Source organism: Prionailurus viverrinus, chromosome B3 (genome assembly GCF_022837055.1).
Source record: "Prionailurus viverrinus isolate Anna chromosome B3, UM_Priviv_1.0, whole genome shotgun sequence".
NCBI classification, from domain to species: Eukaryota; Metazoa; Chordata; class Mammalia; order Carnivora; family Felidae; genus Prionailurus; species Prionailurus viverrinus.
This window is the reverse complement of record NC_062566.1, coordinates 122,038,620-122,182,798: the sequence shown is the minus strand read 5'-3', so window position 1 is coordinate 122,182,798 and position 144,179 is coordinate 122,038,620. Positions and strand designations below refer to the sequence as shown.

At 37.2% G+C, this 144,179-nt stretch overlaps 1 long non-coding RNA gene across 1 annotated transcript; it reads right to left on the bottom strand.

Moving 5' to 3' along the window:
* Positions 1-32,097: 32,097 nt before the first annotated feature.
* On the bottom strand, positions 32,098-141,646 carry LOC125169114 (uncharacterized). Its single transcript, XR_007153455.1, has 4 exons — positions 141,556-141,646; positions 70,718-70,810; positions 36,053-36,146; positions 32,098-34,862 (listed from the first exon to the last, which is right to left on the bottom strand). It is a non-coding gene; the product is annotated as an uncharacterized LOC125169114 (long non-coding RNA).
* Positions 141,647-144,179: the final 2,533 nt, after the last annotated feature.

Below are 144,179 nucleotides of genomic sequence, written 5' to 3'. Positions count from 1 at the left end.
GCCCCTGTTCTAATCCACCTTGTCTATTAAGATACTAAGCTTAAAACAAGGTTCTTTTCTGAGGTCTAAGTACCTTTTTAAACTTCAGTGACCAAGTATTCAGCCAGCAACATGCCAGGAACTAATTCCTAATTCTGTATTTGCTATCTTTATTTTACTTCAAGACTAATTTTATTTAGTGAATCCTTTCTCTTTTTATTTATAATGTGCCATAACAATGAAGAGCATTATATTGAGTTGATATATAAATAAAGTGATTAACCAGTTGTGAGACCATTGAGTATAAAATGTTTAGTTAATGCTAATGGAACATTCCCAGTGGTTGCTCCAAGATGTACTTCTGTTGCAAAAACAATAACCATAACCACAAGGGCATATTTATTTAAACTCTATTACACCAAAAATAATGTGAAGTGTTTAGATGATTCTAATAAAGAACAGGTAACAAATTATCATCATGATTCTCAGTTTAATCCATTTAGGCTTTAAGATATTAGTAGTTGCAAGTAATTTGAATATTGCTTAGTAAATTATTAAAACAATAGTAATATGTACAGTAAAACCTTGGTTTGTGAGCATAATTCTGTCCAGAAACATGCTTATAATGTAAAGCATTTGTATATCAAAGTGAATTTCCCCATAAGAAATGATGGAACCCCAGATGATTAATCCCACAACCCAAAAATATTCACAAAAAAATGATTACAATACTGTAATATAATACAAAAGAATAAAGAAAATACAAAATATAAAGAAAAATAAACAAATTAACCTGCACTTACCATTGAAAACTTTTGTGGCTGGGGTGAGGGAGACAAGAGAGAGGAGGATTATTGAGTAGGATGACTTTCTCTATCACTAACAAAGTCACTGCTATCTATTTATTGGCTTAATGGAATCTTTTTCTTTTCGCAAAACTTAACAAGGAACTTACCCAAAGAACATTTGCTTTTGCCTACACTTGAGGATTTCATGGAAATGTAACACTGCATTGGCATCACCCACAATCCCACAGAGAAAGAGAGAGAGAGAGAGAGAAAGAACCTTGGCTCAGTTGTGATCAGGTGACGTTCCACATCACATACTACTTGCATTGCAAGACATTGCTTGTTTACCAAGTTAAAATGTATTAGAAATGTTTACTTGTCTTGTGGAACACTCTCAGAACAAGTTACTCAAAATCCAAGGTTTTTGGGGCGCCTGGGTGGTGCAGTCGGTTAAGCGTCCGACTTCAGCCAGGTCACGATCTCGCGGTCCGTGAGTTCGAGCCCCACGTCAGGCTCTGGGCTCATGGCTCAGAGCCTGGAGCCTGTTTCCGATTCTGGGTCTCCCTCTCTCTCTGCCCCTCCCCCGTTCATGCTCTGTCTCTCTCTCTCCCAAAAATAAATAAACGTTGAAAAAAAAAATTAAAAAAAAAATCCAAGGTTTTACTGTGTTAGTAATGGTGCATTTTTTCCTAAAATTATAGTTAATTTTCTTCTGTACATTATTCCAAAGACACAGAGGTCCAAACCAAGGACAATTGGTCCAAACACCAATTGATAAAACTGACGACAACAAAACGTTCTATACATTAAAATTGTATTTGAAACATAATAAGGGGTTACTGAAATGATAGAAATAGCACCAGGAAACAGCAAATTTCATCTAGACTTTTCTAGCTTTTCCAGTGTTGTGCTATTCGTCTAAGGTGATCACCTATCAGTTCTATAGTTGCTGCAACTCTACCACTACAGTTCCAAAGAGTTTCATTTTTGGTGACTGATGTGTAGTATGCCCTAGAGCTTTTCTAATGCAACAGTGATATTACTGAGTTATCTGAATTCCAGTCTTCATGACGTGCAGATTGAGCTGGATTAGGCATAAGTAACCAATCTGGGAGCAGGTGTATGGGTCATTAAGCTCCCCAATTTCTTTCAGTCTGACCTTCATTTTTCTAGGATAATGATTAAGCACTCATAGCAGCAAATATATAATAGCATAGGGTAAATATATATATATATATATATATATATATATTTCTTTTTACTAATGTCCCAGAAATTTAACCAAAAATGTGGACCCAATCCTATTAATTATAGAAGTCATATCATTGGAAATAATTAAGCTCTTTGTAAAATTCAAACTAGAATTCCAGAAAGCATGCTCAGTCATACTATCAACTCCTGGAAAAGAAATAGAACTTTTCATGGTATATCTTTTCAAAAAGTGCCATACCCTAGGCAAAATTATTCAATAAACTATATCCAAGGTTCTGAAGTTCGTCCATTCTTTGTTAAAACCAGCTGTTTAATTTATCATACTCATTAAAGTAAAAACAACTTGTAATAAATTGGCCAATATGTTCTCCCCAATCATGCCTCAAATACTATTTGCATTTTAATAAAACCCCTTGGAAATCATAAAGCAAAAGTTCAAGAAGTATGTACTGTTAGTTAAAGTGAGCTTACAGGTACAAAAGAATCCAGATATTAAAAGCAGAGAAGGGGTTGTTGTTATTTAGGTTATTTGCAAATAGCACGCATTATACCACAAGTCTACAAGGAAGACTCATGTGATTCGTCATGTTATGTATATGTCATTTTGCATCCCAAAGCTTTTAACTCTCCCTTAGAAAACTACATATATACACACACACACACACACACACACACACACACACACACCAGAATTATAATTCTACAGTGATTTAAGCTCTGTAAGTATAGCACGACTGCTTCTTGCAACACAGCAGAACACATACTCTAAAAGACTTATCTCCTGGGGCTCCTGGGTGGCTCAGTTGGTTAAGCATCCAACTGTTGACTTGTTCTCAGCTCAGGTCATGATCTCACGGATTGAGGTCGAGTCCGGCATTGGGCTCTGCACTGACAGTGTGGAGCCCTCTTGGGATTCTGTCTCCTTCTCTCTCTGCCCCTCCTCACTTGCTCTCTCTGTATCTTTCTCAAAATAAATTTTAAAAAATAAATAAGTAAAATAAAAGACTTATCTCCTGAATAAGATATATACTGAAATTGTTGTTCATCTAGGGGAAAGAGAAATATCCACTGCAAAAAGAAAGTAAGAGAGTGATTAAGAATTCTGGATCCAAGCTAGAGCAGGAAAGATAACACAAACCAAGGATGCCCAACAATTAAATATTGATACAAATACTAGGCCTTGGGCCATGCATAAGTGGAGAAGGTGAATGATGATTCTACTAGTAAGTTAAGACCATTGGTGGGGTCTACAGTGATCAAAGTCAGTAGTGTCTTCTGGCTGCCAGCAAAAGCAAATATCATTCCTCTCTGAAGGACAGATTCTCAATTTAGATCCTCGGCATTTTCAGTTTAAACTCAGCAAAATGTGAACTCAGAATCAAGTATTCTTAAGTGCACAAGCAAACAAGACACTATGATAAAAAGTCAGCAGATGCAAACAAACAAACAAGCAAACAAAAACTACAGATTCAGATGACTAGGGGATTCAGACCCTAAAATTATTAGATATAAGCTACAGGGGCCTAATGATTTATGACATATGTAATCAAATAAAAGAGGCCAGTAATATATTACAGAACAATCTAAAGTTTTAGAAATAAAAAATATGATTTGAAGTTAAAACAATGTGTATAGTAAACTAGTCATATCCAAAGTAATAATTAGTGAACTAGAAAACAGATCTACCCATACTGAGGCACAGACATATGAGAAAATGGAAAATATGAAAGTTTAAGGGATGTTGAGAATAGAAATAAATTTAAAATATGCCAAATCAGAGACTTAAAAGAAAATGTAAGAGTTAGGCCATATCTGAATAGATAAAGGGTGAGAATTACCTAAAGCTGATAAAAAGTTGGAATCTTCAAATAAAAACAACACAATATAAGTATAACACAATATAAGATAAAAAGATATTAAATTTGATATTAAAATCATAAAATGGGTGGGGGGCAGAGTAAAAATAGATTTAGAATATGTTGGAACTTAAGTTGTTATCAACTTCAAATTAACTGTTATAAATATAAGTTGTTATATATAAGCCTCATAGTAACCACAAAGACAAACCCATAGTAGATACACAAAAGATAATGAGAAAGAAATATAAACACACCACTAAAGAAAGTCATCAACCCCCCAATAGAAAAGAGCAAGAGAAAAAGAAAGGAATAGACAGGAACTACAAAACAGCCAGAAAACAGTTAACAAAATGAGAATAAGTACATACCTATCAATAATTACCTTAACTTTAAATGCACTAAATTCTCCAATTAAGACAGAGAGGCTGAATGGATTTAAAAAAAAAGAAACAACAAAACAAAACAAGACCCATCTATTTACTGCGTACAAAAGACTCTCTTCAGGTGTAAGGACCCACACAGACTGAAAATGAAGGAATGGAAAAAGATATTCTAAGCAAATGGAAACCAAAAGAAAGCTTGGATAGCTTGGATACTTGTATGAGACAAAATAGGCTTTAAAACAAAGACCAATAAGAGAGAAGGGCATTACATAATAATAAAGGGTCAATCCAACAAAAGGATATAATACTGTAATGATTTATGCAGCCAACATAGGAGCACATAAATATATAAAGCAAATATTAACATACTAAAAGGTTGAAATAGACTCCACTACAATAATAATAAGAGACTTCAGTACCCCATTTGCATCAATGGATAGATAATTCAGACAGTAAATCAATAAGGAAATGTCAGCCTTTAATGACACTTTAGACCAGATGGGCTTAATGGATATATGCAGAACATTCCATCCAAAAGCAACAGAATACACATTCTTATCAAGTGCATAAAGAACATTCTCCAGGATAGATCATATATTAAGCCACAAAACTAATCCTAATATTTTTAAGAGGACTGAAATCATCAGTCATTTTTCTAACCACATAATATAAAACTAGAAGTCCATTACATGAAGAAAACTGAAAAATTTACAAATATGTAGAGATTAAATAGCATGCTGCTGATCAACCAATTATCAGTGAGAAATCAAAAGATAAATGAAAAAAAAAAGGGAGGGCTCAAATAAATAAAACCAGAAATGAAAAGGAGACATTACAACTGATACAACAGAAATACAAAGGATCATAAGACACTACAATGAACAAGTATATGTCAAAAAACTGAACAACCTAGAAGAAATGGATACATTCCTAGAAACATATAACCTTCAAGATCAAATCATGAAGAAATAGAAAATCTGAATAGACCAATTACTGGGGAAAAAATTGATTGATTCATTAATCAAAACCATCTCAACAAACACAAGTCCAGGACCAGACATCTTCACTGGTGAATTCTGTCAAACATTCAAAGTATTGATGCCAATCCTTCTCAAACTCTTCAAAAAAATGGAAGATAAGAGAAAAATTCTAACCTCATCTTTTGAGACCAGAATTACCCTGATACCAAAATCAGACAAGGATGCCACAAGAAAAGAAAATTATAGGCCAATATCGCTGATGATGCAGAAATCCTCAACAAAATATTAGCAAACTGAATTCAGCAATACATTAAAAGGATTATACACCATAATCAGGTGGGATTATTCCAGGGTGACTAGGAAGGTTCAACATCTGCAAATCAATCAATGTAATACGCATCATTAACAAAATGAAGAATAAAAATCAAATGATCATCTCAATTGTATGCAGAAAAATTATTTGACAAAATTTAACACCCATTTATGATAAAAACTCAACAAAATGGTTATAGAAGGAACATATCTCAATATAATAGAGGCCATATATGCCAGGCCCACAGCTAACATCATAATCAGTGGTGAAAAGCTAAAAGCTTTACTTTAAGGTCAGGAACAAGACAAAGATGTCCACTCACTGCTTTTATTCAACATAGTCCTGAAGGTCGTAGCCACAGCAATTAAGAAAGAAAGAGAAATAAAAGGCATCCCAATTGAAAAAGAAGGAGTACAGCTGCTACTGTTGCAGATAACTTAATACTATCTGCAGAAAACCCTGAAGACTCCACCAAAAAACTTAAAGACCTAATGTTAGACCTGAAACCATAAAATTCTTAGAAAAAAATGTAGGAGGTAAGCGTCTTGACATTGGTCTTGGCAGTGATTTTTTAGAGCTGATTCCAAAAGCAAAGGAAACAAAAACAAAAATAAACAAATGGGACCACATCAAAACAAAAGTCTTTTGCACAACAAAGGAAATCATCAACAAAAGAAAAGGTAACCTACCTAATGGGAGAAAATATTTCAGATCATATATCTGATAAGAAGTTAATATCCAAAGCATGTAAAGAACTCATACAGCTCAAAAACTACAACAAACAACATACAACGCAATTAAAGAATGGGCAGAGGATCTGAACATTTTCCCAAAGACATACAGAGAGCCAACAGGTACATGAAAAGATGCTCAATATCAATATCATCAGGGAAATGCAAATCAAAACCACAATGAGATATCACCTGTCAGAATGGCTATTATCAAACAAACAAGAAAAACAAGTGTTGGCCAGGATGTGAATAAAAGGGAACCACTGTGCACTTTTGATGGGAATGTAAATTGGTAGAACCACTATGGAAAACAGCTTGTTGATTCTTCAAAAAATTAAAAACAGAGTTACCATATTATCCAACAATTCCACTTCTGACTATCTAAAGAAAATAAAAACACTAATTCAAAACTTATATGCACCCCTATGTTTATGGCAGCATTATTTATAATAGCTGAGATATGGAAATAACTCAAGTGTCCATTGAAAGAAGATATGGTGTGTATATATATATATATGTATACACACACACACACACATACACACACACACACACACAAAAAGTACATTATTCAGTCATAAAAATGAATGAAATCATGCCATTTGCAACAACATGGATGGACCTCAAGGACATTTTGCTAAGTGGAATAAGTCGGACAGAGAAAGACAAATACCACATAATTTCACTCATATGTGGAATCAAACATAAAAAAAAAACAAAAACCAAGCTAATAGATACAGAGAAAAGATTGGTGGTTACCAGACATGGGCGCTGGGAAGTGGGTAAAATGGATGAAGGGGTTAAAAGGTAGAAACTTCCAGTCATAAAAAAAAATGTCATGGGGATATAATGTATAGCATAAGGACTGTAATTAATAACACTGTATTGCATATTTGCAAGTTGCTAAGAGACTAGATCTTAAGTCCTCATTACAAGAAAAAAAATTTTTTGTAACTATGTATGGTGACATGTTAAGCAGACTTATTGTGGTGATCATTTCTCAATATATATAAAAATATCAAATTATTATGTTGTACATCTGAAATTAATATATGTCAATTATGCATCAATTTTAAATGCATCATATATACCAAGAAGCATATATAAGAAGAAATCCACAAATAAATTCATCATAATAAAATGGCAAAACATTGGTTTGCCCGGGTGGCTCAGACGGTTGAGCATCCAACTTCAGTTCAGGTCATGATCTCATGGTTCATGAGTTCAAGCCCCTCTGCTGTCAGTGTAGGGCTAGCTTCAGATCCTCTGTCCCCTCTTTCTCTGCCCACCCCCACTCTCACGTGCTCTCTCTCACAAAAATAAATCAACATTAAAATTTTTTGAAAAATTTTAAAACAGCAAAACGTTAATGAAAGGATAAATTCTTAAGAGTAATTCAAAAGAAAAGACAAATCATTCACAAAGAACAACTAAATTTTCAACAGGAATAATAGAAGTTAGAAAACTATGATGATATACTGAAAATAATGAAAGATAAAACTACTAATTCAAAATTTAGTATCTAGCAAAACTATTTTAAGAATGGAGATAGAGATAAAATCATTTTCAGGTAAAAAACAAAACAAAACAAAATAAAACTGAGTTTGTCACCAACAAAACTTCACTGAAGGAATTTTTTAAAAAAGAAAATGACCTCAGAAATGTGGTGGGCAATGGAGAAAGGAATGGTAAGCAATAAAATTGAGAGACGAGATAAATCTGAACAAACTGCAAAAGTAATATTGATGTCTATTTTTTTTTTTTGCTTAAAAATGACAGAAATAAAGTATGAGAAAATAAGGGCCTGCTGATTAGTAAGAGGGAGTGATCACAGTTACAATCCTAGAAGCATGCATTACTCTGGAGTGGGGACTTAAATACTGATTTGCATTCAATGTTTCAAAGTTAATATGGTAAATTTTCAAGGGTAATCACTAAAAGATACTGTTCCTTTAGTAAAGTAGAAAAAAATAATCAGGAAAACAAACAATGATGAAATCAACAATACAAAAAAGAAAAGGAAAAGAATCAGAAAATCCAAATTAAAATAGCATTAAGAGGTTCAAATATAATAGAAATCACATTAGATATTAAGGGACTAAACTCATGAGGTAGTGAGTAAAACTTTTCAGATTAGATTATATATTTAAATGAGGGTTGTGTGTCTGTGTGGGAAAGAGAGACAGAGGGAGAGTGAACACTCATAAGAACATGAAATATTCTGAAGCAAAATTATAGAAAAAAGTATGTTAAACAAATACCAGCAAAAATACTGTTGTGGTAGATATATTTAAGTAGGACCACAAAGATTTTAAGATAGAAAGTATAAATTAGGCTAACCATTACATAATAATAAAAAGGTTGATCTTATTAGGAAGATATAAGTTCTAAACTTATATGTATCAAATTGAGAGACCTCAAAATACATGAAGTAGAAAAATCTATAGCATTATGGGTACAAGTGGGAAAATCTATAATTATAGTGAAAATTTTCTAAATTTGTCTCTCAACTATCAGTAGATAAAGCAGGCAGTAAAATATACACACTGAGTAATACAAGTTAAAAGCTCGGGGCGCCTGGGTGGCGCAGTCGGTTAAGCGTCCGACTTCAGCCAGGTCACGATCTCGCGGTCCGGGAGTTCGAGCCCCGCGTCAGGCTCTGGGCTGATGGCTCAGAGCCTGGAGCCTGTTTCCGATTCTGTGTCTCCCTCTCTCTCTGCCCCTCCCCCGTTCATGCTCTGTCTCTCTCTGTCCCAAAAATAAATAAACTTTGAAAAAAAAAATTTTTTTTTAAAAAAATACAAGTTAAAAGCTTGATTTAAATGAATATATATATATATATATATACATACACAAAATCACGCTTCCAGTTATTACAGAGTACAGTTTTCTTCAAGCACACATATGCTATTTGTAAAATATGACCTTAAAAAAATTTACTACACTATAAACATGAAAACATTTACTGTATCATAAAGCAAGTCTCAACCAATTTCCAAAAATCTGTATACCACAAATTATGTTCTCTTACCATGTAGTGAAATATCAATTAAAAGAATATAAACTTAAGAACACAAATATAAGAATGGAAATTAACTATCACATTTTTAATAACCAAGAATCAAAGATCAAATGATACAGAAAATTTCAAAGTATTCAGAACTAAGCACCAATTCCTACACTCCATTACAAAGTTTAGGGGACACACTTAAAACAGTATTTAAAGGAATGTTTTGATTAGAAAAGTTATTAAGTAGCAAAATTCAAAAATTAGAGAATTAATGCCAAAGAAATTCAAAAAAGGGTAGAAGGAAAAAGAAACTAACAAGCAAAAATTAAAGAACATAAAAACAAAGATAAAAGAGACACCCAGTAGAAGTCAAAGTTGGTTGTTTTATATATTAATAGAACTTCTGGCAATATTCACCAAGAAAGAGTAGAGAATATCCAAAGGATCAATATCAAAAATAATTTTTAAATGAAGCATAAAGCTACAATCAGCAACAATTTTAAAGAAAGTGCAATATGACAAATGGCTTTTTGTTGAAAACTTTTAAATGCAGACAAGATAAATTCCTAGTCAAATACAACACACCAAAATACCAAAACTAAACTAGAAACAAAACAAAACCAGAAAAACTGAGTTTACTTATGACATTTTATTTATTTTTTAAGTTTATTTATTTATTTTGAGAGAGACGGAGAGAGAGAGCGCATGAGCAGGGACAGGCAGATCACGACCCGAGCTGAAATCAAGCCCCAGATGCTTGACTGAGCCACCCAGGAACCCCTACCACATTTTAAAAGAAATTAAACTTATAGTTTAAAATCTTCCCTCAAAGAATACATCAAGGCAAGCTGAACTTAGATGGGATATTTCATTTTAATTTACACAAGTCCTCTCAGACAATGGGAATCAAGTAAACATTGCCTAATTCACACGGCATCATATTTTTCCAGGAGTACTCAGGCCTCAGTCAAGTCCTACAGCCTCAATCCAATCCTGCTTGGTTTACACTTTGAGTTTATCCTTTTCATCTGTAAGGACACTGTGGAGAGCTAAGCTACATCCCACCTTGGGGATTCTGTATACTTAGCTAAACCACTAGGAATTCTGATTAGTAGACACAAAGAATATTTAAAAATTTTTCTAATGTTTATTCACTTTTGAGAGCGAAGGACAGAGCATGAATTGGGGAGGGGCAGAGAGAGAGAGGGAGACACAGAATCCAAAGCAGGCTCCAGGCTCTGAACTGTCAGAACACAGTCCCATTTGGGGCTGGAACCTGCAAACCGTGAAATCATGACCTGAGCCCAAGTCCAAAGTTTAACCGACTGAGCCACCTAGGCGCCCCTGAAACAATATTTAATACTGAACTGATGGTTCAGATGACTTTAGGATTCCTGGAATTTAAAAAAGTTAACAGCTTTATTGAGGTACCACTTTCATACTATAAAATTCACCCATTTTATGTTTGCAGTTGAATTATTTTTAGTAAATTTATAGTTGTGCAATCATGAGCACCGTTGGTTTGCAAATTCAGAGCTTCTGCGGTGAAGTTCTGAAACCGGCCCCTTTCTCGGAGGGCAAGGAGAGGCTGAGGAAGGAGGCCAACCACTCCAGATTGCGAAGTGGCAGGCTGAATAAGCAAGGGGACTTACGTACAAGGCTTGCCTTGGTCCCTGCAAGATGCACAAATCATCACACTCCCGCCAGAATCTGAAGTTTATACGGAGACTGTACCCGGGTTTAGTCACCACGCAGACTTGCTTTCTCGAGGCTGCATCCTGGAAAACGGCGGCGGGCTGAAGGAAAAGTGAGCAGAATGTACATTTCAAGAACAGGGGAGGGGGAGGAGCCTTCATTGCCCTGGCCCAGCTTGCAGGTCAACTGGAGGTCATGTCCTCTCATAACTTCCTCTTACAAATCAGTCTAACAATATTTCCATCACTTCAAAGTGTTTTTCTTTTCCTTTTTTTCTTTCTTTCCTTCTTTCTTTTCTTTTTTCTTTCTTTCTTTCTTTCTTTCTTTCTTTCTTTCTTTCTTTTTCTTTCTCCTTCTTTCCTTCCTTCCTTTCTTTGTTCACTGCAAAGTATTTTCTTATGCCTGTTTAAAACCAATCCCCACTCCTACCCCCAGACCAGGTAACCACTCTTTTTTGAGTAAGAAGAGAAGAGCTCACTCAAACTCTCTGGGTGTAGCAGTGTCATCCTGAGGAAAGACAGCAATATAGATACATATATATTTTCATTAATATAAAAAGTGTACTTGTGCCTCTGTTTTATTGGTCTCCTAACCTGAAAATTTTTAAAGACGTTATTTGGTATACAGGGGGACAAAAACCCTAAGAATTGAGATTAAAAACCCTAAGAATTGAGATTAGCAGACAGAAATAAGAATACACTAGATAAGCCAGCAGTTTCAATGAGTAGAAAATGCAGCTGGATCAGACACCATGTCTAATGTGCATCTTTTTATCTCTGGCTCTCATATAATAATTGAAGTAGGCCAGACCACAAAGGTTGGTGAAAATGATGACCTTGACTCAAATAGAGGTTATTTTCACTTCAGTGAAATATATGAAAAATTAATGCTTACATTAATCAGAATGTAAGCAGTGCAAAGAGTATAACTAGATAAAGACACAAATAGGGGCACCTGGGTGGCTGTTAGTTAAGCATCCAACTTTGGCTTAGGTTATGATCTTGTAGCTTATGGGTTCAAGCCCTGTGTCAGGCTCTGTGCTGACTGCTCGGAGCCTGGAGCCTGCTTCAGATTCTGTGTCTCCCTCTCTCTCTCTGTCCCTCCCATGCTTGTGCTTTCTCTCTCTCTCTCTCTCTCTCTCTCTCTCTCTCTCTCAAAAATAAATAAGCATTAAAAAAATAATAATAAAATACATTTTTAAAAAACTACAAAAGAGTAGATATAGCACCGTGCCTCCCTAAATCCTCATTTGTACTGAAAGATAGTGTTCACTGCAGCCCTGACAGAGGGGGAAAAATCCCCTTGTTCAATTCCATGGGCTCTTTGCCTTGTATTTGGTCAGGATGAGCAAAGGGCACTCTAACTTTTCATTCAATATTCTATCCAGGAAGAAATTCTTACTATGACATAGATACATACTTCTAAGTCTGCGGTCAGCTAGCCATGCTGCAGTATACTCCTGCCCCATTTTTTTTTCCTTTTTGAGTATAGTTAACAAATAATGTTCTTTAGTTTCAAATGTTCAACATAGTGTTACCCTGGCCTTTTATATGTGTTTTGAATTCAGTTGGTAACTGGGCCTTCTCAAAATGCACAGCATTACTTTTGTCCCCATCTTTGCTCACAGTGCTCTAATGCTGGTATAAACCTTTTCTCATTTTAATTTATTTATACATTTCTCATTACTCAAGGCACAGTTCACTCACTCTAACTTCTAATTGGAAATCACTGTTTCTTCCTCCTTCTTCGAATTTCAAAGGAAGCTTGTGTCTCCTTAAAAGTTTCTATTTAATCCACCTTATAAAGTAATTTATTGGTAACTATTATATCCATCCTTCTACAATAGAAAATCCCTAAGAGTGCAAACCTCTGTATAATATAGTCCCTGCACTTAGACACCTGGGCTGGCTCAGTTGGTTAAATGTCTGACTCTTCGTTTCAGCTCAGGTCACGATCTCACAGTTTCTGAGTTCAAGCCCCACATAAGGCTCTGTGCTGACAGTGCAGTGCCTGCTTGGGATTCTCTCTCTCCCTCTCTCTCTCTCTGCCCCATCCCCTGCACAGTCTCTCTCTCTCTCTCTCTCTCTCTCTCTCTCTCTCTGTCAAAATAAATAGACTTTTAAAAAAAGATTGAAAAAAACTGTATAATGAATGACCTCTCATTACCATCTTTACCCCTTTAATTCCAGTTCCACTCATTCCCCCATAGGCATTATTTTCAATAGTTTACTTTTGTCCTTAAATTTTAGGCTCTTTTTTTTCCCTCTAAATAAGCAATAGTAGTTTCCATGTTCTGTGTGAAGTATGCTCACTCATGCTTTCCTCTCCTCAGAATTTTGGTAGGAATCAGCAATGCAAGTCATTAGCAGAAGCAGTGTATGGGAGGGAGGAGCATGAGGTTGGGTGTTGATTCCCTTGGTCGCCTTTCTAGCAGCTCACAATAAGCTTGCCGGATCTCTGGAACAAAGGTCACAGTCCAGTTAAGAGGTCTTCCCCTCCAGGTAACTGTTCCCTCCACTTGTCTTTTCAGTCCTAGAGGTGTGAATCATCACTGCTGTTCTCAGCTCTGGGGTGAGTTCACCATCCTTGTGGGTTTCCGGTATGCTAACCATAGCTTTGTGAATAGTTACGTTAAACTCCCTGCAAATTAATCAATTAGAGGGCACCATCTGTTTCCTAGGAAGACCCTGACTGACACTGTTAACAGTGGCATTCTGGTGTTCTTTTCGTATCTGCAGGAATATTAACCCAAGGCCAAACTGACCTGGCCTTTGTTATGTAAGACAAAAAGATATCTAATGAAGTCTTCTCTTTTTTAAAAAGAGTAAAGTTTATAGTGAACAGTGAACTGAAGCTTTGTCTCATTAAGATGGCTGTTTTTCAGTGATGGGAGGGCCACGTGGATATACAGAAACATGATGCATCATCACTGTAGTGCTCCAGTCAGCCCGCTCAGGAAGAATCTCCCAGCACAAGAGTCCAATACTCTGACCTGCTGTAAATGCAGCACCCTTTCTCCATAGGTATGTAAGGACTCTCCTCAAAGACTGCTCATATTTCTCTTCCTTATAAATGAACTCAAATATGTAGTTGAAAAGTTAAAAAAAAATCATTCCTATATCTTGCCATATCTTGTCAAACTTACTCTTAACACCAGAAGAATACAGCCTCTAAAAAGAATATACAGAATATAAGTTCACATTCCATTGTTGTCTCAGACCTTAACTGCAAGTGTTAATTTTTGTATGCTGCTATATTAAATAACAAGCTATTGAAAAGAACAGATTTTTCTCTAGACTAAATGGCCACACTACCGTGTTTCATCATTTTTTAGGTCTACTTTTTATACTTGCATACTTTCCTTCATTGTTGATATTGTGATTTTCTCCCCAACATTATTCTAACACCTCTTTTGAAGAGCAGTCATGGCGTTTGGAGTGGGAGGCTGGCTTTGACCTTTCTCACAGTTCCAGAGGGATAATCCCATTCTTTTGCCACAATCATTGTTTCACGCATGACACTGTCAGGACTTAACACACTATTCCAACAGAAGAAATTGATTGGTTCACACATGGCAAAATCGGGGGGGGGGGGGGCAGGGGGAGAAGCTATATGCACCAAATGTGAATTTGAAAGTACATTGCTGGCACCATATTTCTGAGCTATGAAAAGCCAGCCTAAGGATAAAACCAAACACAGGGTTATGAAGCTAAAAGGATTCTAGAATTGACATCCTGATTGCACTGTGACTGGTGGCCACCATACCACTGGCGTTTTCCTAGTTGCATAATTCAATAAATTGTTTTATCTGGTTTAAGTTGAACTTTTGCTGTTTACTTTAAAAGTCACCGATAGACTTTTCTGGCAATTAACCAGAACTCCATTCTCTGTCCTGTTTGTCACTATGTTGGTCTTAGTGTCATTTTCTCCCAGACTTTAATTTCTATCTTGGGTATCTATTTGATGCAAATAGTAGAAAGACCAGTCAAGCTTGAAGGTTTACTTCAATCAAATACCTAGGATTATAGGAGAAAGCCTAACAGTTGCTCTATATCATGGTCATCAAATAGTATTCAAGCTTTGTGGTAACAAATTTTCTCACCACTTGGAGCTCATTTTTGCACCCTTAATATGTATGTTCAAGAAGGCTGAACTGCCGGATGCCTAATTCCTAGATCAATGAGAAGTATTTGTACCTACCGATCGCTGCAAGAATACACATATGTGTGTGGTCTGGGGAGACCCTTCTTCCTGCCAGGGAAGGGAACTAGAATAAATATAGTGGATTATTCTTTAAATGGTAGACATTATTCTTTTTTGGCACTTATTTGTTATTCATTGGACTCATTAGAAAGTCTGATGCTAAAACAGTTGGAATAGCAAAAATTACAAATTTACAGCATATTGCTGAATTTCAATGCAGTGATACTTCTTTCAGGCATCATGTATTATGTCAGAACACTGTTTTAATAAATTAACAGCCCCAGAAAAAAAATAAGAACGAAATAGCTTGCCATCTTTGGCATTGTAATTCTCAACGCTCTCAAAGCCTGACACCTAAAGCACAACAACAGGAAAGCCTGAATTATAACGTGACCAATTCAAAGATGGCCCCAGAAAAGAGTTTCCTGTGATTTGAGATGTCAAGGTCCATCAGTAACAGCTTTGCTCATCAACCGAAAGTGCCAACTTCACTGACACGGTTTAATTTTCCTCAACAATGTTCAACTAGATTCCTTCTGCAGCTTCTCCTAGAATATATTCTCACTCTACAATTTGTTGTTGTTCTTGTTGTTCTTATAATCCTAAACTGTACTGCCCTGATAGTATCCTTTTAGGTATACTCATTTTATCCTTTTGGGTAGATACCTGGAGAGAGGGAACAGTGTCCCTTTTCGCTTCTTGCACCACTACTAGGGACTTCTAATGTATAACCATATCCAGTTACTCTCTCCTTCTGGCCACACTGGAGGATTACACTTCCCTGGCCCCATGCATTTGTGGCTGCTCATGTGAGTATTTATACCCAGTAAAATGTGATTGGAAGTGGTGTTTGTCACCTCTTGGCTGAGATAGTGAAAGAAATCTATGTGCAATTCTCTAGTTTCTCTTTCCTCACAGCAGTGAGCCAGGAAGGTGTGCATCCAGGTGAAATGCTGTAACTGTAAGATAGCAAATTGCCATCCCCTTGGATCTCTGAGTAAAGCTTCCTTATCTTGTACAGTTTAAACACCATGTAAATTCAGTCCTATTAAGTCACTAAGATTTGGAGTTTACTCTCTCAGAATAAGAATAGATTATTAATGCAATCATGTATATGAGAAATAATTATTAAATTTATAATATTTAATTGGCTTTTAATCAAATCAGCCCTACTCACTTATCATCTGCCATTTTGGGCTCTTTTCTTAAAAGAAAAAACTTTTTAAAAAGTTAGGACAGCATATTTGTTTTTCCCTTTCCTTCAGTATAGGTGCAACTGTTTGTCCTGGGTGAAAGGATTCTTTAAAAAACTCTGTTAGAAGTTCTTACACGGGGACCAACTTAACATTTCAAACACCTTGAGACCTAAGTGGGTTGTCTTCTGTACATTCTGATGGGAGTAACAGATCCTTAGCCTTTTATCACATTTTTAAGTGTCCAGAACCACAAATATATATAACTCCTAGATTAGGTGAAATCTGGAATTTCTATAGAACAGGTCCTTAATATATTAATATATTTAGGACAACTGAGAAAGTTGAAAGGAGATTATGTCCTTTGTGTATCGTTCTCTCATAAACATATAGTCAATTAAAACTAACCAGATATTTCCTCACATCTCAAAATGTTCCTTAAAGTAGACATGCTAAGTCACTGCCTCTTAAACTTTTCAACTAGTTTTGATCTCATTTAAATTGATGAAAGAGGCATGCCTGGGTGGCTCAGTTAAGTGTCTGACTTCTGTGGCTCAGGTCATGATCTCACGGTTCGTGGGTTTGAGACTTGTGTCAGGCTCTGTGCCAACAGGTCACAGCTCAGAGCCTGGAGCCTGCTTCATATTCTGTGTCTCCCTCTCTCTCTGTCTCTCTCTGTCTCTCTGTCTCTCTGTCTCTGCTTGCACTGTCTCTCTCTCTCAAAAATAAAATAAACATTAAAATTTTTTTAATTAAAAAATATATTGATGAAAAACAAAAATACAGACTCTAAGAAAAATCTTTAAATCACTCATTTTGTAACAACAGATCATGCTACATGGTCAAACAGTCACATCATTGGACCAATATAATATTCGAATAGTTCATACCACCTTGATGAAGTCAACTATCATGTTAATGTATAACCACTAAGAGACTGATACCAAGCCACATCCTTATAAGTTTTTACAGTATGAGTCTCTTAGTAATCTATTTCAACTATTTCTAATAAATATTCAATTACTAATAGGTTGTTGATTCACATAACCCAATGAATGTAGCCCTTATCCCAACTTCCAGAAAGACTTGAAAATAATAATTCTGCTACAATACACTCAAAAATAATGGTGCCAGAAACTCTGAATTGTCATGATGTTGAAGACATTCTTTCACAGCATATTCCAAGGAATAAACATTTCTGGCTTTGTGAGCCACTTTTTCTCTTAGTATCCTATCTTTTATCTCCACCCAGGTCATGGTTTATAAGCAAAAACAAACAAGAAGAAAAAAACAAAACTTCTATCTCCTGGTCGTCACTTTGAGTACACATATCCTTGCCTGAGTTCATGAGAACCCATTAGTATTCATCTACATTTTCCTATCTCTAGACTTCATAAACTAGGTGAACAATTAGTCACAAACCTTGTGCTATGCAAAATAAATGTTTCATTTTTTTCTCACATCAATGAAGTTGCTTATTGACCCACACAGCGAATGAATATATCAAGATTTGCGATATGGTTACTCATATGTGTCTGTGTCTTGGGTCATATGGTGATGCCAGGTCATTCAGAATAAAGATCATGTTATACTTATAACTGTGACTCTTACAAGCTTCTAGTGCATTACCTTGAACATAGCATGTCCTTGGTAAACATGCCCTTACTTATAGTTACACACTGGATGGGTGGGTCAATGGATGGATGGATAGATAGATATACAGATAGATGATAGACAGATAGATAGATATATGACAGATGAATAAATGCTACCAAATCAATGGAAATAAGAAAGCAGTGTGTTACTTTATATATATAATATATTTATATTTATAAATATATAAATATATTTATATTTATATAATATTATTTATATTTGAATGTAGGAGACTAATCCCAGATTTTGCCACTAACTAGCATTAACTACCCAGAAATTTTAGACAAGTTAGTTACCACTGTGGACTCCAGATTCATCATCCATAAAATAAGGGAGCTAAGATTATGTGGTCTTTTGTCACTTCTTTACTATTAAAAGTCTGTGATGGATAATTGCCCACTAAGCTTGGTACTATAGTATTTCAAGTCTCTCTCCTTTTCTTTTCATCAGTGGCCTTAAATATCTTTAAGTAACTGTCCATTTTTCTTTCACCAATAATCCTACACAGGCTGAAACAGAAACCCTACAGAGGAAGATCAAGGAAGAGTCTGTAACTTTGATCTTTAGTCTCTAGGTATAAAACAGCCCAAGGATAAGAAGCAAAGAAAGGCAATGTCAGACTAGGCAGGCTTGAGAAAAAAATGGATGATCTGCAGGGGGGGAAATCTGGAGTTAACTATTTTGCAGAGAGTTTCTGAACAAAAAGTTGGGGCTTTGAAGTGAAGGAAGTTGTAAGGAAGAGGAAGTTGATGATTCACCAAATGACAGAGAAATGTGGTGATAAAATGGGTTAGATGTGTCTGTATGCTGGAGAGTCTGTAACTGGAATAAGACACTCTGAAAAGCCATGAGTAGAATATACTAAATTGTTTTATTCTCACATAGAATGGAAGAACTCATTTCCTGATACTACAGACATGATAGAGGCAGTAGGGATTGGCAACTAATGGCATCGGTCTAGGATTCAGACAAATTTACCCCTTGGGTGACTTTCTAGCAAGTATCAGGTCTCAGTTTCCTCATCAATAGTAAATATGGCTACACCATGGGGTTGCCATGAGGATAAAGACAAAGCTTTTGTAGTCCCAGCTCAGTGTCTGGCATGACTAAGTGTTCAATCATTATTAACTATTATTAGTCATGAGGAATAAAATAAGATAGTCCTCTTGTTTGAAGGCCTTTTGTCTCTGATTGAATATGGCCAAGTCAGAATGAGGGTGGTTGGAAAGGTACCAAAACCAGCCCAGGAAAGCTAGCACAAATGTGGCTGGTGAAGAGCTATCAAGTAGTAGGACTAAGGGAGCAAGTTTTCAGAAATTGCCTCCAACTGAATTTGCATCCAAACCAGAGATTAAAGGCAGTTTCAGAACTAGTGAGAGTTGACAGCTAGAGTCTAAACTGGGTAATTTACACCAAGAAACCTCCCATTTGTGTTTGGTCATTGCTGTGCCTGTCAAGCAGTAAACCACTGTTCGATTCAATCTAGTCTTCAATACCATAGACAAAGTCATCAATAGCTCTTGTTAGTTTTTATAGGTTAAGCATTGAAAACATTTGATCTTATCTCTCAATTCTGTTTCTTTTATTTAGCTTTTACAAGATTAAGAGAGAAAGTGTATGTGGCTGGTGGGGAGGGGGAATGTGACAGCTTTTAAAAGACCTTCTCCAGGCAACTGGAAACTGAAACACAAACTTAATTGATCATTTTAATTATCTTCCCCCAGACTTAAAAATGTACGTTGAAAAATGTTTCATTACATGGTATTTTAACTAAGACAATAATTTACATGTTACTGACCGAATGGCAACCAAGAAATTTTAAGACCCTTTTGCTGCATTTTAAATGTTAAAGCTATATATATTTAAATTTTCAACATTAGGCGGTGCAATTTCAATTCCACTTAGAATATGGTGAGGGAAAAGAAAAAGTAAATATAGAGTAATAACACATCTAATTAAAGCAACTTTTCTCCACTAAAGGCACATTTTTGACATAGATATGATATTAGATTTGAAGATGTTCCTTAATGTGTATATAGGAGGAAAATTATATATTTTCAAGATTTGTATAGGAGTCCCTAGAGTGATTTGGTTTCTCAAGCACATTTATATCTCATTTACTCATCTCCTATTGCCTTACACCTCAAAATGCACATTTTCTGACTCCAAACTGTATAACTCATCAAGTGCCAAATTCAAGAAGGTACAAGGTATCATTCATTGTAAGAGATAAAAAGAGACACATTCAAAAAGCATTTGAAACCTTTAAGTAAAAAGTTCTATCTTATATTTCATGTTTCTAAATTCTGGTTTCATGGAGCAAATTCCAGAAAATGAAAAGAAATGAAAATCTCCTGATTTTCTTTATTTTCTTAAATCTGTCTTTGTTACTTGTGCTCTGTCATATACTACTTGTAAGAAAATCACATACATATTCAAAATAAGATATTTATGTTTAATATGTTGATGGATAATTCTGTTTTCATAAAATGACTTTTATGATTTTTTTCAAACAATAAGCTCTTAACAAGCATGCTAAACGACAATGCAAATACATTTATTTTGTTTTCAAAATTGTGTTTCTTGAGTGGAACAAACAAAAAGCTTAGCCAAATTGATTTTATTTTGATTATTTAATACATGTAGATAAATTGTCTTTCTCAAGTTCCCAGACTTTGGAAGAGTTGGATCAGCATATTTACAACATTATAATACACCATTAACATTGTTATTGGGAAAACAGGAAAGATGAAAAACTAAAACAATAAACCTCAAATTTCACAGAATTATATTTTTCACCAATAACTTTGTCACCCAGGAGACACCAATTAAAGATCATTATAAGAACAAACAGCAAGTGCACAAAATTATGCTTAAAAAACATATGGTAGGAACATCATGGAGACAGCAAGTTCAGAAATGAACTAATTAGAACTACAGAAAGTGGGGCACCTGGTTGGCTCAGTTGGTTAAGTCGCGCTGGGCTCTGTGCTGACAGCTCAGAGCCTGGAGCCTGCTTCAGATTCTGTTTCCCTCTCTCTCTCTCTCTGCCCCTCTCCCACTCCTGCTCGGTCTCTCTGTCTCTCAAAAAGAAATAAACATTAAAAAATTAAAAAAGAGAGAACTATAAAAAGTAATAAGAATATCTTTAATTATAACAATATTATCAGATCAATGACACAAATACTTATTACTTTTCTTTTCCTTAATACCTTCTCTATCTCATCTTACCATATCTGTTTGAAGTAACACAGAAGTAAAATGCTGCAAAAAAATAAATAACACATTTTGGAAGGTATTTTTAGTAGACGTTTTTAAATGTTTATTTATTTTTGAGAGAGAGAAAGAGAGTGTGGGAAAGGTGCAGAGAGAGAGAGGGACAGAGCACATGAGGTGGGCTCTGTGCAGACAGCGCACAGCCCCATATGGGGCTCAAATTCACAAACTGTGAGATCACGACCTGGGCCAAATTGGACGCTTAACCGACTGAGTCACCCAAGCGTCCCTAATAAACTTTGATTAAGAATAGGTTTTTTTTCTTACTTTACATAGGAAATAAATTATTTCTTTACAATTTTTTCTAGGTAAAAAAATGTTTAAAAAATACTAACCTTGTTCGTATTCCTATCATCTTCTCTCTCCTTCCCATTGATAATTCTCTATTTGGGGTGGGGGGGTTGGCAAGGAAGTTGTAATTCCAAGTTTTTATTAAAATTCAGTTAGTTAACATACAATACAGTGTAGTATTCATTTCAGGTGCAGAATTTGGTGAGTCATCACTTACATACAACACCCAGTGCTCATTACAAGTGCCCTCCTTAATACCCATCACCCATTTAACCCATTCCCCCATCCACCTCCCCTCCATCATCCCTGTTTGTTTTCTTTGGCCAAGAGTCTATTTTATGGTTTTCCTCTCTTTTTCTTTTTTTCTCCAATGTTCATTTGTTTCTTCATTCTCTGTTTTTTGTTTTGTTTGTCTCTCTTTCTCTCCTCTCTCTCTCTCTCTCTCTCTCTCCACTTTCTGCTTGATTTCAAAGTTTACTTAAGGCATATATTTCTAATAAATTGAATAAGTCATTGACATGACTAAATATATTTAAAAAGTTAAAAAAAATAAATGGTTAATAATACCATATCAAGAGTGATGGAAATAAAGTCCAACTAGAAAACAGATGGCAGAGTGTAAAGTTTGACCACTCCATGTGACTTTTAACCAGTATTTACATTTCTTTGAAGTTTAACTATTTATATAGGTTATCTTGTATATTAATTTTGTTCTCTATCACTAAAAAAGTTGCTAAGGGTAATAAATAAACACTAAAAAAAAAGTTGTTAAGGGCAGATGATTCTGAAGGATCATCTTCAACTGTGTAAGTTTCTAAATTTTATAGGTAGAGTTTGAACTAACTCTCAGCAGCCATTCCAGGCAATAATATGAGCTGCTTTCTCCTCCTCCTCCTCCTCTCCCTCCTCCTCCTCCTTCTCCTCTTCCTCCTTCTAGTTTTAATGACTTTTGTTAATTCATATCTTCAACTTATATTTCTTTGTTGACATTTCTGTCTTAAGTATCTTAAGGTTCTCTGTATAGATAATTTGTTCCTAAGGATCCCTCAATGCTATCTTATTGAATGATAAGTATTGTATAAGACCAGCAGAAAGTGTTTCAGAGACTCAGAGCTTTCAGAAACAAGGTCTCTTAAAGCTTGCTTACACAAATGAAGATCCACTGAAATTTAGCACAACTTCATTCTCAGGAGCAAGACATAATGTTCAAAGTAAGTGACTAAGCTCCACTTCATAAATTATGTAAAGTTGGTCAAAGAATACAATATATGAAATGATAGAGAAATTCCCTAGAATTTTTTTTTCAATATATGAAATTTATTGTCAAATTGGTTTCCATACAACACCCAGTGCTCATCCCAAAAGGTGCCCTCCTCAATACCCATCACCCACCCTCCCCTCCCTCCCACCCCCCCATCAACCCTCAGTTTGTTCTCAGTTTTTAAGAGTCTCTTATGCTTTGGCTCTCTCCCACTCTAACCTCTTTTTTTTTTTTCCCTTCCCCTCCTCCATGGGTTTCTGTTAAGTTTCTCAGGATCCACATAAGAGTGAACACATATGGTATCTGTCTTTCTCTGTATGGCTTATTTCACTTAGCATCACACTCTCCAGTTCCATCCACATTGCTACAAAGGGCCATATTTTGTTCTATTCCCTAGAATTTTTGACCCTGATGTGTCATCAAATAACTTTGGTCAATAAGCATGTACGGTAATCATTTTGAAAATATTTAACCAACTGTTTTCAGTCTCCTTATTTAAAACTCCAAGGATTTTTTGAAGACAGCTTGCCATTACCTGTCTCCAAAATAGCAATGCTATACCTCTATTTCTTACCTTAAAATAATCTTTTTTTTAAAACCATCTAGCCATATTCGGTGCTTCATAATAGGATTAAAGGAGTTAGCATTTATCAAGTCCCTGCTATATGCCTGGCACTAACTAGTTACTTCAAAAATATATAAAATTAAATCCTAAAAATCAGAACTCTACTTCTGGCAATAGAATAATGAAAGAGTCAGGTAATTATCTGTAACAGAAAATGAGTTCAAAATAGACTGAAATTATTCAAAATAATCACTTCCAGAACGAACTAGAAATGACCAAAGACAGGCAGCAACTTGAGAAGTGCTTACTCATCAAAGTGTTTATTCATCCAAATCTGCTGTTTCATTGATTAAGAAAGATGAATCTTTGGTCTTTCTACAATGGATCGTTTTCATCTCCAACTTGGAGGATGAAAATCACAATATTACTTGACAGAAGTAGAAATTTGGTTCAAGGTGCAAAGCACAACAATTAGAAACCAAAATGGAGGAGTTTGGAATCAAGATATTCATCATAGAAAGACTGAGATAAGTTCTACATACATCCCTGAATGACTTCTAAACTATGTATGCAAGCAGGACAAAGTGCCCAGTGAAAATTAAAGCCTTGAAGAAATTTGAAAAATTGCTGCATTTTGAATGCATTCCTTAATCCACAGCTCAAGGAGCAGAGGATAGAAGATTTTTTGGCTTTAAAAAAAAAAAGATTTATTGGCTTTTGGTGTCTGAACACAGCCTCTGTCTAAATCATTGGCTGACTTGTGAACTACACAAGCACAATGTAACCCCTAGGGACCAAGGCTAGACAAGAATGAGTGGAGACATCAGTGGATACACACTGCAGAGAAGATAGATTTCACATTTGAGGACCAGGAAAGTTCATTACCTCCTAGAACAAACTAACAAATAAAACCAGCAACTCCCCAGAAGAACAAATAGAATTAAGAATCACTGCAATGAATTATCTAGTATCTGGCTTTCGGTTGAAATTATTAGACATGCTAATAAACTGACAAATGTGACTCATAATCAGAAGAGAAAAAAAAAGGAGTTCACATGCTGGATAAAATACACAAAAAATTAAAGAAATTACAATAGGTATGTTCCAAATTTAAAGGAAAATCTGCCCAAGGAATTAAAAGAAAATGTGCTAATAATAAGTGAGCACATGGAGATCTCAAAATAAATTAAAAGAAAAATTTGAAAACAAGTAGGAATTCCAAAGCTGAAAAATATAATAACTAAAGGTAAAAATTCACTAGCTGAGTTCAACAGCAAGATTGAATGACAGAAAAAAAATTATATGTGAATTTGAAGATATATCAAAAGAAATTATCCAATCCAAAATATAGAGGAGAAAGAATTAAACAAAAGAATTATCTAAACCAGAAGCTAAATCTTTCAAGGATCCCTAAAACTGAAAAGTCTTTAGCTAGAATCAATATTATTTAGCTAAATCTTTACCTCAAAGAAGAAGAAATGAGTGAAATATACATTACTAATATTAGGAATGAAAAAAGGGGTATCAATACAGAGCCTACAGATACTAAAAAGATAGGGAAATATGAATATTTCATGCCAAAAAATCTTTTACAAAAAAGTCTTTGAAGGACAAAAATTATTAATATTAAGTCGAGAAAAATGGATAATTTGAATATTACTATATTTATTAAATACAAAGGTTGGTTATTTAAAATCTTCCCTCAAAAAATATAGGTCTAGATAGCTTCACTGGTGAATTCTATCCTTTAAAGAAGAAATTATGTCAATCCTGACCAAACTTACACAAAAATAAGGAATATTTCTAAATGTTATGGAGCCAATATTACATTGTGATATATTTTATACATACATTATATTATATTACATATATTACACTGATAACCAAGGCAGACAAAGACATCATATGAAAAGAGCAGATCAATATTCTTTATGAACATAGATAAAAATCCTTAACAAAATATTAGCAAATCAAATTCAGCAATATAAGGATAATGCATCATGATCAATAGACATTTATCCTAGAAATGCCAGTTTGTTTCAAATTTTAAAACCAATCAATGTAATCCATCATATCAAAATATACTCACCTATGAATTACTTTCTCCCCTGGCACATACTTCAACTCATTTTATTTTCAGTCTTCTATGTAATTGTACTTATTCTTGTTTTTTAAATGAGGAATCAGAGATCATGAGGGATTCAGTAATTGACCAAATGTCACATATCATATAAAAGGGAATAAGAATTTTAGCTCCATGCTGCCTGACCCTAAATTACTGTTTTCACTGTGGACTCTATCTCCCACTGCTGACCTACAAAAACATAAAATATATACATGGACAGATGAGAAGGTCTTGAGAATCTCTTTAATAGTTTGTGCAGGCTCCAGTAGTACCTTTGCCAACATCCTTCATGTTCTGGGTAATAAACACTTAATCCAAAGCAGTACCTTCCATGCTGCCAGACCATAATAACTGCTTCACTTCCCTTACATAGCACCAGACACCCAGACTGCAGTCTCAGTAACAGTTTTGTAAGCTATGAACATGAAACATTAAATACATAAAAGTTCCCTATGTTCCTTTTGGTTAAGAAAAGACTGTCATCCTATCTGAGGTCCAAGGACAAATGCAAATGCAAAGAAAGGGCTTGAGTCCTGCTTCAGAAGACGCTTTCTGTTTTCCACAAATAAAAGCAGCATGGCAGCTCCAGTGAGTTAGTACATGTAATTAAAATCTATAACATGAGAAATAAAATGCTCTTCTGTATATAAACATGCATGCGTGCTCTTGCATTGAGCCTACAAGATCTTTTGAAGCATTTAAACAAAAATATTGTGAAGCAAAACAATAATCGACTGTGTGAGAGCATTTGAGACATGGTAATAAACCCCATGGGAAGTCAGATTAAACTCATTCTTTAGAAATGCTTCTAAAGGACATTTCAAAAAAATATTAACATTGAAATGTGCAAAACTCTTCTTTAATATTTAAAAAAATGGTTAACACAGAACTTTCAGATTTAGACATCCAAATGCTAACTAACATCACTCTGTTCTGTAGCACCCATTTCAAGTCCTGTCCTCAATTCCTTTCCCAGATTCCACACAGACCTTCAAACTTTCTTCTATAAATATCATTATGTAGTTAATATCTAGAAATATAGAAATAGAAATTCCATTTCTATAGAAATATAGAAAAATATAACTATCAAATCTGTTTATAAGATCAGACACATTCATTTAAATAATATCATAATACACACACTTATACAAATATTTATATTTCCTTTACTGGTACTTCTTACTGCTGAATTTTTCTATTTCTGGTTTCTGTACTAGGATCTTTTTCTTCTTCCTTAGTGACTAGTTTATAGTTATGCCTATAAAGGATGCCCATGTATAGATCTAACAATGATGAATATCAGCGCACTGGAATAAGATTTGAGGAAGACTTTGTGCAGCTAATGATGTCTCAAGTCTGAAAATTAATATCCAAATTAATTGATTAGAAATGTAGGTGTAAGCTTAAGAACCATCTGGATTGCTTGTTAAAAATAGGAGTTCTCTGCTTCTGCCCACAAATGAATTCCAAGAGGAATCTACATTTTTTTTAAATTTTTTTTCAACGTTTTTATTTATTTTTGGGACAGAGAGAGACAGAGCATGAACGGGGGAGGGGCAGAGAGAGAGGGAGACACAGAATCGGAAACAGGCTCCAGGCTCTGAGCCATCAGCCCAGAGCCTGACACGGGGCTCGAACTCACGGACCGCAAGATCGTGACCTGGCCGAAGTCAGACGCTTAACCAACTGCGCCACCCAGGCGCCCCAGGAATCTACATTTTTAAAAAATATTCCTGGGGTGCCTACGTAGCTCAGTTGGTTAAGCATCCAACTTCGGCTCAGGTCATGATATCACGGTTTGTGAGTTTGAGCCCTGCATCAGGCTCTGTGCTGGTAGCTTAGAGCCTGGAGCTTGCTTCAGATTCTGTGTCTCCCTCTCCCTCTGCCCCTGCCCCCCTCAAAAATAAAGAAACATTAAAAATTTTTAAAAAGAAATATTCCTGATGATTTATATACTTATACCCGGATAATCTTTGGCACCAGACTTTAACTTGGAGAACGGTTCATCCTTTTATAGAGGTTAGACTTTTCTTGGGTGTTTTTAGAGGGACTATAATTACTGGCCACAAGGCAGTGACTCACCAAAAGACATGGTCCTGCGGATGGTACGTGTCAGGATACAGGAACTTCTAGCAATAAGTCTTAGAGGGGCAGTTAAGTATTACTTAGGTTATAAATTACCAAAGGAACCACAACTATTAGGCACTCTGCCCTCATCTCCAAACAAGGCCTGCTGGAAAAAAAAAAAAAAAAAACCTACCCTCACCAGCTTATACGTTTTCTCCCTCTTAACTGATAATGATATTCTGCAAGCCCTCTACCCCTCAGAAAATCTCTCTAAATGCCCAACACATTCACATATTATACTTGTATATGAACTGCTAGCTCAAGAATTACCTATTATAACAAACCTTCTTTACATATAGTATGGCAGTTGATTCCTATATCAGGATGTCTTAGCCTGAAAGTTAGAGAAACCCAAGCTCAACCAGCTCAAACAATAAAGATAGGAAAGGTGCCAAGAAAACCAAAACAATATACTGAGAGTAAAAGAAAAAGGTATTGATCTGGCTTCCTTCACTTTGGATTTTCTATGGCCGAACAAAAAAAGGGAGGACATTTCTGAGGAAAAGTTGATTATCCTTTGTGCTTACAATGAATTCACAAAAGCATGGAATGGAATGTTTGCCTTTGTCTACACCAGGCCCTATCATTCCTTCCTTGAGTCATCATCGTCTCTGTGACACTACTCTCATCTCATAGCATGATTCCCCCCCCTTTCATTTTTTTCTAGTTTATGTTAACGTGTGGCTTGAGATAACAGGTTCTGTGTGTACCACCTGGCCCCAGATATGTATGAATGAAGACAGGATTGTGCATGGGGTCAGACTGGCTCATCTCAAGAATGCAACACTTTCCTGTTCAGTTAATGGTGAGATTGAGTCTAGTAGTTACCAGCTCCTCAGATGCCATATCACATCAGTGTAGAAAGCCTCCATCTGGTCTGAACTATGCTGTCATATTCCATGTAAGCCATTCCTTTCTATTCTGCAAATATTCCAATAAAGGTGTCAGACTCAGTTAGGGAAATCAAGTATAAGTGTATATCATCAATGCAAATATAAAATCAAATCAGTGTTAGGTCGTCAATACATTAAACTCCTGTCGAGTCTAATTACAGCTCCCTCCAACATCCTTTCATTGGAGAACACTTGGTATTGCAGGAAAGGTAACAGGGATCTTGTTGCAGACATTGCAATTCCCAAGGACAAAGGGCCAAGACTTTTGTCTGGGCTTGTATGAAATGGTAGCATCTGCTTCCTAAGCAAATCCATTCACTTATTTAAGACCTTCTTTAACATTTAGAAGCATTTAGTTTTTCAAAACTATCAGAGCTATGCATTTTAATATGAGCTAAGCAGAATATTGGAAATGACCATCCAAGTCACTACTAGTGTGGCTCTACTCTTACCATTCTTCAAACAATTCAAACCAAGAACTAAAATTTAGTTTATTTTTGAAAAACCTCCCTGTGTTTTAGTCTCATCTTTGGTCACTGGGAGTCTTATCTTGGCATAAGTGATATTTAATTTTTTCTTTTCATTTTCTTTTTTTTTTTTCACTAATTTATAGGTTCAGTGTTATTGTTAGTATTGTATCAACACTCACAAGAGCCAATTGTTAAATACTTAAGAATTTTTTTAAAGCTAGTGTTAAAATCATAGGTAGCCAGGGGTGCCTGGGTGGCTCAGTTGGTTAAGCGTCTGACTTCAGCTCAGGTCATGATATCATGGTTCGTGGGTTCAAACCCCGCGTTGCTTTTTGCGGGCAGCTGAGAGCCTGGAGCCTGCTTCAGATTCTGTATGTCCCTCCTTCTTTGCCCTTCCCCTGCTGCCTCTCTCTCTCTTTCTCAAAACTGAATAAACATTAAAAAAATTTAAAAAAATAAAATCATAGGTAGCTGGAATTGGCCATGATCAGAGTATTTACACCAGGGAAATTGGCAAGTACTACAAATCAGAACTCTCTGTCTCTCTTTTTTTTCCCAGAGAGTTGGTTTACTAGCAAGTTAATGGCTATAGTGGAAAATTGAAATACCAAGCATAACCACATTATCTTCTAATCTTTAGGAAGCTTCTCCATTCCTAGTTTCTACTGAGAGAAGTCTCTGTAGGTTCTTCTTTAAGCCCTGGAGGGCAAGTTCTGGTTTATATGATGCTATCTCTTCCTCTCCAAAGTTTCAGATACTTGTACCACCATAGTGAGTACCAAACTTAAGTACAATCAACATTTCAACAGCACAATAACCTATATGATGGCCTAGTATGAAAAGATATCTAGAATGTGTGATTATAAATAAGTAGCTGAACCAATTCTTTTGCTTCACCATCACCAGAATAATTACATTAGTAGAAGGAAGAGAATTATATTGAAGCCAAAAGACAAATGGAGAATAAGGGAGGGACATAATGATGGATCATAGTTTTACAGAGCTGGGGGAAAAAAAACACTTCTGCAGAAAGACTTGTTCTCAGCTATCCTGAATTCAGAACCAATTTCTAACACATAACATCATAAGACCTGCTGCCATTTCTGAGATTCCAATCTCCCCTAATACTATCTATATCCTTACTATCAACCCTCAGGACTTTAGTTCACTTTTATGTGCATTTCTCCCTTGCAACCAAAATACTCAATTGACAAAAACCTACTTATAATGTATACTCTTCACTGAGTGATAAATTATAGTCAAAAAGGGTAATAGATTATAGTCTTTTTATTTTATAACTCCAAAAGTTGTTCATTGAGCCTAGAGCTCTCCAAGCTCTACCACCAGTGGCTGGGTATCCTGCCTGGAAACTAAATAAACTCCTTGCAATTTGAGTGCCCCAGACCTATATCCTTTGATGATAAAAATGTCCAACACCTAATCCAAAATATCTTATGCCAACTGACCTTTCATATGATCCTCGGTGATCATGTGCTTCATGTTTGAACTTTAAGATTATTTAGACTGGACAACTTTAACATCCATGTGTGCACTTCATGAGGTTCAAAAAATTATTTTTTAAATGCTACATATATGCTGAATGTAAGCATTTCTAAGGAGGAAGTCTCCAGAACTTTCAAAAGATTCTCAGAGGCATTTATGACTCTGACAAATGTTTGAGTGACTGTGATAGATTTTATATTTTATTCAGTCTTTGTATTCATTAGGGTAAAGCTAACTGCTTTAAAAAATAGTGTCAACCAATAAGGGATTATCTACTGTCCATGTAACAATATGGTACAAATGAATAGATTGTCAAGGAAGTCTTTATGCCACCATCCAACAATACAGGCTGATGGAAGCTTTGCTATATTCAACACATGTCTTCCAAAGTTTCCCTAAACTTTTCTCTATTTCAATCAGCCATCTTGAGAACAAGCAAGGAGAGTGCATATAGAAGATCATAAACCAAATCTGTCAATGGTACATGTCTTGTCATATATGATGGTCTAGAAGTTATTCATATGCCATATGGGTTTTGGATACCTAACACCTAATCTAGCTTGAGTAGCTGTATTTGTGCTTTCCCTTTACTTTTACATTTGTATGGTTCACCTAATTTAAACAACTTTATGGAATCAATTCACTGTATCCTCTATAATAAAAGACCTCTTGACCTTGGGGAATGTTGTCAAATTCTGTTGACATGCTTCAATTCCTAATCTAGACACTCAACCTCACCTTCTCACAGTCAAATGAGACTCTCCTAAAAGATAAATTAGCACCTCACTTTGGGCAACTTGCTCTACTTAACTCAAAACTTGGTTAATATCACTTTTACTCCTTTATAATAATATTTACAGCCCCACTAAATTTGGATTCTAAACCTTCGTAAGTAAGGTATAAGTGATTGGGTAATTATGAAGCCCAAGTCAATGAACTGCACCAGTCACTCCTTTATCATGCTCACACACGACTTACTGTTATTTCATATAGAGAACAACAGCAAATGTCCACACTCTCTTTATCCTACTCAAGAAAGTGTGCGACAGCCCTTTCCTCACCATAGTGACCCACTAGCAGGCATGTAACTCTCAGCTTTTATCAGTCAAGTGCATGAGTTCAAGAAAAGAGCAGAATAACCAAGTATTAGGTATCTGGACTATGCCTTCGTAGAAAAGAGCATTGTAATAAATGCATACATGGAGTATAATTATTCTGAGGACTGGAATACAGGGAGTGGTGTTGTGGAAAAATTTGTAAAATCGCAAGTATATGGGGTTTATTCATTTTCACACAAATTACATATTCATTACAAATTTTGATGTTTTGAAATGAGGAGCAAATCAGTAGTAATCTATTTGGTAAAATACTCTGGCAACATTCTTAAAACTAGTGTACGGTTGCTGTGAGAAAAGCAGCAGTGGTAACATTTCATCTCCTTTTTAAAATTTTTTTTTAACATGAAATTTATTGTCAGATTGGTTTCCATACAACACCCAGTGCTCATCCCAACAGGTGCCCTCCTCAATGCCCATCACCCACTTTCCCCTCCCTCCCACCCCCATCAACCCTAAGTTCCTTTTAAATACTGTATATCTCAGGGTCCTCAGGAGTTCAGTTTGACCCTCTTCCAGCCCAATCACATACAACAGATTGATGTGAAACATTTCTCTACAAAGTGGCTAAAGTCCCACTGGGAACAAGAAAAAGAGATTCATCTGTAAATTTCATCATTGACTATGTTTGTTTATTAATAACTGGGATTAGTCCCACCTTTAGATAGCTGATCTCTACATCAGAATCAGAATATTAAAACTGAAAAATCATATAATCTAACTCCATCTCTTGAAATGAGGTAAAGACAATGGTCCAAGGTCAAGGAGTGAATTAACACCAGAGTCAAAACTGTAACCCAGTGTTCTTTCCACCTCGTCACTTAAGCCTTTATTCAAAGGACTATATGCTTATATAATTTTAGGTTGTATGCAATTGTTATAGAGTGCAGACTAGAGTTTATTGTGAAGTGTGCATTAATCTTTGTTCACTAAGATAACGGAAGCAACAGGAGAATGTGGCAGAAAACAACCAATGTTTGATATGAATGTAAAACCACTACATTAACCATAATGGCAGTTGTTTTAGCCTGCAAACATTAATTTTTAATCTCCAAAAGGAGAAAAGGGAATCCCTGTCTTAAATTTCTTTTTTTTTCTTTTTCTTTTAGGGGACTTGTCGCAGTGGGGGAAAGGGCACAACCTGCTCATTTCTCTAGACTCTAATGTCCCTTTGAACTCAACAGGGTATAAGTGGAATTATTTACTGAAAGTTTCCCTGAGGCTAATAACTGGCATTTCTTCCAAATCTAGCTTTTTACAGCTGCAAAAATTAGCACAAACAACATCCATATTCATTAGCTGCCTAGAATATGAGCACATATGATAAGACTTTAAGGCAATCTCACCACAGAAGTCAGAAAATGGAAAGAAAGGGAAAAAAATAATAATGAGTGTGGGGTTCAAAAGGTTCTCTTTAATGTGCATCAAGCAGTTTTACGTAATGCAAGTAACTACAGGGATTTGCTATTTAGCAGTGATGGGTCATGCACGAGCTGGGCTTCTCCCGATCCCCTGTCGGGCTGGCAGCATGTGTTCAGTACCAGTCATCTGCCAACATGTGAAGGTTGCTAACAGATTTCCCTATAATGAGCTCACTGGACTGGAGCACTAGTTAAAGGAGAAGGTCAAAGATTCATGTTTATTTAGCTTCCTCCAACACGTCCACATCTTCCTCAGATTTGCAAGAAGTAGCTTTATCTTGCTTGCTACTGTTTCGTGCTAAATTAGCCTACTTGTCAAATGGATCAAGGTAAAAAGGTCATAGCAGCCAAAAAAAAAAAAAAAAAGAACAATGTACAGAAAACTCTATCAGCTACATACATTAGCATGAGTCCCCATTTTTTAGTCTTTAATGAAGTGCGGATGAGCCTTAAAGATATTATACTCTGAGAAAGTGAACATCATATTAATACTAAAATATTCCCCTAAGGCATAACTCTGGTGTTCAGCCCACAAGCCTATCATGCCCTTAAGCACATCATTATTCTTCACAAGTAAATAATGTGAGATGAGCTCACGGGCATTTCCAAGTAGAAACAATTTTGTCAAACTGAAAGATAGCTGAGCCAAGGTGCAAAAAGGAAAAGACACAATGGTAAAAATCTGAATGAATACAACATGTCAGGGTGAATTCTGTTAAGTCTTCATCTAACACACTCTTAATCCAGTGTTAAATTATTAATGTCTTGCTTCAAATACTCTTTCTCAACAGCATGGCCCCCATCAGTGCACGTACTAAAAAACCCCAAAATCTTTCTGAAAGGTCACTGCTGAATCCCTCTCTCCTGGTGTGCCTTCATTTTGCTCCTATATCATATATGGCTTATCCTACAACAGAGTCTTGCCAGACAGAGAATAGTACTCAAATGGTCCAAGAAACCTAACAATATATTTACAAAGATGTGAGAAAGGTTAATGAACCCAGAAATGGATGCTAAGGACCCAGGGATTGGCAACAGTGAGATACCACTAACACTCAAAGGAATAAAACAGCAAAGGAAGCAAAGAGTATTATGAAAGCATTGAGCATTGGGAGCTCAGGACAAGCAGAAGGGGTTATCTTATAGAAACTGTAGTTATGGTGGGGGTAGCGGGACAGCATCATCAGAAAACCCATTCCAGCTCATGAGGGAGAGGAAAAAAAGCCCCGATCTCTCTTTTTTCCCACCTTCGAATTTCCTAAAGGTGACTCCTTTAGACCAAGCCCAACTAGAAGCCACAAGGCAAGGTGATTCAGAGCCCAGGGTCAACTTCTGGGTGAGGAAGGTAGGCAGACAAAGGAGGGGAGTGGATGGATTTGGGGAGGAGAGTAGGAAACTGAATAACTCTTTGGCATACCTTCCTCGTGGGATCCTTAAGATCAAACTGCGTTTTCTTGCCTTTAGGTGCTCTGCATTCAGCAGTGTCGAGTACATGGTACCTGCTCAACAACCACTGAACAAATAACCAACTGAGACTGACAGGATAAATATTTTGTTTTCAGTGTCAATTGTGTTCTTCCACTATACCACTGTGACCCATGTTAACTTGTTCAACCTCTGATACATCCATCACACAAGGGAGATCCCTTACGAGACCTTGAACCTTAGGCTCATGTCATCTTACAACTTAGCCTTGAGTTGACCCACTTTCTCTTCGAGGCAGCTTCCCTACTTTTAGTGTTGAAGTATCTAACTGCTCTCACATGCAGGGTGAGGCAATCTTCCTGTAATTCCCAGAAGTCCGTAGTGATACCTGGTGTGGAGAGAATAGAGTATCAGTAACTCATCATCACTCACTGAAAACTATTTTCTAAACAACATTTAATATTGCTTATATAACATAGAATCTGTCATCCCTTCCCTCACCCTAAACAGAGATCTGCACTATATGGCTACTCCATAACTATGCATTAGATAAGGTGACCCAAAAATCTTTTCCTTCTCTTCCTCCTTCCTCAATGGTGTCATGATTCTTGTAATTAAATCGTCATTTGGGGGTGCCTGGGTGGCTCAGTCAGTTAAGTGTCTGACTTCGGCTCAGGTCATGACCTCATCATTTGTGGGTTCAAGCCCCACATTGGGCTCTGTGCTGAGAGCTCAGAGCCTGGAGCCTGCTTCAGATTCTGTGTCTCCTTCTCTCTCTGCCCCTCCCCTGATGTCACTCTGTCTCTCTCTCTCTCAAAAATAAATAAAACACTTAATTCTTTTTTAATCATCTTTTGGAGGTTGAACTGCATATTCAATTTTTCAAATTGTGAGCCATTAGAAGGTAGTGGAATCAATTAAGCTGACCACTACCAGCATTCCTTAATGTGATAGGGCAAAAATAGGAGAAGATAGAAATGAATACAATAAAACAAAATAGACAAAATAGATGGCGAGGTAGCTGTGGTCACTATGAACTACATGTATGTGTTTGTGTGTATTGTATTGTGGAATGTCTTTCTCAGTGTTATTTCTTTATATGTTATGATAAAACAATGTTTGGAAACCATGGTACTAATGGATATTCTCTTCAAAAGCATTCCAACCACAAAGGGGTCATTTCTGACCCATCCTTCTGAAATGGGAATCTCAATAATACATCCTGCTTGTATTTTCTTTTTTTCCTCATTTTACATACCTACATTCAGTTTAAACATAATTCACTTGATTAATAACACTTCCTGCTGCAAATGTAGCCTTTTCTTACTGTACCATCATCACTATATAAGGATTTTCTATAATTCCCCTTAATGTATGTTGGAGGTAGTTTTTAAAAATTCAGCTCTGTTGACTCAGTGTCTTCCAACATTAGGATAAATTCTGTTTCCTACCTCAGTTTTGTGTTCCACTTTCTTCTTCCTCACCTGCATTTCTAGAAAATTAGGATGGAAAAGAGTAGAGATGACCTCTCATAGACCACAGCAGAGGACTTTGTCATAAAGAAGAGACTAAACTTACTGCCCAAATTCCACCTTTTCTTCTCTAGAAGGATTGTGAGCCCGTGATCACTGGTTGTGGCTGCTATTGGTTGTGGCTGATATTATACAGATTTCTGTGGAAAGATATATGCTAAGTAAATACAAAAGCATTAGAAATTACATTCATGTTTCTAGATAATTAAGCAAGTTACTCAGTTTCCTAAATTATGAAATTGAGTATCATAATACTATTACTGGATAGACAACTCGTTCTGAATTCACATTTGTTGGCTTGCCACTCGGAAATCAATACTCAAGAGATAAGTAATGGTGGGAAAGGAAAGTTTGCTTTATTTGGGGGTCTGGAAACCCAGGGAGATGGTGAACTAACATCTCAAAGACCATCTGCCCTGTCCAGGCAAAGCTGGAGGGTTTTAAAGGGGAAGGCACGAGAAATGGTGGGAGCTGCATGGAGGAGAAGCAGGTGCCCAGGAGCTACTCCTGTGTGGACATGAGCCTGAACAGACTTGCTGGCATCAGTGGCAGCTGTTTTTGAATGTGATGAGGCTTTAGCTTCCAGAAAATTTTGAGCCTTCTTTCCTCGAAGCCAGCGGTCTGCAAAATCTCAAGGAAAGTAGGTTAGTTTCTGCTACAAACCAAGGGATTTAGTTTAGCAAGCAATGATTGCATCAGCGTGAACCACATTAACCCTTACAGGGCGTTGAAGTGCTGTTACAATACCTACAATTGAATTCATTTACATTAATTGCTTACTACCATATCTAGCTCAGAGTAGGTAGTAACAAATAAATGGTATCGATCATTGACAGAATCCACAGTACATTTGGATTTGGATTAATTTGGGAACTTACACCTGAGGTCTGACTCATCACAATCTGCAGATTGCACCACAAGCATAGATCTGACAGTCACTTTGCAAAAGTCATCTCTGTAATCATGTCACTTCTCTTCAAAGCCAACTTTTCATCTTGGGGCCCATGAGTGTGGGGGCTATGAGAGTGTCACTTTCTGATCTCTGGCTACAGTGAGTGCCATTGACCTGTAGCCCCAGCTGTTACCCTCTGACTGACATTAAGATTTTCTCACGAAGTACCACACACCACAGGCTGCTCCCAGCCAAGCACTGGATGTGGTCAGGAGACCAAGGCATGTATGTCTGTTTCTAGAAGATGAGGGATTCCTCTGATGGGTTACTTTGACTTGAGGACCCTCAACAGCTTGATAAACCCTCTTAGAACCATACCTCAGTCCAAAATGGTCTCATGAACCTTCCTTCCTTCTATCCCTGCCTTATCTGAGACAGATTTGCATTGTGTCTGAGAGCTCCCCCAGGTTCCTCCAGCTGTCTTATCTTTGTTCTTCACAGAACTCACCCCTAATAAATCTCGGCCTCTGGAGGGTCCAGATGGCTAACATAATAACCCATAATTTGTGTGTAAGATTTTGTGTGTGGGAACATATATCCTTTATTCATAATAAGAACATCTTGGGGCGCCTGGGTGGCTCAGTTGGTTAAGCGTCTGGCTTCGGCTCAGGTCATGATCTCGTGGTCTGTGGGTTTGAGCCCTGCATCAGGCTCTGTGCTGACAGCTCAGAGCCTGGAGCCTGTTTCAGATTCTATGTCTCCCTCTTCCTCTGACCCTCCCCTGTTCATGCTCTCTCTCTCTCTGTCTCAAAAATAAATAAATGTTAAAAAAAATTTAAAAAAAAAGAACATCTATCAGTTTCATTGGCTTTTTAGATGGGTCTGTGACCAAAATATATTTAGGACTACTGCCTCTTCAAGTTCTTTTCAAATGATATAATACCACCACCACTGCCCCAAAGCTAAAAAGGTGCTTGAGCAAGGCCAGTGTAGAATTTCCATATGCCTAAGAGTTCTCATGACATCATTTTGATATATCAGGGTCATATTCTTACAGGCAACACAAAATATGTGAAATTATATTATTGATAATATTTATACCTATATTTGCCTCGGTGTCCTGTTTTATGTACTACTAACCTATAGCCATTTGATTTGTAACTTTGTATCTCTGAACATAACTTTCCTTCCTCAAGTTAATTACTTTATATGACATGTAACCCACATTTTGGTATTTACACTCTTAACATTCTGAATCTATCAAATGTGGCACTTAGGAAACATTTGTTTCGTTAAGGAAAAACTAAAACTTACTTATGAAAACTCTTTAACTCTTTGTAGACCTTTGAAAATGATTCTTTGGGTTACATTAGAAAATTCATTAAAATTTGAAGTCAATTAAAATTAATTTTTTACAAGTTAAAGCATTCATAAAAGTGTCCAAAACTTTAAGTTATAAAAACTTTAAGTACATACATTTTGCATTTTTAATGCTACTAGAACCCCAAAGGTTTGGAGCTCACAAAATAGGGGCTTGCATTCAAGTATAGTAAATCTCCTCTTTCAGATCTCATGCTAACAATCACCAATGAGAAGATAGGACCGAGTTAAAAACTAATCTTTTCTTCAACTCTTACTCTTGCAATGATGCTTGATTATGTATAAATGTTTTATTTTTTAATTTGATTTATTTTTTCCAGCTTTATTAAGATATACTTGACATATAACATTGTGTAAGTTTAAGGTGTACAACCTGCTGATTTGATATATTTATGTATTGCAAAATGATTACCACCATAGCATTACCTAACACTCTGTCCCATCACATAATTATTATTTCCTTTTTGTGGTGAGAGCATTTAAGATCTACTCTCTTAGCAACATTCAAATATATAACACAGTATTTTTTTAATTAGTTAAACCAGAACAAACAAACAGCAAATAATAATTCACCTATTTCTTCCACCCACCCCCAAGCCTGTACCTCTGAAAACACCAATATATTCTCCATATCTATGAGCTTGGTTTTTGGCTTGTTATTTAGGTTACACATAGAAATAAAATCATATGGAGGGGATCATCGGAAGATAGCAGCATAGGAGGACGCTGGGCTCACAGCGCGTCCTGCTGATCACTTAGATTCCACCTACACCTGCCTAAATAACCCAGAAAACCGCCAGAAGACTAGCAGAATGGAGTCTCTGGAGCCAAGCGCAGATGAGAGGCCCACGGAAGAGGGTAGGAAGGGCGGAGAGGAGAAGCTTGCTCCACGTACTGGCAGGAGGGAGCCGGGGCGGAGGGGCAGCCTGCCAGCCAAGCAGAGCCCGTGAGTCTGGCTTGCAAAAGCAGAGGGGCCGGACGGAGTACGTTCTGACAGCAAGCGGGATTGACATCTGGAAGGTTATAAGCTAACAGCTCTGCTCAGAGAACTGGAGGACTGGAGGATAAGGGGAGGGAGAGTTGTTGAGCCCCCGACGACAGAGCTCAGTTTGGCGGGGAACAAAGGCGCTTGCCAGTGCCATCTCCCTCGCCCATCCCCCAGCCAAAATTCCAAAGGGAACCAGTTCCTGCCAGGGAACTTGCTTTCTCCGCGAAAACATCCAATGCTGTGCTTCTGCAGAGCCACCCCTCTGGCAGCAGGTCTGACTCCCTCCCGTTGCCACAGGGCCCCTCCTGAAGTGGATCACCTAAGGAGAAGCAAGCTAAGCCTGCCCCTCCTGCCCCCCTGCACCTTGCCTACCCACCCCAGCTAATACACCAGATCCCCAGCCCCACAAGCCTGGCAGTGTGCAAGTAGCCCAGACGGGCCACGCCACCCCACAGTGAATCCCGCCCCTAGGAGAGGGGAAGAGAAGGCACACACCAGTCTGACTGTGGCTCCAGCAGTGGGCTGGGGGCAGACATCAGGTCTGACTGCGGCCACGCCCACCAACTCCAGTTATACTCCACAGCACAGGGGAAGTACCTCCCTGCAGGTCCGCACCACTCCAGGGACTATCCAAAATGACCAAACGGGAGAATTCCCCTCAAAAGAATCTCCAGAAAATAACAACAGCTAATGAATTGATCAAAAAGGATTTAAATAATATAACAGAAAGTGAATTTAGAATAATAGTCATAAAATTAATCGCTGGGCTTGAAAACAGTATACAAGACAGCAGAGAATCTCTTGCTACAGAGATCAAGGGACTAAGGAACGGTCACGAGGAGCTGAAAAACGCTTTAAATGAAATGCAAAACAAAATGGAAACCACCACAGCTCGGATTGAAGAGGCAGAGGAGAGAATAGGTGAACTAGAAGATAAAATTATGGAAAAAGAGGAAGCTGAGAGAAAGAGAGATAAAAAAATCCAGGAGTATAAGGGGAAAATTAGAGAACTAAGTGATACACTAAAAAGAAATAATCTACGCATAATTGGTATCCCAGAGGAGGAAGAGAGAGGGAAAGGTGCTGAAGGGGTACTTGAAGAAATAATAGCTGAGAACTTCCCGGATCGGGGGAAGGAAAAAGGCATTGAAATCCAAGAGGCACAGAGACTCCCTTCAGGCGTAACTTGAAAGGATCTTCTGCACGACATACCATAGTGAAACTGGCAAAATACAGGATAAAGAGAAAATTCTGAAAGCAGCAAGGGGTAAACGTGCCCTAACATATAAAGGGAGACCTATAAGACTCGTGACCGATCTCTCTACTGAAACTTGGCAGGCCAGAAAGGCATGGCAGGAGATCTTCAATGTGATGAACAGAAAAAATATGCAGCCGAGAATCCTTTATCCAGCAAGTCTGTCATTTAGAATAGAAGGAGAGATAAAGGTCTTCCCAAACAAACAAAAACTGAAGGAATTTGTCACCACTAAACCAGCCCTACAAGAGATCCTAAGGGGGATCCTGTGAGACAAAGTACCAGAGACATTGCTACAAGCATGAAACCTACGGACATCACAATGACTCTAAACCCATATCTTTCTATAATAACACTGAATGTAAATGGATTAAATGCGCCAACCAAAAGACATAGGGTATCAGAATGGATAAAAAAACAAGACCCATCTATTTGCTGTCTACAAGAGACTCATTTTAGACCTGAGGACACCTTTAGATTGAGAGTGAGGGGATGGAGAACTATTTATCATGCCACTGGAAGTCAAAAGAAAGCTGGAGCAGCCATACTTATATCAGACAAACTAGACTTTTGATTAAAGGCTGTAACAAGAGATGAAGAAGGGCATTATATAATAATCACAGGGTCTATCCATCAGGAAGAGCTAACAGTTATAAATGTCTATGCACCGAATATGGGAGCCCCCAAATATATAAAACAATTACTCAGAAACATAAGCAACCTTATTGATAAGAATGTGGTAATTGCAGGGGACTTTAACACTCCACTTACAGAAATGGATAGATCATCTAGACACACGGTCAATAAAGAAACAAGGGGCCTGAATGACACATTGGATCAGATGGACCTGACAGATAAATTTAGAACTCTGCATCCCAAAGCAACAGAAAGAAGCAACTTTCTTCTCGAGTGCACATGGAACATTCTCCAAGATAGATCATATACTGTGTCACAAAATAGCCCTTCATAAGTATACAAGAATTGAAATTATACCATGCTTACTTTCAGACCACAATGCTATGAAGCTTGAAATCAACCACAGGAAAAAGTCTGGAAAACCTCCAAAAGCATGGAGGTTAAAGAACACCCTACTAACAAATGAGTGGGTCAACCAGGCAATTAGAGAAGAAATCAAAAAATATATGGAAACAAACGAAAATGAAAATACAACAATCCAAACGCTTTGGGATGCAACGAAGGCAGTCCTGAGAGGAAAATACATTGCAATCCAGGCCTATCTCAAGAAACAAGAAAATCCCAAATACAAAATCTAACAGCACACCTAAAGGAAATAGAAGCAGAATAGCAAAGGCAGCCTAAACCCAGCAGAAGAAGAGAAATAATAAAGATCAGAGCAGAAATAAACAATATAGAATCTAAAAAAACTGTAGAGCAGATCAACGAAACCAAGAGTTGGTTTTTTGAAAAAATAAACAAAATTGACAAATCTAGCCAGACTTCTCAAAAAGAAAAGGGAGATGACCCAAATAGATAAAATCATGAATGAAAATGGAATTATTACAACCAATCCCTCAGAGATACAAACAATTATCAGGGAATACTACGAAAAATTATATGCCAACAAATTGGACAACCTGGAAGAAATGGACAAATTCCTAAACACCCACACTCTTCCAAAACTCAATCAGGAGGAAATAGAAAGCTTGAACAGACCCATAACCAGTGAAGAAATTGAATCGGTTATCAAAAATCTCCCAACAAATAAGAGTCCAGGACCAGATGGCTTCCCAGGGGAGTTCTACCAGACGTTTAAAGCAGAAATAATACCTATCCTTCTCAAGCTATTCCAAGAAATAGAAAAGTAAGGAAAACTTCTAGACTCATTCTATGAAGCCAGTATTACTTTGATTCCTAAACCAGACAGAGACCTAAGAAAAAAAGAGAACTACAGGCCAATATCCCTGATGAATATGGATGCAAAAATTCTCAATAAGATACTAGCAAAGCGAATTCAACAGCATATACAAAGAATTATTCACCATGATCAAGTGGGATTCATTCCTGGGATGCAGGGCTGGTTCAACATTGGCAAATCAATCAACATGATACATCACATTAACAAAAGAAAGATAAGAACCATATGATCCTGTCAATTGATGCAGAAAAGGCCTTTGATAAAATTCAGCACACTTTCTTAATAAAAACCCTTGAGAAATTCGGGATAGAAGGAACATACTTAAACATCATAAAAGCCATTTATGAAAAGCCCACAGCTAACATCATCCTCAATGGGGAAAAACTGAGAGCTTTTTCCCTGAGATCAGGAACACGACAGGGATGCCCACTCTCACCACTGTTGTTTAACATAGTCTTGGAAGTTCTAGCATCAGCAATCAGACAACAAAAGGAAATCAAAGGCATCAAAAGTAGCAAAGATGAAGTCAAGCTTTCACTTTTTGCAGATGACATACTATACGTGGAAAATCTGATAGACTCCACCAAAAGTCTGCTAGAACTGATACATGAATTCAGCAAAGTTGCAGGATACAAAATCAATGTACAGTAATAAGTTGCATTCTTATACACTAACAATGAAGCAACAGAAAGACAAATAAAGAAATTGATCCCATTCACCATTGCACCAAGAAGCATAAAATACCTAGGAATAAATCTAACCAAAGATGTAAAAGATCTGTATGCTGAAAACTATAGAAAGCTTATGAAGGAAATTGAAGAAGATATAAAGAAATGGAGAGACATTCCCTGCTCATGGATTGGAAGAATAAATATTGTCAAAATGTCAATACTACCCAAAGCTATCTATACATTCAATGCAATCCCAATCAAAATTGCACCAGCATTCTTCTCGAAACTAGAACAAGCAATCCTAAAATTCATGTGGAACCACAAAAGGCCCCGAATAGCCAAAGTAATTTTGAAGAAGAAGACCAAAGCAGGAGGCATCACAATCCCAGACTTTAGCCTCTACTACAAAGCTGTCATCATCAAGACAGCATGGTATTGGCACCAAAACAGACACATAGACCAATGGAATCGAATAGAAACCCCAGAACTAGACCCACAAATGTATGGCCAACTCATCTTTGACAAAGCAGGAAAGAACATCCAATGGAAAAAAGACAGCCTCTTTAACAAATGGTGCTGGGAGAACTGGACAGCAACATGCAGAAGGTTGAAACTAGACCACCTTCTCACACCATTCACAAAAATAAACTCAAAATGGATACAGGACCTGAATGTGAGACAGGAAACCATCAAAACCCTAGAGGAGAAAGCAGGAAAAGACCTCTCTGACCTCAGCCATAGCAATCTCTTACTCGACACATCCCCAAAGACAAGGGAATTAAAAGCAAAAATGAATTACTGGGACCTTATGAAGATAAAAAGCTTCTGCACAGCAAAGGAAACAACCAACAAAACTAAAAGGCAACCAACAGAATGGGAAGAGATATTTGCAAATGACATATCGGACAAAGGGCTAGTATCCAAAATGTATAAAGAGCTCACCAAACTCCACACCTGAAAAACAAATAACCCAGTGAAGAAATGGGCAGAAAACATGAAGAGACACTTCTCTAAAGAAGACATCCGGATGGCCAACAGGCACATGAAAAGATGTTCAACGTCACTCCTTATCAGGGAAATACAAATCAAAACCACACTCAGATATCACCTCATGCCAGAGTGGCCAAAATGAACAAATCAGGAGACTATAGATGCTGGAGAGGATGTGGAGAAACAGGAACCCTCTTGCACTGTTGGTGGGAATGCAAATTGGTGCAGCCACTCTGGAAAGCAGTGTGGAGGTTCCTCAGAAAATTAAAAATAGACCTACCCTATGACCCAGCAATAGCACTGCTAGGAATTTATCCAAGGGATACAGGAGTACTGATGCAGAGGGGCACTTGTACCCCAATGTTTATAGCAGCACTCTCAACAATAGCCAAATGATGGAAAGAGCATAAATGTCCATGAACTGATGAATGGATAAAGAAATTGTGGTTTATGTACACAATGGAGTACTACAGGGCAATGAGAAAGAACGAAATATGGCCCTTTGTAGCAATGTGGATGGAACTGGAGAGTGTGATGCTAAGTGAAATAAGCCATACAGAGAAAGACAGATACCATATGTTTTCACTCTTATGTGGATCCTGAGAAACTTAACAGAAACCCATGGGGGAGGGGAAGGAAAAAAAAAGAGGTTAGAGTGGGAGAGAGCCAAAGCATAAGAGACTCTTAAAAACTGAGAACTGAGGGTTGATGGGGGGTGGGAGGGAGGGGAGGGTGGGGGATGGGTATTGAGGAGGGCACCTTTTGGGATGAGCACTGGGTGTTGTATGGAAACCAATTTGACAATAAATTTCATATATTGAAAAAAAAATAAAATAAAATACAAAAAAAAAGGTGGGGAAAAAAGACTGAAAATCAGGTGTTGCATTGGAATAAGGAGAAAGTGGAATGTAAAGACAACTTGAATGCCTTTTTTATTTTAAATAAACAATATTTCTACTTCCAAAAAAAAAAAAAAGAAATAAGATCATATGGTATTTGTCTTTCTCTGTCTGACTTAATTCACTTAGTTTAACAGTCTGAAGTTCCATTCTTGTTGCAAAAAAATCACAATAATTCATCTTTTTTATGGCTATATATCATATATGTATGTATGATATGATACATATATGTATGATACATGTATGATATGACATATATGACATACATACATATATCATACAAATGACATGTACATTATATGTATGATTTACATATATATATCTCATATTTATCCATTCATCCATCAATGGACACTTAGTGTGTTTCCATACCTTGGCTGCCATGAACATAGGGTATACATGTCTTTTAAAATTAGTGTTTTTGTTTTCTTTGGATAAACACCCAAAAGTGAATTGCTGGATCATATAGTAGTTCTATTTTTAATTTTGAGGAATCTTCATTCTGATTTCCTCAGTGACTGAACCAATTTATATCCTCACCAACAGTGCACAAATTTTCCTATTCCCCACTTCCTCACGAACACTTCTTATTTGTCTTTTTGATAATAGCTATTGTGACAGGACTAAGGTGAAATCTCTTTGTGGTTTTGATTTGCATTTCTTTGTTTAATGATGTTAAGCTTCTTTTCATGTACCTGTTGACCATCTGTATGTCTTCTTTGGAAAAATGTCTATTCAGATCTTCTGCCCATTTTTTTGTTAATGTTTATTTTTGAGAGAGACAGACAGACAGAGCACGAGTTGGGGAGGGGAAGATAGAGAGGGAGACACAGAATCAGAAGCAGGCTCCAGGCTCCGAGCTGTCAGCACAGAGCTTGATGTAGGGCTCGAACTCACAAACCTCGAGATCATGACCTGAGCCGAAGTCGGACACCCAACCAATTAAGCCACCTAGGTGCCCCTGTCCGCTTTTTAACGGAATTGTTTATATTTTGTTATTGAGTTGTATAAGTTATTTATTTTGGATATTATCCCTTTTTAGATATATGATCTGCAAATATTTGCTCTCATTCAGTAGGTTGCCTTTTCATTTTGTTAATAGTTTTCTTTCCTGTACAGAAGTTCTTCTACTTCGATGTAGTCCCTATAACACAGTTATTATTACCTATAATCACCATGCCGAACATTAGATTCCCAGAACTTGTTAATCTTATAACTTTAAGTTTTTACCCTTTGACCAATACTGTTGATTTATATTTTAATGCATCTATTTAAGCATATAATCTTTAATCGTCCCTTTTAAATCAAACAGGTAACTTATTCATTTCTTCCCATTTACTCCACTTAAGCACAGTTTGGGCTCCTGTGATTGCTTGTAAACCCAATCAATATCTGGCTCCTTAAGATTCTATGATCAAAGTCCTGAGACACCACACTAATCTTTTATCTATAAACAGACCCTGGTCATTTTGTCTCTCTAATTGCTGAGAGAGATTTACTGCAGCTTGGCATTACACTTTCCATCAGACCTGGTTTGGGACTCCCATCTCACAGATTTAATCACACTGCTGCCAATTGTGTTAACCTCACGTAGTTGTTCCTTTTTGAATAAATTCCTCTCATTTACAAGGGAAAGCACCTTTTAGTGGTGTAGTTTCTGACTACGCTTCTAGCCTAGAGATGAAGGCCTTGACTCCAGGCAGGTGGTAAAAAGCTATTTCAATCCCGTACATCAAATGAGTATTTACATTAGCTTTCTAAAGGTGTTCTTTCTCCAAAATCAGTCTCCACCGACCCTTGGTTCTAAAATTCACAATTCGTAGAGAATAGAGAAAACAGAAATAACCCTTCAGTTTAAGAGGGTGACTTAAGAACACGAACTAGACTTTCATCTTGATATCTATGTTATGCCTACTTATCTCTCCCATTTGGCCCCACATTATGATATGGATGGGGGGAAAGCAGTTTTATAGATCTTTGGGTTTTGTTTATACTTTTATTTATTTTTTTAAGTTTATTTATTTAATTATGAGAGAGAGAGAAAGAGAGCATGAGCAGGGGAGGGGCAGAGAGAGGGAGAGAGAGAATCCCAAGCAGATTCCATGCTTAGCATGGAGTCTGACATAGGGCTTGGTTCCACAAACCACAAGATCATGACCTAAGCTGAAATCAAGAGTCCATCACTCAACCTACTGAGTCACCCAGGTACCTCTTAGTTTATACTTTTAAAATTAAATATAGCAGAGTAGTGAGCTATTGCTGAGTTATCTCAGCAAATTTACAATGGCTGAGAAATGGAGAAAGAAGAGTTATGATTATTATAGTCAATGGTGAATTCAAATGAGACAGCAAAAGAAAGCCAGCTTCTACCTTTGTCAAGGAAATGAACTCCCAGAAGTAACAACCACAAAATGACCATGCTCTAGAAAGACAATGACTTAGATTTCTTTTCATAACTGGAGATAACACATATGTTTTGGAAAGTTTAATTTACTTCCTTTGTGATGGGGTATACCGAAATGATTAAATGGAACATGGCAAGCATAAGATACTTCACATCGTTTCATACATTGTAGTTACGTATATAACATTAGATTCTCCTTCCTTACTTTTCCCCTTCCTTCTGTCAAAATAACTTGAAAGTCCTAAGCCCCATGAGCGCAGGGACCTTGTCTTATTTAGTTCATCAGTGTGTCTCCAGTGCATGGATTCATACGTGTATTAGTTAAAGAAAGGATTTGGACCAATCATCTTTATTGAGTGTCTGCTTTTTGGCTTTGTGCTAAGCCTGGATGAAGCGAGGGTCATGGTGAATTTGACAGTGTTCTTGCCTATAAAATGTTTATAACATAGTGGCAGAAATAGGGATATACAAGCATAGACATTATGTAGGCAAAGTTTTGTTATGAGAAATATAGTATCCAAAAAATATGAAATTTTGCTATGAGAAAAAGAAAATATTATATCCAGAGGCCCCTCTTAATTATTAAAAGATTTCCCTTGAACTTCAAGACCAAACACGAAACATTGATGGCTTTGTTATTCTTGTTGCACATCTGTGGATGTGAGACAAATGAGAGAAAAAAACATTCTGATTATACTGTTTCCTTATCTGAGAATAGAAGTGCTTTTATAAAATATTTATTTATTTATTTATTTATTTATTTATTTATTTATTTTGAGAGAGTGATAGAGGAGGGAGCATGAACACAAGCTGGGGAGGGACAGAGAGAGAGGGAGACAGAAAATCCCAAACAGATTCTGCACTGTCAGTGCAATACAGAGCTCAAACTTGCAAACCTTGAGATCATGACTTGAGCGGAAGTCAGACACTTAACCAAATGAGCTGCCCAGGCAAGCTGAATAGAAGTACTTTTGCACATTGGTCCGAGGAATATCAAGGTCAAAAAGCCAAAATGAGGGGAGTCACAGAAGACAGCAAGAAGGGGACAAAAATGGATGCAGAGAAACTGAGTAGCTGGGTGTGAATTCTGGCCTAAGTGGACAAGAACAGGAATCTTCATGCTTTTAACTTATTACCAGATAAAAGGGATATTGGCTTGGCTTGGATCAATAAATGAAATAACACATAGCTGAACAAATGATGTTTAAAATGATAGAATTGATAGTTTGCAAAAATATTGAGGAGCGAGAACATTCTGTCTTATATTGGTCTCTGAAAAATACAAATACTATCTCTCTGTAGGTGGTTGCTAAGTGAATGAACAAAAATTGATTAAACATGATACAAGAGATCATTCATGTGAGGTTATAGCTTTCCCATGTAAGGTGAAGGATGATAACATGGAATCATAGAATAAGCATTCAGTTTTGAAACAATACAGGTCTGGATTTAAACCTTAAATCCACCTTTTACTATATGTGTAACCTTGGAAAATTCCATTTAAGATTCTGAGACTCAGTTTCATCATTTGTGAAATATGGATGGTGGAGTAATTTATAGGATTATTACAAGGATTAAGTAAAATTGTACATATATAAGGCCTTTGTAAGTGTTCCACACATTAATTAACTAAATATTGGATATTGTACATACTAGAATTTTAAAATCTATTTTAGCTGCCTCTCAAAACCTCCCATCAGAACGCAAGCAAAAACTTGGGGTGCCTAGGTGACTGAGTCAGTTAAGCATATGACTCTGGATTTCGGCTTAGGTCATGATCTCATGGTTCTTGGGATTGAGCCCCATGTCCAGGTGTGAGCTGACAGCATGGAGCCTGCTTGGGATTCTCTTTCTCCCTCTCTCTCTCTACCCCTCCCCTGTTCATGCATGCACGCACGCCTGCTCTCGTTCTCTCTCTTGAAATAAACATTTTTTTAAATAAGTAAAAAATGTATAAAAATGTATTTTGAAAGGGTAAATAAGAAAATGGGAGCACCTAGAAAATGATCTGGAAATAATCTAAAATAAGATAAATAGAAACTTTCATACGATATTGAGGAGTAAGGGGCAGGATTTAAATGCAATAGTCTTGCTTGCAATTTGATGGAATTCACTTTACATTATGCAGATGTCAACTGAAGCACCTTAATTAAATCATTCCAAACCAAGGGACTATGGGTTGACTTTCCTGTCATCCAAACTGGTCTTCAGGGGCCCTTCTAACCAAATCAGCTAAGTCCAAAGCTTTTTTTTTTTTTTTTTTGGGCAGATAGTCAACACCACAGTCAGCACTAGATTGATTGTGGCCTTTGGGAAGTCACATGGCTTGATGTTCAAAATCCCTAGCTGCTTGTCAAGGTCAAGCATGCCTTGCTTGAATGAGATATTTATTTTTGAGAACACGCCGCCAGTCTTGAAATTTTCTTGAGGACCTAGGTAGAGCATTTCCCTTGAGGACAGTTGCATTGGGGGGATTTCATTTTTGCTCATGTAGTCTGTCAGGAAAAATCACTTGAAAATGTGCTTAATTTAGCCTATTACTGAAAGGAAAATGTGCTCCAGTACTGCAGTAAAATTACTGCAGAATAAATATGTTTTTAGATGCCTTCTAGTATATAATATTGAAAGACTGTAATGTGTTTTTCTGAAAGGATTGGTAATAAGATGCGGAGTGGAAATCTTAATTAAGAATTGCGCATTTTAAAAAGCAAAATGTTCTCTTCTCTTCTGAGAAAAGTCTCTTGACAAATACTACCCTTCAATAGTAGCACTTTCCATTGAGTTTCTATAAACATTACTATTTACATATGTGTATTTCTATCATTTTTGAAACAAATAAATTTTTATCAAGTTAAATAATTAAATACTTAATTGCCTTTTAATTGTGCTTTTAATTGTACTTGATTTCACTTTCCCTTTTTTTCTGTAATAAAATTGCAAATTCATTGATATAGATGTATTGATTTCTCAAAGGTCACACAACAAACATTTATTAAGCACCCACTATGTTCAGGAAGTACCCATGATACTCTAGAAGATAACATGATATAGTAAGTATATTTTAAAAACCCCTGATCTTGGGCACCTGGATGGCTCTGTTGATTAAGCAGATGACTCTTGGTTTCAGCTCAGGTTATGATCTTATGGTTTGTGAGTTCAAGCCCCTTGTTGGGCTCTGCACTGAGGTTGTGGAGACTGCTTGGGATTCTCCCTCTCCCTCTCTCCCTATCCCTACCCTGCTCATGCTCTATCTCTCTAAAAAAATAAATAAACATTTAAAAAATGAATAAAATAAAATGAAAACGAGTGACCTTGAATTTAAAATCAGCTTCTATAATTACAGTCAATCTGTGGCCATTTTATATCAGCTCCCTGAGCCTTAGTTTCCTTAGATGCATGATGGTACTAATGGAGCTTTATGAACAGAGTCACTTCAAGAGTTCAGTAAAGCAATATTCAGGGCCCAGATATTTCTTAACATAGAATATGTACTCAATAAATGTGAGCCCTTCCCCAAGCCCCATGTGTCAGGTGCTGGAAAGCTACATGATAAATGTCTCATACTCCCAGGGGCAAGGATAACAATTATATTTATAACTCAAGTCTTTGCTAGCATATTAATCATTCTAAAGGCAACCTTGCTTACTCAGGCTCCTTGGTTCTACCAAGAAGCACTAAATGAGACCTGATATTTCCAGAGCTTTATTATATCTCATTTGGGATATTTCCTAAAGAAGGGTAAGAAATCTTGGCACTAGAAAATCTAAATACATTCATAGATTTGACTTCAGCTTGTTTTATGCATTCTCTTAGATATAAAGCACTTCATAGTTTATAAATGAGCACAGTTAATTCACATACCCCAGGGTGGTTTTGATTTGCTTGCATTTAAACAGAAGAACTCTATCAAATGACGGAGTTTATCATTTTAATAATTAGGAAGAGTTCTATTAAATTCCACCAAGGCCATTCTTTCAACTTAAAGGTTGTAATCTCTATTCAAAAAAAATGTAATTACCTCCTTAACCCCTCTCATTTACACTATGATTTATAACTGATTGTAATTTGCCTCCTTCTGGGCCATTTTTGGCCTGGTGTCCACAGCTCTGCACGCTTCCTCTCCTGTCTTAACTGACTTCTCAGAATGAGAAATTTGTTAACACCTTATTCTTGTTTCTCAGAGTCCTTCTGGTGTAAAGAACAACATCCATTTGACATCCCAAAGGTGCAAGAAGACTATGCTATTTTGCACAATATTTTGCACACTTCTTTAATTACATACATATTAGGTTGTCAATAAATACTGTTGACTGACAGGTTTTTGTTGCATTAGTTTAAGAATTAGAATGAAGAAGTGACATGTGTTCTTTATCATACACTTGTTGGAATACAACTCTTAGAATCTTCTAGATCCAGCATGAAAATGGACCAAATGGGGGAAAAGAGAGTGTAAAAAAAGTACCCAGCTGCCATTATGGTTCCATATCTAGAAAAGACTGCAGACAAGTCATGGATATCCAATGTCTCTGTCCCATTCAGATATATCCGGCTGTATTTTCACTCCTGGTTTTACTCTTTCTCAAATTTGGAAATGCCTTTAAACTTCTTTATTCATGTTCTGTCAAATGTAACTATTGTCCTTGTCTCTGGGCAAATTCTCTGGAGAAATTAGCTTAAGCTTTTTGGTCTTTTCCTGAGATGGATGAAACTACACTACCCTTTCTTTCTAGTTTTCAAAGCAATCATGAATTTGTAAGTCCCCAGGAATATGTTATTCTTCTACAGGGCAGTAACAATGACTAAAATGGTTAATAAAGCATTGTAGACATGGATTGTAAGTGAATATTGTAGCAGAGAAATTGGGGATCAGTTTCTGGAGTCAGATTTCCCAGAAATGAAACCCAGATTTACTACTTTCTAGCTGTACAACCATGAGAGAGCTACTCAAAAATCTCTGAGCTTCTTTCTTATCTGTAATAGATGGATAACAGTATCCATCCCTGTAGGGGTTGTTGCATGATCAAAGTAAATAACCTATGGTTATTGAGCATAACATAATTATTGTTATGGAAAGATACCTTGATTTCGTTTTGACTGAACTATAACAGAAGCCAGATCACTCAAGAAATAGAAGTCACAGTAAAAATCCCATGAGAAATGGTTCTGTGCAGAACCAAAGATGATAAATACTTTTCTAACATGTCTCATTTAAGAAAAATACTTCCTCTTTATTTCAAGACTACCACATAGATCCCTCCAGATTAAAGAAAAGGAAAGAAGCAAGAGTAAAGTAACACAATGCTGACATGATCCATCACGGTAAGAGGCATCCTCTGATGCAAGCATCAAGCTGCAATCAAAAGGCTAAATGAGCAGTATTGTTGGAAGGAATGAGAAGAAATGATGAGAACTCACTAAGAGAACCTCCTGCTACGGGCTGTTGAAAATTCATCTCTCAGAAAATGAAGCAAAAAATAAATAAATAAAAAAGAAAAAAGAAAGAGAAAAGAAAGAAAAGATAGTGCCAAGTCTTTTTAATTGATGAATAATTTATGGATGATCAGCAGGAACATCCATCCAGGCAGCTGATTAAATGCAAAGTATTTTGATAAGCAGAGTTACCACCACAGGCCTCCAAGGAAAAGGAAGCATTTCCAGCAATCAATGCCAATTTATATATTGATGAGTGTTGCCCAGTCTCTTGCTAGCGGCCTATTTTCCCACACCATCTACCTTTATCACTGGCAGGAAAAGTTACCTCCTCTGTGAGTTTCATTCTCCTGTCAAAATGATGGAGGTTAAATGTGGATAAGAAAGGCAATTAAAATAGATCTGTCACAAGTATGCTATCCCAGTGTGCCATCCTGATTTCCTTCTCTAGTGTGAACTGCTACCAAAGGACGGTAATTGAAATTTGTCAATGTTGACAGCTGATGACTAATATGGAGATTTTCATTACATATCCCTCCTGGAATGAAAAGAGATGAATGTGTATTAAACTCCAGATGGAGACATCCATAGGACAGAAAAATGCAGACACTACTCAAGCCAGCAGTGCAAAGACTGTTTGAGAACCCTAAGACCTTCTGAAATTACACTGTATGGAAACAGAGATGGCATTAGTTTTCTTCATCTTCTGTCTGTGTAACCTCATCATGTTCAACATTACCATTAACCTCACAGCCCACTCATGTTGATATCACCTGGAAGCCCCACCCACTAACCTTTGGCAGAGTCAGTTTGAAAAGGATGTAGGTGTTCTTCTACTTCTTCAAGTTTGAAAATGTTGTGATTTTATAATATAGAAACCCAAGAGTCATTTCTATTATTAATTTGTGTTGTTTTATATTTTCTATGTGGTTTTCCTACAAAAGAAATATGATTAATCATATAATTCTGCCAGAAGATACCAGGAAATCTCCTTTAGTTAAAATTTTCTGAGTTTTGTCATTGGTCAAGACTGAATACTTATTTAAGTGGATTTCTGGTGTGTGAGACAGGAAGCAAAATGGCTCTAAGATTGTGGTTTCAATGTTCCAGCTAACTATTGTTACATAACAAACTACCCCAAACACAGTGGATGAAAACAACTTTTTTATTATATCCATTAATCTGTGGGTCAGGAATTTGGGCAGGGCTCAGCTGGGTGATTCTTGAGTTCTATGTGGCACTGATAGAGTTACCCCTATAGTATCCAGCTGGCAGATGCCCTGATCTGGAGAATCTAAGATGGCTTTACCCATATTTTTGGTCATATTAACTATATTTTCTTATTTTATGTATTCTTGGCGCTCTGGAGGCATCTGGATCCTAGCTGACCTGGAAGATTGTCCCTCCCAGGGCTAGCCAATTCTTAAAGATAGCAAACTACCACCATGCAAGATTTCCCTTCATATGCAAACCAACCAATCCAAAGTTTGTATTCTCCACCCATCACATTTATTAGTCTCTCATAGAGTATTTGCACTCAGGACCAATATTTCCCTGTCTAAATCACCTCACAGCCAAGTACCAGACAAATAGGGTCAGTCCCTATACCTGAAGTCCACTGAAATTACTCAAATTAACAAATTTCTCTGCTTTCCCTGCCTCTTCCATTCCTTTCTGGGAAAGAAGAATAAGAAGGAGAACAAGGAGAAGAGGAGGAGAAGGGGGAAAAGGAAGAAGGAGAAAAAAAAATAGAAAGAGAAAAATAAAAATAAAATACAGTAAAATAATAAAATAAAATGAAATAAAATGAAATAAAATAAAATAAAATAAAATAAAATAAAATAAAATAAAATAAAATAAAATAAATAAAAAGGGTGCCTGGGTGACTCATTTAGTCAAGCGTCATGATTTTATGGCTCATAAGATCGAGCCCCATGTGGGACTATGCATTGATGGTACAGAACCTACTTGGGATTCTCTCTCTCCTCTCTCTCTCCCACTCCCTCACTTGCATACATGTGCATGCACACGCTCTCTCTCTCTCCCTCTCAAAATAAATAAATATTTTTAAAATTAATAAATAAATACATACATAAATAAAAAGGGCCTCACCCATGTTTTCCCCTCATTCTTTCTGTCTCTTTACCAACCCCAGTGCTTCCCCATGTGGCCCTGCATGGCATGGCATGCCCCCTCCTCTTGGTGACTATGAGTTACTTCGTAACTATCTTTTTTTTTTTTTTTCAACGTTTATTTATTTTTGGGACAGAGAGAGAGAGAGCGAGCATGAACGGGGGAGGGGCAGAGAGAGGAGACACAGAGTCAGAAACAGGCTCCAGGCTCTGAGCCATCAGCCCAGAGCCCGACGTAGGGCTCGAACTCACAGACCACGAGACCGTGACCTGGCTGAAGTTGGATGCTTAACCGACTGCGCCACCCAGGCGCCCCCGTAACTATCTTTTCAATGGCAGTCATCTTCTGATCTGTTGGCCTCACTATTCCTGAATAATAATAAAATCTACACTGAAACTTTAAAAAAAGGAAAAACCCTAAAACAAAAAAAATTCCTTAGTGTCTTGGCAGAGATGACTAGAAGGCTGGCTCTGCTGAAACTATCATGTAGAGAACCAATACATGACCTTGAAGTAGTCATACTTCTTCTCCAGAGGCTCCAGGCTCCCAGAGAAAGTGTTCCAAGAGTTCTTACCAGGAAGTTCAAGGCTTCTTATGACCTTGCCTTGGAAGTCTTGGAATGTCATATCCTCTAAATTGGTCAAGTCAATAGGTAAGCCCAGACTCAGTGGAGATGAATTAGCCTCCATCTCTCAATGAGCAGGGTAATAAAAAGCTTGCAACCATATTTAATCTATTACAAACAAGCTCACTTCAGTCAAGCCTTTATAGATGCCTAATTGAAAAACATTGCTGGTGGTAATTCTAAAGGAATTCTAAGGAAAGTTGACTGGTAATTTCGTGATCTCCTGGGGATTAGACAGCCTTGTCTAAGAGTGCTACCTAGGATTTCTGCACGATTTCAGGCTGAGTTCTATCTGATTAGTGGAATCACTGGTGCAGAAAGCAAGAAATAAAAACAGCAGTTGTAGGGGAGCTCCTCTTCAGGAGGTAAGCTCTGCTTGTAGTAGAAGTAACACAAATAAATATCTCTTCTGATTTCATGGAGGGAGGAATGACATTATGATGACTATAAAGAGCTCAGAGATAGAGATAGGCATGTGCAATGCCCCTAATGAAACATTAGTGTTGGAATTGAATCCCATTTGTTTTCCAAACCACATGCTTTCTAAACATGTATTTGCATTTGGATATAATGAGTGTAATTTACTCTTACTGACCAAAATTACTTTATATGCTACAATGCTGAAGCTTTAAAGTGAATAACTCAGCTGATCAATCACTGGCATGCTAATGGCCCCCAATTTCACCAGGAGTGCTTCCCCCCAAGAGCAGCCAGCTAAGACCTCAGCCCCATGCCAAGAGTGCATTTAGAGTTCTTGAGTTCACTCAATCTCTGACGGAAATGTTGTCACCACCAAAGAAGAAGGGAGAAAAATGCAAAAGAAGACATGTTTTACTCTCCTTAGCCTCAATGAAAGACATTTATGTGTGACAAAACATTTTTTAAAATACTGTGCCTATTTATTTTGTATCAGCATGTGGTAAAATATGAATACACCCAGAATCTAATTACATAAAGAATAGTACACAAGCAACTTCCTTACATTTCACCAAAAAAGAGCAGTCATACTGCTGGACTACATTCAAGAAGTCATTGTTTTCCTTTCACCAGACAATTGTGCTGTTTTACATAATCAGTATTCAGGGGATGGTATTTTGCTAATAGGCAAAATCCTACAGTGACAATTTAAATGGTTTGAAACATGCACGAGATAATTTAGAGTCACAGCTCTGCCAATTGCTAAACAAGTGCAGCAGGAATGTGGGCTTTCGATGCATCCTGAGTGCTGTTGGGGGAACAGGCTGTCCTGTTCAATCAAGGAAACTTTGCTCACATCAAGCTCAAGCCAGCTAATATCATCATTTCAGTCTCTTACTAGGGGAGATTAAGTGTCTTCACTGGGTAACTCCGTTGCTCACCATGGGTGGGAACAGAGAACAGGCAGATGATTTTTAGTGGTTAAGAGTGCAAACTCAGGCTATACAAAAATTAAAAAAAAAATCTCGGTTTGAGTCCCAGTTCTACTGCCAATCAGTTCTATGAAGTTGGATAAGCAAGTTGATCTCTTTTGCACTGATTCTTCATCTTCATCTAGGGGGACTTACCCCTAGAGCTGTAAGGGTTATTGAAATATTACATGTAAGACAGTACGAAGTCTGACAAATTGTAAGTACTCCATAAAAGTTAACGTCTATGGCTTAAACTGGAAAATTAATATAATTTGGAACTGATGAACCCGACATGAATGGGTTTTAGGCTAATTAGTGAATCTCCAGTAAATGCGACGAAATTCTGAATTTTTCTGGGAAAAAGTTTCATGGCTTTCATTAAAGTCTCAAGTGGGCTTATAACAACAAGAACAAAAAGTAATAACCATTTTGTTATGTATTTTTCAGTATAGAAAAGTTATGTCTATGAACCTTCAACAAATTCTTGACATTTTACTAAGTATCAGCCACCATGCTAAATTTTGCAGCTATAACACTGAGTCGAAGTGCCTTCCCTTAAGGAGGTGGGTGTGGAGAAAGGGTGAATAGACATTGGTAACTAATCCATTAATATGTGTGAAATGTGATAAATATTATGGAAATGAAGAGGGGGACACGTAAAGTAGGGGAAAGTAATCTAGATAGTTTTTAGGTAGTGTGCTCAAGCCTAAGAGTTGACCAGATTTGGCTACTGGTGGACAAGAGCTCAGTGTCCCCACACTTGTCTGAGGTGGACACAGATGGTGGCTGCCCACCTGGACCATGTGATTGGAGCTGTGTGTGCATCTGCTGTCTTTCTTCAGGAGTCCTCCTCAGAGCCCACTCCTCATGGAAGTAATCCTGTGCTCCCACTGATTTGCACCTAGATGTACCACACAGCTGGCCCTTTCTTCTTCTTTTAGGATTGATTTATTGCAAAACCTCAACATAGTGAGAGCATAACACACATTTATTTTTCCCAAAAACTGCCCCTTACCAGACTATTTCATGTCCCCTTTCCTAAACAACAACAACGAAAATTTTATAACAGTTTAGAGTAACAGATGCTAACTAGACTTATTATTATGGTGATCATTTTGCAAATTATTAAGATATTGAATCATTGTGTCATACACCAGAAACTAACATGATGGTATATATAAATATACTTCAATTAAAATTTTGTATTTATATTTTTAAAATGTCTATAAATAAATATAAAATAAAAATGCAAATAAATAAATAAAAATAAGTGTGTCTATATACAGATACAAGTTTATATAAATGTGTTAATAGATTATAGAATATTTGCTCTTTTTTGGGTGGTCTTTCATTTTATTTTGCTTTTTTTTTTCCCACTTCTGCCTCTCCCTCTCAACTACATTACTGCCCCAATAACACTGCCCTTATTAACAATTCAGCTCGTATTATGTAAAAGTCTACATGAAATTGTATCATTATTCATGCTTATAAGCTCATATCTGTGTGTTTGTGTATCAAAAATAGAATCATACAACACTTTTCTACATCTTGTTCATCTTAGTTAATATATTATAGACATTCCTCCAAGGTAATTATTACAGTTCTATTCAATTTTTTTAACAGTGCCTTTTTCTGTGCAAACCTATTTTTTTTTTAAATTTATTCTCAATTTGCTAACATGCAGTGTAGTCTTGGCTTGGTGAGTAGATTCTAATGATTCATCACTTACATATAACATCATATACATCACATACATATAATACATATAACTTGTTGGGATGTTGCTCATCCCAACAAATGCCCTCCTTAAATCCCATCACACATTTTTCCCATCCCTATCAACCCTCAGTTTGTTTTCTGTATTTAAGAGTCTTTTATGGTTTGCCTCTCTCTCTGTTTTTATCTTATTTTTCCTATCCTTCCCCTATGATCACCTGTTCAGTTTCTCAGATTCCACATATTAATGAAATCATATGATATGTGTCTTTCTCTGACTGACTTATTTCGCTTGGCATAATACCCTCTAGTTCCATCCATGTTGTTGCAAATGGCAAGACTTCATTCTTTCTCATCGCAGATTAGTATTCCATTGTATATATACACACCACATCTTCTTTATTCATTCATCAGTTGATGGACATTTGGGCTCTTTCCATAATTTGGCTATTGTTGAAAGTGCTACTATAAACCTTGGGTACATGTACCCCTTCAAATCAGTACTACTGTATCATTTGGATAAATTCCTAGTAGTGAAGGTCATAGGGCAATTCTATTTTTAATTTTTTGAGGAACCTCCACACTGTTTTCTAGAGTAACTGCACCAGTTTGCATTCTCACCAACAGTGCAAGAGGGTTCCGCTTTCCTCACATCCTCCCCAATATCTGTTGTTCCCTGAGTTGTTAATTTTAGCCACTCTGACCAATGTGAGGTGATATCTCAGTGTGGTTTTGATTTGTATTTCCCTGATGAATGGCAACGTTGAGTATCTTTCCATGTGTCTGTTTGCCACCTGGATGTCTTCTTTGGAAAAGTGTCTATTTGTGTCTTCTGCCCATTTCTTCACTGAATTGTTTTTTGGGTGTTGAGTTTAGTAAGTTCTTTATAGATTTTGGATACTAACCCTTTATCCAATATGTCATTTGCAAACATCTTCTCCCTTTCCGTCGGTTGCCTTTAGTTTTGTTGATTGTTTCCTTTGCTGTGCAGAAGCTTTTTATCTTGATGAAGTCCCAATAGCTCATTTTTGCTTTTATTTCCCTTGCCTTTGGAGACATGTCAAGTAAGAAGCTGCTGTGGCTGTCAAAGAGGTTGCTGCCTGTTTTCTCCTGTAGGATTTTGATGGTTTCCTGTCTCACATTTAGATCTTTCATCCATTTTGAATTTATTTTTGTGTATGGTCTAAGAAACTGATCCAGTTTCATTCTTCTGTGTTTTGCTGTCCAGTTCTCCCAGCACCATTTCCTAAAGACTGTCTTTTTTTCCAGTGGATACTCTTTCTTGCTGTGTCAAAGATTAGTTGGCCATATATTTGTGGTTGTGGGACCATTTCTGTGTCTCTATTCTATGTCTGTTTTTGTGCCAACACCATACCGTCTTGATGATTACAGCTTTACAATAAAGCTAAAGTCTGGGATTGTGATGCCTCCAGCTTTGGTTTTCTTTTTCAACATTACTTTGTCTATTTGGGGTCTTTTGTGTTTTCATATAAATGTTAAGAATGCTGGGGCACCTGGGTGGCTCAGTGGGTTAGGCATCCGACTTTGGCTCAGGTCATGATCTCACGGTTTGTGGGTTTGAGCCCTGCGTAGGGCTCTGTGTTGACAGCTCAGACCCTGGAGCCTGCTTCGGATTCTGTGTCTCATTCTCTCTCTGCCCCTACCCCACTTGTGCTCTGCCTCTCAAAAATAAATCAATGTAAAAAAAATGTTAAGATTGTTTGTGCTAGCTCTGGTAAGAATGCTGGTGCTATTTTCACTGGGATTGCATTGAATGTATAGATTGCTTTGGGTAGTATCGACATTTTAACAAAATTTTCCTGTCAACAAAATTTTCATGTTCCATGAACATAGAATGTTGTGTCTTCTTCAATTTCCTTCATAAGCTTTCTATAGTTTTCAGTGTACAGATCTTTTACCTCTTTGGTTAGGTTTACTCCTAGGTATTTTATAGTTTTTGATACAGTTGTCAATGGGATTGATTCCCTAAAATCTCTTTCTGTTGCTTCATATTGGTGTAGTTAAATACGACCAATTTCTGTACGTTGATTTTATATCCTATGACTTTGTGGAATTCTTGTATCAGCTCCAGCAGGTGTTGGGGGAGTCTTTTGGGTTTTCCATGTAGAGTATCATGTCATCTGCGGAGAGTGAAAGTTTGACTTCTTTGCCAATTTGGATGCCTTTTATTTCATTTTGTTGTCTGATTGCTGAGGCTAGGACTTCCAACACTATGTTAAATAACAGTGTTGAGAGTGGACATCCCTATTGTGTTTCTGACCTCAGGGGTAAAGCTCTTAGTTTTTCCCCCATTGAGGATGATATTAACTGTGGGCCTTTCATATATAGCTTTTATAATATTAAGGTATGTTCCTTCTATCCCAACTTTCTTGAGGGTTTATTAAGAATGCTGTATTTTGTCAAATGATTTTTTCTGCATCTATTGACAGGATCATATGATAATTATCCTTTCTTCCATTAATGTGATGTATCATGTTGATTGATTTCCAAATATTGAACTATCCCTACAGCCCAGGAGTGAATCCCACTTGATCATGGTCAATAATTCTTTTAATATACCTTTGAATTTGATTTGCTAGTATCTTGTTGAGAATTTTTGCATCCATGTTAATCAGGGATATTGGCCAGTAATTCTCCTTTTTAGTGGGGTCTTTGGTTTTGGAATCAAGGTAATGCTGACTTGATAGAAGGAGTCTGGAAGCTTCCATTCCATTTCTATTTTTTGGAACAATTTGAGAATAATAGGTCTTAACTCTGCTTTAAATGTCTAGTAGAATTCCCTTGGGAAGCCATCTGGCCCAGGACTCTTATTTGTTGGGAGATTTCTGATAACAGATTCAATTTCTACCTTGGTTAATTGTTCAAATTTTCTATTTCTTCCTGAGTTTTGATAGTGTGTGGGTGTCTAGGAATTTGCCTATTTCTTCCATATTGTCCAGTTTTTGACATATAACTGTTCATAGTATTCTCTAATAATTGTTTGTATTTCTGTGGTGTTGTGATCTCTCCTCTTTCATTTATGATTTTATCTATTTGGGTCCTCTCTCTTTTCTGTTTGAGAAGTCAGGGTAAGGTTTTATAAATTTTGTTTATTCTTTCAAAAAACCAGCTCTTAGCTTTATTGATCTGTTCTCCTGTTTTGCTTTATTTTGTTTGATTCTATATTGTTTATTTTTGCTCTAATCTTTATTATTTCTCTTCTTCTGCTGGCTTTGGGCTTTCTTTGCTGCAGGGTTTCTAGCTCCTTTAGGTGTAAGGTTAGGTTGTATATTTGGGGACTTTCTTGCTTCTTGAGATAGGCCTGAATTGCAATGTATTTTCCTCTTAGAACTGTCTTTGCTGCATCTCAAAGGGTTTGGACTCAAACCCTTTGGACAAAGGGTTTCATTTTCATTTACTTCCATATATTTTTTAATAACTTCCTGTTTGACCCATTCATTCTTCAGCAGGATGTTCTTCAACCACCATGTATTTGGGGGCTTTCCAAAATTTTTCTTGTGGTTGATTTCAAGTTTCATACCAGTGTGATCTGAAAATATGCCTGGTATGATCTCAATCTTTTTATACATGTTGAGGGCTATTTTGTGACCCATTATGTGATCTGTTCTGGAGAATGTTCCATGTGCACTCGAGAAGAATGTGTATTCTGCTTTTGGATAAAAAGTTCTGAATATATCTCTTAAGTCCATCTTGTCCAATGTGTCATCCAGAGCCATTGTTTCATTAATTGATTTTCTGCCTAGATGATCTATCCATTGATGTAAGTGGAGTATCAGGGTACTATCATCTATACATTTATTTATGTTTGTATTTAATTGATTTATATATTTGGGCACTTCACATTGGGGGCATAAACATTTATAATTGTTAGCTGTTTTTGATGGCTAGACCCTTTAACCATGATATAATGCTCTTCTTCATCTCTTATTACAGTATTTGTTTTAAAATCTAGTTTGTGTGATGTAAGTATGGCTACTCCAGCTTTCTTTTTATGTCCAGTAGCATGATAGATGGTTCTTCATCCCCTCACTTTCAATCTTCAGGTGTGCTTAGGTATAAAATGAGTCTTTTGTAGGCAGAATATAGATAGATCTTATTTTTTTATCCATTCTGATACCCTATGTCTTTTGATTGGGTAATTTAGTCCATTTACATTGAGAGTTATTATTGAAAGATGTGGATTTAGTGCCATTGTGTTATCTGTAGGTTTTGTGTTTGTGGCGATGTCTCTGGCCCTTTGTATTCTTTGCAGCATTCCACTCAGAGTCCCCCTTAGGATGTCCTGCAGGGCTGATTTAGTGGTCATGAACTCCTTTAGTTTTTGTTTGTCTGGGAAAGCCTTTATCTCTCCTTCTATCCTGAATGACAACCTTGCTGGATAAAAGCTTCTTGGCTGCCTATTTTTCCTACTCAGCACATTGACTATTTCCTGCCACTCCCTCTGGCCTGCCAAGTTTTGGTGGACAGGTCTGCTACTACCCCTATGTGTCTATCATTGTTAGCTAAGGCCTGTTTGTCCCTCTCTGTTTTCAGAATTCTCTCTTTATCTTTGTATTTTGCCAGTTTCACTATGATATGTCATGGTGTTGACCTGTTTTTGTTGATTTTGAAGCAAGTTCTCTGTGCCTCTTGGACTTGGATGCCTGTTTGCTTCCCCGGATTAGGGAAGTTCTCAGCTATAACCTTCTGCCCTTTTCTCTTACTCTTCTTCTTCTGGAACTCCTATGATATGGATGTTATTTCATTTCACAGAATTACTTAACTCTCTAATTCTCTCCTTGTGGTCTAGTAATTTCCTTTCCCTCTTTTTATCAGCTTCATTATTTTGCATAATTTTATCATCTATTTCACCTAGTCTCTCATCTGCTTCCTCCATCCTTGCTGTCACTGTATCTAGCTTATTTTGCATCTCGTTTATAGCATTTCATAATTCATCATGACTATGTCTTAGGTCTCTGATCTCTGCTGAGATTATAGATAGATTCTCTACTGTCATCTATGATTTTTTCAAGCCCAGCTCTTAGTCTTATGACTGTTATTCTAAATTTTTCTTCAGACATATTGTTTATATCTGTCTTGAGCAATTCTCTGTCATTTCTTCCTGGGTTTTCTTTTGAGGAGAATTCTTCCATTTTGTCATTTTGGCTAGGTTTCTGTCTTTTACATGCTTTAATAGCTTGTTATGTGTCTTGCACCTGTGAATGCTACTATATTAAAAAAGGGTCATACACTATCTAGGGCCTGGCACTTGAAGAAGCATTTTTGGAGTGTGTTGTATGCACTCTGTTGTTGCGTTTTGACTGCTCTATCCCACTGGTCAATCCTCTGCAAAACTCCTCCTTGTGTGTAGTGATGGGGTGTTTGGACCTTCCACCAGGTGTGCTTTGATTTGTTCATTGAAGTAACCCTCGATCCCACCAAACTGTCTCCTTCCACGTGTGGAGATCCTTCTGCCAGTCCACAGATTGATTTCCTTGGTGTTCCAAGTGATCTGACTTCGATACAGCTGTGTTGAAGGGACAAGGGAACTCCTGCTCCCCCTACTTCTCCACCATCTTAACTCCCCCTGTATTTAATTTTTTAATGGCTGCATAACATTCCATGATATATCATGTTATATCATGATATATCATGTTATATAAAAATTAATGATTGTTTCAGTACTTATTCTAATGTTATGTATTTACCTTTCCCATGGTTTTATACCATGAACAACTTGGCAATAAGTACCCCTGTCCATATACTCCTATATACTGGAAATTTCCAAGAAAGGCTCTGCTTAGTCAAAAAGTATATATCTTTGTAATTTTATTAGCTACAGGCAATTTGTTTCCCAAAACAACTCAACAACCCACTTTTTGTTCCCCCCATCCTCATTAGTATGTGTGGGATACTCAGTGTTAGCTGTTGTGTCCTATTCCCAGCCTCAACCCTGCCCCAAAAGACTTCACCCTGCCAGGTGTTGCATGAGTCACAGTCCACGAAATTTCACCACCCTGCAGATCCTATGCCTTGAATTCCACTTTATCATTTAACAAATATTTATTGAGCTTCTACTACATGGCTGTCACTTTGTTGGGCACCTTGGAATACAGACGTAAACAAGAGAACTGAAAGCAACTACAAGTGAATGCTACCAAAAGCAAGTTTGAAGTGCTGAGAAGAATTTTTAGGGAAAGGTCACCTAGTCTGGGGACACTTTCCTGAGGGAAGAAATAGTCAACATTTTTGGTCTTTTTTTAAACTCATTGTATTGGCTTCCTATGGCTGTTATAACACATTACCACAAATTTAGTGCCTTGAACACTTTGCTCCCTTTTTTGCCTGTATAAGAGTTTCTTGATGTGACTCCAATAAATTACCACAAACTCAGTGCTTTAAAACAATAGGCCGTCATTCTCTCACAGGCCAGAAATCTGAAATTGGGATAAAATCAAGGTGTCAGCAAGACTATGCTCCCTCCAAATACACTAGGGGAGAACTTGGTCGTTGTATCTTTTAACTTCTGATGGCCACTGGCATTCCTTGGCTTGTAGCTGAATGCCTCCAATCTCTGCCTCTCTGCTCACATTACCTTCTCCAATTCTGTCTGTCTCAACTCTCCCTCTGTTTCTCTCTCATAAGAATACATGTGATTGCATTTAGGGACCACATGGAATAATTCAGAATAATCTCATCTATCTCATCTCAAAATCCTTAATCCCATCTGCAAAGCCATTATTTGTCATTTGAAGTACTATTCACAGGCTTTGTGGATTAGGTCATTGGTATGTCTCAGGGGAAGGAGAAGGGCGTTATTCAGCCAATCACACTCATTTATTTTATTTTTGTATTGAATTTATATACAGAGATTCCTATTTTAGATGAGAAAATTTTAGCATATACTTCATCCATGATTTTGGAAAAATAATATAGACAGTTACTAATGAAAAGATCAAGAGATCTTGATCCAGTTAAGTGGGGTGGGGTGGAGATCTAAGGCATTTATTAGTTACCTTAAGCCATAGTTTCATTATTTTGAAACAACCAACTGCCTCCAGGGGACTGTATTGCTATATTTGAAATATAAGAGATACCATTTTCAAAGCACTATATATGCAATAAATGTTAAATACCATTATTGAATTTCCCCACAAAACATCACAGAGTAAGAAGCAGTTCTGTATCTGTATTCCAGCTCCATTCTGATTGCTAAATGGGAATTCCTGGTTAAGTCCATTTTTCTTGCACTAGCTTGAGCTGTAACTATTAGCGTGTACTTTTCCCCTCACACTTTAAAAACAAATTTCCCATTGTCTGTTTCCCTTTTTGATTCTAGCCTTTAAGCCCTTTATTTTCTTCAGATGACCCATTATGTCTCAGCTTTGTCCCAAGAACTGTGTAATCAAATTTCCAGTTTGCCTTGTACCCAAAATGTTGAATGAGGATGCAACCTAATTATTTGTTTGCTGAATAATATTTGTATATCTCTTTATAAAATGTCACAAATTTTCATGAACAAAATAAATTATTTAGAGCCTTAAAGAGACAAGAATTTATTTTTCTACCTTCTTTTTATTTATTAAAGTTTTTGTTGTTGTTGTTGTTGTTTTGTTTTGTTTTGGTTTGGTTTGGTTTTGTGTGTGTGTGAGAGAGAGAGAAAGAGAGAGTGTGTGCAGCTCAGAGCCTGTCTCAAGGTTTCATTCCATGACCCTGGGATCATGACCTAAGTCGAAATCAAGAATCAGAGATTCAACTGATTGAGCCACCCAGGCACCCCTTTTAAACTTCTTTTTCTACCTTCTATGTTAACAAGAAAGAAAAATTCTCCCCAATTTTCAGATACTTAACTTAAAAAAAAAAAAAACGTTTAGAATAATATGTGTGTGTGCGTGTGTGTGTGTATGTCCTTAAGTTGGCACAGATCCATCCAATCTCTTATAGTAACCAATCTTATACTGGCATTTATGCTTTTAACAAGAAATAATCCATCGTTTAGCCAGAACAGACATTGTTAGCCAATCACTGATGCATGCTGTTTAGCTGATTCTGGTTTTAGAGCCCTCTTGGATAGAAGACTCCAGAGTCACCAATTTGTCAGAGCTGGTACCTAAGGGGAAACCTCTTTATCATCCCTGGAGAAACTCACCCATCTTGACTTTACTCTGTGTCTGAAATGTGGTCATGAATTTACTCAGGTTAATGCCACAGGGAATTTATGCGTTATTTTATTTCATTTAAGTTTTAATTTTTAAGTGTATTTATTTTGAAAGAGAGAGAAAGCAAGCAGAGGAGGGGCAGAGAAGGGGAGAGATAGAATCCCAAGCAGGCTCCTCACTACTAATGCAGAGCCCAATGAGGGGCTTAATCTCACAAATTGGGAGATTCTGACCTGAGCTGAAAACAAGAGTCAGACACTTAATTGACTGAACCACCCAGGTACCTCTATTAAGTTATTATTTTAGAGAGAGAGAGAGAGTGCATGGGAAAAGTAGAGAGGGAGAGGGAGAGGGAGAGGGAGAGGGAGAGGGAGAGGGAGAGGGAGAGAGAGAGAGAGAGAGAGAGAGAGAGAGAGAGAGAGAGAATATTAAGCAGGCTCCACACTCAGGGCGGAGCCCATCGTGGCAATCAATCCCACCATTCTGGGATCATGACCTGAGCCAAAACCAGGAGTCAGACACTCAACTGACTGAGCCTCTCAGATGTCCCGAGAACTTATGTTTTTAAGCATACTTTCATTAGAAATAGAACTCTATGTGCTACTTCTTTCAGCAGGTTACTTTTCTTGATTAACCTTTAAGAATAATAATAGCCAATAATCACGGGAAGGAAAAAGTCATGTTCTATATTCTCTATGGCATGCATGTTTTTTTCCATTCTTCTATGCTCTGGAACTTTCTCTTTTTCTTTTTCTCCCTGAACAAAATAAATAATAATAATAATATTCACTGTTTTAAAATAATATGTATCATTTTACAATTCTCTGCACAACAGTTTGAGATGTTATAAGTTTAACAAAAAGTGAGATGTGTTTTGAAGTTCTTTCTAGTCATGAATTAATGATATTGTTTATCTCAACACCACAAGAAATCCAATAGATCTTGAGGTGAAAGACAAAGCTTTCCTATGGGAAGGCAGATGACTGACACCTCAGAAGAGTATAGGAAATTAAAAATTTCACAGGCAAAATTGGCAACTTGTTTTAAAGCTTCAATGTTAATTCCCTTGCAAGTGAGTCACAGGAAAGTGACTGAAGGCTGAAAGTGACAAAGACTGAAATATCATATGTAAAATACAAACCAAAATCACTTTTGGTAACTCACCTTCCTAAACAGTACCAATGTATTTTAGACCAGTCCTCCCTCAAACTGTGGTTTATGTTTTTGTTGGAAGAGGTCATTGAGAGGATATGACCTGTGGTCTGGAGCAGGGCCATGGGAGGCTCCTCCCCCCACCCCTGCCCCTGGAAAGAACACTCTGCCCACCATTTCTACAGCAGGAAGCGTTTAGGTGCAGCCTTGAGAGGGCAATGTATTGTGAAGACCATCTGGACCAGCTCTGTGACAACCCAGGTAAGGCCTTTATATAAACTTTTAAGATTCTGGCAAGTGGATGAGGAAACCTATCATCCTGCAGCTGCTCTCACAAGCCTCATAAAAATTCAAACATTTGTTAGTTCCCTTGCTTATTAAACCAGCCATTTACACAGGAATCTGGAGTGGCCAACCTCTTCCACCTTGCCCTCTGTGGATGGGGACCAGTTACAAACAAAAGCCTTTGCAATCAAACGGGTCTGAACTCAAATTCTGTCCTGGTATCCAATTAACTGGTAATCTGAAACAAGTCACTTTGTTTCTCTGAGGTCCTTTCTCCTCATTTATAAGAGGGAAAATGTGACATTGTCCAAATTAGTCCTTTCCCCAAAGCTTCCAGATAAAATACAAGACACCTAGTTAAATTCGAATTTTAGATGAACATCCGATACTTTTTTAATGCTTCGTAGTTATACTAAAAGATTATTTGGTGCTTACCTGAATCCAAGTGTATCTGGGAATTCTGTATTTTTATTTACTAAATCTGGCAACCCAATTTTTTCTTACTATTGTCTTTCTTAGCAACCTGCAGTCTTCTTTCACAGCAATTGCATTGCAGTGTTGATTATTTATTTAACATATCTCTGTTCCACTGGACTATAAAGCTCCAAAGGGCAGAATCTCGTTTATTTCTCTCATACACACCTAGCAATAAGCACAGTGTCCAGCACAAGAGGTGATAAAAGCAATCTGGAAGAGTAGAATTAATGAATGTATAGATACTTACATGGAGGGAGGTATGAGTGTGAGTCCCAAAGTTTATAAATTGCAATGTTACTTATTATAATTTCTCTCTAAAATTAGTACTTGGACTATCTAATCCCCACAGACTATCTGAAGAGAAAATTCTTTGTTTCCATGCTTTATAAAAAGCAACGGCTCGTTAGGACTTTCAGTGCAATAATTCCTAAGATTCTGAAATAGGGGCACCTGGGTGTCTCTGTGGGTTGAGCATCCGACTTCGGCTCAGATCACGATCTCACAGTTAGTGAGTTCAAGCCCCACATCAGGCTCACTGCTGCCAGCGCAAAGCCTGGATCCTCTGTTCCCCTCTCTGCCCCTTCCCCACTTGCACTCTCTCAAAAATAAATAAACATTTAAAAAATAAAAAATAAAATTCTGAAACAGTTAGACACAGCCATAATGATAGATACAGTTATTTGGCCAACTACCATATACTAGATATTTTAATTACATTACCTCTAGTCCGTGGATAGCCTTTCAATATACGTATGAGATCCATTTTGAGACGAGAAAATTCAAATTCAAATGTTTGTCCCAGATCACAGAGACAGGGAAGTGACTATAGTTTGTTTTAGTCAACCTCCATTTGACCTTGTAAAGCTCAAATGAACATTTCTCAGACCCCCTTCAAGCTAGGGTTCTAGATGTGAATCAGCTTCCACTGATTACATATACTTGTGCATGATTTGAGCAGGGGCAGTGAGACAGAGGCAAACTTCTTGTGGCTCTCGGCTTTGGTTGCTGGCAAGTAAAACCACGACAGTGTGAGATTTTGAGCCTCTGGGATGCTGGGAAGAGCTGCAGTGGCGGTGCTCAAAGAGGCTGCTGGCTTCCAGCACAGTGCTGCAAGACAGCATCAAAAGCAGAGCTCTCCTACGGGAGCAGCTCCTTATAGATAGCTCTTGGAGTCGCTCCAGGGTACAGCCTACAACCCGTTTCTCTGGCCTCTCTAACAATTTTGTGAGCCCCTATGCCCCTACATTAAACTCTCTCATGCTTTAGATACCCACAGTGGATTCTGTTTCCTGCCCCGAACCCTGGTGGATACAGCAAGCAGTCAACAGACTTCAAATTTTATTCCAAATTTGGTTCTAACTCTTGCTTTTTCCTCCATACCGTGCTGTATATAATTTTTTATTTTTCAAAGAAAATGTTTTTTTAAACGTTTATTTTTAAGAGATAATCTGTTCTTTCCTTCTATAAGTCGATAGGAAAGTCTATTGTACAGATAGGTTCTCAAAAGGATTGTAATAAAAAGTCTGACTCCATTTTTGGATCTTCAATTGCATGAAAGCTTGTAAACCTCCCCCATTCCCTTCTCCTTCTGGCCCCATCTGGTGAAGCTCACGCTAAAGCCTCAGATGCTACCTTCCTCTGGTTCTGGCGGGAAGTTCAGATCTCTAGCAGGACTCCTTACCCTGGCCCTCCACTTCTAATTGCCATGAAAAGCCAAGCTGGTCTCCTTTCTTTGTTCTCTCAAGCCATTTTGAACCAGTCTGGGGTCCCACCCTGAACTCTCCAGAAAGTCCCATTATGTCAGAAATAAACTTTTTCATACCATCTTGGTGTATACGTGGCATTGTCATCTTGCCACCCAAACCAAATTTTGGATGGGTCGCTTTCACAAAGCGACCACAGCAATGGTTCTTAGTATTTATCTTAGTTCAGATTGCCATGACAAATTATCACACACTGGATCACTAAAATGACAGAAATTTATGTCTCACCGTTGTAGAGGCTGAGAAGTCCAAGATCAAGGCGATGGCTAATCTTGTGTCTGGTGAAGGCCGTCTTCTCGGTTTACAGTGGACATCTGCTTGCTGAGTTTTCACATGAGAGAGAGGTAAGAGAGTATCTCTCTTGTGTCCCTCCTATAAGGGCACTAATTCTATTCCTGATGACCCCACCCTCATGACCTAATCACTTCCCAGAGGTCCCACCTCCAAATACCTTCACATTAGAGATTAGGACTTTGACACATGGATTTTGGAAGAGAGGGTGCCCAAACATTCAGTCTAGAGCAGTGTTATAACACGCCTAAAGATATATAGAGATAGAGATAGAGATAGAGATAGAGATAGAGATAGAGATAGAGAGATATAGATACACTTTTTTTTTTGAGAGAGAGAGAGAAGAGAATGCACAGGGGAGGGATAGAGGGAGAGGGAGAGAGAGAGAGACAGAGAGAGACAGAGAGAGAGAGACAGAGAGAGAGACAGAGAGACAGAGAGAGAATCCCAAGCAAGCTCCACACCCAGGGCAGAGCCTGACGTAGGGCTCAATCTCAAGATGGTGAGGTCATGACCTGCCCCAAAATTAAGAGTTGGACACTTAACCAATTGAGCCACCCAGGCACCCCACTCCTAGAAAAATACTTTAAGTAGCAAAAAAGGAAGAAAGAAACAAAAATAAAAAAGAAAGAATATGTGATCTAACTAGAGGTAAAATTGATTCACAGAGAAAATTTCTTGAGGACAAAACAGCTTTATTTGAAGAACCATTACCTACAAACATATTATGTGAAATATCTATGCATTGAAAACTTTTATGTGAAATCCAATTGTGATTCATTCTAATAGCTTCAATAGAAATGCAATTATTTCCAACATCCAAGCATTTTCAGAAACAGCCATTGTGTTAAAGAGCAGTTTTAATGCACAAGCAATATGAGGTTGTTAAATATTTTAACTACTGCATGAGTGACTAAGAATTAATATTTCAGGATTAAAATTCATTGATTATTGAATTTATGCTATCAAGTCATTATAAATCAATGATGAATGTGATTTCCATGGGACATCTTTTAGTTAATAACTTGACAAATCTAACAGCCTAAACAGGGGCAAAAATCACACTTAGTATTTCAAAGTGGCTTTGAAAGAAGACAGCATCTCTCTATTGGAGTGCTATTTGTGTTTCAACAAAATGAAACAAAATCACAAAATTTTAAACCTAGGCAGACAACTTGAAACTTGATCTGTAAGCCCTTAACTACAAAAGAGAAAACGATTCATACAAGTCAGGAGTCCAGCAGCCTATGAGTGAAAAGACTGGGCCTATATGGGCACCAGATCTTACAATTGGCTCAAAGCTATTACCCATTAAATACCTCTGTAGGAATTCTGATGGGTAGCAAACAGGATACTAGAAAACATATTTTTGGAATGTTTTAATATAATGTCTATTAGATAAATCCATTTGTCCTAGTTAAAAAAAAATTTGCTCACATATACTCATTAGCTTATAAACAGGATTGCTGTTAACTAGCATCTTTGTGCAAGTAGAAAAAGACATCCCCTCTGGGTAGATGTAGCAGGGTGCAAATGAGCCATATTGTCTGCACCCAAGAACCCCACAGTGGGTGCCTTTGTGCACCATACACAGTGCCTCTCATACTCAGTGACCCAGATTATGCAATCCGTCTTTCTCTCTCCACTGTGTGTGAATGTGTGCATTGCTCACTCTTTCCTCAAATCTCCCCCTAACTCTCCTTCCCACTCTCCATCTTTTCTGCATCATTTTTAGTTTAGTATAACAGTGTTTGCATTTTCAATTTAAGCTTTTGCTCCATGCAATGTGAGAGGCAATATGCACTGTGGTGATTTGCAACATGAGCTCCAGAACCAGTCACACTAGGTTTGATTCCCATGTCTGCCATTTACTAGGTGTGAATTTTGTCAATTTTCTCAACCTTGCCTGGCACTGTTTTCTTTCTTTATTTTTTATTTATTTTTTAATTTTTTAAATGTTTATTTATTTTTGAGAGAGAGACAGAGTGTGAGTGGGGGAGGGGTAGAGGGGGGGGTGAGAGAGAGAGAGAGAGAGAGAGAGAGAGAGAAGACACAGAATTCTAAGCAGGCTCCAGGCTCTGAGCTGTCAGCACAGAGCATGACACCGGGCTTGAACCCACGGATCTGACCACGAGATCATGACCTGAGTCGGAGTTGGACACTTAACTGACTGAGCCACCCAGGTGCCCCTAGCCCTGTTTTCTTACCTACAAACTAGTCTTAATGATATCATTCTCCTTATGGAGTGTTGTGAAGAGTTAATACATGTAAAACATTTTAAACAGTCCCTAATACACAGAAATCTCTACAGAAATGCTTCCTAAGCCTGAATTGCCTATGAAAGTCACAGTAAAAGTCAGATATGATGTTTACTCTATGACATGTGAACATGGAAAACACACTCCTCAGAACTTCATAACCAAGAGTCTGTTCCTGCACTGGCCAGAAGGTAGGCAAATGATCCCCACTAGAATATGAACCATAACATGTAAAGGGCCACAGGGGGCTAGGGAGGCAGCAGCTTGCTCCAGAGAGGAGGAGTGGGTGTCCTGACACAAGTTTCAAATCATGGGGCCTTGTGAAGAAGTTCAGTGCTTGTGAGCAAGATGGACAATCAGTTCCTGTGGTCAGTGCACCCCTCAAAAAAGGTCCACATCCTACTCCCAGACAAGGAACTCCATGGGTTAAGTTACTGTTACTGAGATGAGGAGATTAGCCCACAATATCTGACTGGTCTAAATTTAATCACAAGAGTTCACATAAGTGAACGCAGGAAGCAGTGGTTGAAGATGCTGTGGTGCTGGCTTTGAAGATGGAGGAGGAAGGCCACTAGTTAAGGAATGTGGTGATCTCCAGAAACTGGAAAAGGTGAGGAAGCAGATTCATCCCAAGAGTCCACATGGAAAGAATTCAGCCTTTTTAATACAGTAAAACCTTGTTTTGTGAGCAGAACTTGTTCCAGAAACATGCTTGTAAGACAAAGCACTTGTATATCAATGTGAATTTCCCATAAGAGATAATGGAAACTCAGATGATTCATTCCACAATTCAAAAATATTCATATAAAAATGATGACAATACTATAATAATAATATAGAATAACAAAGAAAATACAAAATATAAAGAAAAACAAATTAACCTGCATTTATCTTTGAAAACCTTGTGGCTGGTGTGAGGGAGACAAGAGAGAGGAGGGTTATTGTGTAGGACCATTTTCTTTTTTTTTTTCTTTTTCTTTTTTCTTTTTTCTTTTTTTTTTTTGTTTAGGACCATTTTCATTATCACTAACAGAATCACTGCTATTATTGGCTCACTGGAATCTTTTTTTTTTTTTTCATGCAACTTTAACCAAGAACCTATCCAAAGACACTTACTTTTGCCTCCTTTGGAGGATTTCATGCAAATGTGACATTGCATTGATGATCACTCACAATCTGGCAAGCCAGAGAGAGAGAGAGAGAGAGAGAGAGAGAGAGAGAGGAACCATCAGCTCATTTGTGATCAGGTGACATCTGGCATCACGTACTACTCATATTGCAAGACGTGGCTCATTTATCAGGTTAAAATTTATTAGAAATGTTTGCTCATCTTGAGGACACTTGCAGAACAAGTTACTTGCAATCCAGGGTTTTACTGTACCTTGATTTTTTCTCCATGAGGCATGAATTGCATTTCCAACATACTGAACTGTAGGATAATAAATTTATGTTGCTTTAAGTCAGCAATTTGCTGCAGCATCAATAAGAAATTAGTAGAGCTTCCCAGTGATTCTATGTCTTGTGATTTTTTTTCTGTGCTACCAAGAAGCACAGTTAAGTACCATCGCTATACATGGCTACCATGAAGATGTGAGCACATCAAGATGCCAGATTGTGTGACGCCATTGGTATTTGTCCAGCCAGCACCTCTGCCATTGATACACATCTGCTTTCTGGTCCCCTATCCTAAACAATCCAAGAAAATATTTGGTCTCATTTTCCAAATTTGGTTGAAATTTACTTCTACGTGTTTTATGTGAGATATTTGAATTCTTAGGTTCTTTTTCTCACACTGTAGAAAAAATGTTCTGCCTCCTACTCGTAGGAGAAGAAAACGACATATTTTGAAATCAAGGGAGTTCTTCCCTTAACTCTGTAGTCATTCAAGGGCAAGGTTACCCGGAAGAGAAATTGCCCTGACCTTGTACTAGGTGTCTGTGCTGACTGTTTCAGATGCTGTTGAGGATTTCTAAATCATCAACTTTCTTCCCATCCCTCTGTTAATCTTGTCCCAATAGTTTAGTGAACTAAATTAATCTCTTAGCTCAGTTCTCACCCCAACATAACAAGATGTTTGGTACTGAAGATACATTGCCATTGCCCCTTACTCTTCATGTATAGGTCTGTCTTTACCCAATTTCCTGAACTCTGAGCTACACAGCAGGTGAGTGACCAATGACCACCACCTTGTCCTCTAACCAAGCATTTCCTGACCTACATGTTTTCAACTTCTGAAACTCAAGGCTCTTTCAAAGGAGTAAAGAGACTATGACCCTGAGAAATGCACACAGAGACCCTCACCCAAGAGCAAACCCAAGGTTTCTCCCTTATACATAGTGAATGTTAGCTACTACATGATGATTTTATTCAATTCAATCCAACAAGCATTAATTGAGACCTTACTCTGGGCAAAGAATAGTAATTAAGTCACACATGGCATTAGGGAAACTGCTGACATTTGTGTTGATGATAGATACTAAAGAATTAACAAAATTAGAAGGGAAAACCTAAAAAAAATGGCTGTGGTGATATAAGAGTAATACTAATTACAGTAATTTATGGGAACTGCTTATCACTAATGCCTAATTACTATGCAGCAAAATCATGAGGATGCATGCCATTAAATGTGTATATGAGGGACTTTGGTGTGTGTTGTGTTAGATTAGATTAGAACAATGAAATATAAACATGCATGCTCAGTCCTCATAATGTGTTACTATGCAGTAATTTGTCATCTGTTCACAATTTTTAAAAATTAGTGAGAAATGCTTAGCCTATGAATAATATAACTTGGTTCTTTTATACCAGGGAAGCTATAAATTGATTAGTGCACTTGATTTTCTAAATGAGTTTCCTATTGTTGCCATCAAGAATTGTAGTGTGTTTTTTTTTCCTCCCAGGCTTTCTTATAAATAAATTTTTCTTTTCCAGCATTTGATTCTAGAATAAATGCAACTCTGAGAAGTTTGTTATCTTGATAATCTGCAGAAAGAATGAGATAGATAGAATGAGTCTGATCAAGTCTGTGTGGTCAAACCAATCCATCAAGCTGTTTGCAGATTACTTATCAATCACACAAGAGTACCAGGTCCCAATTACTTCAAGTTCAGTTAAATTGATGTTCACCATTGATGTTCTATCATCTCTCAATGCCTTTTCTCATTTAAAATCCATGCTATCCATTAATATGGGCTCACTGAGTTTGATTTTGCAGGTTGTGCCATGTACATAAGTTTCCCATATGTAGGAGCTGAAATCCAGCTAAAGCGCCACAGTCTAAAATCTGAGCCATGGTCCAGGGAGTTATCAAGATTTTCTAATCATACACGTAGCTAGTAGTCACCCTGCTTTTAAACCACCCTAGTGTCAATTTCACCATCATTTTCTGAACTCCTGAAACTTACCCACCTATGCATGAGCTTCCAGTCCAGACTCTGAATTTCCACTGTGTAGCACAGTGCCTGACACATGATAGATCTCTAATAATTTTTGACAGTCTTGTGACATCGAGGGCTGCCCTCTATTTCTAAACCCTTTTATGCCAGAAGTTTTCACTGAATTTTCAGGGTGGCCCATAAATGTCACGTTGTGCATGGTTCAACCATGTTAACAATAATGCCATCTTACTCTGTTATCTTAACTTCCAGTCCACCACTTGCTCCATGATTACTGATGGTAACTTCACATCTATGTCAATGATCCTTAAAATGCCAACCTCACATACCCTCAACTTCCTGAACATCCTCAAGTTCATTTCATTTGGTTTACTTTACCTTGAGTCTTGTCATTATTTGAAATTTCTCCACCTCCAAGATCCAAAAGTCTGAATCTCCCTACTTTGACCATGCCTTTCATTTCTCCACTTCATCTGCTCACTCACTGTGTGGTATATGTTCTTTCCTCACCATGTTACCTCTTTATCTCTACGACGCATGTGGCTCTTTTCCAAATTCATTTGCCTTCATACCAGGTTTTGGTCAGTTACTCCATTCACTATTACAATACTCACTTGAATGTTCATATCATTTATCTATATTGCCTTAAATTATATCAAACCCCATATAGATTGTACTACCCACATTCTGCACTCATACTTGCAGGCAGCCAAGCATTAGTGGGAACAATTCCACGGCCAGGTTTGTTGAGTCAACTTCCATCCATCCTCAGTTAGGTTTTTGGTTCTGCTGCTCAGAAAAACATTCACAACATTGTACCAAGAGGACATATCTAAAATTTGTGTCTCCATTTCTTTATCCATAAAATGAGGATAATAATGTGTATAAATATAACATATAATCAAATAATATAAATTAGCTAAGCCAGTGTTTTCTACCTGTTAGCATGTCAGGGTGTTAATAAGCATTTGTTAATACAAATTAACCCCAAATAAACCTAACAATTATAGATGCTTCCTGACAAGTAGGCTTTTGACTCACCAAAATATTACTGCAGCACTCAGAAAATTTCTGTAATAATTATGAATGGGTGGGCAGCAGACACATGGATTGAGACTTCGGAAGAGCTAAGAGAATCTACAAAAGTATAAAAAAGATAGACTAAAATGGCAAAGAGGTCTTATATTCTTCACTTTCTGCATTAGTTGTGCATTTCTATATTCCTTGCCATTAAATGAAGCTTTATGCCTAGTAGAAACTTTTCATTAATCACATTACCATGTTGTTGCAACAAATATGCATCTAGTATCTTCTCCCACCTCTCTCTCAAAATGGCATTCTATCTGCCCTTTTTACTCTCAATTTTTAAAGAAAGATAAACTTTTTTTCAAGCCTAGAACTTTGGGTTGTTTTTATCTAAATTTCTTCTTTTACCAGAATGTCAGTGCCCTGCATCCTTATTTTTTTCTTCTCTGTTGGATCCTTTGTATGAGGCTACAGATTTTTCATCATTTAATATTTTAAACTTTATATGTATCATGAAATCCTCAACTGGTGATTATCAACCTGCACACAAGAGCTACTTCCTCTGTGAAGATATTTTTATTTCCAAATTGACAGTAATAATTCCATCCCTTGAAATAATATATCAATCCCTCTAAAACTTTTTTATGCTCTTCAACCACAGATAACTACAAAACAAGATACAACATGAGATCTCTGGGGCGCCTGGATGGCTCAGTTGGTTAAGCATTCAACTCTGGCTTGGGTCATGATCTCCTTGCTCATGAGTTCCAGCCCCGTGTTGGGCTCTGTGCTGACAGCTCAGAGCCTGGAGCCTGCTCCGGATTCTGCCCCTCCCCCACTCAAGCTCGCGGGGGTGGGGGGGGGGGGCGTGCGCGTTCGTTCTCTCTCTCTCTCTCTCTCAAAAATAAATAAATATTAAGAAAAAAATTTAACAATAGTTGAAGTTTCCTTGTAAAAGGATATATGGTTATTGACTTTGATAATTGCAAGTAGTAGACGCCCAAGGAAATTGTTGTATCAATTAACTTTCAATCACACTTAAAAACAACGACAAAAAAAAAGAGTAGGTGGTTTTGATTAGATAATGATAGCTACTCCAAAGGTTTTCCATTTCCCCCTACCGAGCTGAGCCACTGTTTTGGGTCCTGAGAAAAAGCAAAGACAAACCCGCGTTTATTTCCATCTGCAGGAAAAACCTGTTTCTCTTTCCATTCCTCTCCACTGCCAATACTTCACTCTGACATAAGATGTGTGCAGTCATAATGTGGGAACTTTTCTGTACATATGTTTTATTTCAATTACAATCTCATCAAAGTATAAAAGTACCAAAGCATCAAAGTATAAATCAAAAGCCAAAATTTAGAGCATGAATTATCAAGATTTAAGATGTTACCCCAGCTCTATTTAGAGGCAAATGCACAGCTGTAAATGCTTTTATTTTTAAGGAAGAAGTAAATTAAGTATGTCACATGAGCAGCTCTGAGAAGAATACCAAAGAATTTAGTAAAAAGAGAAGGAATTTATCAAATATTGGCATACAAGTAAATGCATTAGGAAACTACAAACAGTATAGCCAAAATATTTATCTCAGACTTGTTTCCTTAAAAAAAACCCAAAACACAGATAAACCACTCTCTGGCCTAATGAAGATAAAAGAGTGCAAACACAAAAACAATAACAATAAAAAATTAAAAATTAGGGATAATTTTAATTTTTTTAAGTTTATTCATTTTTTGAGACAGAGAGAGAAAGAGAGAGAGAAGGAGATAGTGTGAGTGGGGGAGGGACAGACAGACACACAGAATCTGAAGCAGGATCTCAGCACAGAGCCCTACGTGGAGCTTGAACTCATGAACCACAAGATCATGACCTGAGCTGAAGTCGAATGCTTAACTGACGGAGCCACCCAGGTTCCCCAGGAATGATTTTAAAAGATAAGGTGACTATTTTAAATCACACACAAAATACATGTGTATTTACTAGAGAAGTACTTAGAATGGTGGAAACATGGCAGCAATTTAAATTTCACTAGGAGGGAACTGACCATTTAATATTGGTATTTTTATGTAATAGATTTTATTCAATGTTATGCAACTATTCAACAGATTTATACAGATACAGTTTTACTTGTTCACAGGATTTATATAAATGTTATGTAACAAAATGTTAGCTTTTTATCTCTGGGTAGTGGTATTACCTCTTAGTGAAATTATGGAAATTATTAAAAGAAATAACATGTTCATTTTTTATATTCAACAATTTCATTCCAACACTTTCTATGTGTCAGACACAATGCCAGGTAGTTAAAGAAAAAAGCAAAACCAATGCTTTCACTTTCTGATTATCTACTTTTTGATTTAAACATTAATCACAGCACCACATAAATGAAGTACAATGAGTATAAAAGGTATACGCAGTGTAGTTTGGGAACATGTAACAAGTACCTAACAATTTGGCACGTAATAAATGCTCAATCCAGGTGTGTTGGTCTTTCTTCCTCTTTCTGATACCAGCTTACTTCTCTTTTCAGGGATTATATTACTTCTCAAAGGAATCCAGAATAGACTTATCACAATTTCCTAAAGTAATTACAAAAAAAATAATAAAATCAAGGAATAATAAAACCAGTTTCAACTCAGGACATTGGGGAAATCAGGCCCATTGTGTGCTAACGACATCCAATCTCTAAATCCCAACCATGTAGGCTTGCTAAAATTCACAGCTCAGGAGAATGAGTAATGAGATACCTGCCCCTGGTACCTCATTATCAGTCAAAAATAGGTTCAAGCACCAGGCTAATGAAAATGCAAGTATGGCTTACAAATCCATGTGAAAGACTGGTTTAGGCTGTTCCTGACCATTCACAGGCCTCTAACGCACTTGTGCCAATATCACTACAAAGGTATAGGTGGTCCCATTGGTCACAGGTAGGACCACTGAGAAGAGTGTATATATACACCTTATCACTCTTCATGATACTTCATAATGCCCTTCACAATGCTTACCATTATGTGTAATGACATATGCCTTAGGTGTGCTCCTGTGATTATTTGATTATGCTTTACTCACTTTGTTTTAACTTTCTCCAGAGCATTTTTCACAGCTGATTTTTTTTCTTATTTCCTCCACAGCTGAGTGGAAGAAAGAATAGGGAGACAAGATGGTGGATTCTAGCAAGGAACTCTATTACTTCTTTGTGAAATCCTGGGGAAAAAAAATGATCCCAAGAGTAGAAAGGTTATACAGGTACTTTAGATTGTGGGTTCTGGAAGACCTAAAGGGTGACATTTAAGCTAAATGGCCATTAGAAGCCACCCATACATCCATAGGGGAAGTCAGTTCTTAGCAGTGGAAATAGATCATGGAAAGGCCTGATAGCAGTGAATGGGCTTGACTTCTTATAGGAACTTAAGAAGCACTATAGAATGGGAGTTTAGAGGGTGAAGGGAAAATTGACACTGAGGAAGTTCAAAGAAATAGGTAGTACAGAGATCTTATAGGGTTTTCTAAAGCTGGGAAAGAAATTTGTTGTTTGCTTTGTACCAAACATAATGAGAAGCCCTACACTATTTTTCATCAAGGGAATTATATGGTCTTATTTATATATTTTTTTAATGTTTATTTTTGAGAGAGAGAGAGAGAGCACAAAGAAGGGGCAGAGAGAGAGGGGTACAGAGGATCTGAAGTGGGGTCCATGCTGACAGCAGAGAGCCCAATGCAGGGCTCAACCTTCCTAGCGGTAAGATCATAACCTGAGCCGAAGTCGGACGCTTAACTGACAGAGCCATCCAGGCAGCCCAAGTCGTATTTCTATTTTTAAGAATTACTTTTACTGCTGTACAAAGAATGATTCATGGAAGGGTCCAAGTAGAACTGAGAAAAACAATCAGGAGGTTTTTGTATTTGTCAAGGACAGAGGAAATGGGTTTGGGCCAGCTAGGGTGGTGGTAGCAGAAATGGAAAAAGAAGATGGTTTGAGATATGTTTTATAGGACAAGTGAGCAGTATGTACTGATGACTTGGAGATGAAGGATGTAGACAGAAATAAATTAAAAATAACACCTAGATTTTGGTCACTGAGTCCGAATGCTACCGGAGCTTTTTACAGACAGAAAGGTGGAAAAGGAAGGAAAGAAGGAGCTGGTTTGGATGGACAAACCATGAGTTCACTTTTAGTTTGAAATGCCTGGCAGAAAGTCAAGTGATGACATCAAAACATGTGGTGATTTGAAATCTATGGAAATATGATTGCAGTCAGGGCTCAAGAGCCCAGGAAATATTTTGCATTTTTGAAAAAAATTTCACACATTTTTGCTCTCATCTATTATATTTGTGTTTTATTGCTTAATCCCAGAGAACAGATGTATCTTCTGTCTTACTTTCATGATCTAGGGAGATGCTTTATTTTAGCCCCCTAATAGAAACATGGGATCATAATCCCCAGTCACTGCACATGATGTACCTTAAAAACCTATTCCTGACTAATAAGGTTCTCAATGACAAAATACCTAAATTGTGACAACCAGTGATATGTATACATATATATACATATGTGTGTGTGTATAATATACACATATTTTAAATGGCACAAAGTGCTCATTCATGGTGACAATGACTCTGACTCACTGGGAATAATTGCTCTAAATATAGAAACATGGCTATTTTAGTTCAACACTTAAAATAAAAAGATGCTAGGAACTTGTGTTTGTAGCTGGCCTCCATCTCTAGTTATCTGCATGATCATAGTCAAGTTATTATAACATTCCAGTTTCTTCTACCATAAAATGAGAGTCCCCAACAAGATAATCTTCAGGTCCCTTCCATTCACAAAATTAAATGTAAAAGAAATCCACAATTCTCCCAGCACCAGGCACCCTTAACTGCACCTCATAAATAATAATAATAATGTTTCGCAGAGTGTATGGCATGAAGTAAGGATTGTTTGCAAAATGCAATTTAAACAGATCGCGTTTTATGGCTTGCCATTTACCGTAGTAGTAAATAGCAAATAGGCAGTAGTGCCTATGTGTATTTGCTGATCTGTCAGACATTGGAAATAAGGCCAGTGCGTTATCCCCTTATGAACCAAAGCACGCACTCATTCTCTGGGAGAGGCATTAAGTTTTTACTGAAAACGACAAACCACTGCAGCTGGGGTGAGCCACAGAGGGGGCTCCTCCATTACCATTTAACATATGCATACACGTTTTTCAGAGTGAGTGCCAGGGTTTTCTTAGCCTTGTTTTGCCATGTGTTGGAGTCAGCATTCCCATCTATTTCAAAGATTTTAAAGACTACCATTTTCTCATCACATTTTATCTCCCCATGTTGGGCTTCACCAGCTCTAATTATGTGACTTCCTTTTCTCCTGATTCTTTTGCCTCAACGTCTCCAATATGATTTGGTTCCACAGCTTCTTTGACATTCTTTCCAGGCCCCAGGTGGCTATTCCTTCACAGCTAAAATCTGCTAATGCTCTTAAGATAATGTCCTTCACTGTTGGAAATAGAAAAAGAAGAGCAATAATCACTGATTCTCAGTATGAAATCTCTAAACATTGTATGCCTTCTTTCTTTTAAATGCCTTATATCCCTTTTTGTTCTTTAAATGAAGTAAAAAGCACCTGGGTGTTATAGCATTAGCTTTCTTATGCACACTTGAAATAATCAAAATTTGATGTGATTTATGCAGTTATGGAACTATGAGTTGGGATTGTATCCACAGTATCTTCATCTATTAAATTCATATAATGAACTTACGATTGATACAGTACATTGTAACTCAGTTGGTGAATTACACATTGCCTGAAAATGAGAAACAATTCTCTGTGTTACATTATATAAATTGCAGAAAAATTTATTCATTCTCTTCATACAGATAAGACATGAACAGGATTTAAGGACTAAGTCTGACCTGGTATAGAGTTTTTACAATTTAGGGGCAGCTGATCAGATGATGGAATTGTTTGCTGATATTTTAATCTGCACCTTAGGAGCACCATGTACAATTCAAAGGATACAACTGGTTAATTTTGTTCAATAAATCCCCAGCACTGTGTAGAATTTAATGTAGAGTTCAACCAAATTTTCATATACCATACATAGAATGGAGCATGTGGTGTTTAGGTTCAGGGGAACCGATAAAGAATTCTGGTTGGTAGATGGTTCTGTTTGTATTTGAATGAAAATGCTAAGACACTTTCTCTTCATATGTGCATGTACTTGTAGATTAGTACAGGTGTAAAACTCTCCCAAGGTCACATATACACCTTGAAGTTTACTCTGCTGTCTAGTACCATTTTACAAGATGAAATTGCATAACTTACTGTCTTACAATAAAACAGCAGTTGAAGGATGGGAAAAGTGCCATTTACTAGAAACTAATTCTTCTAAGCCCAAATATTCCTGAATATTATTCTTCTTTTCCCCCAATATTATTAACATGTCAGAGTAAGCATAGTTAACATGTAATTTAGAGCAAAGATTAAATCACAATCATGCTTCGTGACAACAACAAGATAAACAAGAGAAGATAGGAAGCCTCCTTCCTTTCTTCTATTTATCAACCCACTGATTCCAGTCCACTTGAGAAGTTCCACTCAAGGCCTGTGGTCTCTGCCACTCCAGTCCAAGGGTCACCCCTTCTGCTCCTTTATCATAAGTCAAGCACAAGGTTATACTTCCACTGTGACTTTCACAATAATGGAAAGTGAGGCATTGACTGTCTTCGTGAATAGCCCTGACATTGATGCTTATGTAGAGAAGGTGCTATATTTTAATATACAGTGCATTCTTGAAATGGTGCTTAATTAATAGTTGAGTGTCTAAAAGAAAACAAATAACCTTGAAGGTTTTAAATTAAGTTTCCATTTTCAGAAAACTAAAACTTTTTACAAATTCCTTATTGAAAATATACAGGCTTCTTGAGTTTGTTGCTATTGTTTTCCTTTAGGTTATCCAATCTCTAGAACTTCTTCAAATGTTAACAACTTCAATTTCCATTTGCTATAAATCATACAAACTAATTTTATATATATTTGGAAAGCTAACTTTTTTAGCTAAGTTGAGGTGATACTGAGTATAAAGAGAAATCAGTTCTAATATCTGGAAGAAGATATTAAGACTGAAAATATTGCAAGGGATTACACGTGGATTAAGTTGGAGTTTGTGAGGCTGTGGTTTTGTTTTGTTTTTTGCATAGTCCACAGATAACAAAATGTAATCAGAGGAAAGAGAATGGCAGTCTTCTCCAAACAAAAGATTCTCTGGTGACCTATAATCCCATCAATAGGTAGGCAGAAGTATGGACTTCCCTTTGCATTTAGATCACTAGAATCATGTTTTGATACAAGTTCTTGTGACTGATCAAGTCACCTGAAGTCTTGAAACCTCAGTTTCATAAAACTGGAAATAATAAATCATTGTTGGGATGCAGTGTTCCATGGGTCTTTCTTATTTCTACATGTCTTGTGAATCAAGGTCCTGACAGCATTTTGCTCAAAACTATCTTTTCAAAAATGTCTGCAGAGCAAACAACCTTGGAAGATAGAGACAGAGCCAGGGTAGAAGCACTACCTTTTGCTTTTTAGAATAATAACCATAATGTCTCCCTCCAGGGCAAGAATTTGGAAGGTTTACTTACAGCTGCTTTCAAGGACTGAGCTTTCCTCAACTTGGGATTCCTGGCTGTTAATATAACCCAAGAGTCACTTGGCCTTCATTGCATTGCCCTGTAAGAATCTGGGCTTATAGAACTGGTATAAACACTGACACTGGCTTTTGCTGTTTCTGTAATAAGCAGCTCATTGTCTCTGATTCAAGAGTCTGTATCTTCTACCTGTACTCATTAATCTGTGTCATGCCAACTCGTTAGTTGGCAAATGGAATAAAATCTCAGGCCCTTCACACTTCCTGACCTATATTTCATACAGTTATTGTGGGAATAAAATTATACAATGCATTTTTTTTATTTTATTAAGTTTATTTATTTATTTTGAGAGAGAGAGAAAGCAGGGTAGGACCGAGAGAGAGAAGGGAGAGAGAGATTCCCAAACAGCCTCCACACGATTAGCACAGAGCCCCATGTAGGGCTCGAACCCATGAATGATGAGATCATGACCTGAGCCAAAATCAAGGGTAAGATGCATAACTGACTGAGCCACCCAGGCACCCCCTACAATGCATTTATAAACCTTAGGTCTATGTTTGGGAGAGAAGCATTCAAAATGTTTAGCTATAATATTATTAATTATTACTCAAACCACAGTTTAATAACTTCCTCTATATATGTATCATTAAGCCTCACCTTTCAAAACTGGATTCAATTACAGATTTCTAGAATTTCATATCATTTAGCCTTTTATTTTCTTTCATAATTGAATTAAATTTAATGAACATTCAAATGGATTAAAAGTTTCACTTTTAATGTGCTTAATATTTCCATCTTTTTAGCACTTTTAATTTTCTACTCATTTCGAAAGACATTATGACATTAAATAGTCAAATAATTTGCACAAACACTGTTATACAAAGATATTAATAATGCCAAAATCAAACAGTTGGCAGACATCCCAAGCCTGAGAAAGTGGCAAATATTTGCTAACTGATGTATGAAAGCAGATTCATTATGAGAAGTTTAGTTGAGGGGTGGGATTGATTATTTTAAGACTATGTACACCTGTTGATGGATATAAACATAAAACTCAAAATTTGTACATCCACTCACTTCTTTTCCAGCTATGAATCAATGTCTCTCATCTTATAAACTTTTCCTATGTCTACCTGTGATCAAACTACCAAGCAGGAAAGTGAAAGAAGTCAGTCAAGCTAATATTAACATTAAAAAAAATGACCAAACAATTAATATTAAAAATAAAGATTTGGGGCGCCTGGGTGGCTCAGTCGGTTGAGCGGCCGACTTCGGCTCAGGTCATGATCTCACCGTCCGTGAGTTCAAGCCCCGCGTCGGGCTCTGTGCTGACAGCTCGGAGCCTGGAGCCTGTTTCAGATTCCGTGTCTCCCTCTCTCTGACCCTCCCCGTTCATGCTCTGTCTCTCTCTGTCTCAAAAATAAATAAACGTTAAAAAAAATTAAAAAAATAAAGATTTATTAATAACATCAATTTTTTGAAGTTTGGGTTTGTAGCATATAAATATTTTTTCAGTTTAAACTATATATAGATGTTTCACAGATAAGGAAAACGCACATTCAAATTTCCCTGTGGTATCTAAAGCATCAACACAGATAAAAGTATGTTGAGTGTATCTGAGGATGTATCTGAGAAAGATGTATGTGTACATGAAAGATGTATTTGTGAAAATGAGGGAATTTTGTTACAGTAAAGATTGCCCACACATACACTAACAAAAACAAAATAAATTTAGAGCACTTTTCATATATTAATTTATTGGGCAATCTATAAATGGATCCCAAATATAAAGTCAGCCAAGTACCAATGAAGAACCAGAAACTATATTCCAGAGTCTTTTTTGTTGCTTAAAGTTAACAATATATGTTTTAAAAAAATAATTGGAAAGGCACACATGGGATTTAAAACAAAAGAACAAGAAGCTTGGGTATATAGATATATGCCATCCTTAAAGCAAAATGAACTCACGATTTAGAGTACTAAAATATTAGAAACATTGTTGTAGTGTACCTCTAAATATTTAAAATGTTTCCCTCTGTTTTAAAATGCAGATTTTATTATTCAGGTATGGCGGGCCAACAGATCAGGGGATGAGTGCTATTGAAAAGGTAGTTGGTTAGACTCACAGATCCCAAGAGGAGGGGATATGATACTCCATGATGGAGCCATAGAGAAGTGACAGTAGCAGTCAAGAGGGAGAGGAAGCAAGGAAAAATGTAGGACTGTGCTGTAGTTTCTGGGAAGAAATAGCAAAGCAGACTAAGAATTGGCTAGTTGGAATAATTTCAGTGGGCTCTGGGGCACAGGGGCTGTCCCTAGTTTTCTGGTATATGGCCCTGGGCTGATTAGGGGAGGAGAAAACTGGTCTTGAGTGTGAGAGCCTGATAGAAGAGGTGGATGGCGTGTGTGCTGTGGAGTGGATGGTACCCACATGAGAGAGAGCCTTGCCGGCAAGTCCTTTTCCATCTCTTGGAATTGGCTAGACCTGGAAGGGGCAGTTCTCTCAAGGTTAACAAGGCCCCCAAGATACCAAAACATCAGAAACATATGGTTAATACATCCTACCTTTCAGGAAAATATGAGGCTTTATGAATCATTATTTATGAATACATTATGAATATGTTGCTAATAATTACAGTTATATAGCATCATGGCCTTGTATTAGTCAGGGTTCCACCAGACAAACAAAAGAAATAGGAGACGGATTGATCTATCTATCACCTATGTATGTATGTATGTATCTATCTATCTATCTGTCCTTCTATCTATCAGAGATTGACAGAGATTGCAAGGAACTGCTTTATGCATATAGCAGCTGGCTAGACAAGTGAGAAATCCATAGGGCAGGCCATCAGAAAGGCCCAGTTGCACACTGACCAGCAGGGGCTATCACTATAATCCATAAGCAGAATTTCTTCTTCCTCAGAGAAACCTCAGTTCCCTTCTTAGGTGCTTCAACTGATTAGATCATGCCCACCCAGATTATCTAGAATAATATACTTTTTAAAAAATGTTTTTAATGTTTATTTATATTTGAGAGAGAGAGAGAGAGAGAGAGAGAGAGAGGCAGACAGACAGAGGGTGAGTGGGGGAGGGGCAGAGAGAGAGGGAGACACAGAATCCGAAGCAGGCTTCAGGCTCTGAGCTGTCAGCACAGTGACATCATGACCTGAGCCGAAGTCAAATGATTAACTGACTGGGCCACCCAGGGACCCCTCCAGGATAATATTCCTTAAATAAACTCAACTGACTGTATATGTTAACCACATCTACAAAATACTTTCAAATCAACACCTAGATTAGTGTTTGATGGATTAATTGGGCACTGTAACCTTTACATTATCATATTAAACTAACCATCATAGGCCTCATCATCTGGAAAAGATTTTGGGGCAGGGGGTGTCATTTTGTGTGTGTCGTTATCCAAACTAGTAGAGGAGGAAGAAGTGAGAATAATTGAATAAAGATACAATGAAGTTGATTGGAGTAATTTTCCGTAACAAGAACTCTGCAGAATTATTTTCCTGAATAATTTCTGAACCCAGTTACTGAGCTGAATTTAAAGAACAATAAATCTTCTCTACAAAAAGAAAAGTCACCAATTAAGAAATAAACTTTTACAATATGCTACCTTTCCTCAAATTAATACCAAGCAGGTAATCAATAAGTATTGAATGAATAAATGAAAAATTATGAGCAGACTATATAATATTTGATAGATGTTTGTATTCTCTTTTCAACCCTCTATGTTTATGGATTTTTTTTTTCATTGAAGGAAATCCTTTTGTTAATTAGAAAGAAATGTTTTATTACAGTTAAATGGTATTAATATAGGTATTCTTCAGTATCCAAGTAAAAGCATCACAAAACAAATAAAATGAATAATGAAAGCAGAGTGTCTTATTGGAGTTTATCAAATTAAAGGTTTATTTCACATCCACAAAAAAATTCCCTAACAACTGATATGAACATTTTCAATGAAAAATTTTTTAAATGAAGGAATTTTACATCTTTAATATTTGAATACCTCCAAGATTTTAGCTATATGTACTTACATACAAATACACTTCCTGTTGTGTATGTTGTTCACACAAAAGGAAAATGTAGAATGCTTTATTCAAAGTTCCATAAAATTATCTCACGACAGCTAGGTATCAACTGCTCCTTACTGAAGTAGGTAATTAGGTTACTATTATACTCCTTGCATTACTTGAGTTTTCGAAGTGAGAGAGACGTACAGACTAAGAGGAGGGAAGGTAACTAAAATATATACAATAAAACCTTGGATTGTGAGTAACTTGTTCTGTGAGTGTTCCACAAGACAAGCAAACATTTCTAATAAATTTTAACTTGATAAACAAGTGATGTTTTGCAATATGAGTAGTACATGAGGCCAAATGTCACCTCATCATAACTGAACCAATGGTTCTCGAAATTTGCTTTGATAGACAAGTTCTTTGGATTATAAGCATGTTTCTGGAATGAACTTATGATTACAAACCAAGGTTTTACTGTAGTGGACAATGTGGTGGTTAAGGGTGCCAACTTCCCTCAACAGTTGGGAAATCTGCATATAATTACTGACTCTCCCAAAACTTAACTACTAATAACTTACTATTGACCTAAAGCCTTACCTATGACATAAACAGTCAATTAACACATATTTTGTATATGTATTATATACTGTAATCTTACAATGAAGTAAGCTAGAGAATAAATGTTATTAAGAAAATCATAAGGAAAAGAAAAAAAACACTTATAGGACAGTACTGTAAAAAAATCCCCATATAAGTGTAGAAATTATCAAAATGTTTCATTAAACTTTATTTCAAAGAATGTATGTATATCTTCTACACTAGAGTTATAACAATAAACTCTAGAGTCCAACAATAGAGTTATAAAGTATCCATATTCATCTTTGAAAACTTATCTTAAACAATGACAACTCAAAAGTCAGTTGGAGTTTCAAAACCATGCAGGAAATATACAGTAGGAAAATTCAGCCCATTAAGATTAAGAAAGGTTGAAGACTTCCTTAAATATACATAAATTCATGCTTACTGACCTCTCTACAAGACTAGTCTTTATGTAACAGTGTTCACCTTTAGAGTCCCTTGTCAATAATATCTAATTAATAAGAATAGACAAATCCTGCTGTGTCATCCAATGTTCTCAAGTCACTTTTCTACGGTTTAGAGCCTAATTAAATCCATATGTACTTGTTTCTCCTCTATAACAAGTTAGCAACAATTATACAAACCATATAAGGTTTTAGGGAGCATATCATCTGAACAATTTTAAATCCCATGAAATTCTTGGGGTTTAAGATTTGTTTCCTAACACTGCCTGAACACTCTGTTCTTCTCCCCAAGTTTTCATAACTAAGTGCTTTTACCTTGACAGATGATTGTCTAAACTTCTTATTTGACTTATGTAAAGGGGAAGATAGAGAAGGCATAGCTCGCGCAAAGATTTTAATCTATGTCAAATAAAAAATGTAATCAGATGGATTTTTTAAATTTTTGGTTAAAAAATATTCAATGCCTATTACACCTCCCAATTAATGACATGGCCCAAATATTAAATAAATAACCTTTTTGAGGGGAAAATAGTTTACTTAGTTTATATTTATTGTTTTTTTTTTCTTTTGGAAGAGTCTGCTCATGTTTCCCCAGGCTTCTTTTTTGTTTGTTTGTTTTGAATTTTATTCAATATCTCTCTAAGCTTCTGTTTTCTCAGTCAATGATCTGATACAATAAGTAGATTAGAGCCAGAAAATGTCTTTCCCACAGAGATAGGAAAACTGTCTAACAGAATATTAACAAATCCTAGTTCCCAGTATAGCTGCCTTACTCATTGCTCTAAATTAATGACTTCGAAAAAGGGAAAGAAGTTATAAGTGAGAGGACAGACAGGGATTTCAATATGCCCTTTCCCGTGTCTGTGATTACTAATAGAACCATTGCCTTTCCCCCAAATCTTTGGATAATATTTGTGATGTGATATGTATTCAAAATGGCCAAAAGGATTGTAGGTAAAATAAAATAAAATAAAATAAAATAAAATAAAATAAAATAAAATAAAATAACAGCTTGTAGTGATCAAGTAAAAAGAAGATGAGAAAAATAATCAATATAAAAAATCAACAAAGAAATCATTATCAATGATGTCTTTGTTCCATGTTCTAAACATGGAAGAAAAATATCTTTCTGCATCAGGGAACTTACAAGTCTTACTCTTCTCTTAGAAAAGTGTACCAATGACTAGGTAGTGAATGATTTGTTCTCTACACAGGTCTCCATTCCCAAAGAAATTAATAAAGGATCTCAGAACAATTTTGCTGTTTATTGTACCAAAAGGTTACTTCTGGCCTCACTAGTAATTTTAGATAGGAGGAACATTCTATGATACTTAGCATATTTATTCCAGCTCAGTAAAGAAAAATCTAAAGCCCATACTTTACATGGGATTCTCCAAGAACCATCCTTGCTCACTCATTCTTGCTCATGGGGCTTTAAAATATTTGCATAATCCAGGAAAATTCCATGTCAGGGCACAACATGAAATTAGCAATGACCTCTAACTTGATTCCAGTATCAGTTCCTTGCCTCACTAACAGGAATTTAGTTGTTTTTTGGTTTTGTGTGAATGTGTTTTTGAGCTTTTGGGTTTTTGTTTTGTTTTATTTTGTTTTTTTGAGATAGGAATTTAGTTTTTAGGGAATATTTTACTCTGTTTTCTTATTGTGATTCATATTTCTCTCTCTCTCTAAGGATTTCAAAAACTCAGTCAAGTTTGTCTTTTTGGTAAAGCTGTCCTGGTTGCTGAAGTGGAAACCAAAGAAGTATTCTACAATGTATAAATTGAAAAGAGTTATTTTGTTTTGTCAGACAAAATTAGGTATTAATCCAAGCTCTGCCAAATGTTATCTGTGGTATCCTAGAAAAGTCATTATATCTAGAAGACTTTATTTTTTCATGAGTGAAATGGAATAATAATAATTAGCTTACAATGATTTTGAGAATTAAAAGAGATGGTGGAATCATAGTACTAGTCATAATAAGTACTGGTCAAATAAGTACTCATAAAAAATTGAGGCTGTTTTTATTGTTGTCAGTGGTTGTGTTTCTGTGATAAGAGTTAGCTTTTGTTTTTCAAGAGACGACAATTAACTTTTAAATATAGCATGAACAATAAAAAAAGATAATATTAATTTAATCAAAATTATTTTCTCACACTGTATATTTAGATAAAATCAAATAGAGGGAGAATATAGTGATCCAGCGATGGTCATAGATAGAATGAAGGATCAGAATGAACTTTGAAGAGCAAATGGTCCAGTTATTCGGCCAACCAGATGAGACTATAGGAAACAAAGCTTGAACAAAGGCTTTTAAGGTAGAATTGAGAAATCATAAAAGAATTTCAATCTTTTTAAAGATAAATAAAACTTATAGATAACTTGAATGTCATGCCATTGAGTGAGGACTTGACTCTGACATAATGGGTAGTCACTTGAGAATACACATCTATGTATTCTTTTTCCATGAAAGCAGTAGCATGGGATTGACATTTTAGAAATATAATTATAAAGCCATGTGTAGAAGGAAATAAAGGTGAGAGGGAATGGGGATGGAAAGAACGATGTGAGTCAAGGACTATTTGGAAGAGAATAGAAGCTATGAGAATACAAAAAAATAAAAAAAGAATTGGATGCACAAGATATTTCAAAGGATGGATCAGCATAAATTAATGGACTACATATCTAAAATAATCTAAATATCTAAAATTAAAGAATTGAATGTTTCCATTGAGGCTTCTTCTTTTATATTCCATTCACACAGCTCTTACTTCTAACCCTTGCTTGACCAGTCTCTTTGGAGAAGAAAAAGAATAATAAACAACCTCATTATGTATGTCTCAAGTCTGTATTCATATCCTTGGCTCTCAAAATATAAAGGCCAGATTTATAAATCAAGTGAGAGAAAATACAGTGTAGTGTGGGCATAAGTTCTTTTCAACTTGAGTTGAATCAGTGATAAGATGTAGTGGCTCTGTCATAAGCACTTATAAAAACAGAAGGAACTAAGGTGAGAATAGTTCCCTGATCAACCACCATGCCTAGGACAACAGACCCAAAGGCCTTCTAATCATATAAAACAACTAATGCATTTAATATAACTTGTCCCAGAAAAGGGCTTGAAACATGTGATCCTGTTTCTAAGACAGAGTACCAGTGAACTTATTTAAAATTTTGATAAATTTCCATTTATAATTTTGATTAAAAAGACATTTTGCTAGCAGGAAAACCATTTCTACAAGTAAAGTTTCACATGAAATCTTCATTAAAACAAGCAAAGCTGTTCTAGTGAAATCAGGAGGCTGGTCTCAAAGTTCTGACAGTACTTTCCTCCCCTCACAAAATGTCACTGCAGGAATAGACATACTGTAAAACCCCAAAGTCTTTGCAGAACACAGTTTGAAAACCACTGCCTCAATGTATTTGAGGTATTGTTATTGAACCAATATTTATAACAGGGTTGAAAATGAGGTTCTAAAATGGAATCATTCTCTCTATAAAATCAATTTTTAGGGTTAAAATATGATCTTGGACTCATCTTATGTGTACCTATCTGAGCTCACTAGGCTAATGCACAAAAAGACAAGTTTCAACATGAAAAAAAATCACTCACCCTTTTAATTTAATTGATTTAGGTGCAAATAGTTTACATTTTTAAATCTACATTTGGTTTGGTCTCTTATACATGAAGCATCCTATTAACTACCTACCATTCATTCACAGTATGACGGGCTGGCAAGTGTACCTCCCATATTCATGGCCACGTAAGAGAGTACAGCAAGAAAGACAAATGAGGATGATGAGACAAAATGAATGAAAGTAACATTTCACATAAACATACTGTTTAAATAATTATTTTCAGTGCATAATCCTATATAATCTTTTTAGCACACTCAAGGAGTAAGCAACATTATTATTTCTATTTTATAGGCAAAGAAGCTGGAAACTAAAACTTAGAAAATAAAATTTATCCAAGGCCATATGAATATAAAGTGGCAAGGCCATGGCTCACTCAGAACTTCATTTTGAGTTCTGAAGAAAAAAGAAAAATAAGAAGGGAAGATGCAAACAAGAAAGACACCTACAGCATGATTCATGGAATAAAAGATTCCTAAATGAGATTTCTTTAAAATTAAACTCTTCTGATCCATGAAAGACTATTAAGAGAATGCAAAGAGAGGCTCCTGGGTGGCTCAGTCGGTTAAACATCCCACTGCCACTCAGTTCATGATACCACATCTTGTGAGTTCAAGCCCCGCTTCGGGCTCTATGCTGTCAGCTCGGAGCCTGGAGCCTGCTCCTGATTCTGTGTCTCCTTCCCTCTCTGCCCCTCCCCTGCTCACTTTCTCTCTCTCTCTCTCTCTCAAAATTAAATAAAGATTAAAAAACTTAAAAAAATAAAAAAGAAAGAAAAGTGGCAGAAAACATTTGCCAAACATATATCAGCTTAAGAACTAAAGTATCCAAAATATACAAAGAATTCTTAAAACTCAACAACAGGAAAAGTAGCAACTCAATTTAAAAATAGGCAAAAGATCTGAACAGACACCTCACCAAAGAAGATATACAAAAGGTGAGTAAGCATATGACAATATCCTCAACATCATAAGTTATTAGGGAATTGCAAATTAAAACAATGAAATACCACTACACACTTATTAGAATGCTGAAATTCAGGGCAGTGACAACCTCAAATGTTGAGGACGATCTGGAACAATAGGAAGTCTCATTAACTGCAAAATAGTACCGTCACTTTGAAGATAGCTTGGCAGTTTCTTGAAAAGTTAAGCATAGTGTTACCATAACATCCAGTAGTCAGGCTCTTTCGTATTTACCTATACTAAGTGAAAACGTATGTCCACACAAAATCCTGCGCGTGGATTTCATAGAAGCGTTATTCAAATTTGCCAAAACTTGAAATTACCAAAAACGTCCTTCAGTTGGTGAATGGATAAACAAACTGAATATAGTTGAGCCTTGAATAACACAGGTTTGAACTGTACAAGTCCACTTATATGGAGATTTTTTTTTAAAAATAAATACACTATAGTACTATGACTGTATTGTCTCTTCCTTATGATTTTCTTAATAACATTTTCTTTTCTCTATATTACTATATCACATATTATAATACATGTAACATATAAAATTTGTGTTGACTGTTTACATTGTTGGTGAGGCTTCTGGTCAACAGTATGCTATTAGTAGTCAAGTTTTTGGGAGGTCAAAAATTACATATGGATTTTTGACTGTTGGGAAGTTTGGCTTTCCAACCCCCATATTGTTCAAGGATCAACTGTCCATTCATACAATGGGACATCATGCTGCAACAAAATGAAATGAGTTATCAAGCCATGAAAAGATATGAAGGAACAGCAAGTGCATATTACTAAGTGAAAAAAGCCAATCTGAAAAGGCTATATTCTGCATGAATCCAACCACATAACATTTGGGGAAAGACAATAAAAAGATCAGTGGTTGCCAGAATTTCTGGAAGTGAGACAGGGAGGGATGAGTAGGTGAAGCATAGGGAATTTTACAACAGTGAAGTTATTCTGTATGACACCATAATGATGTACATGGTGTTATACATTTTCATAACTCATAAAATGTACAACGCCAAGAGTGAACATTAATGTAAACTATGTGCTTTAGTTAATACAAATTTTAAAAAGAGAGCAAGAAAGAATGAAGGGAGATAATAAGAAGGAAAAAAAGGAAAGTTGGAACAAAGCCAAGAAGGCAATGGCTAGAGGCATCATTGCTGACCACATACATTTCTGGGCATTAGCTCAGGGGCTGTCATTACCTTTGCTCAATTAACTGTTATTATGTAATACTTCTTTTCATATTTTCCCTTTCCTGTTCATAAATCTTTATACCAAGTCGTCTGCAAATTAATCTTAACCCACCTCTGAATCAATCCTTGTGTCAACAAATCAGATGATGAGACAGATTATTCTTTATTATAAAGACTTAATGATGTCCCACTTAATTAACCTATATTTTCCATAAATAATGATTTATCTATTGGCATCCTTAAAAAAAGTAATGTACAGACAGACTCAAGAGGCATATATATACATACAACACACACACACACACACACACACACACACACACACATACACACATAAATGCATACACCTGACAAATATAAGCCTCTTTTTACTACCAAACCCTGACTAAACCTGACAACAAAGTCACTAGAGAACTCTACCCAAGGAACATTAAAAGTATGAAACTCCTAAAATTTCAAAATATAGAAATTAAAACGAGACAGATGACAAGTCAATAATCATGACATGATTATCATAAACATGCTGAAAAATAAATGGAAAATCTCAGTAGGGAAAGACATTCTTTGGAATTTACAAGTAAGCAACGAGCCCTTGGACTTAATTCTCAGTTTAAAGGGCCTCCAAATAATTGAATAAACAATAAATGGCTCAGGGAGAATTAAGGGAGAGGCATGATTTTACATAACCCATCCAGAGAATGGGGGGGGGGGGGCGCGAGGAGGGAGTTAAGGATGCAAGTGAAAGGATTAATATTCAGCCTTATTTTTATTGCAAACATCGACAGGATGATAATGAATTCTGGGCCTGGCTCCTGAGATGCAGGTTACCTCCATCCAGGCGAAGGAGGCATGAATAATTAATAATCCACTTCAAAGTTCACAACCCCCATCTCCTCCCCAAGGTAGTCATCAAGAGAGGCAACAGCCAGCTAATGGGAGGATTGCTTAGTACATCTCATGCAAATTGAAGCTTCTATGCCTCAAGGTTTGCTCTCCTATGCCAGCTCAGGAAGCAGCTGGTTCCCTGAACTCCAGGAGAGAACATTTAGCCCCTTTCAACCACAACTCAAACACCCAGTCTTACCTTCCTGAAAGGTTCAGAACATCGTAGGGGTCTGGCCATCAATCAGTGATTGTGTTTTTCCTCAGCTTCACTGTAGCTGGAATGTTATTTTTGCTGAAGAACCAAATCTGTTACCCAGACTACAGATCTCAATATACACCCAACATACCCAGTTTGTCTGTTCAACTAAATCCAAGCAAGATAGTCATTGTTTTTTAGGGGGAAACCTCTTAAAGGCAGCTTTCTTCTTTAATAACTAAACGAATATCAGGCTAAGTGCATTTGGTCATTTTTGATGTGTCTTCGAAGTTCTTCTACCAAACCCAGTATCATAGTTTCAGACTTGGGTGTTCATAGAAGTTGTCTTAGAAAATGCATTAAAATGGAAGCTCAGTCAGAGAAATACAGATATCACATGTTTTCACTCATATGTAGAACTTGAGAAACTTAACAGAAGACCATGGGGGAAGGGAAGGAGGGAAAAATAGTTACAGTGAGGGAGGGAGGCAAACCATAAGAGACTCTTAAATACAGAAAACAAATTGAGGGTTGATGTGGGGTGGGGGAAAGGGGAAAATGGATGGTTGGCATTGAGGAGGACACTTGTTGGAATGAGCACTGGGTGTTGTATGTAAGCAATGAATCATGGGAATGTACCTCCAAAACCAAGAGCACACTGTATACACAGTATGTTAGCCAACTTGACAATAAATTATATTAAAAATAAATAAATAAATAAATAAATAAATAAATAACATTTAAAAAATGGATGCTTCTAGACCCCACCCCTGGAAGTTCTGATTAAGTAAGTCTTAGGTGGAGCTGAAGAATCTGTATTATTACTAAAAAGAACTTAAGTTATAGTGATACAGAAATTGTCGAACTAGAGCTTAAGAAACAGCAAGGAACACACAATTGGCACTTACACAAATAGTATCCATGGACTAAATTTTTTCAGTTTTGATTCTTTTTTTATCAAACCTCAACTGTGAATGTCATATGTAATAGATCTGAAGCACTGAATTGAAACCCATGCACAGCATAAATGAATTTGGCTTGTGGAAGCAAGCCAATAAGCTAATATGTTGCACATCTCAAGATGGCTTTGTTTTGTCTGCTTATTATTTTTGAAGTGATCCTCACAAAATGGCTTCCCCTTCCCTCCCCCCCAAAAAAGGAAAAATATCTTCCCTGGAAAATGGTCATTAAATGAATGAGAAATTAACATTGTTTGAAAATGTAGAGACGCATAACAGCATGATGGAAAAACAATCCAGAGCAATCACAATGAACTCATGGAAGCACCTCTATATGATTCTTAGTATTGGTCAGTGATAAATAAGAAAATAAGGAAATCTGCACGCGTGTGCGCACACACACACACACACACACGCATTCATATGCGTTCATATTCAGTCACAAAAAAAAACAAACACACACACACACACACACACACACACACACACACACAACAGCCTAAGCTCCTCATATACAAAATAAAATTATTGGGCTAACTTCTCTGTGGCACAAATATCTATGACTTCATTTGCCAAAAACTTGGCTGAACTTTACTGCAGTGTCTGTGATAGTGTTATTCATTTTACCTTAATACTAAAGCACCAACTTTTTTTTTTAATCTCTGAGTTTTTTCTCTTTAATTGTTTTCTTTTCTGTTTGTGTTTCTAAGCTGCCCATCCGTATTTAGAGAGGACTCATCCATGGTATATGTGAGTACATGTCTTATACACCTATATTAGTTAGCTTTCTAAAAGTAAGCAGTTGGAACACTCAGAGAGGGTATCTTGTATGGGTTGAATAAACACAGTATTTTAAAGTTTATTTTTATTTTATTTTGAAGAGTGATTCTAGAAGGGAAAAAATTAGAAAAATTTCCAGCACAATTTCCCTTATATCTTCTGTAGAAATCAATGGCAGCCCAACATGAGGTTTTTGCAAATTCCCACTGGCTTAGCAATTCTCTTAGACACCTCTGAATTCACTGTCCTATTGAAGTTTAGACTTACTGCTCATTTTGCCTTAGGAAGGTCATTTTATCTCATTGCAGATCACTTTGGGCTTCGGACTTGGCTGCTTTCCCTTGATTTCTACAAAGCAGTCCTTGCATGAAGCCTGTGTGAGCAGAGCAGACTTCACTAAATGGTTGGGGAAGGAGGGAGGTTTTGACCACAAGAATGCAACAAATGTTGAATTCCATGTTCTCCAAAGACTTTCACTCCTTCCCACCCATTTAGGCTCCAGTTTCTTGTCATGGTTTTGGGACCCTTTTCCCATCGATCATCAAATCCTAAATAAAGATCCATCTTAAAAAGTAGTTGAAGGAACCTTAGAAATCATGTAGTCCTCAAGCCTCTGCTTCTTACCAAACACCACGCATCTCCCTTGCTCTGTTTCTTTCCCCTTGTCACACTGTCCTACAACTTCTTTAGTTACCATCTCACTGATGCTCAAGGCTTCAGAGGCTTTTTTGAGGACGGAGTCATTATCACATTTGGATCACCAGGGTCTGCCATCATATTTTAATAAAGTAGGCACTCAGTTAATGCCTTTTGAATAAATGTGTGACCTTCCAGGATATGACATACTCTGCTCATCCACGGGTGTGCACACCCCCACCCCCACTCCCTTTCATCACGTACAAGTTTATAAAAACTGAGGCTCTGAGGAGAAAAATAACATACCTCAAAACTCCAGAACAAAATCCAGGTATCCTACCTCCTCAGATTAATATTCTCCATAATGCTCTGCTACTCCAGCTGTTTACATGTAAATGTGTTCAATGAATTTCCTTATCCTAGCTCTGCTATAAAACATCTTTACAGCTTTTTCTCAACAAATTAGATTTAAGAGGAACAAGTTATAGAAAGAAATTTTCTGCTGATGGAAACATTTTCTACATCAACATCCTAGCATTTTCAACATGTGTAAATTCACTGTATTTACAATCTTAATTAATATTGAGAACTCCAACTAGGATCAATCCTTGGAATTGGTGCTAAACCAGAAGAGGAAAGAAATTAACATGTGGTAATGGCTATTTTGGCCTCAAAGGACAGTTTATCTCTAATGTTCAGCCTAACACTCTGGGCCCAAAGTTTTTCTCTGCTTAAGGCAGAAAAAAAAAGTGCTTGTAGATGATATGCTTTATTTTCCTAATGAAAATCTATGAAGGAAATTTTTTAAACATTTCAAAATATCTCATTGCAAATCTGTTAACTTTTTGTAGGAGTTTTCTCTTCTTTCATCAGAGAATGCTGCTTATGATTTCATTATCACTGATAATCCTTCTGTGACTCATTAATTAGTTTCACATCCAAAATGAACTGAATATTTTTCCTCAACTCTTTATGCCATTTAAAACCTGACAAAATGAAAACACAGTATCACCTTCTGGAAGTCTCTGTGCCTCCAGGCTGACTGCATTCCCAGGTACTCGTGGGTGTTACCAATTGTAGAAAAAGAAATTTGCCCTCTGTACAACATCCTGCAGACCCTTCCTGCCCATACCACATTCTGAAAATGCTGCTTCTACCCATAGCTTTCCATTATCTACTGTTTTTGTATGATTTTTATGGACAACATAAAAGTAATGTTTTTTTGTTTGTTTTGTTTTTTTAAATTTATTGATTTATTTTGAGAGATAGAGAGTGCGTGACAGGAGAGGGGCAGAGAGAAGGAGAGAGAGAATCCCAAGCAGGCTCCACACTGCCAGTGCAGAGCCTGATGTGGGACTTGAACCCATGAACCATGAGATCATGACCTGAGCCAAAACCAAGAGTCAGATGCTTAACTAACTGAGCCACCCAGGTGCCCCAAAAGTAATGTTTTTATGATAAAGTCACTTCAGGAATGCATTTTTCATATAGCCAATTGATTTATTTGTATAAGTTCTCCACTAGTTTATGTTTGACAGTGTAAAAACAGCTCTTTTGGTCACAGCTGTTAACCTTTTCTCCTTTTATCTCATCCTATATATAAAGAAATGATCCAAATATATTAGGCTTGTTCCCAAACTTACTAATCAGAATCTACTAGACAGGAGGCAGGTAATCTACATGTTTTAAATCACCTGCAATAATTGTAATGATTAGCTAGGTTTGGAAACACTCTACCAAGTCCAAGAATGGATCCATGTAACCACTGAAATTAATTGTGAAATTCTTCTGTGCCTGTGTTAATGTATTTTTTTTGGAGAGAGGATACTTTTCCCTTTTTAAATTCTAAAAGTCCTCTTTAAGAATAGGACAGACACAAAAATGAGAATAATTCATATACTGAAAGATTTAGAGTATTTTAGGACCTCAAGTCCCTTGACATGAGAACAAAATAGAATCACCTTTCCTAAATTCTGTTCTTTGTTTATGAAGAAGAATTATAGTTCCAGAGCTCATGGGTCTAAAAAACCATAATAGGATGGTTCTGATTTTACACCAAAAAAGTATTTCTAGATACTCCTGTTAGCTTGTACACCTTCCTTTATTGACCCACCCAACAAACTCTAGTATTATTTATTCCTTCTATATCATTATCTGCTATAGAACATATAATCCCTTCCATAGTCACCTTTCTTTCATCATTTACCCTAGATTACTGTGTACAGCTAAATAAGTTGGCCATGTTCAAGGACATGGGGCAAGAAGTTATGTGGCTCCATGCATCAACCTAGTGCTGCATCTACCCAGAAGAGGTTGCCTTTTTTCAAATTCACATAAAAGTGGTGCATGGGCTAGCAGCTGCCCTGCCTTTTCACACTGTTTTTTCTTCTTACTAGAAAGAATAACATACACAGATCCAAAAATAGGAAGTCATACATAACTTGTCCCCTTTCATCTCATAACCTTGATCCTTCTTAGGTCTTCTAAAGAGTAGAAATGTTGTGGGGCACTTGGGGGGCTCAGTTGATTAAGCGTCTGACTTCGGCTCAGGTCATGATCTCACAGTTTGTGATTTTGAGCCCCACATTGGGCTCTATGATGACAGCTCAGAGCCTGGAACCTGCTTCTGATTCTGTGTCTCCCTATCTCTCTACTCCTCCCCTGTTCATGCTCTGTCTCTCTCTCAAAAATAAACAAACATACAAAAAAATTTTTAAAAAGAGTAGAAATGTTGTAAATCTATTTCTGTATCTATGCATTAACCACAATAAAGACAAATCAGAGGTGAGATAGTAACAACAATCTTCCTACTTAATAGTCAGCAGATTCTATGGTATGTTGTGACTTTTGATAAGGATTTTTAAATTTTTTATTTGATTCCATTTCCTCATATGTGAAATTAGAGATTTCACACATTGGGTAGTTGGAAGTTGGGAGAATCTCAAGAGATAATATACAGGGAATATTTTGTAAAATCATACAATGATGCAAACATAAAATGGCATTAATATCATAAAAATGATTACTATTAAAGTTTACTGTTGACAAAGAGACAAGTGCTTAAGACTATGAGAATAAATCATGTCTCTGACTTCAAAGACGTTACAAATCAGTGAAGGACCTAAGACAATTCCGTACAAATAATTTACCATAGATTAGAGTGGAATATTAAGTTCCAATTGGGTCGAGTGAACAGTAGAAGCAAAAATAGAATCATTTAATTGGCATAGTCCAAGAAAGCTCATGGAAGGTAGAAGGTAAGCTATACTTTAAAAGATGGTTACAAGTTGAGTAGAAGGGAAAGCCTGACAAATGCTACTTTTTTTTATTGTTTATTTATTTTGAGAGAGAGAGCATGTGTGCGTGTGTGTGTGAGAGCTGGGGTGGGGCAGAGAAGCAGAAAGTGAATCTCAAGCAGGCTCTGTGCTGTCAGTGCAGAGCCCAATATGGGACTCCATCCCACAACCCTGGGATCATGACCTGAGCTGAAATCAAGAGTAGGACATTAAACCGAGTCCCCCAAAATGTAGCTTTTTATTAATACTCCTTTTTAAAGTTCTTCTTCTAAGCAGTGTTGCAAATTTTAAGAAACTTCTAATCCTCACAGGCAAAGCCATTAGAAGTATAGCATAATGAAAGAATTAATAATAGGCAGACAAGGATTCATAAGAGAAAGGCCATTGAGGGAAATGAAAGGTCACATTAACTTAGAACTTTATTTTTTGTGTAAGAGTGCCCGTTGCCTTGTCATTTCCACCTTGCTCATGGTAAAGGGTTCATTTAAAAGTTCGGCCTAGGGGCGCCTGGGTGGCGCAGTCGGTTAAGCGTCCGACTTCAGCCAGGTCACGATCTCGCGGCCCGTGAGTTCGAGCCCCGCGTCAGGCTCTGGGCTGATGGCTCAGAGCCTGGAGCCCGTTTCCGATTCTGTGTCTCCCTCTCTCTCTGCCCCTCCCCCGTTCATGCTCTGTCTCTCTCTGTCCCAAAAATAAATAAAAGTTGAAAAAAAAAATTTAAAAAAAAAAGTTCGGCCTAAATATAATCAGATGGTAAAAGAGATATTTTCTAAGTGCATACATGCCTTTGGGCATGGAATACAGAGATCTGTCTCCCAATTTTAAGTCCTCTTTGAGAGGGGCTCTCCTCAGGGAAATACTCTGTGGAGGGATTCTTTTTCTCGTGCAGTTTTCAATTTATGCCTCAGGTCAATTTATGCTCATGTTTATGAGGTTTAACTTGAATACTGGCTTGTTAAACTCAAGCTTTCTACCATCAGAACCAATTCATGTAATTTAGGCCAAAAATAAAACAAAACATCTTTCCATTCATGTAGGCACAGAGAATACTGAAGAATTTGAAAATTTCCTATTAACCCCCCAAAATTCACATAACACAAGTCAGACTGCAACATTTCTCTTTGCCCATGTTTTTAGGGGCATACAATATAATTTATGGCAGGTGAATTTTTGGTTAAACCAATGATTACCCTTCAAAGGAAAGCAGGAAGGGAACACAAGAACACAGTTAGTCTTTTCACTGTAGCCCTCTTGTTCTTTCTGAAAGTTCTCCTGTAATTGGTCACCTGATGGCTCATGACAACTTCTGACAGAATAAATATCAAAAATATGTGTTGAATAAATGAATGAATGGATGAATAAATTGATAAAGCAGAGATAAAATTATGGGAGCACTTAAACCTAAAGGCTTATAGTTACCAAATCAAACTTTCATTAGCATTGGCAACAACAGCAGTGGACCCATCATTTGTTGAGTGCTTTCTGTATGCCAGGTGCTTATATATTTGCACTCAGTAATGAATATTCATCACAACAACCCCTTTTGGTAAGTTCCATTATTATGTCTATTTTATAGATGGAGAAACTGAGGCTCAGTGACATGTCAGAGGTCACACGGCATCAAAAAAGCCAGACTAGAATCCAGAACCAAATCTATCAAATTCCAGAGCTGAGCTATTAATATCTTTAGAATTTCTTTCTATCCCTACTACGCCTTCAGGCTTCACAGTTAGATTTCTGTAGGTGGAAAAAAAGTGACAGAAGAGGACGTGAACTGTTGGGGAAGGGATGGAGCTTATGTGTAGGAACTTGAATTGTAAACTTAGGTAAATATATAAGATAATTAGATTATATAGAATGGAAGCAAACTATAATTTTGTGCACATTTTCTCTACAACATGTTACACTGTTAGCTTCAACCCAGTTTTGAATTGTATTTTTTCCAGCTTCTTCAGGTATGGTTGCCATCAGTAATAATCATAGCTACAATTTTTAATAAATTCACAGACTCCACGGGGGCCTACACTCTAATACTGTTTAGTAAGAAGGAAAAGTGCCTGGAGATCATGGCCCAACCATCCCCACAGTCACATGGTTATATCACTTGGTAGCCTACATTATCCCTTCTCTGTGCAGTGGGGACATCTCTTGTCACAAATAAACTATTTCTAGGCAGTAAAAGAAACTTCAATCATTTATCTTGGTACTATCTTGTAGGTCTCTGTTCTAGAGGCTTCAGACTAATACTTTCATTCAGTGCTTACTTCCTTGATCTACTCACTTTATTTATCCACAAATAACTGAAGCAGGTGTTTTTCTAGTGAAAGGAAACTCATATCCAGAGTTCAACTAAATGAACTTGGAATATTATCTAACCAACTGAACTTCTGTTTTCTTGGCGGTAAAACAAAATAGAATATAACAAATTAAAAACAGAGGGGGTATCTGTCTAAATGTTTTGATTCTATTTTGAAGAGATTACATCAAAACTATAGGAAGACAATATGAAAGCATTAGCTGTTGCATTAAGGAGACATAGACACTCTCAGGAAAGGAAGGCTTTTATTAACTTTTTTCCAAAATTCTATGGGACTGGGTGACAAGACATTTCTGTTTTTCCTGGAATCATTTTCTCCCATTGCCTGTAGTCAAGCAATACCAAAACAGTGACTCAGCTCACTACCAGATGATTTGATATAAGCATGTGGAATAGTGCCTGCAGTTTGCCATAATGCTAAAATGTATTTTCTTCCTTAACTCTTAATTTTTTTAAGTGCTGTTTTATTTTAAGTTACAGGGTACAACACAGTATTTCTATTATAGCTGAATTCACTGCCTCTACTAAACATTTCTAGACAGAGCAGGTAAGAGAATAAGATAGGTACAGGGAAAAAAGACTATTTAAGGCTGGAGATCTTGGAAAATGGAAAAAATAGTTAAGCATTTTTCCATAAAAAGATTCTTTATTTTCCCGTAAGTCATTGTCAATTTATTGTCATAAATTACTGAGTTTACCTGTATCCTCATCAACAAAATGCCATTGTTATTTCCATTATTGTTAACAAATACCTAGTTACAAACCAGGTTATTTACCCCACATAATTGTATTTATCAGCCAATTTTAGAGATAAAGAATTATGTGCTAACAAACCAGCATGTAAAAATAGATCTGTCTGACTTTGAAGCCTGAGTTCATTTTTTTGTGCTGTACTTATGTGCTAAACATACTACTGTTTATAACAATTTGTGAGAAGACTTCATTATGAAATTATTAGTATTTGGTTAATTATATAATGTTCAGTTTGCTACATTCCTAAGGATGAATATTTTCTTATTCTTCAGGATTCAATTTTGATGGGAGTATATTTCAGAAATTATACTATATATGGGGGAAAGATGGCTATTATACAAAAATCTGATTTACAAACCTTTGAGTTAAGAGATATACATTTATCATTGAATTTATTTTTCTATGATATATCAACATGCAAAATGAAGGTTTTGTCTTTTAAAGATGTGTTGCCTGGTGGGGTGCCTGTGTAGCTTATTCGGTTGAGCCTCCGACTTCAGCTCAGGTCATGATCTCACGGCATGTGGGTTCAAGCCCCGCGTCACTGTCTGTGCTGACAGCTCAAAGCCTAGAGCCTGCTTCAAATTCTGTCTTTCCCTCTCTCTGTGCCCCTCCCCTGCTCATACTCTGTGTCTCTCTCTCAAAAATAAACATTAAAAAAAATTTTAAGATGTGTTGCCTGGTGAGAATTTCATAGGTCTTGGAATAATGCAATCTTGCCCTTGCCTGAAAGTATCTCTGTAGTTAGATCAGAATGAAATAGAAAAAAAATAGATTTCTTTCATGAACAATACATGTTTCATCAAAAGAACAAAGACAAAGAGCTCTAAATGCTGGTTTTTCTGCTTCTCTGAGATGTTTAAGATCGTCAGAGGATGACAGGTTCTGATATTCTCATTCTGAATTTTAACCTTCTGACATATTCTTACACCATACCATACTCCAGACATTCAAGGAATATAGGTTAGAGAAGTGACACTTATTGATTGTCCTCTATATGGAAGAGAGCTAAACTTTTATGTATATTACCTTGTATGATCCTCACAAGATCTGTTATAAGTTTATAGAAAAACATTATGGCATACCTCTCCACCAAAACTTAAAGAGAAGGAAAATAAGATTGTCCGCTTCATTATTACATCAACACATAATGAGATCTGCAATAACATTTTAAAGAAATGATATGGGTTCTGTGCCAGCAAGACTTGATTTTGGCAAGAATGAAAGTGTCTGCATATTCTCCACAAAGAAAGAGGGATGGTCATTCACGTGAGAAGAAAGAGTCACAGGGGTTAATTTGGCAACGATTCTCCAGATATACACTAGAAGGGAAGGATCCTTACAAAACAAGCACAGCTATCCTCATCCCAATGGCAAGGCCTTCCTTGCAAGGAAGATGGATAGCAAGATTCTAGCCAAAGAAATCCAAATGCTCCAGTCTCAAAGGAATGTCTCAGGATGTCTTATCCTGTTGCTGTTCAGCAAGTAATTAACCTACCTGCCTTTGTTCAGAGTTAGCGTTCTACAAACAACCTTCAGTTAGGACTTGACTTTCCAGACTTGTCTGCTGGAGGGTGGAAAACAGGCTGCTTGTGGAATCCTTGAAGATTCCCATCTCTGGGGCAGAATTTTACTTTTTAATTACAGATCAGTATGCTGGCATTCTGATTGTGGACCGGTTTGCCAAGCTAGTCTACAGAGAGAAAATGGACTGAACAGAAAGACATGCCTTCCAGTGCATGGGAGGGTTAGATTGCACATGGGAAATTGACAACTCATCATTGTGACTCTATACATCAATCTCATATCCTGGTTCATGTGAATGCATTTCTAAAAGGGATGTGGTCACTACGAATTGCATTCTGAGACAACAACCTGCAAGCTAAGCCTTAGACTTTGGTATTTTCACTGAGAGTTTCCTGTGACTGCCATAACAGATTACCACAAACTTGGTGGCTTAAAACAACTATTTATTCTCCCACGGTTCCAGAGGTCAAAAGTCTGGAATCGGTTTCACTGTGACACAGTCAAGATGTCATCAGAGTCATGCTCCCTCGGGGGCTCTAGGGAGGAATCTGTTTTTTTCACTTTTTCCACCTTCCAGAGCTCCATTCTTTGCATGTTTTGACTCTTGGCCCCTTTCTCCATCTTCAAAGCCAGTGGGGCAGCTTCCTGATTCAGTGGTCACATTGCCTTATTTTTTTGTGTTAAATTTCCCTCTGCCTCCCTCTTATAAGAACACTTATGATGTCATTTATGTCCCTCCCAGAAAATCTCCTTACCTCAAGATATTTAATTGAATAACATCTCTTTTTACATATAAGATAATATTTACAAATTCCAGGTATTCCCAAAACCTGGATGTCTTTGGGGGCCATTATTCAGTCTACCACATCATCTTTCAATGACTTTTCAAGAATACACTTTTGTGTGTTTGTTGGATGGATACTTAACCATTTCCTTAGAAATTCTACAACCATTATGTACCAATCAGGGTTCCATCAAAAAATAGAATTCACCCTAGATGCTTCACATGAATATACAGAGGACAAGATTAAGGGAATAAACAAGGCATGTGAGGTACTCAGAGATTAGCAACAGTGGGAAGCCTTAACTTGACTTCCTCAGGTTGTTAGGCACAAAGAGAAATTATTACTGATGTAGGGTGAGAATAGGAACCATGAGAAGAATCCACCTGGCAAGAGCTGTAGTCATGACAGGACATAGCCACTTCTAGAACTTGGTGTCAAAGTAGTGAGGGAGTGAGGACTAAATATCTGGACTTCTCTGCCCTGCCTCTGGTACCTCCCATTGGCCAATCCCAACCTGCTGTCAGGCAGCAGGGGGCTTCAGGGAAAGCAGTCACAGGAATCAGTCTCTGAGGCAAAGGAAAGGAAAGAAAAAGTTGGAACCTGGATACAGACTTGGAAGGTGGGGAAGGACACATATTATCCCTATATTACCTGTAAAAAAATGAGTTTCAGAAAAATGAGGAATTCAACCAAAGTAACATAATATGTAGTTGACCTAAAATTTGATACTCCACCTGCTGAGACTCGAAAATTGTTTTGCTCTCACATTTCTCAAATTTCTCTCACAGCTTGCTATTTTATAGCATTCAGAGTTTAAGTTTGCCTCATTTTGTATATCTGCCTATGAATTGCTTAACAACAGTCAAGCGGTGAGGAAGTCATTTCTGATTTTCATAACCATTCAATATACAAAATTATATTATCTTCTCATTTATAATCTCAAATTGGTTTGAGTGTCCCTCCCACTGTGTCTCTCCCCCAGCATTGCTTCTCTGGCTGGAAGAAAAATAAAATGTCCTTGATTGGGCTCAATTATTCATCCTCACAGCAAACTTGGAATCAAGAATAATTAAATTCAATATTTACCACCCCTGATTCTATGCTCGAAATAGTTTTAGGTTTCTTCTGGGATGGGTCTCAGTTTCTAAGAATGTTCTTGCACACTCACCCGTATGAGAATATTGATTTATAGGTAAAGTTTACAAACAGATCCATTATCCATTAAGTCCCTGCCTGATTTCCAGACTTTACATTTCTCCAGAAAAGTCACTTTAACCTGGAGCTTTTTACAGGCAGAGTTGATGAAATGGGCATGATCTCCTTCAGAGCACTGCCCTCTTCTTGTTTCAACTGAACTCACTTCTGATCCGCTCACTGGAGCACCCTCCCGCCCATCTTTCCAGGGATATCCTTGGCTCAGGACTGCTGCCTTATACATCCCTACTCATCACCGTTCCAGAAAGTCTGTGTTGAGCGGCACTGTATCTAATTTCCACTTCGGAAATTAGAGCCTGGCTCCAAATCCCATGCACCGTTAACCAAACACCTTCCCCTTCGCCCTTCTCTCGACACTGCCTTGCAGCCGGAAACTCCCAGAAGAGAAGCGGAGAGGAGCAATCAATAGCGTCTCTAAACAGAAGATGCCATTGGCAAGGAGGTAGCACTCAGCCACCACAGTGAACCGCAGGCCTCTGATTAAGACACCCGCGCGAGCCTGATTGATCTGCCTGTCCGCACTGCATGTAAACCAGCCACCTACCCTCCCTCTCTGTGCTGCTTCACCCCTCACAGAACCAAGAGCCCTTGAAAAGGAAAGTGGTGCTCCAGTCTATGAGAGCTTAAAAGGAATTCTGACAGCTGATTGTTCTCCTTGAATTCGGATTCTGTAATCAATTAGGAGAGGTTTTCTAAAAATGGCAACTGGAAATGAAAAATCCCCATTAGGCCACACTAACCAAGCTCCTTGTAGCCTTCCTCATTACAGAGAGTCAGCTCCCTAAGGTCTGTTTGTGCAACTTGATGCGGTCCAGCTTTAGGCCGTGCTGGTGTTTTCCAGACACCAGGGACCTATAGGTCACAGTCAGATGAGGCTCACAGCATTTTACATACAGCCAAATTCTGTAATGTGAAACTGGACTGTAGCTCTGGTGAATTTACTTAGGACTTCCCCAACACGGGAAATGTTCAAGGTAATTTCATTTTCGGAGGGTCCAGGTGTATTTTCAATACGTACATAGATATGTAATACCTAACACATACATAATGTGTACACACATAAATGGCAAAGCATGGTTTACAAAGTCATAAAAGCTTATAATATGTGAACAGGCTATATATTTTTATTTTATGTATGATATTATGTAGAGTACCTATGTTTATTATATATTTATAACCTATTTATATAGTATATATTATGCTGATTTGTATTATGACAGTACAATATTATGCTTACTGTATGTCAGATCATGGGATCAGCCACTGTGAGAGGGAAAGGTAATAACTGGCATTTACATCCTAACATGTCCAAACATTTTTATATATCATTAAATTTCCCTAAAGCCCTGCAGTGTGACTATCATTCGTCCCATTTTACAGAAGAAATTAAAACTTACAGACGTCAAGTAACTTGTCCTAGTTTGTGCCACTAGTGAATAGCAGAGCTGGGTTAGAACCATATGATTTATTCATTGACAGGAAGACAAAGAAGAATGGCCATGGTTCCTGCTATCCAATAATTTATAATAATACTGTGGAAATAATTATCTATAGGTAAGAGGTCAGGTGATATAATACAGGAGCACATAGAAAATGTCCTGGACGGTAAAAATGACTAATTCCAAAAAGAATAGTATAAACAATAAGTACTTGGAGTTCAGCAGAGAGAGGGAGAGGGAGAGTGAGAGAGAGCGAGCTTTCTTTTTTTCAGTTGCTTGCAGCCATTCTGTCTGAAATCCTTTTCCCCATTTGCTTCCTTCCTAGGTGTTTATACACACCACAAACCTCTGGGCAATTGTTCTTCCCATCATCTTGTTATTTACTCAAGTTTATTATATACTTGGCCTCTGATGGTTCCTAAGAACTCAATACTTCCAACTTGCCACAGACCATATTTTCTTTCATTTCATTGAACTCTTTCCAACAGTCCTATCTTTCTGGAGCCGTGCCTGTTCACCAAGCAAAGGAGCACATCGGTTCAAATGAAGCTAGGAGTTGCCTGCAAGAAACCCCCTAAGTTCTACTTCTCCCTTCTGCACGTCATGAGTGGGGTATTTAATCACAAAAATGTTTCTCAAGGAGAGCAGAGCTAAGAGTAAACAAGCTTTGCCAATCAGTGATAGATAAAAGGCATGGTTGGAGGAAATAGCTTTAGAAAGAAGAGGAGACACTGAAACTTGACAATAGTCTGTAGAGAGTTTGGGAAGCCCTTCATTCATTTAAATCATGGCTATTTTTTAAAGGAGTACTTCAGTTAGCTGCTGGCTTCATCCTAGAAGAATATCTAGCTCCTACACTGGTTAGGATGGAAATCAATTCAGTAATACCTGTCTTACAAAAGAAAGGAAGAGGGGTGTTTGGGTGGCTCATTCAGTTAAACATCTGACTTCAGCTCAGATCTTATGATCTGATGGTTCCTGGGTTCGAGCCCCACATTGGTCTCTGTGCTGACAGCTCAGAGCCTGGAGCCTACTTCAGATTCTGTGTTTCCCTTTCTGTATGCCCCTCCCCCATTCATAGTCTGTCTCTCAAAAATGAATAAACATTAGAAAGAAAAAAAGAAAACAAAGAAAGAAGATAGACAATAAAATCTTCTTATAATAAAAAAGACGATCTTACTATATTTCTGTTATTAAAAATTTATTTACACCCTATCTTCTTTAAAAAAGGGTTTCAGCATTTTTTATTATAAAAATGTAAATCCACCAATGTAAGGATGTGTAGATATTATGACTGAACATTAAATCTAGCTCTGAGTTTCCTAGTAGCCAAAGAAAAGGGAAAAAAGTATACAGAGATTTACACTGTCATTATTTGATAATGAAGGAGCCAATATCTTCGTGAATGACTAACTTTTTGCTGCTTCTGTATTATAAGGCACTTACTAAGTGAAAAAATGCTCTTCATCTCTAATTTAATCATAATAATAGCACTAACTAGTACTTATTCTGTGCCAAGCACTGTTTTAAGTGAATATTAAACCAATTTAATATTCATAATAACTTTGGATATAGGTACAATTGTTATCCTTATTTTACAGATGAGTAAATCAAAGTACAGAGGGTTAAGTGATTTGTCCAAGGCCACATCACTAGTAAGTAGTATTACTTGAACTCCTCAAACCTAAGCCTGGTTCCAGGACTCAAACTCTTAACCATGAGACTATATTGGAGCTCATTTTAATCTTCTATAGTGGAGTACTAGAAGGAAGAGGATGGAGTTATCAAATGAGGATCACTGAGACAAGAATTTTCAGACTTTGGGTTCAAATCTAGTACTAATCAGTTCCAAAGCTTACACCTGTTCCACTGAACTCCACTGTGGTCCCCAGAAGGGTGGTAACTCATGTGTCTTTATGCATAGGGTAGTCAATAATTTAGATTATGTGCTCTACAGGTGCTCTTGTATTGACTCTTGATAAACATTAAAGTTATGGCATGAAAACTTCACTAAATAAAGACATATTTTCTAATGATCTAATTTGATTCCAAGAATTTCCTTAGTCCTGAAGAAATAATTGAAAAGAAAATCCCTTATAAGCTTTTGAGACATTTTTTTCTTACTCTTTTGGTAGAAACTGGTTATTAGCTGGGAAAGGAAGACTCACATACTGTGGCTGAGGAGACAGATAAAATATTCACATTCTCTCATAAAGAATCGAGGATTTTGATCTGAAGTTCTAAGAGGATGTCAGAATGCACAGCTGAGCTACAAAGTGACCTACAAGGAAATCAGATTAATTAGAACAAGTAGGTACTTTGGACAAAGATATTTTCTACTCACCAAAAATCTATGTACTATCCATAGGTTTCCAAGTTTCTCTCAGTTAAGTGAGGCCATATGATAAGTTCTGGCCACTGGCACATGAGCGGGAGTGATATGTATCACTTCCAGGCCAGAGCATAGAAGAGCCGATGGTGTGTTTTTTCTTTTGCTTTGGCAATGCTGGTGGCTCATGTTCAGATGATGAAAATACAAGCTGTCTGAGAATCCCATTATCCTGAGTCTTTAGCAGCTATGTGGAAAACAGTTCCCTACCAAACCATGTTGGACATGTAGAATGAGACAGAAAATAACCTTTGTTGTTGTTGTTAGATCCTCGATATTTCAAAGTTAATTTGTTTTTGCAGCAAAGCCTACTGTATCCTGACTTAATATAGCACTTCAACACTCCACAGGGAGGGACTGAATCCTGGAATTTCCTAAAAACATACATTTTATTATAAAGACATATTTAACTTTCTATCAATATCACTTCATTTCTACATTTGATATTCCATTCTTAAAATAGAGCATTGTTTTCAAAATGAATAAATGTACCTGATTTTCAAACCTTGGGCTTTTATTTGCCACACTTTGCTTTTTGTCCTCTAGTCATGGTTATTTTATGTATTGACTGCCTGTATTTATGATAAATCTTTCTTTAAAAATCAAGTTACTAGGCTTTTTTTTTCCCCCTACCAAATCTAGTCATTTGTTGTTCTGCCATTTTAAAAGTGTCAAAAACCTCAGTTCCAATCTACAGCTTGTCATAACATTAACCAACTCTGAAGGCATGCCTTTGGAGTAGGTATAGTTAAAATATTAAATAATAGCCTGTGTAATTATACCCTTGGGAACCATCCCATATCTCAACCACCAGGTGGCAATTTCATCACATTATATGTCCCATTAGGTAAGCAATGGCCTAAATGGTGTGAAAGATTTTTTTTTTCCTCTGCAAGTTTGTGCTTTAAGGAAAGGCTGAGAGACACTAGGAACAGAGCTCAGAATCATGGGTAAAGACAGATGGAAGCCACCCTTCTCTGGAAAGTGAGAAGTCATTGTTTTCTCTGTGTCTGTGGTTGTACTAATCACTGTAGGTGGGTTCATACCCAAGAGGAATGATGTGAAGAATAATTTTAGGGCACCACAGACATTCTCTGTCATTCTACTATTAGAAGTAAAGTTAGATTAGAAGTAGAAGTAGATTCTACTAGAAAATTATTTCTTGGGAAACCATAGACCTTAGACTAACCCCTTTCCCTTAACTAAGACTTTGAGTTTGGGATTCAACATTTTCATTGTTTTTCTACTCTTAACAAATATCCACTCAGTGGCCCAGAACTTTAGTGTCCCAGAGTCATGTGGAAAGTGGCGTCCCAACCCCAGGGTTTCTATTCAGTATGCATGGAGTAGAGCCTGGTAATTTATATTCCTACTGAGTCCCCAGGTAATGTTGATGCTATTTATTCAATGAACACGTTTTGAGAACCATTGCTTAACTATGTGCCAAGCTCTGGGATGAATCCTGAAGATACAATAGTGAAGACAACATAGTTGCTGCCTGACAGAACCCCTTGCTAATTGCAAAACACTGACAATATTTCCACCTTTTGAATTTCACTTTTCCTGTCTGAAGTGAGGATAGCATCATCTGTCTCACAGGTTTTCTATAAGATTAGATAAAATATAATATATGCAAAGATTTGGCCCAGTACCTTAAAAATAGAAAGCACTCAATATATGATAGCTCACAATATCTGAGCACCCTTAGAAGGAGGAGAGACAGATAAACAGGCAAGTATAATCCAGTGAGAGAAGGGCTAGTGTCTCATCCAGCTCCAGCTTTTAGCTGAAATAATCACACATCAGGAAGCTCTTTCTAACAACCCCTCATCCCCTTCCTACCCAGGGCAGATAAAGAAAAGGGATTAACATCTGTTAAATATTAGTAGCTGTATTATTCAGTATTATTTCAGAAATGAGTGATAAAAACTCAACTTACACAAGCATAAGAAAAAATCAAAAAACATTGGCTCATGGAACTGAGAAGTCTGGAGGCAGAAATGATTTAGGGCTCTACTGAATCCAGATGTTCCTTTGATATCTCTCTTTATACCCCCCCCCAACTCCTGTTTCCCTCTTTTTTTTCCCATTGCCACATAATTTCACCCTGTTTTCTTCTGTGTGGTCTTGATTTTTATACAAGCTCTCTTTATAAAATATGAGCTTGATGATCATGGATGAACCCTACTTGGAGCAAGTGCCCATTTGTAATGAGTTGAGTTGTGACCCCCAAAAGATATGTCTACCCAGAATTTGTGAGTGTGACCTTATTTTAAAAGGATCTTTGCAGATGTAATTAAGTTAATGATCTCTACATAAGGTCATCTTGGATTAACTGGGTGGATCCTAACTCCAATGACAAGTGCCCTTAATGAGATGCAGAAAGGAAGAAGACACACAGAAGAAGTTGGTGTGAAGATGGAGACAGAAAGTAGTGTGTTATGTCTGCAAACCAAGGAACATCAGGATTGCCAGCCACCACCAGAAGGTAGGAGAAAAGCATAAAAAAGATTTTCCTTTAGAGCCTCTAAAGGAACTAACCCTACTGACATCTTGATTTTGGCCTTCAGATCTGTGAGAGAATATGTTTCAGCTGTTTAAGAATTAATTTCTGTAACAATTAATTTCTTTTTCTGTTCTTAAGTGATGATTTTTAATAGTAGTCCAAGAAAACTAATACACCATCATTTGGACCAATTCCTAAAATTTATGGTCAGTCAGGTCTCAGTCTCTTGCTCAAACCATCAAGCACAGGGCATAGAAAAAATTGTTTTTGGCAGTCTCATCAGAACCATACACAATGGGGTGGGGCATTTCCCCAAGAGACATGATGGTGATGATGATGATGGTGCTAACTCTCAGTGAATGCTTACTATATTTCAGACACTGATAAATATATATGCATTCCTGCATTTAATTTATAGAACAACTTGGAAAGTAGGTATTTTCAGCCCCATTTTGTAGATGAATAAACTAAGAATCAGAAGTTAAATAACAACATATACTAAATTAATAATGCAAATAAAATTTGATATCTGTTTTCTCTGGTTTTGAAACCCATGTTTGATAACCATGCTAAACGTCTCCTGCCATTTTCATCCCTCAATTTATTCATATAACAAATATGCATTTCTAGGATTGGAACCTAGGTGTGTCTGACCTCATTGTCTTCTTTAGTCTTCATTCTTCAACTTGGCAGCCCCCGTGGGCCTCCAAACTTGATAGGAAGCAGTGTTCAGAACACTAAATCCTCTTTTAAAACAATTACTAGAACTCAATTTAGTAATATCTCCCTTAGTGATATTGTAAGGTGCCCAGGAAGGATGTTAAGATCACAGCCTCCTCTCAAGCACTTTTATTTTGATGAAGTCCTGAGTAATTTGCCCAGGGCCCTTCTAGGCTCTTCTAGGAAGAGCCTTGGATTCCAAAGTACATGATCTTTTTACAACACCATTCCACTATGTGTGAAAAAAAGTAAAGGACACTACTTTAATTCTTCAATAGAGGGAGTTGGGCATGCATAGCCTGATTGCCTAGCAAAACAACATACCATATGGGCAAGCAGCATAGCCTCATAATTTAAAGTAAGGCCATGGAATCAGACTGCCTAAATACAGCTGACTTCACTTCTTATTAGCCTTATGATGTTTAGTTTCTCCATTTCCAAAATGGGGAGAATAATAGTAGTAATAGGAAAGCTGTTATGAGAATTAAAGCATTAGCATATTTAAAGTATTTAGAACTGGGCCTGGCACACAGTAGCTGCTATAGATGTTTATAAAATAAAATTGATTAAATAAACTTAAAGCATATTGATTTCAAAAATAGAGATTGTTCATCCTATCACAATGAAAACAGTACTGCTAACTTAAAAATGGCTGGAGAATTATGCCAAGGTGAAAATTTAACACTTAAGATGGATTGGGTTGAATAGGTTCATTTATGATCTTTTCTTTCTTGTGAAAGTTATCAAAGCATGTGGCCTGACCTTTTGGTACTTATGCAAGATATTTTCCATTTGCCTATCAGATAACATTCTTCACTCTAATAGGGATCTGATTGAGTTAACAGGCTCCGTTGCCCTCTGGCTTCTGATTTGGTTGAACCATCTTCAGGAGATTATAAAAGTAGGAAACAGTATGATTGAGAATTTTTCTCTCCTAGCTTGCATTTTCTCTTGGTTTGGCCCACTTTGTAAATAGCTATTTATGAATCCGGAAGCATTTACCCAGTTTGAATGAACCATCTATTTTCTTCCAGGACTCTACGACAGCCCTATGGCAAAAACGTCCTCTCATCACTCACTCCTCATAATTAAGTCCTACAATGCTAAGATTGCTCCCATAGAGGAGTTATTTAAATTCCAAGTCCCCCAGCTTAAATGAAGCCATCCCAAAGTCAAAATGGATTTTCTTATCCTTATCACTTAGAAAACAAATTGATAGAAAAGGTATTCCCATTGCACAACCAAGGTGGGGTGCCCACATTTTGCATATTATGGCCAGAAACCTCAGAACATTTGAAGTGGGCTTCGCCAATCATGCTCCCCTTGATCCTACTCACTTCTAAAGGGTAACTAATGCACATAAACAATAATAGAATGAAAAGCCAAATATCACGTTCCCCACTTCTAAGTACACATTTTTGAGCCAGTGGAAGAAAAACATAATTCCAAAGGGCAAAGGAAGCTTATGATAATACCTTTATGAGATGTAATACTGGCCATTAGTAAACTGAGAACCTGTGTGAACCATATGATCAATCTTATTAACTCTCTTCCTTTTGAAAAAAGAAAGAACTCAATTCATGAATATTATAAGTGTAGGGAAGGATAACACAATAGGGACACCAATATATTATGCTATGGAATAATCATGAACTCACTGAACTCTAACATGAGGAGGAGGGTACTGAACATCATCTACTCCAGAATCTGATACCCCTTCTTTATGTTCAGAACACCAGTATTTGCCAAGGTATTAACTCATTATTTTTGGAATAGAGTTGCACAAACAAGTCAGAGAAACACTAAATTAAGCAGAGCTAAGTACACGTTCTTATGAAGAGAATTCTCAGACTTTTTACTATGTTGACATACATTATAAATTTCCAAGAGGAAGCTATACTATATATGCACTCCCTCCTAACTTTATCTGGCACAGTTCTAGTCCAATTTGCTCACTTCACAGATGAGAAAACTAAAACACAGAGAGGTTAAGTTAGCCAGGATAACACTCAAATGGCAACAGAGCCTGAAACCTTCTGGCCTTGATCTTAGTGACTTCAGCCATTTTTATGCTTCTTTGGGGTTTTATATCTACACATCTACATATATATATGTGTATGCATACATATAATTATATGTACATTCATGCATAAACACACACATATGTGTATTTGAAAAGCAGAAGAGAAATTACTCTGTCAAACTCCATTCTCCAACTTAAAGAAAATAGAGTTTTAAGATTTACCTAACAATAACTAAGGCTTTCCATTCTTCTAACAAATACACATATGGAATAGGAAAACTGTCATCTTTGTATTGCAGACTGAGATTTGGAAAACACATGTGATTTCCCCATGGTCATTTATTGGTAAATGGCAAAATGAGAATTTAGATAGAAAGGTCAGAGGCTGCTTTTTGTGGGGCTTAAAACCAGAATAAATCCATGAATATATGGCTTATTTCCCAAGGCAGTGGCATGCAGGGACTCCTGTTCCTGGCACCTTTTAGTTAACCAGAGTTGGAAAGGCCAGTGTGCAAGGGTCTCTGCCAGTATAACAAACTTGAAATTTAAGAGAAAATGAAAGAATATAAGGAGAAAAATCTCAAGTGGGCCCTTCAAAAACAACCTCTAAAGGGAACTGGGACAAAGAGAGGGCAAAGGTGATTGCTTGGCACAAAGTATTGATGATGATAGCTAACACTTATTGAATGCTTATTATTTTCCAGGTACTGTTATAAGTGCTTTATGATTGTTACCTCATTAAATTTCATTTGTTACCTCATTAAATTATTTCTCATTTGTTACCTCATTTCATTGTTACCTCATTAAATTAAACCATGACATGAGGTACATACTATTATTCTTCCCATTTTGCATACAGGAAGCTGAGGTTCCATGAAATTAATTAACTTGTTTAATTAACACTTAGAAAAAAAAGTTCATTTGATCTGTATTCTCAGACACAATTCAGAGACAATTCATGCTGCCAAGACAATTGACAGTTCTAAGAGTCGTTTCTAAAAGACCTGCTGGGCTGGAAATAATTGAAGCCAGGCCCTGCACCCTCATCCTTTTTCTTAGCTGCACTACATTTAGCTAGCTGGAGAACAATTATCTTAGTCCCTGTCTTTTCTGTGCTCTAAAATGTCACACTAAAGAGTATCCATCCATCGGTTAGCCTTATGGTATTTAATTAGTAACTCGGTTTTATTCGTGTGAAAGTCCTGAAAGAGCCCACTAACCTGGAGACAAGTGTATGTTGAATTTGAAAGATGGTTGGGGATTTGTGAACTAGTGATCCAGGGATTAACCTAGGTGATAGTTCATGCCCAACCTCTCTTTCCCATCTAAACTTAGAAGGTACATGATGACCTTCTGACTGCTAGAAAAGAAATTGAGAGTGCCTAGTTCAACAAGTCTCTAGCTATAATAAAATTTGTGATTACTACTAAAATGTGTGTCTAAAATGAGAGTCAACATGATGTATGAGAAGGAACATATACCAAGAAGACACAAGAACATGGGATCAAATCTGGATATGGCTACAAGTAGCATTTAATTTCCAATTCCTTTCACCCCATTCTACTCTCCATTCTTCCCTGACCGGCTCTGTGCCCTGGGAGGCTGCATCTGGCAGCTCCCTTGGCTACTGACATCCAGTTGGGTTCAACCAGTGGGAGGCACCTGCAGGAGATAAGAAGGCAGGAAGCAAGGGTTAAATGTCTTTTCCCTTCCTTCACTGTACAGCTATGGCAGTAGCTGCAAGCCTCCACTACTTAGTTCCCAGCAAACTATTTCTCCTCTGTATTTCCAGTTCTCACTGGGTTTTGGAAATAGTATTTTCTTCTTTGGTCTCTCCAGACCTGAAGCGTTTTAATGGCTTCCTTAAGTTGCTTGTTTTCTCTGAGTACCCAGTCATCTCTTTTTTATTCCCTTTACCCTACCCCCACCTCCACATGGAGATTGTCATTAAATTCTCTTCATCTGAACCATCTTGGAAGAACTGTTTCCTGTCAGTACCCTAAACTGACACAGCTACTCATTTATCAACCATATAACCTCAATCCTTTACCTTTCTTTAGTCTCCATTTGATCAATTGCAAAAAGGAGGTAATATCTATTTTGCAGTATTCTTCTAGATAATATATATGTTCTTTGAGATCATATATGTTAAGTGCTTGGCTTATGTTAGGGATTTGATATAGAGCAACAGAAGTTCTAAAAATGCAAACTCTAACATGTTATTACATGGCCTACACTGTACATTATATTTAAATTCTCATTGGCTTGCAATGTTCATGTTTATACAGATTCTTTATTTCAAACTTCTACTTATTTTCCAGGACCTTGGTCGTGGTTTGGTCATTCTGCATTAGATCAGTAGAGATAAAGAAAAAAGGGAATATGTGACATGAAATTTAACTTGACAAAAATTTTCTAAGCACATACCCCGTGTTGTTTATTGTTTTCAGCCCAAGGGACACAATGATAGAAATGAAGTGGGGCTCTATACCCAGAATACCCAAAGCTGGGAGGAAACTACAATTTTTAGTTTAGACTTTTTCTTTTAATGAAAAATTTAAATTTACACAAAATGAGATATACTGATATGAAGTGTATATTTGCTGTTTTAACAAATGCATATATCTATGTCACCCAAAGCTCTATCATGATAGCAAAAGTTTCTCTTGTCCATTCCAAGCAGTCCCTGCCTGCTGCCCCCACTGTTCTAATTTCTTTCACCATAGATTAATTTCACTTATCCCCTTGCATGTAAAATGCCATTATTCTCTAGTTGCTGCAAAATTTCCTATTTATCCTAGGCTTTCAGCAGTTTGATTATGCTATGTTTTTGTTTTTGCTCTTTTGTTATTGCCCACAGGTCCCCAAAGCTCTGTTCATTTTTTTCAATCTTATTTTCTCTGTCTTTAGATTAGTCTCCTATTGAGTTAACTTTAAGTTTATTGATGACTTTCCCTATCATCTCTATTCTGCCAATAGACCTATCTAGGGAATTTTAATTCTGGTATTTTGTTTTTCAGTTCTAAAATTTTCATTTACTTCTATTTCTCTGCTGAGACTTCCCATGTTTCCATTTATTATTAGCTTATTTTCCTCAACTTCACTGATAGAATTATAATAACTGCTTTAAAATCTTTGCTCATTCCCACATCGAAATCATCTCATGGTTGATCTCAGCTGACTTCCTTTTAAGAATGGTTCTTGGGGTGCCTGGGTGGCTCAGTAGGTTGAGCATCTGACTTCTGCTCAGGTCATGATCTCATAGTTTGTGAGTTCAAGCCCCATGTCAGGTTCTGTGCTTACAGCTTGAAGCCTGGAGCCTGCTTTGGATTCTGTGTCTCCCTGTCTCTCTCTCTGATCCTCCCCTGTTCACACTCTCTCTCTCAAAAATAAATAAACATTAAAAAAGTATGATTATCCATATATCAAATAATTTTGTATTATATCGCAGACAGTGCAGATACTATGTCATAGAGATTCTAGATCCTATCATGTTCATCAAAAAAGTACTGACATCTTAGTTTTTGTAGGCAATTAACTTTATCGCACCCAATGTGCAAACTCTCTTTTGGGTAGCAGCTCAATTTCAATTCAGTCTTTTATCACTAGCTGTGAAAATTTGAGTCTTCTCTGCCCTTGCATGGATCAGGAGGTCAGCCAGAGACTTCAGTTGTATTTTTATACAGAATTTGAGGCTCCCTCTCTTTGGTTTTCTCCCTCACAACAGCCCCCTTCTCTTTTTCATGGCTAAGGGCCTCCACATATGTACTCTGCTCTTCAGGACAGCTTCAGATTTTCTGAATTTTGAGCACCCTATGTAGTGCTGACATTGGCCTATCCTCAAGATAAAAGCTATTAAGACAGGAAACTCATGTGACTCTACACCCTTCTAACAAGTTTTAAGTTCTTCCACAACAATATGACTGTTTTTTCCACTGTTTTCTTGTATCTTATCTGAAGTTTAAGGAAGGTTTGCAGGACAGAAATCCTAGCAATGCAATGTAAACCTGAAATTCGCATAAACAATTGACATGTGTTTTGTTATGAAAAGAGAAAGTATAAGAAATAAATAGGAATACCTGGGAGATTAGAACATGTAACATAAGCTAGTGGGCCCAACCGGCCCTTCTTTAAGAAGCATCATGTAAGCTAGAATTGCAGAAATGTATAGGAATTAGCTAAGGCAAGGAAAGCTTGCCAACAGAAAGAGCATTTCAGATTTAAAAAAAAAATAATAATAATCCTCTGTGCAACTCTTACTGGTGTGGGAGATAGCACTAAATTTTTGTAACAGAAGATTCATTGCTTATTGGAATATAAAATTTGAGGTTTGGAGTATAAATTCAGTTTTCTTGGGTTTAAGAGACTTATATCTATAAAGTTTTTAAATCTCTTCTTATCTAGAAAAAATGACAATACAACAGTAGCTTATTTTCAAAAAAATGATAATGAAAATACATAGTCTCATAAGCAAAATAAGCTGACACTTTTGTGTGTTATTAAAAATAGACTTTTTAAATCATTTGCAGCATAAACACTTTAAAAAACAAAAAGTTATAAAAATTCAAGGTCTTACCATCAACTTAGTTATATTTTTATAACTCAGGTAAGGTAAATATAGACATCGAAGGCAATATTACTAAAGCTGTTGATACCATAGAAGTTACTCAGTGTTAGGGAAAGAAAATAGACCTGTCATTTTCTGACTAGACATTCAAAAATGACAGTGTCTCAGCTGTGGTGTCATATCAACAGCAATGGTACAAAGTCATAAGTGAATACTTATTACCTGCTGATTTATTTTTGGCTTGATGCTTCCAGGTTCCCTTTGCTCTGTGTACCTTAGTAATAACAAAATCTTTACATTTAGAACCTAATTCTAGCTGCATCAGGTTTAACAAAGTATGGGATATATCAATGTTTCCTTTCTCCTTTAGATGTTGAGTGTCCAAGGAGCTCATCATTTGAAAAAAGTTTTTATAACAGATACCAAATAATTTACTAACAATTGTCTATAAGAACACTAACAGGCATCAATATTTGAACTCTCAAAAAAGAGTAGGACGCTTGACGATGGCTCAAATGAGAGTGAGTGGCATGATCTATTGTTGTGTTGCTTAGTTCATTCTAGAGAAAGAATGACCTCCAACAAAACAGTTCTTTATTACTGGAAAAAAAAAACTATACTGAACAATGTCATACTAAGTCATAGAAGCCAATATCTTCTAGAATTGAAAAGTAATAAAGTATTTACACATTTTGCACATAATCAACTGGAAGAAAATATCAGTGTCTTCTGGCACACTAATACTCTTTTTCTGTTTGCTACTATAAATGCATCATGTATATGTTTGGGGTATAGGTCCAGTCTGACCCTAAGCATTGCTTACTAATGACATTAACAAATATCTGGAGGTACGGTTGGGGGGAAGGGTATGTGTGCATTTTTGCAAGAGGAATGGATGGGCTGTCCAGGAAAGCACTCATTTTAAGAAAAGACAAAGTCTGGAGCCAAGAGGAAAAGCAAAATGGAAGACAGAGTGTTGTCTTTCACCCAAATTTGTCTTATAGTGCAGCCAGCCCTCGAGGACTTTTCCTTCCAGCCCTATGAGAGAAGGTTGAGAGCAATATAACCTAAAATATCTATTTCTATTTGCAAAATGCAGGATGAGACAGACTACATGCTTCCAGCACACTGGGACTCCAGAATGGAGTGCAGCCTGAGAGGAGGAGGGTTCTGTCACATCAATACACCAGACACTCCACAAAGCTACCATGGTGCCTTCTGACCCAGCACCAGCAACCACCAGCTGAGGAAACAGCTGAATTAAGGAAGGGCCTCCCACAGCCCAGCAAGGATTGCAGACCCAGCCCAGGAAATGAGATGAAGACCATAATGTCATCACAGGAAAGACTTCCTTATGAGCACACAAGTGATATGCCCTGGTGACTTCCAGAAATAATAGAAATTTCTCAGAGCTGTGAGACCTCACTGATATGGATATTGAGGATAAGTAGTCTTTATGAGCAATGACTATGCATCAGACACTATATATACTGCTTTTCTTGTATTCACTCACCCTACACCAACCCCATAACATAAGTCCCATGAGTACCACTGTGCCACGTGGGAATATACTTAGACTCAGCAACTATAACCCACTTCTACCTTCAGTCTTTTTTATGGCCTTAGGAAACAGATGTGATAAACTTTTAACCAAAGAAGTATTTCAAAATCTGCATCTTCAACACACTGGAGTATTTCATGAGTATGTTAACTTGGCATTTTTCTAACACAGAATTATGTGAAAAATCGATAAACAAACTCAACTGTCTAGCAGTGGAGGGGTTTTGTTTCTTCACAGATGTCTCCCATGTCCTGCCCAGCCCCAGGTCATTGTACTCAACTGCCTCAGTTTCTTTGCCTATCACACTACCCTTATTGATGCTAAAATTCTACCTAATACAGCAATCTATTTGGCTGAGGTATGGACCTTTTCTTAGAGTTGTAAAAAATAAAGTTATATAGAGAGTAAAAATAAGCCTCACCTCTCCACATGGGAAAGTTTCTTCCTGACTCTCAGCTCTCCCTCAGCTCGAGTGCGATGATCATTCTAAATCCCAAGAGCATCTCTACACCTCTTGGGGAGTGTGAAAAGTGCAGCATCCTTGGAAGCCAGCTTTGAACAAGGCACCTGGCCTTCTAGGACCTCAGGAGGCACCTCAGAGAAACCCTGCAGCGCTGTCTGCTCGCATCTCAGACACCTGTCTACATGGAGTCTACAGACTCTCTTTGGGAAGAGGAATTATAAGAGAACTATTGACTGTGTTCAAGCAGTATCGTGGCTGGATTTGTGTTTTAGGATAATCTCCCTGACTCCTGTGTGGGCTGGATTCAGAAGGCTACTTCAACAAACAAATCAAAGCACACCTGTTGGAGGGTCCAAAACATCACCAGAAGCAGGGGAATAAAATAACCAGTCACAACAACAGAGAGCGAGTAACACTCACCAAAAAACACCTCCTGAAGGTCCAGGCCCTGGAAAGTATATGACCCCTCTTTAATACAGTAGTGCTTGCAGGTGCAGGGCATATAAGAAGCTTTTAAAACACATAAGGGATAGAAAACTAGCCAAATCAGAAAAAGGCAGAATTCTTCTCAAAAGAAATTCTGGAAAGAAATGACAGCTAAAGAATTGATCAAATAAGATATAAACAATATAACTGAACAAGAATTTAGAATAATAGTCATAAGATTAATTGCTGGACTTGAAAAAGTCATAGAAGACAGCAAAGAATCCATTGCTGCAGAGATCAAGGAAGTAAAAAATAGTCATGATGAATTTAAAAATGCTGTGAATGATGTGCAAAGTAAACTAAGGTGGTGACAGTGAGGATTGAAGAGGCAGAGGGGAGATTAAGTGAAACAGAAGATAAAATTAGGGAAAAAGATGAAGCTGAGAAAAAGAGAGATAAAAAAAATTCTGGACCACAAGGGAAGAATTAGAACTAACTGATTCAATGAAATGGAACAATATCCATATCATAAGAGTTCCAGAAGAAGAGAGAAAGGGGCTGAAATGTTGAACTTGTACTTGAACGTTGAATGTTGTACTTTGTACTTGAACAAATCATCCCCAGTCTGGGGGAGGAAACAGACACTGAAATCCAGGAGGCACAGACAACTCCTTTCAGACGTAACTAGAATCAATCTTCTGCACAGCATATCACAGTGACACTGGCAAAATACAAAGATAGAGAATCTGAAAGCAGCTATGGATAAACAGACCTTAACCTACAAGGATAGACACATAAGGGTAGTAGCAGACCTATCTACTGAAACTTGGCAGGCCAGAAAGGAGTAGCAGGAAATTTTCAATGTGCTGAATAGGAAAAATATGCAGCCAAGAATCCTTTATCCAGCAAGCCTGCCATTCAGAATAGAAGGAGAGATAAAGGTTTTCCCAAACAAACAAAAACTGAAGGAATTCATCACCACTAACCCAGCCCTACAAGAGATCCTAAGGGGGACTCTGTGAGTGGAATGTTCCAAAGACCACAAAGGACCAGTGACATCACTACAAGCATAAAACCTACAGATAACACAATGAATCTAAATCCATATCTTTCAATAACACTGAATGTAAATGGACTAAATGCTCCAATCAAAAGATGTAGGGTATCAGAATGGATAAAAAACAAGACCCATCTATTTGCTGTCTATAGGAGACCCATTTTAGACCTGAGAACAACTTCAGATTGAAAGTGAAGGGATGGAAAACCATCTGTCATGGTATTAGACATCAAAAGAAAGCTGGGGTAGCCATACCTATATCAGACAAACTAGATTTTAAACTAAAGGCTGTAACAAGAGATGAAGAAGTGCATTATATCATAATTATAGGATTTATCCATCAAGAAGAGCTAAGAATTATAAATGTCTATGCACTGAATTCAAAACACCCAAATATATAAAACAATTAATCACAAACATAAGCAGTCTTATTGGTAAGAATGTGGTAATTGCAGGGGATTTTAATACTCCGCTTTTAGCAATGGACAGATCATCTAGACAGAAAATCAATAAAGAAACAATGGCCCTGAATGATACACTGGACGAGATGGACTTGACAGATGTATTTAGAACTTTTCATCCTAAAGCAGCAGAATACACATTCTTCTTGAGTACACATGGAACATTCTCTTAGATCACATACTGGGTCACAAAACAGCCTTCAATAAATATAAAAGAATTGAGATTGTACCATGCACACCTTCAGCTCACAATGCTATGAAACGTGAAATCAACCACAGGAAAAATTTTGGATAACTTCCAAATTCATGGATATTAAAGAACATCCTACTAAAGAATGAATGGATCAACCAGGCAATTAAAGAAAAAATTTTAAAATATATGGAAACAAATGAAAATGAAAACACAACAATCCAAACCCTTTGGGATGCAGCAAAGGCAGTCCTAAGAGGAAAATACATTACATCCAGGGGTGCCTGGGTGGCTCAGTCGGTTAAGTATCCGACTTCGGCTCAGGACACAATCTCACAGCTCATGAGTTCGAGCCCCATGCCGAGCCCCACGTCGGGCCCTGTGCTGACAGTTCAGAGCCTGGAGGCTCCTTCCTATTCTGTGTCTCCATCTCTCTCTGCCATCTCCCCAGTTCACACTCTGTCTCTCTCTCAAAAATAAATAAACATTAAAAACTTAAAAAAAAAAACACACTACCATCCAGGCCTATCTCAAGAAATGAGAAAAATCCCAAATACAAAATCTAACAGCACGCCTAAAGGAACTAGAAGCAGAAAAACAAAGAAACCCCAAAACCAGAAGAGAAATATAAATATCAGAGCAGAAATGAACAATATAGAATCCAAAAAATACCCCAAAAAACAATAGAACAGATCAATGAAACTAAGAGTTGGTTTTTTGAAAAAAATAAAATTGATAAACCTCTAGCCAGACTTCTCAAAAAGAAAAGAGAGAGGACCCAAATAGATAAAACCATGAATGAAAATGGATTTATCACAACCAATCCCTCAGAAATACAAGTGATTGTCAGAGAATATTATGAAAAATTATATGCCAACAAACTGGACAACCTGGAAGACATGGAAAAATTCCTAAGCACCTACACACTTCCAAAACTCAAACAGGAAGAAATAGAAAATTTGAACAGACCCATAACTAGTGAAGAAATTGAATCACTTATCAAAAATCTTCCAACAAATGAGAGTCCTGGGCCAGATTGCTTCCCAGGGGAATTCTACCAGACATTTAAACCAGAGTAAATGCCTATCCTTCTCAAGCTGTTGCAAAAAATAGAAATGGAAGGAAAACTTCCAGACTCATTCTATGAAGCCAGAATTCCATTGATTCCCAAACCAGACAGAGACCCCACAAAAAAGGAGAATTACAGGCCAATATCCCTGATGAACATGGATTCAAAATTCTCAACAAGATACTAGCAAATCAAATTCAACAGCATATAAAAGGAATTATTCATCATTACTAAGAGGGATTCATTCCTGGGCTGCAGGGCTGGTTCAGTATTCACAATCAATCAGTATGATACATCATATTAATAAAAGAAAGGATAAGAACCATATGATCTTGTCAATAGATGCATAAAAAGCATTTGACAAATGTAGCATCCTTTCTTAATAAAAATCCTCAAGAAAGTTGGAATAGAAGGGACATACTTAAATATCATAAAAGCCATATTTGAAAAGCCCACAGCTAATATCCTCAGTGGGGAAAAACTGAGAGCTTTCCCCCTGAGATCAGGAACAGGACAGGGATGTCTACTCTCACCACTGTTGTTTACCATAGTGTTGGAAGTCCTAACATCAGCAATCAGACAACAACAATGAAATAAAAGGCATCAAAATTGGCAAAGAAGAAGTCAAACTTTCACTTTTCACAAACAACATGATACTTTAAATGGAAACCCGAAAAACTCCAACAAAAGACTGCTAGAACTGATACATGAATTCGTCAAAGTCACAGCGTACAAAAAATGTATAGAAATTAGTTGCATTTCTATATACCAATAATGAAGCAGCAGAAAGAGAAATCAAGAAACTGATCCCATTTACAATTGCACCAAGAACCATAAAATACCTAGGAATAAACCTAACAAAAGCTGTAAAAGATCTATATGCTGAAAACTATAGAAAACTTACGAAGGAAATTGAAGAAGTCACAAAGAAGTGGAAAAACTATTCCATGCTCATGGATTGGAAGAATAAATATTGTTAAAATGTCAATACTACCCAAAGCACTCTACATATTCAATGCAATCTCAATCAAAATTGCACCGATGTTCTTCTTAAAGCTAGAAAAAACAATCTTAAAATTTGTATGGAACCACACAAGACCCTGAATAGCCAAGGTAATATTGAAGAAGAAAACCAAATTGGGAGGCATCACAACCCCAGACTGTAGCCTCTACTACAAAGTTGTAATCATCAAGACAGTGTGGTATTGGCACAAAAACTGACACATAGACCAATGGAATAGAATAGAGAACCCAAAACTGGACCAACAAATGTATGGTCAAATAATATTTGACAAAGCAGGAAGCAGTAACCTATGGAAAAAATACAGTCTCTTTAGCAAATGGTGCTGGAAGAACATGCAGAAGAATGAAACTAGATCACTTTCTTACACCATACACAAAAATAAACTCAAAATTGATGAAAGACCTAAATGTGAGACAGAAAACCATCAAAACCCTAGAGGAGAAAGCAGGCAACAACTTCTTTGACCTCAGCCACAGCAATTTCTTGCTCTACACATCTCCAAAGGCAAGGGAATTAAAAACAAAAATGAACTATTGGGACCTCATCAAGATAAAAACTTCTGTACTACAAAGGAAACTATCAACAAAACTAAAAGGTAACTGACGGAATGGGAAAAGATATTTGTAAATGACATATCAGATATAAAGAGTTAGTATCCCAAATCTATAAAGAACTTACCAAACTCAACACCTGAAAAGCAAATAATCCAGTGAAGAAATGGACAGAAGACATGAATAGACACTTTTCCAAAGAAGACATCCAGATGGCCAACAGACATATGAAAAGATGCTCAAAGTCACTCATCATCAGGGAACTACAAATCAAAACCACACTGAGATACCATCTCACACTGGTCAGAGAAGCTAAAATTAACAACTCAGGAAACAACAGATGTTGGCAAGGATGTGGAGAAATGGGAACCCTCTCGTACTGCTGGTGGGAATACAAACTAGGCAGCTGCTCTGGAAAACAGTGTGGAGGTTCTCAAAAAATTAAAAATAGAACTACCCTATGACCTAGGAATAGCACTACTATGAATTTATCCAAGGGATACAGGAGTGATGATTCATAGAGGCACATGTACCCCAATGTTTACAGCAGTGCTTTCAACAATAGCAAAATTATGGAAAGAACATAAATGTCTATCAACTTCTGAATGGATAAAGAAGATGTGGTTTATATTATACAATAGAATACTACTTGGCAATGAGAAAGAATGAAATCATCCCATTTGCAGCAATGTGGATGGAACTGGAAGGTATTATGCTAAGTGAAATAAGTCAGTCAGAGAAGGACAGATATTATATGTTTTCACTCATATGTGGATCTTGAGAAACTTAACAGAAGACCATGGGGGAAGCGAAGGGGAAAAAATAGTTACAAACAGAGAGGAAGGTGGGTGAACCATAAGAGACACTTAAATACAGTGAGCAAAGTGAGGGTAGATGCAGGGGGGTGGAGAGGAAAGTGTGTGATGGGCATTGAGGAGGGCACCTGTTGGGATGAGCACTGGGTGTTTTATGTAAGTGATGAACCATGGGAATCTACCCCAAAAAGCAAGAGTACTTTACACACTGTATGTTAGCCAATTTGACAATAAATTATAATAAACAAACAAATAAATATTTTTTAAAGTAAAAATAAGCCAAATGCCCAAAGTAAGGAGACAACAAAGTTTCAGAAAATACCATGTCAGTTTCCTGAAACATTGAATTGACACTAAAAAAGGCCAGCTGGAGAATTTATAAATAATTAAGATAAAATTACTGTACCTATTTTTCAATTTCTATATGATTTTAATATATTAACATTTGTACATCAGTTTACAGTACATCATGTATTTGTGCATCAATGATTTCATGTGATTCTTAGAATATCTGCAGTTAAGTCAGGTACTTGTTAGAAAGGCAGTATTATAGAATGGAGTCAGAATGTTTGGTTGAAAACCTGATTTTATCACTTATGTCTGTACAAACTTGACTGGGTACAGATGGTCCCCCATTTACAATGGTTCAATTTACGATATTTCAAGTTCATGATGGTGCGAAAGCAATACACATTCAGTAAGAAACTGTACTTAGAATTTAAAATTTTGCTCTTTTCCCAAGCTAATGATATATGGTGTGGTCTTCTCTCATGATGCTGGGTAGGGGCAGTGAACCACAGCACCCAATCGGCCATGCCATCAACCAGGGTAAACCAGTACACATACAACCATTCTGTACCCACATAACCATTCCATGTTTCAACTTCAGTACAGTGTTCAACACATTACATGAGATAGTCAACACTTTTTTTTTATAAAGTAAGCTTTGTGTTAGATGGTTTTGCCCAACTATAGGCTAATGTAAGTGTGTTGAAGGTATGTTTAAGGTAGGCTAGGTTAAGCTATGATGTTTGGTAGATTAGGTACATCAAATGCATTTTCAATATTTTCAACTTACAGTGGGGTTTATCAGGATAGAACCCCATCGTAAGTCAAGGAAATTCTGTTACATCATCTCCTTGGGAGTCACATTCTTCATCTATAAAATGGGATCATAGAAAATAGCACCTACTTCTATTGTTTGGAGCATAAATATATCTGATAATGCATATGAAGTACCTGGCACAATATAAATACCTACTCCATGACAGGCACAATTCTATGTTCTCTACATCTATCAATTAATTTAGTACTCGCGATAAAGTAGATACACTTTTATCCATGTTTTATAGGTCAGAAAACCAAAGTACAGCAAGCAAGGTTTATAACTTGCCCAGTAGCGTATCTTTCAGAGCATTACATCTTTCATTCTTTTCTCTTCTTACCAGAACCATTCCCTTGTTCACAGATAAGGAATCAAGCTTATAAAAATAGCCTGCCTTGGGGCGCCTGGGTGGCGCAGTCGGTTAAGCGTCCGACTTCAGCCAGGTCACGATCTCGCGGTCCGTGAGTTCGAGCCCCGCGTCGGGCTCTGGGCTGATGGCTCAGAGCCTGGAGCCTGTTTCCGATTCTGTGTCTCCCTCTCTCTCTGCCCCTCCCCCGTTCATGCTCTGTCTCTCTCTGTCCCAAAAATAAATAAAAAAAAAAAAAAAAAAAAAAATAGCCTGCCCAATTCGATTTGAAATTGATATTTGATTAGAAAATGATAGAGCTAGAACTTAGATTCATCTTCTTTACCGTATTCATGTGATGAAAAGAAATCGTAGAATCATTTGACTATATTACAAGGTATATAAGAGCTCCCCGCTTTTGCACAAACATTTGTTGGAATGTTAATATAAATATGACTTGCACAAAATAGAGTTTTTAAAATAAAATGAAAGCCTTTCAGAAAATGACTATTAGAAAACAGGCTAATAATGAAACCCTTTAATATACCCCCAAAGAAGTCATTTAAAATCAGGGTTCATGGAGTAACTAAATAATTCAGTTGTTTAATGGGGTTGTTAACATGAGTTTATGTTATGGGCAATTGTCCAACTCTTAACTGGATGAATAGAAACAAGACAGTCAAGGAATGAACAGGCAGGCATCAGTGAAGCAATTGTTCTGGGCCCACCCCCATAGAAATCACTGCAGAATACCAGCACAGAAATGCAAATGGAACAAAAACATCAGTAATGATCTAGTATTAACGTACCTCTAGGGGCGCCTGGGTGGCGCAGTCGGTTAAGCGTCCGACATCAGCCAGGTCACGATCTCGCGGTCCGTGAGTTCGAGCCCCATGTCAGGCTCTGGGCGGATGGCTCGGAGCCTGGAGCCTGTTTCCGATTCTGTGTCTCCCTCTCTCTCTGCCCCTCCCCCGTTCATGCTCTGTCTCTCTCTGTCCCCCCCCCCCAAAAAAAAACAAAAACAAAAACAAAAACAAAACCGTACCTCTAATGCAAAATCCACATTCATTCTACAAATATAATATAAACATACAGTTATAAAATAGAGTGTGCCACAAAGCCTAATATCAGAATCAAGTGGTAAAGGGTCTCAAGCTTTCCTTAAAGATGTTCTAACCCTTTATGATTTGTTTTGTTTTCTTTTATTTTTGCCTTTATTCAACTCCTACTCTTTGTTTAGTGTTTTAAATTATTTATGAACTATGTTTTGTGAAAATAAGAGTTTGCCTGGAGATTTGAGCCATTAGTTGTATTGCCCTTGTCACCACTACCAGTGGCTTGTGATCACGAAAGGGTGGGTGCCTGTTCCTCACCCCTATTGTGTAGCAGAAATCCTAGTTCTTCATTCTAATGAAGGTTGATTGCTGCCATAAATTCAATGCTTCTTTCTTTCTTCACTGGTCCATTAGCAGGACAAACCTGAAGAAATCAACTGTGCAAATTCAGTGAATAAATTCTTTACTGTCTCCTGATGGAAGTATTCCTTCCTGGGACCTGGAATCTCTATTAGAAAAGAGGACTAAATTGTAGGGTGATAAGCACAAATGTCTTGTATCAAATAGGTCCCTGTGAGTTATGGTAAAATGGACCAGTTCTACTTCCATCCCAGGTTCCTGGTTTCTTGAAGACACCATACTATTCATTGATTCAGCTCATGTATTGCACTTTGGAGGTCAGAATCCCCAAACCACAAGATGTTATTTTTGACCTGGAATGGTAGCTAACACTTAACAGGCAATCCATCATCATCATTTTATTGAGCCAGTTCTGGGTTCTGAGGTACATGATAGCTAACATATCCTTATCTTTCTTTGCCATCAAATGGGTTCTTCAATCTAAGGCAATGTTGCTATTAGATGGGGCATTTCGTGTGCCTTCTGAAAAGACACCAGCAGAGGAATGGGGGGGGGGGGGGAGCTAGTGAAGGCAAACAAATCCAGAAGTTGTACACCTCTGGAAAGAGAGAACTTCTGCCATCCCTAAGAAACATAGAAACATGGAAACATTGAAAATATATCCATTGCCTGCTGTCTCTAAGGACACTAACTCCTCCCTGCTTCTGGATTGGGCATTGAGCTATGCATGTAAATGCACAGGGTCTCCAAACCTCTGCATCAGCAGGAAACAAAAGGTGTGCAGCACAAGTTGCATGGAGCACTGTCAGGTAGGATCTGTATGTGTCAGTGAGAGCCCACAGATTGCTGGTTGCCTTAGCAGCAGCTGGAATAAGTCGGGGGTGCGGCCAAAATGATCTCAGGTGGCACATAATATAAGGCTTCCTTTTTAAACAATGCTCTAACTGTTAAAATTATAGTTATCTATCATGCAGTTATAGGACTCATGAACATAGTCATCCAAGAGTAATAGCAAGTATTTGCGTAACAGTTTCTATTGCCAGACATCCTAAAGTTTTATAAGTGGTAAGTCATTTACAGTCATCATCAACCTAGACGAGAAGTTAATCATGCAAATGAGTAAACTGAGGCACAGAGTAGTTGTGTAAATTAGTTAGGGAGACAATATTAGTACGTGAAAGAGCCAGGACTTGAACTCAGATTTTTATACTGCCTAAAAGGTATATGGTTCTGCAATAACTTTAAAATAAGAGAAGAGATAAACATGTAGGCAACTAGAGGCTGGAACTAGTTTGGAGCTGGGGTGGTCCTGGGGGTGAAGAGGGATGTGAAAGATTTTGTCCTATGCCTCAGGGGACTAATCAGCCAGCAGTGACCATAGCACATGGCCCATGGTACTGGAGCTCTTGAATTACTCTGTTGAGACCTGTTGAGCTGCCAACCATCAGGAATACTACAGCCCATAATGCCAAGAGCAGGAGTTCTTAAACATTTTGCGCCAGGGATTCTTTTGTCCTTCTAGAGACAAAGTAATATTTTTAAATGCATAAAATGCAACTGATTATTTTAAAGGAAAGCAAATTAGTTAACAATAGTTTTTTTTAATGTTTTATTTATTTTTTGAGAGAGCGAGCACGCAGGAGAGGGGCAGTGAGAGGGAGAGGAAGAGAATCCCAAGCGGGCACTGCACTGCCATGCATTTAGCGCATGCACTAAAAACTAAGATCTTGCTGGAGTAACTACCACTGTTTCAAAAATATCTTTGAGGTATATACAATAATTGTAATAGGAAATATTTGTGGTTTCTCTCAGTGACAAAGTTACAGATGCTGCTAAAATTACTATGGCTTGTGGCTTACACTCAGAGGAAAATGCTAAATGTCACCTAGAAGTTAGTGAACACAAAGATGTAACTTTTCCAGTGAAATTAATCAAGCCCCTAAATTCCTTGATACATACTTTGCAGCTTCAGAGAACCCCTGGAGAGGGACAGGAACATGGAAACATCCAGTGGAGGAATAATGGGGGGTGATTTCACTTCTTAAAACACATCTCAATGTCCTTATGTTGCTTCACCCACCTCCTGGATGCCCAGCTGGGCTGAGAACAGTGGTTCCTGCACTCATGTAATTCCAGGTGTGTGTTTGTGTGTGTGTGTGTGTGTGTGTGTGTGTGTGTGTGTTCAGTAGAGACTAAACAGATATTAAAAATAGACATAAATATCATGTTTGATTCTGATATTTAGCAATTTCTTATGAAAAATTATGCCTAAACTACATTATGACAAACTAAAGAGCATCTATTTGTTTTATACATACTATTGCACAAACAATGTTGGTATTCACGTACTCCCTAAATTAATTTAGCATAAAAGTTAAGAAAAGATTTCCAAATTTTCTATTTCTTTTTCTCTTTTAATTCTTCATACAACCTATATTACAATAGGAGGAGCTTAAAAAATAAAAACATTAAAATATATTTTTTTCCAGAGCCATAAAGGAAGCAGAAAGGGCAGGCTTCAGAAAATGAGATGCTGATGTTAAATAGTGCATTTCGTATACATTTTTTCACTGCCAAAATATACCTACTCACATCCATCTGTAAATACAGAAACAAGTGTGTAGTTGATCTGTATTCACCTATAAATACAGAAAAGATCTAAAGATGAATATAAAAACTTTTGTATTAGCTGTCATTCGAAGCATACAAAGCCTTACTCTTTCCACGGGAGTAATTGAGAGAGGAGTTGACACAGAAAATAGAGTAAGAATCAAAAATTTTAGCCTTGAATGCTAAGCAGTTCATATAAACAAACAGTAAATCTATGGAGCTTGCACAAAACAATGATTTTAATATTTGGTGTTTGAAGTCTTGACATTGCTAGAAATTAATAATGATCGCAGTAACTAGAAAGTAATAGATTAATTATCATTGTAATGACTAGTATAAAATTAAGTTATAAAATGACTTTCATAAATCAATGAGAAATGAGCAAAGTCTAAAAGAGTATTGTGAAATTGTGTTTCCATTAACTAGCCAGAGGATCCAGCCTACCAATGAGAGATTATCACAGGACTATTATTCAAGGTCATTCCTAGAGAGACGAGGTTGTAGAAACTTTCTGTGACAGAAAACCTTCTAATAACTGCAATTTATTCCCTCTAATAGACCCTACATTAAGGAGTATTGACAAAATACTAGGCCCTTCCAACAAGATCCAAAGCTAAATTACTACATGCATCACAGGTATTCAAAACTACAAACAGTTGCTAAATTTATTTTTCTTATTGAAAGTCTGCTATGTGACAAGTACTATGCCAAGGGCTGGGACTATATAGTATTGAACAAAACAGACACCGCCCCAGACTTCTTGGAGCCAGGGTATCAGGCACGTAATCATTGTAAAGTGTGATGCATGTTATGTTGGAAAAGTCCAGTTAGCTGTGGAAGCACAAAGAAGAGACACAGAGCCCATTTGTTGTAGGGTATCCAGGGCCTGTACAGGATATGGGAGAACAGGTATGATTGACGAGGAGGAAGGTGGATATAGGAAACGTATTCCAGGGCGAGGGGTTCTCCTGAGCATTTGTGGGATTAGAGGGATCATGGTCACTTCAGAGAACTCAAGGTCAGGAGTGGCTGGAACGTAGAACGAGAGGAGAGGAAAACGAGCAAGGTGAACCCGGGCAAGCACACGGGGTCACACCACAGACCCCCTTGTAGGCCATGGTTGAAGTGAATTGTGTGCCTCCCAAAAGACATGATGACGTCCTAATCCTAATCACCAGTACCTGTGAATATAACTTTATTTGGAAATAGGATCTTGCAGGTGTCATCCATTTAAGATGAGATCATACTGAGCTAGAGTAGGTCCTAATCTGATGGAATTGGTTTTCTTTCTTTCTTTTTAAAAAATATTTTGTTTTTAAGCAATCTCTACACCCAGTGTGGGTGTCGGACTCACAACCCTGAGATCAAGAGTCACATGCTCCACCAATTGAGCCAGCCAGGTGCCCCTGTAAGTGGTTTTCATATAAGAAGAATGCCATGTGAAAGGACAGGGACCCACAGCGGGGAGATTGCCATGTCAAGACTGAGGTAGGAAGACTGCAGTTCTGCTGCCACAAACGAAGGAAAGCAAGCCTGGGGGGATCAGAAGCTAGAAGAAGCAAGGAAGGATCCCCCTCCCCCTAGGAGGCCTTCAGAGGAACTTGACTTCAGACTTTAAGCCTCCAAAACAATACACGTCTTTCACTTTAAGCCACCCACATTTGTAGTAATTTGTTTTGGCAACCCCTAGGAAACTGATACCTTAAGAGTTTGGACTCCCTCTGGCCAGAGGAATGCCACTGGCAAGATTTGATTAGGGGAGCAATCTCATCGATTTTCAGCTTAAAAGGATGGCTCTGACTACACTAGAAAATACAGACTGGCAGGAGAGCAAGGCTAGTGGAAGAGAAACTGGAGGCTGTAGCAGTAAACCTGGAAGTTGTGCTGCCAGGAATCACACCCAATTATATCCCATTAGAGTTGTTCTAGCAAAAACACTGTGGCTTCCGCTGCCTGGCAGCAATTCTGTGGCTCAAATCACGCTCCAAACTGGAAGGCAAGAGCTCTGGGACTCGCCACCAGGCTCACCCAAAGACTGAGTCTGCACATGCTTACATGCTATTTCCTTACGTTGCCCTTCTGCCGGGATGGGGATATCTCCTGTAATGCAACTTCGCAATAAAGAAAGCTGTCACAATAAAACTCTAGCTTCCACTTTGGCATGACAGTATTGTAATGTAAGAATTTTTTCAGGTCCAAGAAGAGAATTCAAAAAAAATGTTGAATAGCCACATCTGGTAATGCCCACCATGATCAGTAAATGGAATTATCAAACCATAGTTCTTAAACCATAAATCTGAGATTCATATTTAATTTAACCCTTCTCTTATCTCCATATCCAATTAATCTTCAAATTATATTGATATTCAAGCTTAATGTCTCTAGGCAGATCATATTTTTGTCTCCTGCAACCCCCACCCCTGCTCGATTTCAATGTAATTGGGTGTTATTGCTGGTTGTATAACTTCTGAGACTGGTTCTCCTACAACTTTGCAAGTGTGAGATAGCTAAATCCTCTAACTAATATCCTCTTCTTAAACCAGTCAGAGAAGGGGCGCCTGGGTGGCGCAGTCCGTTAAGCATCCGACTTCAGCCAGGTCATGATCTTGCGGTCCGGGAGTTCGAGCCCCGCGTCAGGCTCTGGGCTGATGGCTCAGGGCCTGGAGCCTGTTTCCGATTCTGTGTCTCCCTCTCTCTCTGCCCCTCCCCCGTTCACGCTCTGTCTCTCTCTGTCCCAAAAATAAAAATAAAAACGTTGAAAAAAAATTTAAAAAAAAATTAGTCAAAACCAGTCAGAGAAGATTCTGTTGTTTACAATAAAGAATCCTGACTTCTATATTAAGGAAAAAAAATGGGAAGAAAACCTTTCCAGGTTAGGTGAAAAGGGACAGTTAGATAATAAGTTGTCACAACAGGTTATGTCCATAAACAAAAAGGACTTTCACTTTCCTGGATTGTATGTAACTGACCCAGAAAAGTGAAATATCTTGACAGCATTTTAATGCAACCACATCTAATTCATTTTCTTATCCAAATTGGCCTTTGACAATAAGTTTATCACCAAACAAATGTATAAAATGTATACTATTTTGTGTGTTTCCTTGTGTGTAGGAACCATAAGGATAAAATTGTACAATTTATAGGTATAAGGGAAAAAATAATTGCCTTAACACGTTTCATCAGAATTCCTCATGGAATAGGACCTGTCATTGTTCTATGAACTTATTTTTCTATCCAAGTCATTTGGGGTGGAAAGTGAGACCCTGAGGATATTAGTTAACAGGAAGAAAAGATTGCTAAACTGATCTGTATCCAAAATGAGCTGAGGAATTGGAAATAAGTGTGCTAATTGGAAAGCCTAAGAGAGAGGGAGGGTTAAGAGAAGGAAAGAGAAAACTAAGGGAGGGGAGATAAAAGAGGGAGAAGCAACCTTTTGAGAGGCTAGAGTCCACATTGGTAGGTATCAGTACAAGATATTAAAAGATTGATGCCTATTATGCAATTTTTAATTTATTTACGTGCCATACTATAACTTTGGTTAGCATCCACTATTCTAACAAAGTCTATTACACACATAAAGCCTTGAGTGAGTTTTGTTTTTGTGGTAATCAAGAAGGTAACTGAGTGTCCTATTTGACTCGACATGGTAGAGAACATAATGTCTATGCAATGATTCATATAAGCAACTAATTCTTAGAAATAGGTAAGATAAAGAGGTCCTTGGAGATCTAGCCCCTGCCTACTTACCTGAAGTCATGCTCCTTTTCCTTCACAAGCCTCCAGCTGTACTAGTCTGGTCTCTGCTTTTTAAATAGCTTGAACCATCTCCAACCTCACAGCTTTTATATATTCCCATCATCTACTGGGAATCACTTTCTCTATTCTCTTGGTGGCTACTCATCTTCTGATTTTTTTCTTAAGTCTTTCTTCCTTAAGAAAATTTTAGAGTAGTTTCCCCCTAATATACTCATGTAGAACAGTGTATGTTTTCCTTCATTTTATTTATCTTGTAGGATCATCTTTGAGGTTTAAAGGAAATAATTGTAGAAGGTTCCAACTACGTGATAGATTCTCAAAATTTTGTAACTGCTATTATTAACATTATCATAATCAAAATTGATCTCACTCTAGCTGTTGGCTTCATCTCTTCTAAGGAGAAACAATCCAGCTGGCATGCACATGGTAACTCAAGATGCCACCTCCTTTAATTCCTGAAACTTCTCTATCTCTAGAAAGTATTGAGGGTCAACAACTAGGATAAGAGAAATGCAGTGTTGAAAGAATTTGGGCATTGAAAACCTATTTTTATTCAGACAAATAATCAAATGTATCCAAGATTGGTGAGTCTAATCCACAATAGTGCTTTTACAAATTTGTTTGGTAATGGCAATTTGGAAACATAAGTCCTGTCTTTTAGAAATGGGGCCCAGCACTTCTTGGGAATTGACAAGAGTCTAATATTTAAAGATATATGCTGAATTTAGCAAAGTGAGGAAGAAAGGGGTACACTCGCTCTGATATGAGCATCACTTAACAGAAGTGCAATGCTAACAATAAACTTCCAGATGTAGTAAATTATTTTCCAGAATATCTTCAGTAACAGTGCCTTAAAGAGGGCATTCCACTGCCAATTAATTTTTTCCATTGCCAACTATTTAAAATAATTAAAACATGTTCTAATATAATGGCATACTAGTAATGTTTCATAAGATATAAGGAAAAAAGAAGAGTCATTCCATTTTGCCATCTAGTGTTCTGTAACTGGCAAATGGTAAAATGTTAATATGCAACTGTTGCTCCCAATTAATTTATGTAAAGCTCTCTGAAATCCATTTGGCAGTTCTTTAAATGTGCCTCTAAAAGTTTCTCTTCTCTAAGACATAAAACAATGAGGAGAGACTTGGTTGATGGCAGGACTCTACCATGGGAAAGCTCAAAGGAAAACAATAAAAGGTTTTTCTAACTGTTCACTCTTCCAATCAGGCTCACAGAAGAAACACTTCTCATCAGCCTGTCAATAGGATGGATTCTGAACATAAGGCATAGGGAAAGGGTGTGGAAGGGGAAAACCTATTCCAGATTGCCCACTTACAGTCTCTAGCAACCATCACACATGTTGCCCATACACTAAGAAAAAGATAAAAGAATATGTACTTCTTTGATGATTATAAATCATAATCACTATTTTTGGACACTATCAGAGGTAAGGATCATTTAAAAAATATTTGTCCGTGTCAATCATTGTATAAAACACTCAAAACTACCCCCTCCTTATAACCCTCAGAAAAAGTGCCATCAATTACATAAGATGGAAGAAAAAAAGGCTTGAAGTGTTTCCTGGCCCCATCCCACTCCACCACCATTTATTGCACTGACCTTCCAGTATTCAGGGAACCACAATACCCTAACTTTGTGAACCTAGAGATATGTTCTCTCTGAAGCATTTAGCAGAGAAACTGTCACTGATCAGAGGGACAGTTACTTACTTTGGCTGCATTGCTGGAGCTCCCCATGCAAGCATTGTTTGCCACCAACTGCCATCATTACACGGCTTGCTTCTGAGATCTAGAGCTGATGAGAATTAAGAGTTTGCTTGATTTGGTAGAATTATCTGTATCTAATTACAGAAGAGTTAGGCAATCTTATACATAGATTCAGTTCATCAAGGAAAAAGTCATGTTGGTCTTTTAGCATGATACAGATAGTAGTTTCCAAACCTTCACTGGCATAGAACCTCTTGGTCAAAGGATTTTATTTGTTTTTAATTGCAGTTTTTATTTATTTATTTTATTATGGTAAAACATGTATGACATGAAACTTGTCACTTTCATCATTTTTAAATGTATAATTCAGTGGCATTAGTAACATCAATGTCATTAATATTCACAACTAGTGGTGCAATCATCACCTTCCAAAACTTCTTCATCACCCCAAAGAGGCACTCTGTACCCAAAAAAACAATAACTGCTCAACTCTCCTCCCTTCAAGTTCCTGGTAACCACTAATATACTTTCCATCTCTATGAATTTACCTACTTAAGATATTTCATATAAGTGGAGTCATACATTTGTCCTTTTTCACTTAGCATAATGTTTTCAAGGTTCATCCATGTTGTAGTATGTGTTCTTTTTATGTCTGAATAGTATTCCTTTGAATGTGTATACCACATTTTGTTTATCCATTTATCTGTTGAGGGTCACTTCGGTTGTTTCTACCTTTTGTTTATTGTGAATAATGCTACAATGAATACTGGCATACAAGTATTTGCTTACAACTCTTTGGGGTATATACTTAGGAGTGGAATTAATAGATCATATGGTAATTCTATCTTTAACTTTTTATACAACTATCAAATTGTTTTCCACAGCAGCTGCATCCTTTTTCATTTTGTTTGTCTCTCTGTTGTTTGTTTCTGCGGAAGTTAATGTGTAAAACATATAAAGGCAGAGTGATTCTGGTGGAAGCTTCTTGAGTTATCCTCTGAGGAAACACCTGGAAGGTTCTGACTGCCACAAACATCTTTTAAAATCCTTCCACACTCCTTCTTATGACAGATAATGGAAGAGAGCTCTGAAAACAGAGAAAATTCTTCCAAGTCACACAGCTAATGAATGCTCACTGTGGGTATCAAACCAGATTGCTGAATACAAGCTAGATTACATTTCTTGCTATTTGTATCTGGCTAAACTGGACATGTTTTTCTTTAATATTTTAGTTTTTTTGCCTTACCAAACAAAATTTTCCATGTAGCTATTTACTGACCCGCGCTCCTTCCAACTAGGGGTTCTGACATCCCATTTTCTATTTGATCACTGGATTTGGTTAGCTGGTGAAAGAAGAGAAGGATTGAGCATAGAGGATAGTACATTTGTTTTCTAGGGTTGCTGTAACAAGGAACACAGACTTGGTGACTGAAAACTATACACTTTTATATTCTCTCACAATTTTGGAAGCTAGAAGTCCAAAATCAAAGTGCTGGCAAGGCCATGTTTCCCCTGAATCTTTTAGGGTAGAATTCTTCTTTCTTCTTCCAGCTTCTGATAGCCCCAGGCACTCATTGGCTTCTGGATGCAATACTTCAATATCTGCATCCCTTGTCAAATGGCACTCTTCTGTGCTTCTGTGCCTTCACATGGTGTTTTAGTCTGTTCTGGCTGTTGTCACAAAATCCACAGACTGAGTGGCTTATACACAGCAGAAATCTATTGCTCATAGTTCTGGATGCTGGGAGTCCATGATCAGGTACCAGCATGGTCAGGTCCTAGTGAGGGTTCTCTTCCAGGTTGCAGGCTACCAACTTCTCATTGTATCCTCATATGGTGTTAGGAGCAAAGGATATTTCATAGGCTTCTTTCACAAGGGTGACAGTCCCATTCATGAGGGTTCTACCCTCATCACCTGAATCATCTCTCCAAGGCCCCACCTCCCAATAACATCACTTTGGATGTTAAGATTTCAACATGTAAATTTGGGCCAGGTTAGGGGACCATAAACATTCAGCCCATAGCATGTGGCATTCTCTTCATCTTACCAGAACATCAGTCATATTGGATTAGGGAGCCACCTTGCTCCCTTATGACCTCATCTTAACTTAATTAATTTTATTTGCAATGTCTATATTTCTAAGTAAGATCACATTCTGAGGTACTTGGAGTTAAGACTTCAACACAGCTTATTTTGAGGAAGTGCAGCGGGGGCACAGGTAGGCGCAATTCAACCCAGAGTGATAGAGAATTCTCTATGAGCCAGCATAGAAATAGTATATTTTCCCCCGAAAGACATTTCATTGGCTAGAACTCAGTCATATGGGTCCACTGATCTGAAACTGAGTCTGAGAAATACAGTGTAGCACAGGAGCTGGTAAATACATAACACTTATGCCACAAATGGTAACCGTACAACCGAAGTAATTCAATTCTCTACCTTCTACTGGTGAGAAACACTGAAAACATGGTTGTGAGTTAATTTTAAGTTATGTCAAATACATATCTGTAAAGATAACTGACCTATTTTCATTCATGAAAATGAAAATGCTCTGTATTCTTAGTTAAAATAGGATTGGGGTAAAATGTTAGAAAAGAGGGTTAAGGAAGAATATGAGACAGAAAAG